The sequence below is a fragment of the Melospiza melodia genome, chromosome 5 (genome assembly GCF_035770615.1).
Source record: "Melospiza melodia melodia isolate bMelMel2 chromosome 5, bMelMel2.pri, whole genome shotgun sequence".
Lineage (NCBI taxonomy): Eukaryota > Metazoa > Chordata > Aves > Passeriformes > Passerellidae > Melospiza > Melospiza melodia.
In genome coordinates, this window is record NC_086198.1 from 1,564,912 (window position 1) to 1,708,755 (window position 143,844).

A 143,844-nucleotide genomic window follows, 5' to 3' on the forward strand; every position below is an offset into this window, starting at 1 on the left:
CAGGGACAGGCCTGAAGCTGCATCAGGGCAGGTTTAGGTTGGATATTAGGAAAAGTGTTTTATCCACAGGGTGGTTGGAACAGGCTCCCAGGGAAGTGGTCACAGCACCAAGCCTGACAGAGCTCAAGAAGCCTTTGGAAAACACTCTCGGACACAGGGTGTGACTCTTGGGGTGTCCCGTGCAGGGAAAGAGCTGGATCTTAGAGTCGCTTCCTACTCAGCATATTCTGTGATTCTCTTTAATTTCAGTTAAATATCAAACACAGCGCACAGGCTTTTATGCACAACTATAGTTTTTTAAATGCCAAACCCTCTAGTTAAATTTTTCCCCCTCAAAGTTAAGTGTAAAGTATAAAGAACCTGGATGCGTGAACTCCACCTATCTGCCACAAGTTAAGGAGCAAAACACACCATGGGTTGACAGGAACAGAGCAGTCGAAACTGCTCCAAACGAGGGCAAGACTGATCCTCGTCCACGCTTAGGATTTCGACATGATTTTACTTGTCTTCCAATCAGGCAAAAGCATTTATAGCATCGCCGTTTTCGTATTTTATTTTGTAAGAAAAACACGCCCAGCGATTCCCCGCCGGCCGCACAACAGCGCCGGACGCGCCCCAGTCCTGCCATGGGGCGGGGCCGGGCCCTGAGTGGAAAACTACCGCTCCCAGGAGGCACCGCCGCGGGTCCTGGGGCGCCGCGCCCCCCGCACAATGCACCTTGGGAGTTGGAGTTTCTTCGCCCACCGCTCTTCTCCCGACCGCCCCGGCGGTTGCGCGGGGGATCCTCGGGCGCTCCGCGGTGCGGGTCGGGCGGGGCGCGCGCAGTGCGGAAGGGCATGGGCGGGCGGAGGTTACCAGGTAACGGTGAGTGTCTGTCTGTCCGTCTGTGTCTGTATCCCTCCGCCTGGAACCGCCCCCCGCGCCCCCGGCGGAGTGGCGGCCAAGATGGCGGCGGTGGCTGAGGCAGGAGCGTCGTGAGCGCCTCCGCCAGCCCGGTCCCGCCGCGTCGGGCGAAGCGAGGCCGCGCCGCTCCTCCGCCGCCCGAAGGCGAAACGTTCGGCCGGGCAGCCCGGGCCCCGCGAGTGGCGGCCGGCGGTGGAGGAGGAGCCAGGCCGGGTGACCTCCCCTCCGGCGCGGGGTGAGCCGCCTTCTCCTGCCCCTGGCGCGGCGCGCTGCCCCTTCCCCGTCCCTTTCCCCTGCTGGCGGCGGGGCCGCGCTGCTGCGGTGGGGCAGGGCGGCGGCCCGCCGGGGTCGGGGCTCGGGGCAGGCAGTGGGCTCGCAGGCAGGTGCGGGGCGGCGGGGAAACCGTGCGGGAGCGGCGGGCTGTGCGGGCCGCGCCCCTCGCACAGGGCAGGGCGCGTTAGCCGCTCTCCAAGGAGACGCCGCCGCGTTCGCGGCAGCGGAGGCGCCTTGAGCAGAGCCCGCCTACCCACGCAGCCCGCGGCGCCCGGGCTTTGGCGCCGGGAAGGAGCGGGATCTCTGCCCGCCGCCCCCGGGCCGGGAGCGCCCGGCCCGCCTCAGGCAGTGAGCGGTGCGGCCGCCAGAGCCGCCGGGCCGTCGCTCGCTCCGGAGCCGGCCCCGCTGGCGGCGACGAGACCCGGCGGGCCTGCGCTCGGCGCCTGCCGTTGGCATCGCAGCGGGGCGGGACGGCGGAGCCCGCGGGCGCTGCGGAGGCCCCGGCGCTGGAAGCTGTGAGTGCCGGACACACCGCCCATAGCCGGGGTGTGTGAATGTGCGGCTCCTGTGAGCGCTGCCGCTGCGGCAGGAGAGGATTTGCTCTGCTGACTGCTCCTGTGTGATGATACTGTTTGGTTTGCTTTTAAGGAGTTAATGCCCAGTGAGGAGTGCACGTCTTAAAAAGCTAAACTTAAAAGGAAGTATTTGGCCCCATTTTCAGCCTTTATGCTGCTCTGATGGTTTTTTGTGACTTTCTGTTTTCTGTTTAATTTTTTTTTGGTTGTCAGAAGTTTCCTCTGCAGTATTAGGTGCTCTAGAGAGCTCCTGCATTCACATGAATGCTACGGGAAAAAATTCTCAGGAGCATCTTTACTGTAGAAAAAGCCTTTTGAAGCACATACCTTTGTATTGCTTGTGTGTTAAGTAGTGTCTCTTCTGTGCAATATTCACCTTGCCGATACGTGCAGAATATTTTGACTCTTGTCTTACGTGTTTTGCCTATAATTCTGCATGTTATCTGAGGTTATAATTTCTGTAGAAGGTATAGTTGAAAGTCGTATTTTTTTTCTCAAGTCCCTGTTAAATGTTGTAAGGCAGTAGGCACATGCTCAAAAGGTTTTGTACAGATCCTATGACTTGCAAGAACCTGAAATTAGGAATTGGTTGTTGTAGGTAGATAGTGGGAAGACAGCAAAGTTTTTAGAAGAGGATTTTTTTGTAGAAATGGCTGGTAAAATGAAAACAAATTAAAATGTATATTGGTAAAATGTATATGTGGAGGTGGAATGAACAGCTTCATATGAAAGAAACAAAAACCAAGCTGAACCTCTCTGTGTTTTTCAACTGAGTTAAAGAGGTAATAGACCATCAGAGCTCTCTGATCTTAAACTTACTTGATTACAGTTCATTTGGAGGTGCCAAAGACTATAATAGGAATATTTAGAAACTTTCTCTTCGGTACGGGGATGGTTCTGTTGGAACACTTTAAAATCCACTTGCTGGAAATAATGAAGATAATGTAGTTTTTGAGCCGTGTTTGTCAGGGCATGTTGATGTATGCTGGGTCTCCTTGCTTGAGAATCCTGTAATTCACAATATTCCAGAGTCCTGTAATTCACAATATTCCATCTGGGGCTGTGAAATTACTTCGGAGGTAGTGGAGTCTCCTGCAGCAAAGACAGTTGAGAACAGGTTTTGTGAAAGTTTTAGAAGAAATAAATGTGAGTAGTTACTTGTATTATGTAGAGATGAATACTGCCACTTCTTCTTAGAGTGGAAGATAGGGAAAAACTACTTTTGCCATGGTTTTAGTAGAATTATATAACGTGATGATGAGGAAACAGCTTAGAGAATTGGACTGTAAACCCAGATGGCCTCTAATCTTCCTCATAATGCTCAGTGACATAGGTCAGGATACAGTGTCTGTTGAAATGTTGGGTCTTGCACATCTGCAAAGCTGAGCAGTTTGTCTGTAACTGGAGATAGTTCATTAAAATCATGGCTGCTTCTGAGCTGATAACTGTGCATTTGCTTTGGATGCTTGTAAGTTTTAGCATGAGCTTCCCCGTGAACTTTTCTAGGATGTACCCTCTGGTTGCGTGGCCTAGTGAGCACCTCTGTTGGGATGAAGAGGGGAGTGTGAGTCCTTGTGCAGGGACAGGAGGGCAGAGGCCCCTGCACCTGTTGTGTGTGTGTGTTGTGGTTGAGAGATGCAGAAGAGGAATGACTCCAAGCCGTTCCCATGGCCTAGGCTGGCACGCTGCCCGGTGGAGATGTGGTTATGGTGTGAGGAGCATGCCTGCTAGATCCCATTTCCTTTGTGATTTTGTAATTGGCTGTGTTTGCATGGGAATACTGCCTGCTGAGTGTGCCTCTGGAGAGGGCTGTACTCTGTAAGTTTGATTGAGTCCTATACCTAAGCAAGATAGGTGTACTAGGACAGCTTTTAAATTTAGTTCAAGATTTCTGTTTTCCTTTCTGGAACTGATATTAAAAAAAACAACAAACTTCTTAAATACTTTGTATTCTTTAGTTTTGGGTGATTTCTTCACCTGCACTCTATGAAAATTAATAGATAGTTGCAGTAAAATGTTGAGAAAGTGGTTCCTATCAACTTCTATATTTATATTTTTTCAGTTAAGCTTAGGGTTATGTCCTGACATAGTGGTGGAAACGAGCTGGAAAAAGTAAATCTCTGCAAGACTGCTTTTCTTCTGCATCTGTTCCAGTTCTTAGTTAAATTTTGTACATTTCTGCAGTGCAATTGTGCCAGCAGCACTTAGCAAATATAGTTAGTTACATATTCTTCACCTTTTGGAACAGACTAATCTAATTGTACTCTCATAAAGGAATACTTTTCTGATCTTTCATCTTTAACAATTTTTTTTAGTTCTAATGTCAAAACAAGAAGTGAAAATGAAAACTTCAAACATTTAAGTTACTTCATATTGCACAGAGTGACCCTGATGGAGAGCAGCGAAGCTCTGTGAAACTCATGGTTTTGTTTGGTTTTGGTAGAATCTGTAATGTTAGTGGCAGGTCATTCACTGCCTACATAGCTTAATGTGTGGGAATGAAAGTAAAAATCCTTTTACTGACGTCTGTCTTCCATGTATTTTTGCAGGTGTGTCATTCAGTACTCTGTTTTCAGTATCTCAGTATTAAAATGGATGTGGAAGTTTGACATTGTGGGTCTCCAGAGTCACTTACTGTGTCAAACAGACATTGCCCTGGGCCTGGAAGTGTAGGCTGTATGAATTACAAAGCAGGCTTTCTGAGCACTGTACAGTTTGTGTTAAAGTAAGGACAATTGAAACCCTCAGAAAACCCCCAAATCTTTCTTTCATGGATCAGAGGTTAAAAAGCCCTGAATTCACAACTACTATTCCTTTATTTTTTTAATGCCAGTTTCTGTGTTCTTCTCATTGATACATTTCTAGTAACAGAGCGTAGTAATGGGGAGTTTAGTTTCCTAAACAGCTTTTTGTTTTTATCATATAATGAATATGTAGTTGTCTTCTCACATCATGAATCATGAAAATCTTCTATGTAAAGTGATTTTAATACAGCGCATTTCTTTCAACTCCTTATAGATTGCTTTTACTGACCACTTGTCATGGCAGCAGGAGGTGGTCCCTTTGAAGAAGGCATGAATGACCAGGGCTTGCCCAGCTGGAGCAGTGAGAGCCTTGACGACCGGCTGAACAACACGGTAAAGTTCTTCTTTTCTTTTTGTTGCCATTTGGTGCTGGACATTAGAATTACCAGCTAGATTCTCTTAGTGGCAGGTAACGATGCAAACCCCTAAGCCTCATCGTGCATGGCTTTGCATCCAGTGCAGCTTTACCTGGAAAACCTGAGGTACATGTAAGGAAGCAGTGGGTATAATTCAGAGATTGTGAGGTCTAAGGGGTGTTTGTGGCAAGCGTTTGGGGTAAATAAAGTAGCTGGACACAAAGGCATTGTAGGTGATAGGAAAGTGAAAGCTATTTAAAGTAGCTTTCACTAAGCGTTTAAAATGTTCTGAACTCCTGAAAGTTCAAAACTCCCAGCAAAGAAGAAAAATACAACTTGAGCTTCATTTGAAGTTAATTTAATGCATTTAGGATGAAATGGATTTAAAATTTCCTGATAAGCTATTTTTAATTTTGCAGTGGAGAAAATTTTATTTTGTAAAGTGACGTTTGCTCTAGAAAACTTAGTGCTTACTATTTGGCTTGCTATTTTTACTTCTTTGTAATGTGACTTGCTATTTTTATTTCTAAAATGGAAGTAAACTCTATCACAGAATGCAAACATTTGCTTTTTGTCTGGGTGGATAACAAGTACTATTTTTTGTCTCTCTCCTACCGCTTAAGGACTGGGGAGGTCAACAGAAGAAAGCAAACAGATCTTCAGAGAAAAACAAGAAAAAGCTTAGTGGGGAAGGTGAAACAAGACTTACTAATGACATATCTCCAGAATCTTCCCCTGGAATGGAGCGACGGAAGACCAGAACTCACAGCTTTCCTCATGCTCGATACATGACTCAGATGTCTGTTCCAGAGCAGGCTGAACTAGAAAGGCTTAAACAAAGAATAAACTTCAGTGATCTGGATCAGGTTTGTGTGAATACTGGCTCCCACTAAAATGTGACTCCAAAATGTATTCAGTTATTGCTTAATAAAGTGACAGATGAGTACAGAATCCTTTCATAAGTGATCAAGGTAAAAAAAACCCAAACCTATAGGCACCATGACAGCCAAATCAAAATTTTAGTTTTGAACTTCAGGAAATACGAGAAAGTTCAGGACTATGGCTTTCCTCTGTTTGTGTGATAGCTGTCTTCACTTTCTTGCTCTCAGCCATTATAAAATTCATGTGTCCTCAGAGCAGTATTTCTTACTCATCATATTTGTATGCTACCTGAAAATAGCTGTTACTTTATTTTGAAAATCTGTTCTCAAACTGCCAGTTTGTGATCCTGAACATTGTTACCCTTGTGGATTAAGCAGAGGAGTATCATTAAAAACTGCTCCTCAGTAGAACAGAGAATTTTATGGCACAAATTCTTGAACCAAAACTACTTTTTTGGAAATACAGCACATTCATCCTTCCCTTTTCCAAAGCTAAGGAAGAATATGAGGGATTGAGTCTTTTGGAACAAGGCATAAATTTGTGCTAACAATTTCAGAACAGAGGCTAGTTCATCATTACCAAAGGTTGTTGCTAACTTCTTTGGTTATGATGGTTCTTTCCAGTGTGATTTATTGTGCTGATTTACAGTTTAAAGGCTGGGCAAAACTTCCTGCTCAAATGTATGTTATGGCAACATGTTGCTATTCACAAGGTTTTAAAGAAAAGCTGAAGTTTTGAGGTATTATGTTCTGCACAGGAATATGTTACTCTTTTATTACTATTCTTTTCTCAAATGTACCTGGAGAAGTGGACTGCCTTTTGCTGCAGTAAAGATCGAGTTCACAGCAAAAATGAGGAACTAAATGCTGAGAAACTGCAAAATATTTTTTGTTCTCATTCTTCTGGGAGGATGGATTTGCTTTCTGAAGACTTTGTGACAAAAAATTATTGGCACTGTCTTCATCTAACTTTTGGCCAGTTGGTGACTGATTAGGTAACTTTAAAATCAGTCAAATAATACTGTAGGAATAGTAATACAAGCAGGGAAACGAAGCAGTGTTGAGAACATATTGGATGAAAAAATAAAGCATTTTTTCTTACTTTTGTTTGTATATAGAGAAGCATTGGAAGTGATTCGCAAGGCAGGGCAACGGCTGCTAATAACAAACGTCAACTTAACGAGAACAAGAAACCATTCAACTTCCTGTCACTACAGATTAACACTAACAAAAGCAAAGATCCTGCCTCAGGTTCCCAAAAAAAGGAAGGTGGGCTACCAGCGCAATGTAAAGAGTTGTTTGGAGCTGCTCTAAACAAGGATTTCTTGCAAAATTGTCAAGCATCTGCTCAAGAAGATGGAAGGGGAGAGCAAACGATGGATAGTAGCCAGGTATTTACACAGCCTATAAAGTCTACAAAATATTGACTCTTAATCTTCAGTGCTGCTTTCTAAACTTCTTCAAAGTATAAATTCTTATTGGAAATATTTAACTTCTACTCTTCTAAAACGTGAAGAAAACATGAAACCAGACTTGATAATCTACTGTTCTTTAGAAATCTGCTTGTTGGTAACAGAAGTAATAATAATTTTCGTTTCAGAGGTTGGTTCCCTTTTATGTGGCTCCAGAAAGTGCTCTCACAGTTGACTGTTTTCCTATATTGATGAGCTCAGTTGTGTTCTAGCCTGTGTTGACCAGAAGCCCTGTGCTTCAGCCTCCAGACTTCCCGCATGCATAAATCTGTCCTTTAAAGGCTGTTGACTTTTAACCACTTGTGGAAGAGTGCTCAGAGGAGTGAAAGTACTAACCTGTCTCCCTTTCATTACTCCTTTGCTGTTGCTATCACTGTCTTGTGCATTGAATACATTGCAGTTGTAGCTGAATGCATTCAGTAACTTCAGTGTCTTTGCAGATTGTGAGCAGACTAGTTCAGATTCGCGACTATATTGCTAAGGCCAGCTCCATGCGGGATGATCTTGTAGAGAAAAATGAGAGATCGGCCAATGTTGAGCGTTTATCGCACCTTATAGATGACCTTAAAGAGCAGGAGAAATCCTATCTGAAATTTTTGCAAAAGATGCTTGTAAGTTTGAGAACATAATATGTTTGTTTCTGCACTGTAAACTTTTTTTAGGAGTTGACCATTTATGTTTTGATGGTGCTACTGAGGGTGTTGATTTTGGTATGTAGTACCTTCCATAATTCATTTTTGCTGCCCCCTTATATAGCTTTTGATTTGTGCCAATGAAATATTTCAGGCTAGAGAAAATGAGGAGGATGATGTTCGGACTGTAGATTCAGCTGTGGGATCTGGTTCTGTAGGTGAGAGCACATCGCTAAACATTGATGTGCAGTCTGAGGCTTCAGATACCACGGTAAGCTGCCTTTTAGCAATTAAGGTAGAAATTAGGGCTTTATTTTGGTTTTTTCATGGGTCTTATGATAGTGTCATAATCTGCAGTTCAATTTAAAAATAGTAAATCTCCAAGCACTCCATTCAGGAGGTGTCTATGCATGTGTGGATTTATTTTTTTAATATGAGAAGAAAGGAATGATTCTGTCACAACAGCAATCTGAAGAATCTTTTAAATCTTTATTCTTTCCTCAAAGTACGATGAAGAGTTGAACGTGTACTTTGGCAGAGAACTCACTTGTTGTAGGAAGAAATACCTTTATATACAATTTTTCATCTCTGGGTTTGTTTCTTTTAGTGGGGAAAGTTTGGGTATTGGGTATGGGGGGATTTAGAAATGTATCATTAATGGGCCATTGTCCAAGCATTTATCTAGTGACAAGATAGAAGTATTGACCTAACACAGAAGTTTCTCTCATTTTTTGGGAAGATAGGCACCTCCTCAGAAAATGTGTTCTGAATTTAGTGCTGAGATAAACAGTCCAATCTTCCTTTCTATTTATAAAAGCTTTTTTTTTTAACGTGGTAAATATATCTCATAGTAGATACAAGGGCATTTTAATAGCTTAAGTTTTATGTCTTCAATTCTATTGCACTGAGGAAAAGTACCAGAGAGCAGGTATTCTTTTTGCCAGTTAGCATACTGAATCTCCTATGGATAAGGAGAATTTACTTGCTTGGAAATAAAACAGTTAAAACATTAAGAAGCTTTTGTAATTATTTTTAGCTTTTTAAGAACCCTTTCTCTGTCTGTAAGGAAATTTAATGATAGACATGGAAGATGCACTTTTAACTTTAAAAAAAATAAATTTGGAAAATGCAGAAAAAGACAGGTATGTTTTTTAAGAAGTGTCCATGTAAACTTGCAGTTGTCTCAATATTTGCAAAATTTTCGCTGATTTTTTTGTTTGGCTCTTAATTTTGCATCTAAGCTCTCTTTACATGCAGCTTGAATGTTTTACATGCAGAGTGCATACTTCTGGTCGTATAATGTTGATTGCTGTATGGAGCTTTATTGTTGTGCAAATTCTGAGAATGACTAAAATTGTCTTCACTCTTTAGTAGATGTTATTAGATAGTAGTTTTCATTATTTGACAAGATAAAGTGGGTAGGTTTGTAACTTAAAAATGTATGCTAAGTCGAAGTGCATTATCAAATTCTAACATACTAAACTGTTCAATATAGGAGGTATCTTTTAGTTTGAGTTGTCGGCCCCGCATTGAGGACAAACTAGGGAATTCAGCTGCACGAGAACAGGTTACAGACATTGATGTTACACCAAGCCCTAAAGGGAAAAGACAGAGAGCTGCTCTGAATGGCAGGGAAATCTGGCCTTGTGGGATTAATAGCCAGGATCATGGATTGCTTTCAAAGGTACACTTCAAAATGTTACTTTAGCCTCAAATAGGATTTATACAGGCTAGCCTTCCCCATCCCCCCACCTCCCTTATTAATTGCTTCAAATGTACTTGTTACTTACAGTGAATGTTCCCACTGGATTGCTTATCTGTATCCAACTGTCTTTTCATTAATTGGTCTTCTTGGCCTCAAATATTTTTTCTTTGAACAGAAATGTTTCACAGTTTTTTCTTCTGAATTGTTAGCGTTGAAAGTTAGAATTGATGTAACTCTGTACAGCAGGTTTTATGATTTTATGTAGATCATCCTTCTAAGTTTAGTTGTTCCCTTCTTGGGAAAACATATTGAAAATGTGACTTTCAGACACTTGTCATGGTTACACCAATAGTCTGCCAATGCACATTTAAACTAATACCAAATACAGAAGACGAATTAGAAATTAATAGCCTTAACTTGTTCCACAAGTGTTTTTCTGTAGCTGTTGATACCAGTATTTAGTTGGAAGGAGGAAAACTTTCAAGATGTCTTGAAAACTTTCTAAAGCATCTTTTTTTACCCATTATGAGCTTGTTTATGTTGTTGTCCTTCCTGTAATTTAATTTTTAAAAAAATCTTTAATAATTTTTTTCCCCAAAAATAAAAGACTTAAATGTTTTGTCAAGCTTACTAGTCTAAATGTAGAACTAAGTTTGAAAATCTTGTTAAAAGCAGTTTTCATGAACTCAAGCAAATCTGGTACTTTAGATAAAGCCTGGATTATTTCATAGGTGGGTGAGGCTGAGCGTATACCCTTGTTCCCTTTCTTCCCCTTGTTCCTTCCTGTGCTGATTTCAGTGTGTGATCTGTTTGGACTCTACTCTGCTGTTTATATGAAAGGTGAGGGTTAAACAGCAATCATCAGTGTTAGTTGCACTGCATCTTTTACTGACACTTTGAGGAGTTTAGAATTCTGGATGTTTTCCGCTTTCTCTGCAGGAAAGTTGAGCATTCCTTAGTACCCAGAACTGGTTCATAAGGTGCCTGCTTCTAATCTGACATTTAATGCGGAATATTTGGACTGAATTTTCTACTTTAGAAACTTAATACTCTATGGATAGAAGATTATGCTTTCAATTTAGTGGTGTACTTTGTAGATGCTTGTTATTTTCCATTATTTCATGTGCAAAGTGCCATAATGCAACTTCAGAGAGGATCAGGATATTAACTAATGTCTCATTAAAATACTTCATTTGAGTAAAAGTTTTGATGCAAATCTCCAGGTCCTAATTAGCATTGGATGAGGAAAATGTCTGAGTTTTAATATATTTTAACTGCTCAGCATGCTTTCATTCTTTCACAACTATTTCAAAATATTGTTTGAAAACAATGTAGACAGAGTTCTATGCCTGTTTTTGTTATGAAATTGATTTACCCAAATCTGATGGTTTTTAGTATCAATGCCATAAATATAGCACACAGAACTAAACACATTATACGTTAGAAATGAGATAGTGCCCAAAACGTCATTCTGAAAATTTTAGAGATTTTAGGCCAGTAAGTCAATTGATACCTTGTGTTTTATATAGCTCCATGATGCAATGCCTTACCTTGCTTACCTTCAGCAGTCTTAAGGTTAATACCCTCTGTTATGATTTAAAAGACAGAGGCAGGCTTTGGTTAGTCTTTGGGTCACCTTAGGGCAGCTGACTGGCTTTGTAAAGAAAAAGAAAACTTAAATCTCTGGAGCTATAAGCACCTTTTGGTGGTACAGGTTTCTTCCTGTTGGATGTCTGAGGTTTTTTTTTAAATAAAGAACTATCAGAAAGATGGAGGTGTTTCATTTTGACTTTTTTCCATTAACCTGTTAATTTATATACTGTTAATTTATATATAAGGCTGTTAATTTATATACAGATTGTTCTTGCTTTGGCACTTCTTTTACTGGTTCTCAACAGATAAATGGTTGTAGTTATGGTTATGTTGCTCCATCTCTTGCAGGCCAGAGATCCTCAACAGGAAGCTAAAGAAGAGTTAGAGAACTTGAAGAAACAGCATGATTTATTGAAAAGGATGCTACAACAGCAGGAGGAATTAAAGGCTCTTCAAGGAAGACAGGCAGCTCTTCTTGCTTTGCAGCATAAAGCAGAACAAGCCATTGCTGTCCTGGATGATTCTGGTATGTGGAATGATGGTGTCTCTTAGAGCATGTTAGCATGCTGACTGAATGATTAAAGCTGGAATTGTGAAATACACATTAAAAAGGCTTTTTTATTTCAAAGCCTCTGTTTCTGAAGAGTTGACAATGTAACATTATAAAATGACGTGTTATTTAAAAACCCGGCACTGATTACTGTGGCTTACCTGTAAAATCCTAAAATGAGTTTTTCTCCTAAGAATTGGTCTACTCAATGATGAGATTCAAATTCAACTTAAGGCAAAATAAATGTTTTTGAAATTTGAAAACAGTGAGACTTTACTAAGTGTGTAATGAAGTCATAATCCCTGGGGAAAAGAAGTAATATTTGTGTTTGACTTTTTTATGAGGCGTTGCTTTGTATTTGGGGGAAAAATAGAAAGAATCATTTGGGTCTTTCAACTGCCACTTGCATATTTAGTATTGTTTGAATATGAACTTTGAGGCAAAGGCAAAAAGCTTTTTTTTAAATTTATTTTTCTCATAAAGCTTCTTGAAGAACCTTCCAAGAAGCTTCCAAGACACCATTTGCCGCTGTAAATATTGCAACTTAGGCCAATATGAAAGCTTGGTGTACTGTTCATTTATTATTTTGAGAAAGTGAAATTACCTGCACTGTTGTTAGTTTAGCTATATTAAATAATTGCAGTTTTATTTCTAATAAGTTCTATCAGCCTTGGACTAATGGGTTGTTGTCATTTTGCTCTGACCTTTTTAGCAAAACACAGAGCAAAGCAGAAGTCGTTTTGTATGGTCCCTTACAAAGCAGCTCTGAGTTGTCTTGTTAGTATTTTTGTAGCATAAGTCATCTTTCAAGAATAAAGCTGGTGGAAAGGAAACAAAATCAAAAATACATGCTGTATTTTTAGAGGGTCAGTATGTTGATCTCGCTAAACCACACATTTTTATTTAAATAGCCTTTATTTCTGTGGAAAAATATTTATATTTTCCCCTTTTTCTGTATACCCAGTTGTAACAGAAACTACAGGTAGTGTTTCAGGAGTGAGTCTTACATCAGAACTGAATGAAGAATTGAATGACTTAATTCAACGCTTTCACAACCAACTTCATGATTCTCAGGTTAGTCCTGAGATTTTACTGTATAGATTTTGCCATTATCAGTTTTTATTCTATTTAACAGTGCAGTTCAATGTTTGTCTTGCTCATCTGTGTGTATTTGCTACTGAAGTTATCAGAGTTCCCCCCAAACTTGAAAACTCAGTAAACTTGAAAATTCCTAATGGTTATTAGCTGATGGATCTATGCTTTGTCTCATGGGTTTCCATTAAAGTCTAGAGAAGTAGTTTGTTTATTGCAATTTAATTATTAACTCACTATATTATTGGGATGGCATTAGAATGTTTTCAGTATATTTCCCTTTATAATATTCTTTGTTTTGGTGTTGATTCTGGTGTTGTGAATAGAAGGTCCATGAGAAAGCTTTTTGTTTCTTACAGTTTATTGACCTTTTTTGTGTTGTACTCTGAATAAAATGGAATTACTCTTTTTAGACACAGTCTGTGCCTGACAATAGAAGGCAAGCAGAAAGCCTTTCACTTACCAGAGAGATTTCACAAAGCAGAAACTCTTCAATGTCTGAACACCAGTCAGATGAGAAGGCACAGCTTTTTAACAAGATGCGAATGTTGCAGGGTAAAAAGCAAAAGATGGACAAACTCCTAGGAGAACTTCATACACTTCGTGATCAACATCTAAACAACTCTTCCTGTAAGTCATTATAGGCAGAACTGTATTTTTTTCATGAATACCATGTTTTAAATGTGCATGTTTTGTAATGTGTTTGAGATTGCAGTTGGTCAGTGAAATGCTGGTGATAAAAACTGTGCTAGGGCACTATTAATATAAATGGTTTTTAATACTGTATAAGTTTCTGTCTTAACAAAAAACTCTACAAGTAATGCTGGTAGTGTCTTAGCACTTAATGATGATGACTCTGTTAGCAATTTCGTTTATAACACTGAAGTTGACTAATATGAGGATGTGATGTTTGTGTATGACACTTCTGGCTTGTGAAAAAAAGAGCCATGTGAACTTGAGCTTTGTGTTTTTATCACAGTATGTTTGCATTTGTGTACTTAGCACTTCATGTGTTGGTAGCTTTATGGCAATATGGCTGTGCTCTCTGTCAAAAGGCTTTCATGTGCTCTCATGGCAGGGGCTTCAATCACAGACCATTCTAGAGGGCCTTACCTGTCTGACTGGAGTAGAGCTTTGGCTTTTTCTTTTAATGGCTTTGTGCTCTGCTTATTCATGCAGACCTGTGCACTTGCTGCTCTTGCTCTCTGTTTCTAACAATGCATTTGTACTGGTGACATTTGTCCTGTGGCTGAAAACCTCTGAGGGGTGATCACAGCATATTCTGGTTAGCATTGAGAAATGAGGCCTTGAAGCATGCACTTGGAGAAGGACATGCTGATTTAATAGTTATGTTACTGTAGCCCAATTTTTCTGTATGTATTTAGTGCATATAATATGAACGTGTTTGGATATGATTTCATGTAGCCAGAAGAAGCAAACATCCAGTTTGTTGTACAGCAAATGGACAAAAGAACTTAGCAGAGGTGAAAAATTTGCTAGGATTTTTCTTTTGATCAAATTTCTAAAATGTTAAATTTTTGTTAAAAAGCAGTGTAGCCCTAAGTAAACCCTTGAAAAATTTCTATGGGCAGATTCACAGCATGAAAGTTTCTACTTCTGACATTTGATCAAGCTAAAAGGGAATAACTGAAATCTTGTTTACACAAGCCACCTTATTACTCACTGCCTATTGACGTTGTGTGCAATGAAACTTAAGAAAAAAAGCTTTTGTTTTGCTAAGGAAAGAAGTTATTAACTGCTGTTTTGTTTATTGATAATATTTTCTGTTGTTATTTTAATATAATTCAGTTAAGCAGATTCCTTATTACGAATTGTTCACATAAGCTGTATTTCTTTTCTGTAGTTTTTCCTGCTTCAGGTTCTCCTCAAAGGAGTGTTGATCAAAGAAGTACAACTTCAGCTGCTTCTGGTCCTGTAGGCATAGTAACTGTTGTCAATGGTGAACCAAATAGTCTGGCATCTGCTCCCTATCCTCCTGATTCCCTGGTTTCTCAAAATGAGAGTGAAGAGGACGAAAATCTAAATCCAACAGAAAAGCTTCAGTAAAAGTTCTTTAATTTTTTTTCAGTGTTGCTTTAGTAGTTTGGAGTATTACTTTTTTAATAAGTTTTGTGTTGAGTAACTCTTTCCATTTTTTCCATTTTTTGATCTACCTAATTTAGTATTACAGATTACTTAGTAAACAGTTAACTGAATTCAGAGCTTCAAGTGTAAAGTTCTTGAAAACTGACAGTAACTTCTAAGATCTTTAGAGTATATATTCTTTTTAACTCTACGTTGATTAGCATAATACAGCAAAACAGATTAAATACTCTTTGTTTTCCTCCTCAGGAAGCTAAATGAGGTTCGTAAGAGACTGAATGAGTTACGTGAGTTAGTTCACTACTATGAGCAGACATCTGATATGATGACAGATGCTGTGAATGAAAACACTAAGGAGGAGGAAGAAACAGAAGAATCAGAAAGTGATTCTGAACATGAGCATCCACAGCCTGTTACAAATATTAGGTTGTTGTATTTTTTGTTATCCAAAGTCTTTGTAGCTGAGTTGTTGCTTTGGGAAACCTGCAATACTTTATTTGAGTCACCAGAAGTAACTTAAATCTGTGCTTATTACATTAACAAAAGTACAGATTTTTTAATTCGAGGTGACTGTTACACAGATCTTTAATAATTATCTAATCCTTGGTGTCTTATTTATTTAGATTAGCATGAACATTTAGAAAATCACTATAAGACTTCAAAAGTCTGAAATTACTTTGGGTTTAAGTACTGAATTATGTGTATGGAATTTCACTAGAAGATTACAGTCTTAGACCAGAGAATTGGAGGAAAAAACCCTTCAGTTTACCTGTGTGCATTGAGGATCTTCACCTGGTAGAAATGAACAGTCACTCAGCTATGCATCATACAAAGCTTTTATAATGTAGACATATACCTGTAAGACCTAATGTATTGTTGCAGATATAGCAGGGGATAATTTAAAGCTGCTTTGATTACTTTTTTTTAAACAATCTGTTGGAGAGATGAATATGGAAAACCTCCCAGTGTCTGGATGGATTTTATATGGGGTTGGAGTTTGTTTGTTCATTTGGGGGTTTTGTTGGGTATTTTTAGGAGGAGTGGTCAGAACACCTATTTATAAAAAAGATAGGTAGAAAAAGACTGAAGGAAAATTGTGTCTATACCAGTTTTTAAAAAGTTAACATGAGTAATTTATTTCACCCTAGAAACCCTCAAGGAATCAGTAGTTGGAGTGAAATAAATAGCAACTCAAATGTACAGTGTGGAACTAATAACAGAGATGGAAGACATCTTAATACAGACTGTGAAATAAACAACAGATCTGCTGCTAATATAAGGACTCTAAAAATGTCTTCTGCTTTAGGTATGTTCTAAAATCTTCCAATAATTTTACTTCTTAGTGCAAATAACTCTGATAGCTGCACAGCATTTGGGAGACCCTTGTTTGATGAGCAGAGTATTCAAGAGCCTTATCATTAAGCTAATGTTTTTCTAATATCCAGTAATTACAGTGGACTTCAGAAGTTCAGTAATGTGTCTTTGGTATTGTTTTGTTTCCTCCTCTCCCTATTCCAGACTGTCATAATAGGGAGAATGATAAACACCTCGATCTACCCCAAGGTGAAGATGATGAAGTGGAAGAAGATCGAGTTAGTGAAGATTCCATGTCTAGTCACAGAAGCAGCCTGGGTGATGTGGCTGGAGATGCTGAGTTTGAGCAGAAGATCAATAGACTTATAGCTGCAAAACAGAAGCTTAGACAGTTACAAAACCTTGCTGCTATGGTGCAGGTATGTTATAAATATAAACTGCACAAAAATTTAGCATTCATTGTTTCGTGTTATCTGTACCTTCTGATAGGGAAAAACTGCTGAATGGAACATTTAAAATGCTTATTTGTAGTCTAAGGAAAAAGAGATACAGTTGGATTTTTCTGATTTCAAAGGTGCCACTTCTGAGGTTCAATTCAGGGATTTTCTTGGAGGATGCCAGCCTAAGAAACAGTGGTCTTTAACTTTAGCACTGGATTACGAAATACAAACCAAGAAGTAGATCAGTATTATTTTTTTAAATATTAGACATTTTTAAGATTATACAGAACATTCAACATGTTTACGTTTTTGAGCCCTAGATTTTATTACATTGTTCAATCAACGAGGAACATTTTTCATTAAAATATTTGGATGTTGCAATATGTTTGACTTGCAGTATTCTGGTTTGGAGGCAGTGGTTTTATTTATTTTAAGAATTTTGAGGGCAAGCTATAAGTTGGGAGTGTTTTTAATTTAGAATATCTCATGCTTATCTAGTGATGTTAGCAGCACAATGTCATGGATCTAATGTCCCTTCAGAATGCACACATTTGATCACCATCTGCTGTAATGTGTGCATACTGAATACACAGAGGTGTATCAGAAATGAAAAGGCTTAACAGTTGGAACCTATGTTTGACAATAGCAACAGTATAAACACAATATTGTTATTTCAGTATCATACTCCTGTATTATTTCTCAGCATCTAGATCAGTGTTGTTTTTTATCATCACTATAGAGATGCTAACTGTGCAGTGGTATGAATCAGAATTAGAGATGATTCAGCAGCTTTCTTGATAAGTAGCCTAATTAATAGCATATCTTCAATCATATTTGCAAGGCTTGTTATGTGTATGTAATCTCAAAGATACAGTAGGCCCGTGAGCTGTGCCACTCTTGGTCACCAGTGGTCTCTCCTGTTCAGCAAAGTCTTTATGGAGAATGATTACATTGGAAAACCAAAGCAGCAGTGGGTACAGCTTTCATATTTTCAGTTTGAGAACTAAAAATACAGAAATTATGAAAAAAATAAAAGCAGAACAGAAAACCATAAGACTTTCTCCAAAGTATTTCAGATTTAGTTTTCAAGAGTAGTTATTTTTAATATTTAAGTTCACTGATCGCGGTAAATAGACAATGTTGTTCACCTCAGTCTCCTTCTGTTCCTCCTTATTCTTTCTTCATATGTTTGTATGTTTCTGTGCACTTAGTCACAGGCAAGTGTTTCATGCTTCAAGATTGAGACAAATTATTTACATTTAGAGTGGAAGTTTCAGTAGTTCAGGTTGAGCTAAATAACTTCAAATTCTCTCATTAACTCAATATATCTTCAAGTCATGATGCCATGGTGATAATGACTTCTCAGTTCTTGTGCTGAAGATAAAGCTCTTCAGACTGATTAGTTTTGAAAAAATCAAACCAGACAAACTTGACAAACTAGATATGTTACTTTTTTTTTTTTTTATCAACTTGAAAATAGTCTAACTGCCTTTCTGACTTCCTTTTAGTGTGATGATCCAGAACCTCAAGGAGCAATTGCAAATGCATCTAATATTGGTGACTTGTTGGGTGAGGGGGAAGAGACAAAGCAACAGCCAAACAATGTCCGAGCAAGTTCCAACAAGTTAAAAAAAGATGTGCGACTGAATGAGAAAGCAAGGTAAGCCTTTGTCAGAGGATGGCAGAGCTGTGCTTTAGGCACCTTCTTGCCAAGTAACACGTGGGTAACTTATCTACACAGAGAGAAGTTCTATGAAGCTAAACTACAGCAGCAGCAACGGGAGCTTAAGCAGCTACAAGAAGAAAGAAGAAAGCTGTTTGAAATCCAGGAAAAAATTCAAGTGTTACAGAAAGCTTGTCCTGACCTTCAAGTAGGTAGAATGTATTTCTTTGCTGTCTTAAGGTGTTGAGCAAAGAAACAAAAAATACCTTGCTCACCCTTTTTTTCCCTATGAAAATTGGAAAAAAACCTAAATTGGTAATGCTTGTATACTATAAGCAGGTGTTCTAGAGTTCTGCTTATGTCATTCACTTTTCAATGATTCTAGTTCAGTGGTTAATTTCAGTGTGATTTGTCTTCAGAAGCCTTGAAAGTGTCTTTAAAGATACAGAACCTTCTGTCTTATTTTTAGCCTGAAATTTGTCTGTCCATACTAGTCAGTCACTACTTCTTTACTTCTCTCAGTAGTCATTTGCTGATATTTTGGAGCGATGCTGTGTCTTGAATGCATGATCAACAATTCATTGCATTTTAGCTTAACTCTACAGGCTTTGTTTTTCATGCTCTTCTTTCTGTGAAGTGAGCAGTAAATTATCGATACTGTGCATCTTGAACATTATATAATAATATATCAGTTTTGTTGATTGCTAGGTAATGTTTGAAATAAATGTTAAAAATTGATTTAAAAATCCTTTTCCCGGGATACTGACTTTCTAGCCTCATAAAGCCTTAACTGTGTTGGGTTTTAACTGCAGGTAAGTTTTAGAAAGCTCTTATATTCTTACATATTTTGCCATTTTGCTTTCTCTTTCAGTTGTCAGGTGGCCTGGGTAACTGCCCAGCAAATAGACAATCTTCACAAGCAACATCAACTCCAGCCATGACTGAGTGTAACACAGCTGGCAAGCCTTTATTTGAATGTGATGAATCATTACCAGTAGGCAATGAGGTATTCCATACTTGATATGCAGTGACTTTAAAAGGGTTTAGAAAGAAGTTACAGGTTGCTTGGACATATTTTAAGTGGCCTGGGGAGTGGAGTAGTAGCTATTTTAACAAAACATATATAACTCCTTTATTTTGTTTCTGGAAAAAAGGAAATACTGACTTGAACTGGCAAGACATTCTCCCCCAAGTATAGCAATTGTTACTAAATATTAATGTGATAGTTGAATTACTTTTTAATTTTTACCATGAAAATTTGATATTATATACTGTAGATGGGTCATCTTTCGAGAAAATGGTGAAAGTATTTGTTGAAACTTGATTTATCTTTGTGTCTTTCTTCACCTTTCCCCCTGAAATTGTCTTTGATATTGATCTGGATATTACTTATTCTTTCCTGAAATTATGCTGGCATTATGTTCTAATTCTTCCATTTTACTGCAAGCAGTTATGGTCTGAGATGAGAAGACATGAGATTTTAAGAGAAGAATTGCGACAGAGAAGAAAGCAACTTGAAGCTTTAATGGCTGAAGATCAGAGAAGGAGAGAGCTTGCAGAAACAATATCTACTGTTGCTGCATCTGTTAAAAGTGAAGGGTCAGAAGCTCGGTGTACTCCACAGCAGAGCAGGACTGAGAAGTAAGAGCACAAGTTATTCTGTATTCATCAATGGGTGCTTCCGTTGTTCAGTAGGATGTCAGTGTTGGGGGCAGTTTCCTCTGTTCATCTGACCACTGAATATGATAATTTAACAGAGCAGGAAATTAATTTCTTGGCTTGTGAAGTGACTGTTACTTAGCAACTTTGCCAGTTTTATGGGTTTTCCCAGCATGTTAAGTCTCTTCTGTGCTACTAGTGGGGAAAAGAAACACCTAAGATGAAGAAATTGCATGGAAAATGCCAAATGATCAGAGTAGGTTTTTTTCATCTTTACCCATTTTATAGCATAGTAAAGTAATACAGCTCCAATACAGACAGTAATTTCATTTGTCTGTCCCAGTATTAGAAGCAGAATGCAATTTGCATTGGTGAGAATCACAGAATCAACTGGGTTGGAAAAGACCTTGAAGATTGAGTCCAACCTGTGGCCTGAAACCATCTTGCTGATGAGACCATGGCACTGAGTGCCACATCCAGTCTTTTCCTTAAATGCCACCAGGGACTCCACCATGTCCCTGGACAGCCCATTCCAATGCCCAGTCAATCACTAATGTCCAGCCTAAACCCCCCTGACTCAGCTTAAGGTTGTCCTCATGTCCTGTCACTGATTGCCTTGGAGACGAGGCTGACTCCCCATCTGGCTACACCTTCCTTCCAGGCAGTTGTAGAGAGCAGTATGCTCTCCCCTAAAACTCCTCCAGGCTTAACAACCCCAGCTCCCTCAGCCACTTCTCATAGCACTTGTGTTCCAGTCTCTCCACTAGCCTTGTTGCCCTTCTCTGGATATGGTCCAGCATCCCAAAGTCCTTCCTAAATTGCAGGACCCAGAACTGGACACAGCACTCAAGGTGTGGCTTAACCTGTGCCAATTGCAGGGGAAGAATGGCCTCACTGGTCACACTATTCCTGATAGAGGCAAGGTTGCCAATGGCCTTCTTGGCCATGTGGGCACACTACTGGCTCATCTTCAGAACACTTCAGTTCTTTTTGGTGCAACTTGATTAATTGCAGATAGACTTGAAATTGTCAACAGATTGTTTTAATAATTTGTCATAAAATTGAAAAAAAAAATACTCATTTTCCGAACACCCCTTTTCTCCCTGACCCTGCAATGTTCCCTAGGACAATGGCTACCTGGGGAGGTTCTACCCAGTGTGCCCTAGAGGAAGAAAATGGAGATGAAGACGGTTATCTCTCTGATGGAGCTGGTCAGGCAGAAGAAGAGGAAGAAGATGCATCAAGTTTGAATGACAGTTTTTCTGTTTATCCCAATAACAACATACCAGAAAATGCCTGTTTTGGTAAAGGAAACAAAGATAGGTTAGTAACCTTATTTGTTGATCTGATGCTTGTCTGAGTATTTGGAAGATGGTGGAAGAAGCATTTCATTAACTACAGGGCATCCTCACAGCAAAGGAAAATTCTTTCTTATTAGTGGCAGTTTCTTCTCTGAGTCTTTGCAGCTGCAATGTATATAACTGACTTGGTGATTTCTTTTGTTTTCAGTCTTACTAAAAATCTGCCATTGAGCTCTCCAGTTGTGTGGTAGTGGCTTCTGATGCTCCCTTTTTTTTTAATCAGCTTAAAAGATGTGTGAAATTTCATGTGTGAAATTTTTGCTATGATCAGTCTCTTCAAAAATAGTAATTCAGAGAATTAAACTAACTCTAAATTTTTTCCTTCTAAATTGCTGGCTTCTGTAGTTGTGGAAACTATTTCTTAATTATTGTGATTAGTTTTAACTCCTGTTTACCTGATTGACTCCCTTCATAACATTTATGTGATTAAATGAAAATACCATGTTAAAAAGAATGTATATATCTGCATGTATTATTTCTTCTGGTTTGGATGCCAAAATGATTTTAGTAGACAGTGGGCTCATCAGAGGCTGCACTTGTCAACGTATTATGTTGGTGGCTTCTGTTTTCATTGAGTACATGTTAGCAGTAATGGAAAATACTAAAAACAAGACACAGGCACATTGATAGCCATTCCTTTTTTGACAGTCGTAGTCAGGTGGGGATCTCCTGTTTTTTGTTTAGGATAATTTTGGATTGACAAAATAGCATGTGTAATTAGCTGGCCTGTGCCGTGTGAGTTTTTGATGCACAACTTAAAAATAATGTGAATATGGAAGTATCATTAGTTGTTTGAATTATCTGATTTTGTCCTCATTTTTCAAATTTTCCCACCCCAGGTGGAAAAACTGCCGTCCCCTTTCAGCAGATGGAAATTACCGTCCCGTGTCCAAGGCCAGGCAACAGCAAAACATAAATATGCGGCGTCAGGAAAATTTTCGGTGGATGTCTGAGCTCTCCTATGTGGAAGAAAAGGAGCGATGGCAAGAGCAGATCAATCAGTTGAAGAAACAGCATGAATTTAGTGTCAGCATTTGTCAGACTTTGATGCAGGATCAGCAGGTAGATATGAAGAGCTGTTATTTTGCTGTTCTTATTTGCCTTTTATTCTCTTTCTAACTCCTTCTAGCACTAACTTCTGTTTTTTGGGATTGGTCACTGTTAAATATTTTCTTTCCACAGACCCTCTCTTGCCTTCTGCAGACTTTGCTCACAGGCCCCTACAGCATGATGCCCAATAATGTTGCATCTTCACAAATACATCTTATTATGCATCAATTAAACCAGTGTTACACTCAGCTGACTTGGCAGCAGAATAATGTCCAAAGGTTTGTTGACTGTATTAGTGTTTAACTGTGGAATTTGAAATGCTTCAGTAACAGGAACATGGTTATGTGAATAAAAGATTACAGATAGTGGTTAAATATGAGACTCTTGAACTTCTAAGGTGATAATGAGCTTTTGAAATTGTGTGTAGCATTTCTGGTTGTCATCTTTTTCCCCCATGACCTCTTTAGTACCTTTGAAAGTACTTTCCTAGTAATCTTCATTGAAGAGAACCAAAAGTTGGCAAAAATCTGTTGCAGTAGTTATTTTCTAATATGCTTTTGTGTCTGTAGTCTTCACTAGACTACCTGGCAAGATTCTGGATTCTAATGGTAATATACAGCAAAAAAGCTTTTTGTCCTTTCTTAGTGTTTTCAGTTACAATTTGTGCTTTTTACATTCCATTCAGATGATGGAATGTAAGATTCCATGTTCCAAATTATCTTTTTTGACAAAAGATGTAACAGTCATTTTAATTCATTGCATGAAAGTTGAAGCTCTTCATCTCTGTTTTGTATTTGGTAAGTGATATATATGTGCTGTCCTCTTACACAGTTTTTAAAATCAGTTTTAATCTCAGTTCTGTAAATACTTTGTATATTTGATTGTTTCTGTTGGAGTTTTCAGCTTGCTTATTTCTTTAGTACGTAGTCAGGTTTTTTTGTTCTTACAAGGAGGTTTAAACTGTGCATGCATGACCACTAGTACAGAGCAGTTGATTTTAAACCAACTCAGGATTAAATGTAAGTAATTTTTGTCTTGATGTTTTTTAATAAGCTAAATAGAGTACTTCTTTACATACATTACATGGTGTAGGTGAGATAATATGAAGCTCAAATTACTTGAGTATAAATTTAGTTTTCCCATAATATTCTTGTTTTTCCCCAAGTTGTTATTTTTTCTTATTTTCAAGGTTGAAACAAATGTTAAGTGATCTTATGCAACAGCAAGAACATCAGTGTCAAGAGAAACCATCAAGAAAGGAGAGAGGCAGTAGTGCACCACCGCCTCCATCTCCTGTTTTCTGTCCATTCAACTACCCTCCACAACCTGTGAACCTCTTTAGTGTTCCAGGATTTACTAATTTTTCCTCCTTTGCTCCGGGTAAGTATTACTGTGGGTATGAGAAGTAACGTGAATTTCAAAAATGGACATTTTCTCATTTAATTGAAATTGTAATGTGAACTTAATGAAACTCAGTCACTTTTCCTTTATATTGAAATGGTCTTTAGCAGAAGTTTACTGTTTATTGCTGAATAAATAAATATTTTTACTTCAGTATGAAGAGCAAGACTCTCTCAGTATGAAGTTAAATATACTTGAAAAGACTCACTCCATGTAAGGTTTCAAATCCAACATACAAAAAGCAGTGTTTGAGGCTTTTTACACACCTTCAGCAATCATTTCACAGTTGAAATCAAGTTCTGAGTGAACCATGTAATTGGAAGGTGGCACTTGGTAATTATTTCTGTTTTTCTTAGAACTTCAAGCACTCATGTTTGTTATAAGTGCTTGTAAATGGAGCATGTTAACTCATTTTTGTTCCCATCAGAGTTACACAGTAACTGTTGATTTGGATACAGTATTCCTAATCTCTTTCTCTAATCTACTTTTGCTGTTGGATTTGGAGGAAAGGAGTGTAGATATTTTACTGTATAACTCAAAAGTAAACAAAACTGTCTTAATATGTTTCAGTCTTATTAGGAAACCAGGAAATAGGCATAGTTTCTTGAAGGACCTTGATTTCCATTGATGGGATTGTAGTATCTAGTAGTGTTCAAAACCTGCACTAAAGATAAATTCTGCTTGTTTACGTGCTTTCACGATGAAAACAATTCTTGCTTACTTCCCCAGTGTATATTTGCTCATAATTCCATGCTGCCACATAGTATGTCTCAAATTTGAATTTTACTGCACAAGTAAATGATGTAGTTATCTTTTGACACTCTTGTTTACTTTGTAGGTATTAACTGTAATCCAGTGTTTCCATCTGGTTTTGGAGATTTTGCACATAATGTTTCTCCACGCAGCAGTGAGCAGCAGGAGCAGCAGCATCCTCTAGATCAAAATACTTCTGGGAAAACTGAGTATATGGCATTCCCCAAACCCTTTGAAAGCAGTTCCTCTAATGGAGCAGAAAAACAAAGGTATTGAATGTCAAAGTGCAGCTCTCCCTTAATAATTTCTCCTCCCTTTTCTGGGGCTTAGGGGAATTCATCATTCATTAAGGGAATTTATTGTCATAGAATTACTATATGAGCTTGACTTTTGTAACTTCTAGTTTAATTTCTTTCATTTTTCCAGTAGTGTTCTGCTTTTCTATATATTAATTAATGTATCATTTCATCAAAATTTTAAAATCAAATGCAGTCTTGGAGTGGTTTTCCAACACTTTCTGTAGGTGGAGTAAGATTTTGTTTCTGTGGGATTGTTTTGAAACTGAGTTGTTTGAATAGAGGATGTACTTTCAGCGAATGCTAATTTTTTTGTGCTGCTGTAGATTGTACTGAATGTTGCTTTAAGAAATGTTTTGACCTGTGGTACTATTTGAACACAGCAGTAGCTGCATTAATATATTCATATTGAAATCAGTGATAGATAAATGGGAAGTTCCATTCTCCATTTGGAAGGGTTCTCTGGAGTTATTTATTTTTCAATATTTGTTTGATGTCTAAGTAACAAGGGCAGATAATTTGCATTACAGTTAAACTGTTTGCCTGGTAATACATGACATTTCTATCTGAGAGATCAGGTTATGGTATATTGAAATTGATCTGTTGGTCTTTCTTTTCTGACAGAAGGAATCATAGACAACCTGGAGAGGAAATGGAGAAAAGATCAACTTGGCTTGATGATAGCCAAGAAACGAAGAAAGATGATCAGTCTCAGCTGAATGCTGGTTTTGCAGTTTCAGTACAAAATACTGCTTCTGGTCAGAAAAATCAGTGTGATATGAGCCGGAGAAGAGAGTTTGATGAAGAGTCTTTGGAGAGTTTCAGTAGCATGCCTGATCCAATAGACCCAACTACTGTGACAAAGACATTTAGATCTAGAAAAGCATCAGCACAAGCAAGCCTGGCATCAAAAGATAAAACGCCCAAATCAAAGAATAAGAGGAAGAGTTCTTCTCAGATAAAAGGCAGAATTAAAAATGCTGGTAGGTTGTAAAGTAATCTTGGATACTGTGGCAAACTTGGCTTGGATTATAATCATTACATTCCAGAGAATTTACTCTCAGTAAATAGTATAATAATGGCAATAAGTTATTGAAATGACTTAATTTTATATAAAACAACTGCATTCGGTTTTTTAGGATTTCAGTCAATAGAAAATAACCAGTTGAGAGGATCATGGATGCAGATACATGCAGATTTAAAATAAGGAGAATCTTCTTCATTTTCTTCTCGTTCAAACTCGATTATTTGCTGAAAAAAAAGCTTTGTTAAAATTGTGAGAAGAGAGGGACAGTACTAGTTAGTATAGAAGTACTGTTGGAGTTGCTGAGGATTTAGTACTACTGTATGGCTTCAGTATGCAGAGGAAGATTTTAGTATAGGAAACATCATTAGTATTTTGCATCTTTAAGAGTGCCCTTGAACAAATTTCCTGAAGTAATAAAACATTTTGTAAGCTGTTTCTTTATTTCTTCCCTTTCATTTCCTCCCATTAGGTTATGAAAGTGCAAGTGCTTCTAGTGTGTGTGAGCCCTGCAAGAACAATAAAAGCAGACACTCTGATGATGTGGTTCATGCAAAGGTGTTCAGCAAAAGGAATCAGGAGCAATTGGAAAAAATAATTAAATACAGTAGATCTACAGAAATGTCTTCAGGTACTCTTTTCTAAATGTTTAATTATTTTGTTAACTTATGTGAGTAAGGGACCTTAGTTGCTAGTGTGTTATTTAAATGCAGTGTGTTTTGGCAGGAAGACAGGACTATATATTTAGCATGTGAATTTTGCATTTTAATTTCTAAGGATGCTGTAAATGTAAATGTGTAATTTGATATTAATTGCTTTTGGGCATTTTCTGTATATTAAATACTTGATTAAAGTAATTTAGAAACCTTTTACCATACAAAAAGCAAAAATGTAGCCAATCTCGCCTATTGCTGGTGATTTTATGGAAAGTAACTGTTAAACTGATAAAACTTTGCTTAATGTTTAAACTACATCCTATACTGCATACATGTCTTCTTCCTATTTGTGCTTAAATGAGCCCCATCAAATACCATTCAAATTCAGTCTTTTAACATCACATAAACCCTTACATTTTTGCCATCTGCACTGCTTTTCTTGTATCAAGATCATAAAAATTCTCGCTCCTGTGCCTTTTTTGGTTCTGCCATTATTTCTGTTTTGTTTAAGAGATGCAGAAATTTTAGTCATTGTAGCACAATATAAAGCTTTGCCAGTGTAGCTATGTCCACACTAGGAGCTGTTTATTAGTGTACGTAATAAACTTCACTGCTCAAGTTCTCATTGTCACAATAAGCAGCTCTGATGTGGTTTGGATGACTAAGCAGTCTTCCTCCTGCTGTTTTGTATAGACCCTGTCTTTATTTCTGGTGCACATTTTTGTGTTTATCACTGTCTATCCCCACTTTCCTACAGCGCATGCTAGGAGAATTCTGCAGCAGTCTAACAGAAATGCATGCATTGAAGCGCCAGGTAATGCATTCACTGCTTAGCTTCAACAATATGCTATTACTTTTTTTTTTTTCTTCTCTTACCTTTGGTCCTGTAACTCACTGTTTAGCAGATGTTCAAGGTTAGTGCTATTGCAGCACCTTCCCTGTAACCAAGACAAGAGAAGTAACCTTGCATGAAGTGCAGTGTTACCAACTGCTTTGAATTACAGTTGTGGGGAATGTGGTTACCATGTTCTTGATTAGTAACACAAATAGAAAATATGGACGTAGATACTGCATCAAAAAATTTATTTCAGTAGGCATTTTTAGTATGTTTAAAAGCTGCTATTACCTATTAGTAATGGGAGAGGGATGCAATTTGTGGTAACTTTTCAAAGGTTGAAAAAGCTTGCCTGTGCTTAAAAAATTGGTCAACTATTTGCAGATAATCAAATTGCACAGTAATGTTTGCTGTATTGCTAATAACTTAATTAACTTGAATACTAACAATTACACATCTGTTAAACTGAGTTTTCCAAATTTAGCTATGTTTCCATTCAGCACTTCCCAAATAATGCATGTAATAATTTGATTGTTGTGATGCAAGGATAATCCTTAATTTTCAAATGAATGGGAGATTTGTTAGGCAACACATCATCTTATATGTAATAGAGTTTAAGGGTAGGAGGTTTTTTGTGAACTTGGGAGTGATACTAAACATGTATGAGAGTGTAGCATTTATGTTGGCAAAGAGTGGCTTTCTAGAGTTCAGCCTAAAGCTTTCTTAATGCTGCTTGTGTTGCAGAAGTGTGGACTGCTTGTACTATATAAACCTGAGACCGTTCACTATCTTTCTTGAAATGTCTTGGAGCTCCATTTTCAGTGTTTAATACTTATTCTGAAAGCATCATTGTGCTGTGTGCAGTATTCTCTTTTATAAACAATACTTTCAAAGGGTATTGTTCAGAAGTGTAAAGAAAATTATTTTTACAATTGCTCTATATTGTATTTTATATATTGAAGATTGCATAAAGTATAATTTAAGAATGTTTGCCCTTCAGGAAATTAATAAGCTTTATGAAAGCAGCTATATTGGGAATCTGCAATGACTGGGATATAATTTGTAAACTCATAAGTTGCATATCTGATAGCCTGTTAAGTGGATGCTTGTCAAGGACTTAACAAGTTCCTTTATTTTTTTCTACAGAAACTGGTAGTGATCTTTCTATGTTTGAAGCTTTGCGAGACACAATTTATTCTGAAGTGGCAACTCTTATTTCTCAAAATGAGTCTCGTCCCCACTTTCTTATTGAACTTTTCCATGAGCTTCAGCTGCTAAATACAGATTATCTGAGGCAAAGGGCTCTATATGCTCTGCAGGTATGCACAGATTTTTGATTTTATTTATGAATCAAGCAAACCTTAGACCTTTTTACAGCATAGATTATCTTTTTCCAGGATATCGTGACCAGACATTTATGTGAGAAAAATGAAAAAGGGAAGTGTGGAAAATCACTGAATTCTTCAACATGGGTAGCATCAAATTCTGAACTCACTCCTAGTGAAAGTCTTGCTTCTACAGATGATGTAAGTGTTGAAATTCAGAAGCTACTGGCAGCTTTTCCTGTATTTCAGTTTGCACACATATATGCTTGTCTAGTGAAATATACTATGGAATGAATTTTGTTAAAGTTAGTATCGACTTACACAGGCTTTGCTAAACAACTAGTGGCAAAAGAATCAATGCAAAAGTGATAAAATATGGAAGGATTCTTGGTACTGCAAATGAGTGATGTGTCAGGAGTGAATGAAATGTGGAGAGGGATGTAAATAGGAAACTGATATATTCAGAGCCAAAATCCTCTCCTGAGTAAGGTCAGGACAAGTACTGATCACATGATTCTCCAAAATTTTTTGCTTGTATGTAAGAAATCAATTACACCTCTGTACAGTTTCTTACATGTTTTGCACTTGAAGTATTTGAAGTAAGCATGGTAGATTAACCTGATGGATTTATCACCTTAAAGTAAGGTTGTTCTCCAGTCAGGCAGTCTTATGACAAACCCTGATGCCACAACAAGTCACTGAAAAGAGCTGCAGGCTTGTTCACACATCTGTGAGAATATGGTGTGTTCCTTCTTTGTATTCAGTTGTCTGGTATTTTTTAGGAAACTTTTGGCAAGAACTTTTCTACAGAAGTATGTCAAGATTGTGAACAACCTGATGCAGACAATGGCAGTACTATGTCTACTTCTTCAAATTTTGAACCCTTTGCCACTGATGACCTTGGTGAGAATGATGTGACTTAGTGTTTTAAGTGTTACTCCCTCCCTCCCTCCCTCCCTCCCTAAGTGCCTGCAATTGTCTGCACTTTAGTACACTGTTATTTGATTTTTAGTGTGTAATTACATGTTTTGTAAGAAAAAACATAATTAAATGAGCTAATTGTGAAACACAGAGTTCATCAAAGTGTGTAATAAAATATTACAACTAGTTATATGTGGATTTCAAAATTTGGGGCCTTAAAGTCAATTTAATAATTGTTTATTTGTCTATCAATTGAAAACTTTTTATTTAGATTAAAAAGTGTTTTTATTCTAAATATAGGCAACACAGTGATTCACTTAGATAAAGCTTTGTCTTGGATGAGGGAATATGAGCGTATGAAAGTTGAAGCTGAAAGTACCCTTGACTCTGAGGGCTGCTCTAGTAGTTTTCAGGGTGCTTCTGCTGCAAAATTAGAAGGTATGCATATATATGTATATTTTGCTTAGTTTTAGAAAATAATTATAGTAACTATCAAGCTAAATTGCTTTCCTCTTTATTTATTTTGAGAACTTAGCAAAGTTTGAAAGGATATTTGCATACTTAAGGAAATAAGATTTCTTTTTTAAAATAAATTTTTGAAAGTAATATTTCTTTAATAGTAATGTTCAATGTATTAAATGTACTGCCTTTTTTTTCTTCTTTTTGTTAAAACAAGGTCCAGGAACCGGTGAAAGTCAGTCTGTGCCACAGTCAGGTGATGTTTCTGCAGTTCCATGTCCTCGCATAGATACTCAGCAGCTTGACCGGCAGATAAAAGCAATTATGAAAGAGGTCATTCCTTTTCTGAAGGTAAGGGCTCTTTATAATATGGCATGAATTAGAAGAGTAAGAAAAGCACTTGTATAATTGCACAGAAGAGCATTATCTAAAATCTAAAACTTGCCTCTTAGAAACAGCTGCCAATAAATATGTGTTCAGTTGCAGACTCTGCTGAAGATGAAGTAAGAATCAGATTTTCCACAGAAAGATTCTGTGTAGTTATTAATAGGAGAAATGAATGGTGAAGTTTCTAGATTTTATGGGGCAGGTGAACTTGACATCACATAGAATAGAGGTTGCTTGCTCTAGAGCTGAAAAAATTAAATATAAAAATGTTTGAGAATGTACTTCTGAAATATTTGGTGCCTTTTAGCAGACAGAACTGAGATCACTAATTAAAACTGCTACATGTACAGTAATAGGATTGAAGAATATCTCTGAGTAGTTGATTTTTTAACATTATTTTCTCCTGTTTACAAATATCTTTAAAGTTGTTGAGAACTTTTTAACTACTGTGACTACAAAGAAGAAATGTTCTTCTTTAAAGAAGGAGAGCTAGTCACAGTTCTTTGCAAGGTTGGAGAGCAGAGAAGATGGAGTTAGTTAAGGCATCTCCCTGTTCTCTTTGATAGAATGCACAGTGTATGAGCTTAGGTTTGTCTGATGAGGTATTTGGTGATACTAAGTTTAAAAACTATATTGTTGGCATGCCAGAGTCAGAGTGCCTGAAGACTTGTTCTTTTTTTGCAATTTTAAGGCTGCATATAAGAGTAGATGTCTTAATATGCACTTCAGTACACTTGTGTACACAGCCACAATATATGAAGCTCCTTAGATAAATCTCTGTGTGTTGTGACCAAGCAGTCATTTATGAAGTATGGTGTTTGTGAGATTGATTGGGACTTTTTAGTGGTGTGCTTTTCTTTAGTGGACAAGTGGGTTTTTTATAGATTAATTTCTGTACTTGAGTTGATGGCTAGTTTTTCTTTTGAAGTGGTAACAAAGCTCATTCTGTTGTACTTGTGTAGGAACACATGGATGAAGTATGCTCTTCTCAGCTACTGACATCAGTAAGACGTATGGTCTTGACTCTTACGCAACAAAATGATGAAAGTAAAGAGTTTGTGAAGTTCTTTCATAAGCAGCTTGGCAGTATACTTCAGGTTAGTAGTTTTTCAGTTCTGTTTTACAGCACTCAAGTTGGCTAATGAGCTGACTTCTCTGAAGTTGTATTTTACACCTTGAATAGCACAGCTGCTATTCTCCCTCACCCTAGATACAGTGATGAGATATTACCTTTGTTCCTAAACAAATTATTTATGCACATGGAACATCTTTTCTGTCAGAGCCAGGTAGTGAGAGATGTATCTCTAGCCTGTTGCTGTCTTCAAAGAGAGCTCTGGTGATGCTTTTCATGGACATCTTGTGTAAATTCCTGAAAATCTGTAGTTTGCACTTTTTCATTCTTCTTTTTTTTTTCTACAAGCATGGAATTTAAATCATGAGCTTATTAAGTTCTTTGTTATGTGACTAGAGATTCCATGTAAAATCTATTTAGAGCACTAAAACTTTTTTAAAAAATATGAGTTTATATATACATAGCTAATTTCAATTTATTAGAAATATGAAAACTGCTTAGTCTTAAAAGCTTGAAAGCCTATTTCAGAAACTGAAGAATTATTTCTCTTCACAGGATTCACTGGCAAAATTTGCTGGTAGAAAATTAAAAGATTGTGGGGAGGATCTTCTTGTGGAGATCTCTGAAGTGTTATTCAATGAATTAGCCTTTTTTAAACTCATGCAAGACTTGGACAACAACAGTATTTCTGTGAAGCAGAGATGTAAACGAAAAATAGAAACCACAGAAGTAATGCAGTCTTATGCTAAAGAGGTTTGTTTTATTTTATTTTCGAAAAATCTAGCATTTGTGAGATTGCTAAGTATGTCTACTTTCTAAACTAGTTTGATTGCCTTATTTTTTGCATTATTTGCCATAAATGCATTATTATATATATGTTTATTTATTTACTTTACAAGTTGCTGTGTAATCACAGTATTGCTTGTGTAGGAGTGTGAACTGGTTTTCCTCAGCAAGGGCAAATCCTGTGTTACAGATGTCTAATTGTATAGATTTTGTTTGTAATTCAGAGGAAATGTCTTAATGGTTTTATATGAACATATGAAGGAATTAATAAATATTAAAATAGTTTTAACACCTGGGGCCATTGAGTAGTTTAACCCCAGTAGGCAGCTGAGCCTCTCACAGCCACTCAGTCCCGTCTGAGGGATGGGGAGACAAGCAGAAGGGTAAAACAGAGAACCCTCGTGGGCTGAGATAAAGACACTTGAATTTGTAAAGCAAAAGCTGCACATGCAAGCAGAGCACAACAAGGAATTCATTCACCACTTCCTCTAGGCAGGCAGGTGTTCAGGCACCCCGAGGAGAGCAGGTCTCCATCACATGTAATGGTGACGTGGAAGTCAAGCACCATCACTTGGGATCTCCCCCTCTCCCTCACTCTTCACCCAGCTTTATATGCTGAGCATGATGCTGTGTGGTGTGGGACATCCCTTGGGTTAGTGAGCGTCTTCTTCCTTGGCTGTGTCCTCTTCCAAGTGCTGTGCACTCTGACCTCTTGCTTTTGGGGTGGGGTAAGGAGCAGAGAAGGTCCTGACTCTGTGGAATGCTGTTTGGGAGTAATGAAAATATCCCTGCGCTGTCGACCCTGTGTTGAACACAAATTGAGAACACAGCCTCATGCTATCCACTGTGAAGAAGTTTATCCCAGTGTATTGGTTTTGCATGGCCCTACTACACCCAGCTAAGTATTTTGACATATTGGAGGTCCCAGTTCATTATCTCTTTACTTTGCCTGCTGGTTTCCTTGCATCATCTTTAAAAAAATAAGAGTAAATCCTCTGAAGTTGTCATGTAGTTGGTTTGTTGGCATATGCAGAAAGAATTAGTTTCTGGATTTGGTATGTAAAATATATATAATATTTTCAGAAATATTTGAGACTGTAGGACATATTCTTGCTCTAAAAAGCAAGCTTTGGCTAGGTTTCACACCATTTACATTATTAAGTTTAGTATTGCTTTTATTGGGAGCATATCTGCGTTTTTTAAGTTGCATGATCTGTTTACAAAGCAAACAATAAACCGGATCATGTTAATGTATTTATGATTTCAGTGTCATTTCAGCTTTCTTCTAGAAACACAAATACCAAAACATACCCTTAATTAATTTTTAAATGCCAGCAAAAGATATTTTTTTTGAACCTGTTATGAAGTCCTGCAAGTATTTTTAGGTGTACCGCCAGCTGTACTTCAAGATAATAAATTCAGATATTTCAATAGTATGGCTGGTATTGTGGAGTGCCTTGTAAAGAGGCCAAAGGAACACTGAATCCAGAAAGATTTAGACATGACTTCCTGTTTTATCGGAAGTTGTCCATTGGCAACTCAGAGCAGGTATAAGCTCAATCTCATAGCAGGTATAAACCAACTCTTTATGTATCTTTGTTACATAAAGAGTTAGTTTGTACCTGCTATCAGAAAGCATGGAGCTAGCTTAGATTCAGTATTTCTTCTCTCCTGGAAGACAAAATTAGGGTTAAAGTAAATGCTTGCCTCATTGCTGTGGCGGAGGCTCAGATTGAACAAAGCCAGAGATGAGCCAGAAGTCATAGGCCCTGGTTACTTTGTACAGCCCTGTGCAATTATCTCTGTGTGGTCTTTATAGCCCTCAACTCTGGAATCCTGATGCAGACATATTTGGTCTTGCTCGAGTTTCTGACTCTCTTGAGTCCAGCAAAGTAACTGCTGAACACACAGCTCTTTGTCTTGATCAGAGTTAGAATCATGAAGTGGTTTGAGTTGGAAAGGACCTTAAAGATCATCTAGTTTCAAACCCCCCTGCCATGATGTATCTAATTCTATGTGCTAGATATGATTCAACCACAGACTGTAGGATTAGCCCAATATAAACATAATTGTTTACATAAGAAGGGTTAGCACATTTTTTTTAATGCTTGCAACTCTGAAATTTTGAAGACTTCTGTGTGTACAAAAGTCCCTGTGGCTTCCTGATGTTTTAAGATAGCAATTCTTAGTGAGATTAGCATTTCAGCCTGGCTTTCATGAAGTCATAGTTTGATTCAGTATTTCCAAGTTATTTCAGTTTAGAATTGAAGACAGTTTGTGTTTCTTCTAGGCAAAAAAAGGTCTCCAGGTGGATGTTTGTTCTTCTGTTGAAGATGTCGATGAGGACAAAGTATGTGTATGCCTTTCAACTGTCTTTATTCCTCAGATAATTTCATAGGTCACTTAGTCTTACTGTTGTCTGTCATAGGAATCAAGTATCTGTAAGCAGCCCATTTTCCATTCTTTAGAAATTTATTAATCTCTTTCTGTTATTTTCAGTCATTTATTTTATCAAAGGTACAAAGTAAATTATAATTGGCATTTCTAAGGACAGCTTAACTATTTATAGCAGTTAACATTTTCTTTGTTAATGGTATGGAATAAGTTAATTTACTTTCAATTTTCAGGAGAAGGTAGATGTTCTGAATTGGGACATGTGGTATTTAAGTTCTCAGAGTCCCAGCCTTACTGTGCTCTGAGTATGAAATGTTAGTGCTCAGATTTTGTCCCTTTTCTTTTCATGTTTCTTTTGAAAATCACTGATATCACTGGGGAGATGTGTTGTGTATGAAGTTTCAAATGGTCAGCTGGAATGTTCAGCTTTCTCCAGTGAAGGGAATGGTACAAGTATATATACCAAGCAGAATGTTGATTGCTATCCTAAATGAATATAGGTACAGGAGTAGGCATGTGTGGGAGTGGAGCCAGTGCTTTCTTCTAGGGCTTAGAGCTTCTGCCACACTGCTTTGGAAGTTAAAGCAGGTAGTTAGTAGTACATCACTTGTTACAGTTGCTGAAGTGTAGAAAAGTCCTTTCAAGATTTGGAGCCAAACTCAGAGCTTTTCTTTGAGGTTCATACAGGAATGCAGATTTTTCTCATTTAGCATATTTAGCAAATCATTCAGCTGAGGAGATATTGCTAAAGAAATGAGAAGCTGCAGTTAGGAATATTTTTATTCCTCATTGAGGAGGAGCAGGGAAGTTGCTGCAAGGTAATAAGGCAGGTGTGTTTCTCTTCTTGATAATGACAAATCTAATTGAAAGGGTTTTTAAACCTAGCATGCTGATCAGTGTCTACCTTGGCAGATGATGACATACTCAATAGTTACAAGGTCCTCGAAAGCTGTGTCTGAACAGGGCCATGTTCTGATGTTCTGTTAATGAGTATTATTCTGCTGTATTCATTTCAGGGCTGTAAGGACTATTTAAACTGCTTAGATTTTTAGTAGATACTTTTTAACTTCTGAGAAACAGCTCCTTTATGCAGAAACCTTAGTGTAGTCTTTACATAAACATGAAATTGTACAGTATTGCATGTTTTCCTAGGACAAGGATGAGACTGAAACTGCTAAACAAGTGCCGGACTCAGAAGCGGGTGCTGGTAACAGAGTGCCTGGAAATACTAGATCTGATGCATCTGATCAAGAGGAAGATGAGGAAAGTGAAAGTGCTCCAGTGGCAATAAGTAAGGAACTTTTATATAGTTGATTACTCAGTGCTTCCACTGTAGTTTTGACCAGCTAATTTTACAACAGGATTTGCATGAAGTAGTGCTATGTAACACATTCTCTCACAGATTTTATAGTCAGTCCTTTGTCAGTGAAAGTTTTGCAGTACTGTATTTCCTAGTGTTATGTCAAGGGTTAAATATTCCAATTAGAGGAAGTAATTTTTTTCATAATCAGTAAATTTGTAAAAATATATTAGAAGAGGATTCATTAGGTTATATATCCTGTCTTAGTTGAACTCCAAGTTTCTCAGACTTTAACCTGAATGATGTGAAAGCTGTGCAAATTTTATGCAGTTTTTAATTTAAACAATGTGGCTTTTTAAAATGTGCTTTTACTTTACTGTAAAGCTTGCATTTGTTTGTTTATTTATTTGTTGTCCTGATTTTTGTCTTACATCAACTACTTCTGGCTTGGATTCCTTTACCATTTACATTCTTTGCACCAACTTGTTTATAACTTTGACATTTCACACTGACGTGGGTGTTAGTTCATAATATAGCTGATGTGAAACATAGAGATCTTTGCAAGTTGAGTTGTTACTGTATCTTAATCTTAAAGAATGTTTTGAAGTAAGGGATATCATTGCATTAAATTCCCCAACAGGATTTGGCAATTCAAAGGTGGTTTTACGTTGATTTGCCTTTAGGTTTGTCAAAAGCAGAAACCCAGGCTCTGACTAACTATGGCAGTGGAGAAGATGAGAATGAAGATGAAGAAATAGACTTTGAGGAAGGACCTGTTGATGTGCAAACATCACTACAAGCCAGCAGTGAAACAACTGAAAATGAGCAGGTACAGACAAAATTGTAAAAGCAGAACAAACATGTGCCAGTGCACACCTTTTCAGTACATATATCTGTGTGCCTCATTTTTCTTCTTGCACTTTTTTCATACTATTGAAAGTAAAAGAATAATACAATAAATTGTATGATGCCAGTAGGTGCTACGTGCAAAATGCATTCCTCACTTGAGTTTATTACAGCTGATGCTAAAGTAGATGGATGGACAGAGGCTAAACTAGTGTTTACATCTGCTATGAGAGAGGAAAAGCTGGTAAGCGACAAGCGGGAAGTTTAACTTTCAAAAAACCATCATTTTAAACCTTTAAGTAGTTCTTTCTTCGTGTTTGCCGAGATCAAGTTCTAATTGGGGGTAATTCACTCTTGTATTCTAGCATGTCTTTTGTTTGTGTTTCATCCCTTTTGTGATAATTATTTCTGGAACAATGGTGAAATGTTATTGGGTATGATTGTCATTTCACTCTTAGTTTTCTTAAAATTTTAATATGTGTGACCTTGTTTTGGAGAATTGTCAGTTCTTTATATATTAAATAAGACTGAGAATCTATTGAAACTTTGGTTTGCTCAACATTAGGCAAGGATGTGACTGGAACATTTTACTTTAAAACAGTATATCCTTTAAGTGGAACCAGAGTTTTCCTGGGAACTGCTGCAGTGAAAAGAAAATGTTCAGATAAAACATGCCTATCAGTGTTAGTAGTTTTGTAAACTGTTACTGACCAGCTGGCAAGTAGGACTTGCTGTCTTTATTTCAAACTAGTGAAAAGACAAATTCATGGAGCAAGTGAACAGTGTGTTTCTAGTTAGTAAATTAGCCAATAAGCTATGAAGCTAATCAGTAAAATTTTGTTCTAACTCATTTTTACCTTCCCCAATAGACTTCTAACCAAGAGTTGAGTAGGCCAAAAAGTAGTGAAATTTCATCATCAGAACAAGAGCCTGCTAAAGGTAAGCCCTGTATGCAGTAATACTTTCATATGAATTTGCATAGGGTGAGAATTGTCTTGGACAATTCTGTGATGCATGTAACTAAGAGAAAGATGACAGAATTTACTGGACTGTCTGTTTCATGGAACTGTATCAGTTGCCTGGATGTACCTGTGTTGATATTGACACAGTAAACCTTTTAAAGAGGAAACATGGAACAATCTTACTTAGGTAGATGTGGTTTTTGATGCTTGACATGAGCAAGAATTTTAGCTGCTTGTTGCAGCTCTTGGCACACAATTGTATCAGAATTAATGTGTTAAAATGTTTTGATGTTCAGATTTGTCTTGTACTTGTTTTTTCTGCTACTACTGTTTTACTAGTTATTGAAATGTCTATTTTAAATTTTTTTTTCTATGAGTAATGTTGTAACTGATTAAGAGCAAAGAAATGCTTTCCATCAAAAGAAGGGAACATTACTGGGCTGTATGAATATTATTTCTAGTGTAACTGTTATTACCACCTTCCCTGTGCTTTTCTGTTGCAAACATTAGTTTTATTCTTGGCCTTTTTTTGTAGGCTAAAAATCAATATTAGAGTGGCAAAATATTAAGGTATTTACTGTTCTGTGTTATATCTCCTCATACCTAGAATGAATATTTTGTAGTAGGTCACTTATTTCTGGAAATTGTTTATTGTGGGTTTTAAAAAACTTTTTTCAGTCAGAAATCAAGTCACATACTCTCATGGGATAAATTGCTTATACTTAAGTGTGTAAGGGTACAAATAACTGATGTTTAACTTCAATCAGCTTTGGGTTGTCTAAGAGACTATAATACACTTTCATTGCTCATTTGTAGCTTTGGATTATAATTTTTAAAAGAATAGTAATTTTTGTACATTCAGAATATTTTACTGTCTGTCCCTAGTTGAAATGTAATTCTGTGGTTTTAGGTGAACAAGATATGGCTGCAGCTGTGCATCATTACCTCAGTGCCATGGAGAATACACCAGCTTTAACAGCCAATACCCCAGAGTCCTTTGTAGCAGCCACTGTGAAAACTGAAGGATCAAGCTCATCTTTGGCAGTGAATGAAACTCAAACACCAGATACCACATGTGCAGAAAACAAATCTGGTGCAAGTTCTGAAAGCTCCATGGCTGGCAGCCCTGATACAGAGTCACCTGTGCTAGTGAACGAATATGTGTGTATATTTCAGTTAAGATCCATCCAAGAGAAATTATAAGCTTTTTTTTATTTCAGTGTTATTTCTGGTTTGCAGTCTTGTTTTGTTCCCATCTGCAAATTTGATTTTAGTATACTTCAGTAGTTTTGGAGTGAAAAGAAAACAAAGTAGCACTTCCTAAATACCACAATTTTTATTAACAGGAACCTGGTTCTGGAAATGTAAGTCAAAAATCTGATGAAGATGACTTTGTGAAAGTTGAAGACTTGCCCCTCAAACTTGCTGTGTATTCAGAGGTATTTTGCTAGTATTTGTGCAATTGTTGTTTAGAAGTGCATGTGTAACTGTAAATGTCTGTGTTACCCAGACAGCAGCAAGAATTATCCAGAATTTTCAGATTTGCTTTTTCTGTTACAAAGGCAGATATAATGAAGAAAATGGAAACAGAGGCCCAAACCAAGAGTTTGTCTGATGAATTACTGGATGGAGGTGGAGCTCAAGGTCAAGAATTAGTCGGAGATGCCCAAACATTGAAAGAACCTGGTAATTTTTTTCTATATTCTGTATATTGGTAAAACACTCAGGAGTGCTAGAATTTAAATATTGCTGATTGAAGTAAGCAGTTACAGTAGTGCAGTAAAAACACTGGGTTTTTTTATCATGCATTTGAAAGTGTTGTATTGATATGGAGGGATTTTATCTTGCTGTCCATCTCCCTTCTATATACTTTTTTAGATTCTATGGCTGATAAAGTCATAAAAGTTAATATATTTAAAGTGGATGTCACAACATAATGGTTTTGAAACTTATTCAAATGGAGCGGTATTTTTGTTTCTTGTTACACAAGCTTGGGTTTAATAATACTGTAAATTATAATTGCTCTTATCTGATTTAATAACACTCAGTATAAGTTCCTGACAGACTGCTCAGTGCTTTTGTGAACATTCAAGAGTCTTTTCAGAAGAGTAAAACTTCTCCTCAGAGAGAAATAAAGTTTTTTTCATGTGAAGTATACCATGTGGTAGAAAAAAGTTCCAGTGTGTATGACAGCAATAAAATGTTTCATTTTCATGAAATATTATTTATGCAGATACATTGATAATGCAAGTGAGAGAAAATGGTTTTTGTGGGCTTTTTAAAAACTTTTTTCAGTCAGAAATCAAGTCACATACTCTCATGGGATAAATTGCTTACACTTAAGTGTTTAACGGTACAAATAACTGATGTTTTACTTCAACATTTTGAAGTAAATTGGGATTATGCTGTAATATTGTCACAGAATTACAGTATTCAAGACTTCTGTTTTATTGTTAGACTTGTGATTCTCCAGTGGAGTGTACGGTATTGGCATACATAAAGGACATGAACTGGGTATTCTGATAGTAGCAGTTTTCTGCTAGTGTGCTTCCTTCCAATTCCTCAGATAGTATAAGCTGATGAACCTGCTTTTCATTTAATGCATATGCAGTCGTAGCACAAGTTTTTTTCCAGAGCAAAGTGTGAGAAAAGGTGCATCTTTCCTTCTGTTTTGGTCACTGCCTGTTCAGCCTTGTGCTTGTCACAACTCTGGCAGTGGCAGCACAAGCCTGTTGTGCCCATTGGTGGCTGCTGATGCCCAGGGCTGCTGTGGCAGCAGTCTGACCAAGAAAGCCATGCCACACCTAAGTTGTAGCTAACTCTAAGCCATTAAGCTCTGCATGGTGGGGATGGCTGTAGCTGTTCAAGTAAGCTGTGGCTCAAAATGCTTGTGAGGATGAAATAGCAGTTGAAATGTGGTAATGAGCTGTTTGATACCTTGTAGATATTAGACAATGATTTTATTCTTATTTTACAGAAACTTTTGGAGCTCAAATTGCATAAGAATTACCCGAAGATGTCTGCACTAATAAACTCTATGTATACAAATGCATAAAGATCAGTACTAATTTCCCAGAATTCTGGAAGTGTATAAAAATGTAAAATTTTTAACATGCTGCCTCTTAGGATAGGTATGTGATCTTCTGCCTGTGGCAGTTTAAACAGCTGGAACTGAATCCACTTCTATTCAGTTTTGCTGCACTGTTCTTTTTCTGTCTTAATTTTTTATTTTTATTGTGACTTGTTTGGTAATTTTTAAATTGTTCACAATGGTAGTTTTAAATAAAGTTTGGACTTGTCTGTAAGTTTTCTCTTTTGAAAAATTTTCTTTGGCTTACCAACTGGTATGCTGAGTTTGTTGCCGGAAGTTAATTGACTTGTTGGCATGCTTGTAGCAGTTTGCTCTTCTCTTGCAAGAAACACTGCTCCTTTTCCTGGGACAAGAAATTCTCCAAGTTTCTTGCACCTTCTCAAAATACAAGGTATAGGCACAGTACATACCTACATGTTGTCTTTATAGCCTAGAGTATAGCTTGTCTGTAACAAAAAGTTCCTGTTCATGGCTTGTGGAATTCCTTTCTATCAGCACATTTATCTGAGATGAAGTTGAATACCCCAGGTTTATAATTTACTGCAGAAACCAGCTGTATTTTTCTGCATTTGCTGAATCCTTTTGATGTTCACAGGATTAAACCTGTCTGAAAATGTTAATATCTTTTCATAGCTAACTTAAAATTGCTGCAATTCACGGTCTGGAGAATCTGTTCTAAAGTGTTTGACTTTAATTGTAGTTTCCTAAATTTCCTTACAAAGTCAATGTTTTAAAATGCTGTTGAAGTCAGCACCTCCTAGAGTCTCAAGGTAAAGTAGAATTACAGAAGAGTAGATTGGAAAACTTTGCTCAGTTTTTCAGGTCAGAGTTGCTAATAACATTTAAGTCATAAAATGAAGAAGCTTATTCAGCACACCTGCTACATTATAAAGATCCTGTTTACCTTAAACACAAGGCTTTTATGAAAGTAGTTAAAAAGCACTGGTTATCTTTAATTCAGGATTGTGTTGCTTTTGAGGCTAGTATGATAATATGGTTATATACTGTGGGAGACAGTATAGTGATGGTGAAGCCTAAATATGCTTGAAGTTTAAATAAAATGAGATTGTAATACTTTTGTGATTTTTTTTTTTCTAGTTTGTTTGGAGTGTTTCTAGGTTTTATGAACAAATTTTGAATTGGCAGATTATGGTCACATGCCTCTCATGTGCAAGAATGAAAGTAGATTAGCAAAATGTTTTATGAAGTTTAGTTACTCTGCAGGCTTTACACTGGTGGTACTGCTGTAGGCAGAAAAAAGTTAACCATTTTGAGGACCAAGGAAATACGTTGTGACAACGGCAAAGCTGCAACACGGAAACAATCAAACTTCTAATTACTAATTAAGCACAAGAATCACTCGGACCTAAAAGAGGACATTTGCTATAAAGTAGAGTGAGATTGTGTGCAGCTTTGAAATAAGGCTAGTTTATACGTTGAATCATTAAATTCTAAGCTTAAGAAAGAACCTAAGCACCCCCCATTCCTGAATTCTTGTGCTGGAATGATGGATTTAACCCCAGCCAGCAACTGAGCACCAGGCAGCTGGTTGCTCACTCCCCAACCAGTGGGCTCAGAGAGAGAAGTAGAAGAGTGAAAACAAGTTCATAGTTGAAAGAAGGATTAATAGGTAAAGCAAAAGCTACACATGCAAACAAAGCAAAATGGCAAGCAGGCATTAAGCCACTTCCAGGAAAACAAGGACTTGGGAAGACAAATGCCATTACTCCAACTGTCCCTTCTTCTTTGGGCTCTATATGCTCATGCTGTCGTGGTGCTGTCCCTCCTAACTGTGCATCCCCAGCCTCCTCGCTGTGGGCACAGGGTGATAAGCAGTCTGGACTCTGTGCAAGTGCTGCTCAGCAATAAGGGAAACAGCTCTAAGGTATCAGCACTTACTTCCCACAGGTTCAAAACAGCCCCACACCAGCTACTGAACAGAAAATTACCTGTCAGAACCAACAGTATGGATACATGAAAAATGCACTGAAATGGTATTTCTTTGGTCATACCTACTCTCTACTGTTTCATCACAGAATGGTCAGCAGGGACCTCTCAAGGTCATCTTGTGCCAGCAGGGCCACTCAGCTGTTTGCCCAGGTGGCTTTTGAGTATCTTCCTTTTGGGAGACTACCACCTCTCTGGGCAACCTGTACCGGTGTTTGTCATCCTTACAGTGAAGTGTTTGCTATCATTCAGAGAGAACTTCCTGTGTTTTACTTTGTGCCCTTCTAGTCTACTTTCATTGTCGCCTGCTCAAGTAGTAGAACTCCTGATGAAGTTGAACTCTCACTTATGCCTGATGCCAGCCCTACTTTTGTAGTTCATTTCAAGCAGAATTTGTTTCTTGCTTAAAAAGAACACTGGGGAGTATGGGAGTGAGATGGGAGAAGCAGAGTCTTGTGCTTGATACATTCCTTGCTCCCTTACCCATCTGGACCAAAGTGAAATGCTATATTTTACTGTCCAGTGCCCCTTGCACAGTTCACCATTCAAGACAGAACTGTAGTGCCCTGAGTAAAAAGAATTGGAAAAATTATTCTTAGGATGAAAGTTCAGATGCCAGAGTTGCTTCTCATCTATTGCTAATGCAATTTAGTAAGAACTCTTCCCTTACAAGGAGGTTGCTGTGTGACACCTGTCCTTCACTGTTGTACTGTGAGTGACCTAACCAGTGGAACACACATATGGAATGAAACCAACTCATACTGGATTTGGACTCATTTTCACTACTGGAAGTAACTGTTACTTCTGGGAGAGAGGTGGAATAATTTATTTTTTATTATAGATTGCATCACTACTTTTCAAATGTTATTTTAATCAGATCCAAATGTATCCTGAAATGATTCGTGCTCCAAAACTAATTACATCATCCACAAAGTGTAAGCATTACAATAACAAACAACACTTGCTGTGGCTGCAGTGATCATATTTGAACTGTAGTTACCTACTACAGGATTAGCATCTTGCTTAAGAGCAAGTTCAAACAAAACCCTTCAGTGGTAAACTTTGAAGAACATAAGTCAGAAGCCTTCATCCATTCTGTACAAGGTTGGATATTCTTACAGTAGTAGTTACTCAAAGACAGACTGGAACATTTCCTGTCCTATTTTTATGTAAGTGTCTCTCTCTTCATTTGTCATGAGAGACACAAGCTCTGGGTTTTCACTAACTTGGCCATATGAGTAGGGCTGGCCAGCTACCATTAAAATAGGATCCAGAGTTTCCTGTTCCTCCTCTTGTTCAAAGTTGCTGCCTGCTACTTTCATTCCTGCTCCTCTTGTGTGCTTGGCATCCTCTTCAAACTCACTGCTATCACTGTGTGATCCATGCAGTTTGCTTTTGACAATAGCAGCCTGGTCTGTGCTAGATGATGGCTTGGATTCATGGATCAGAAGACTCTTGATGATTTCATTATCAGGGACAGTTTCTTTAACATTTTCTTCAGTTTCTTCAGAAGCATTTACTCCTAATAAACAACACTTAGTGTTAGAGGGATCAAGTGTTTACAGTTACCCCATAGGCATCCTACATAGATTATTTTTTTCTACTCTGGATCTTTTTTACCCACACTAGAATTCTCTTGAAAATAACAGACGTTTCTGAGAGCTTTCCACTGTAAAAATTACCACTTAATTACTGCGTGGCTAAAGCTAGAAGTTTTATGACACATCTGATCTCTGGCTTTAGGAATATAATGTCAGTCAGTCTTAAAACTAGATTTTGGAAACTAAGGTCTGATAACCACTAACACAGAATTGAAGCAGTATCTTCTAAACCAAGCTCACTAGATTTTCAGTGGGAAAGCTGTATTTACACTAAGGCTGCAGAATTAATTGGTGAATTCACTAAACTTACCAACACTATTGATGGTGGCTGTTGCTGCTCCTTCCACAGTGCTCTGTGACAACCAGATAGGTTGCTTTTGAGTTGCTTTTTCTCTTCTTTTCTTCTCTTGCTTTGAGTCTTGGACATCAATAGTTAAATTTTGGGTGTATGCAAGGCCAAAAGCAGAACTTCTGTGTGCCCATTTTTCAGGGCGGCTGCAGGATTCCAGCACACTTGAGCCCAGCTTTGGATCAAAGCTGAATGAGGTGTCACATTTTGAAGAGATAGAATTCAGGCAACAACCCCTTCCCCCCACCCCAGTTCCCATTTAAGAAACCTGATCAACAATCACAAACAAGCAACCCTCAAAACCATGTTTTGTTAGCAGGCTAGCTTTAACAAGTGCTCTAATAATTTACATTCCCTTTTGCCTCTCAGAGGTAAATGGTTCTGAACCGTTGATTTTTGCAAGGTCTCTTCAGTAGTGCATCTCTGGATGAAGCACACTGATAGAGAAATATTACTTTCTTATAGGAAGGGCTATGAACATTAGCAGAAGGAATAATCTGGTGAATAAATGACTTTAAAAAATGCATCAAAGATTTAAAAAGGTATAGCAATAATTTAGGATGCCTTAAATATTACAGATTTCTTCATTAAACAGCTGACTGTACTGAACAAAGCAGAACGGAGTACATAGGCTGCAAGTTCAGTATTTCAAGGATTTTACAACTGGTAAGTTGTTGGGGGGATTTGCATTGATCAGAAGTTCTAGGGTGGTGTTCATACCTTTCTGATAATTCTGGTATTTCTGTTGGCTGAGGCTCCAGCAAGTGATAGGGCAGCACAATCTCCTCGGTCTCACGCAGCAGCACAAAGAGAGGCTCCATCTGCTCGTTGAACTTGGCCAGCAGCGTTTGGGCGCCGTGCTTCGGAACCGCCGAGCCATCTTCCTCTACCTCCGTGTTGCAGTAAGTGCAGCGAAAAGTCTCTGCAACATTTTCCAAAGTGGGAATTCTCATGTTCATAGAATGCAAAAAGATCAGCAGGATGTTGGTAAGCAGCCTGCAGCCTGGACATCTATGCAGACGTTCTGGCTTTATCCATTTGTTCACATTAACTAGGGGAATGTGATTCTACAGGCAAAGTTGAGACAGACTGGTATTATACACTTGTTATGCAAGTGAGAAATGTCTTGGGAAAGAAATTTAAGCTGGATAGACATGTACTATCATCAGTTTATTTTTTTCTTCTCTAGCCTCATCTTAGTTCTTAATGTAACAGAAGACATTTTCAAGCATAAGTAGTATCTGGTTTTAGTTGTGTCGTAGTCAAGGCAATATGCTAAAACCCATATTTATGTCTTCAGGAAAACAAACAAAACTTCAAGCTTATTCTGTGAAAATATATCACCAGCTTCAATATTTGCATTTCAGTAACTCGACAGAGCCCCTCCATTTAGAAAGAAAGGGATGATTTTGCCAAGTGGCAGGACGCAAATTTCACTGTTGGCATTTCAGGTTAGTCATATGTAAGGCTCATTCTGCCTGGCTCTGGCATCCTTTGCAGATCCCATGACCCAGATGTCAGCACAGTACTGTACTCTGAGTAATGTATTGCACATGATGCCATATTGACTCATTTTGAAATAATATTCTATTTAGTTATTTTGATTTTAGAGAAGCAAGATCCACAAGCTCTGACACCACTTCTGCTGTGGGTGGATGTGTCATGTTGACCTGTGAGGAGCCTGAACTTTCCAGCCCAGGAGAATAACTCTGCTCTGGTGCCACTGAGCTGCAAGATGCTTATTACAGTAGGTGACTGCAAACGGTTTTACCCATCTTGTCCAACTTGTCAGTCAGAAGGATTGACCACACAAATGGATTAACTAAGATTCAAAGCAGAGTAAAGACAGTGCTGTGTTCATATTTCCATATGAGGAAGTGAGACTCACAAGACATGCATTAGTTAAGATTACTTAACCAGGTTCAAAGCAAAGCTGAGGCCTGGAATCTGATTCTCAACCCCAGCTCTTATATTCAAGATTATTCTTCCTTTTCTTGGCATGTTCTACAGAGGCAGCATTTCTCTCCCTCACCTCCCAGCATCCCCTGTTTTGGGCCCTCATTCACCAGCAAATAAGAAGCACATTCTAACAAATGTGCTTTTATTGCAAAGTTCACTTTGGAAACAGTTTTGTGCTATCAGGGTTATTCTTTAAGATAACAGCAAATAAGCAATATAAGTAACACACCTGTAAATGCATCAAAGAGCTGATTGACTTCAAGGTCTGTGTACGTGCTAGAGCAAGATGGACATTTAAAAGAGGATCTGGTCGTTGAATCCCGCTCTTCTGCTTCTATTTTGCGGCGTACGTGATGCAGTTTGTATTTCACCACATCCACCAGCACCTTGTAGTTGATGTAGTAGTAGTTGTGCCTGGTGCTCTTGCCGCTGGGCCCCGTTTCCGCTCGCACCCGCAGCTTCAGCAGCTTGTCCGCCCTGAGCGCGTTGAGGGCCGTGCGCAGCTGCTTGCGCTCGTACCTGAGCAGCTGTAACAGCTCCTCCTCCCTCACACAGGGGTAGCGGATCAGCACGTCCAGGGCCAGGGAGCACTCCACGCCATAGAAACCCCGCGCCGTGCACTTGGCCAGGCGCTTCAGGGCTGCTGGCACCTCGCTGGGAGCGCTGTGCTCCTCCATCAGGAGCCGAGCCGCTGCCACTGGAGAAGTGCTGTACAACAAAGAGAAGGGAGGTGAGCTGCAGCACACCCTTCGTGGCCCTCACAGCCAGGTGTAAAACATGTCATTTGCTGTGCTGCACTTTGGCAAGTCTTCGCTGAACAGAGGAATATAAAATCCTTAACCTGCATTGGGGATAGGGAAGATATTAATAGGTATCAGAAATTATCTAATCTTAAAATAAAATGCTTACTGCTGAAATATTTACGTCCCCTTGTGTAAAAATCATCTTTGTGTAAAAAAATGTGTAAAAGGAAGATATCTAGAAAAATGTGTTACAGAATGTTCATAATCCTCCCAGAAGACAGCACATTTAACTTGCATGTCTCGGTCTGCCTGTTTGCATTCACAGCCAGCCAGAGCAGAAGTGAAAGTAAAGCCTTCAAAAATAAAGCTCAGGACGAGAAATCTTAGTTGAAACTGTATCTGCCTTAGTGGCAAAGCCCCAGCAGGTATTTGAGCACCTGTTCGCATGCTCCTTGTGATATTTTTTCTTTTGCAAAGATTTTGCAAAGCTGGGGCACAGGATGCTCCAAGTTATCTGGCCCTCGGCACAGGGTAGTCAGCACATTTTATCCCTTAGTGCTCTTCTCATCTAGAAGTAGGACTTCTGGCCATATTCCTAATCTCATTAAGGAGAATGTAACTAATTTTAATCAGTCCAACTGTCATAATGGTTTCTTATTTGTTAGGAGGGAGAAGAAAAAAATTAAGATGTGTTTCAACAAAGCCAAATGTCAATGCCTTTCTTTGAGGCATGTTAAAATCCTACAGTAGTATTTGACACTGCTGCCCCTAGCAGCTGGTTTTGCAGGGAGCCATGCAATGCTCAGGCAGAGTGCAGCTGCAGCCACTGGGTCAGGAGCTGTGAGGGTAGAGGATGGCACATTATGGCACACTACATCCAGCCCTGGCACCCACTGCAGAGGGTGGCAAAGCTGCAGCCCAGGTAACTGCATATTGCTGTCAGAGCTTCCAGGGAACCTTTATCAGAAATGCTAGTTAAACAAATGGAACCACTTGCACTAGCCTAGTACTTGGGCTGTGATTGCATTTGCACTTCACAGGGTACACGTTATGGAAAGCAAAGACAATGGAAACCTGCTGGTCTGAGTCTGGAAAGCCTGAAGGTGTTAGCACCACGTGGACCTACATTTCCTACAGGAAAAGTGAGGGAACACTGGAATGGGCTGTCCAGGAAAGAGGTTGAGTCTCTGTACTCCAACAGGACAAGAGCCAAAGCAGACTGACTTGGCTTTGAGAGTAATTTTGCCATGAGAAAGGGACCAGGTGGCCTCCAGATCCTCCTCCTAACCTAAATTTTTCTGATCCAAGAGAGTTAAAGTTAACAGCAGTAAGGAGCGAAGCTTTGGCAACATCAGTCTGTTCCTTGGCAATCTTTCTCAGACTAAGAGCAGCATTTCTGTGCTTTTTGACAAAAGCCTTCATGAGTAAGCACTTTAAAAAGTTGTTCTTTTTGTTGTTATTATTACTTTTGTGTTACTCTTTCACTTCTCCTTTGCCCTCATCCTCAAAAGGGGCTTAACCTATTTAATCCACAGAAAAATATTATAATTTATGATTCTGTTTCTTCTTCTTTCTGGCCTAATTTTGAACTTTTTTTCTGTGCAGTGCTTTATAGTTAGCAGTAAGGAAAGGATAGACAGTATCCTCAGCCAGTTCCAGAGAAGAGTAGCATGGCTTTGAATTTCCTCAGGGAAGTGCTCTGGAGAGCACTGAGCCCTGTCCTTCCACACTGGGCAAAGTCCTCAGAATGGTGGCACTGTAGCCTCCAGTACAGGCCCAGAGGAAAGCCAGCTATGGAATTCTGTAACCCAGCCCAGCCCTGCTGAGGAGCACCAAGGGCAGCCCCAGCATCTGCATTGGGATGTTACTGCTCACATGCATTGGTCTGGGATGCAGCTCAGAAAAGGCCGGGTGCCCTCTGGGTGGGTTTGTGTCATATGACCTCCAGTTGGATTGTGGCAGTATTAAACAAAAAGAACAAAACTGTTTCTTCATCTAGTTCTTGGCTAGTATGTCAGCAGAATGCTGGCACTTAAAGGACTTGTATTAGGTGCAGCTCTCCTGACTCCTTTTCTTACCCTAAGTCATATACAGAATGAAATTATTTCAGAGGGAGTGTGATGAGTGGGTAACATCACTAGGGAAGCAGTAGCACCTGAACTGTAAGCAGGAGTTTTGCTGACCTAGCAACTCTCTGGATGAGTCCTTAGCTCAGGCTAGCTCTCTGTGCTTGCATCTCTAAAGCAAGCACTACTCTGAAGTGTTTCTGAGCACTTTGATGTTGAAAGCTTGTCAGGTACAGTCTTACAACCATTAAAATAGTCATGGGAAAAAAACCCCAACCAAACACACAGAAACTCCACCATCTCCAGGAAACCCCACCACAACCATACAACAGAGCCTCACCTTGCCCCCTGCCATACCTAAACACATACTTTCAGTATCATGAACACATTCTGGGATTCAAGTGAGCAGCTTTTTTCAAAAACAAATCGATAGAACTCACTGTCCTAAAATTTGTAGGGAAATTTTAAATATTCAAGCCTTTGGTTCAATAGAAAAGGAAATGGCTTTCTTTTACAAAAATGACTGAACTTGACCTGAATAAGAGACATTCATGGAAAAAAAACCAACCCCCTCAAGAAATCTTTCTTTTAGGCTACAAAATCAAATTTGAGTGTATTTTATAATAAAAATTACTTCAAATAAAAACAGGGGAAAGCTTTTTCTACTGTGCTCTGCTATATTTGATGTTTTGTTTCTCCAATCCACTCTGAAAAACCTCTCAATCATTTAATCACCCAATTTGAAATCTCACGGTTCATGAAAACTACTTATTTTAAAAAGTTATTATGTAGTTTTCAGTTGACAGGCATCAGTTCTCTTTTGAGAGGAGCTGGAGACCACCCTTACCAAGGAAAGGAGCAGGAAGTGTGTAGCCCTCTGAAGTCAGAAGGGCTTTAAACAGAATTCTGCTCTGCAGCTGAGCTACAGTCTGTGTTAAAGAGACAGATAATCTACTACTCACACAGATTCTTTCCTGCCTTTTTTCCCCTAGCTGATATCATGTATAGATAAGATATTCTAGAAATCAGAGTTTAACTTTGAACTTTCTCTGCTTTTAAAGTATTTATTTTTATGAGGGTAGGAGCTATCTTCTTAAAACATTTATTTTAAAAAATATTCAATAACTTAGATGTTTGAGTGACCCAGCTGTTTATAGTTTATATGGAGCCATTCCCATAATCAGAAACTACATTTAGGATGCTCTTTTTGCTGTGGGAAACTTATGCAGAATTGCTTGTTATGCCAGCAGGCAACTATTAGAAGCAGAATTTCAAGTCAAGAGGCATCATATAGAGCAAGTTTTGCAAGGTTTCTCTGAAGCCAATTGCTTAATTAACATTTTTTTGAGCTGTCTGAGAAGACAAAGTACCCATCTCACAATTTAAAAGGCACTAAGCCAGAAAGATTTGATAGGATTTTGCCAGACTTCATATAATCCTACTACTTGCAAATCAGTTAAAAACATTATCATTACCTCTCCTGTATGGGCAGAAAACCTCAGGCTGATGTTGTAGAGAAATTGCTCCTTTCCTAAGAGCTCAAAGCAACTGCAAAACAAGCTTAAGTATTTCCCAGCCTTTTCCTAGACCTATCTGTGATAAGCCCTAATCATCACCCAGCTGGTGCAAGAGTCCCCAGATCACATTTCATTAGCAACTGAGTTCAGCCTTATAAATGTTGTGTCATGATAAAGCTATAAATCTTATTGCTCCATGCAATCCACCTACAACAGGCAAGGACTGAAAATGTGACTGCAATTTTTGATTAGTGTTTTCATTAGCATAACTTTAGAAGACTAAAAGTAACATAATCATTAACTCCTTTTGTTGTTGTTGTGAACCAAGTACTTAGGATAGGTAATTTACATAATTTGTTTAGAAGCTTTCAGAACCAAACCCAACTAGAAATCTTAGTATATTAAAGGAAAAACTGGAATGGTTACTAGTTCCCATATTTTTACTTAGTAATCCTTTTAGGTGGTTTATGTCTTCAAAAGGAAAGAAAAAACAATTTTTCACTGTACCTTTCTAGAAGACAAAGTTATGGATACCATTTTATGGATTAGATATCTTTGTTTAAAAACAACGTTGAAATACGGTTGCTAGACCTTGTACAGTACAGAGTTAAAATACTGAATTCTGTTAGGATTGCAATCATCACATTTCATCTCAAATCTGTGCCTCTTTCAGAACTTTTTTTTACACACACAGTGGAGGCTGGTGTTTTGTAGTGACTTACAGCTCCACTGTACCTGTTGCAGCATGTACTGTGCTTTTGTTACTGCTGTGTGTTGCTGCATTTCTGACTCTCTGACTTGCCAGGCACGTGGGTCCACTGAGGACTCAAGGTGTGGGTGTTTGTCTGCACAGGACAGACTGTGGGACTGGCATCTGTAAATGTCACTACAGAAGGTAGTGCCTCTGAGAACTGGTGGATACCAGAAAAAAAATCCCTCATATTTAGTGTTGTAACCAGGAATTTAGATTCAAAAACTTTAGAGGTTTGAGAGTGCTTTTTAGAAACTGCAAGAAGAAGTGACTATTAAAAAAAATCCCTGATATTGGCTCTGGTCTTGCTTTGTCATTTATAGTAACAGAGATTGGTTTCATCCCATATGCTGAGAAAAATTCTGCTAGTGCTCTTTGTTTTCCCATTTGTAAGAATCCACTTGGCAGGTACTCAGAGCTGAGAACTATATTTGGCATGAATCTTCAACTGCAAACATAGAATGTCCACAAGGTAACATTGAACCTCATTCCATATAGGGGTTCTTGAGCATGCTCCTTTGCTGTCATGTTACAGCAGAAAATGCAGGGGAGCAGGACTGCTTGCTGCTACCTGTTGGCTTTAGTCTGTGGGAAACGTTTACAATAAACAATTCCTGTGGGTGTCGTGTAACCTCAGTGCTGTTATTCCTGTTACAGCCCTCAGCCTGCATGTGGAAGTGTACAACCAGATGACAACAAAACAGCTTTCTAAATTAAGGAGAGGGATGGTGTGGCTGGTAACACTGCTTTCAGAAACAGGAAACAGCTGTCACCTGTCATGCTGTGGCTGACAACTCCTTTGGCAAGGACAGCTAACCCCCATGCAGCAGACAGAGGTGCTGGCCCAGCTCTGCACTCTCAGAGCCAAGCAGAAAAAAAAAAAAAAGTGTGGTATTTATTAAAAAAAACCAAGAAGGTGTTTCAGACTGCAGGTAGCACTGGCACCTGGGCCGTGGGAAGCAGGATTGGTGCTGGTATGTTGTTGTGATATTGTGTAACACAGACATTATTGAAAGTGGGAGCTTGAGACGGGGATAGGCAAAGTCACTTGGCTTCCTTTCAAACCCATTTGGGTGGCTGGGATGTTTATCTGGAATGATATGGGCATGCACTGCACTTGCAGGCTACTTAGGAAGGAGGCTGATAATCAACTGAGCAGCCTCAGGAGGGAGAAATAAATATAGAGTCTGATGAGAGGTTGGAGGAGAAAATTAGTGGGTTGCTGCTTTGGAGGGCAAAGGTGTAGGGAAGATCTGCACAAAGCAAATGTGGTATGCTTGACCCATTGCAGAGCAGAGGCTGGTGCACATGGCATGGTGGGAGGTTGTGGTGCACACCTGGAGTAAATGGGATCTGTGTCAAGTTCTTTTATTGTCTCTCTCTCACAGACAGTCTGCTGTGTCTTTCATTCTCATCAATTAAAATCTTGACCCGTCTAGCTCAGACACTACAAAATAAGAAAACACCAGAATCATAGTAAGTGGTTGTATGTAACCTGCTGCCCTGTGCTTGCAGAGCTCTTAATCACACAGTCACATCTCCTGTTTTTCCCTGTGCTGGCCCTTTCACAAAGGCAATGCCTCAGCCAGCATGGGGGTGTCTATGTTCAGCATGCTCTGAGCCCTGCTTATTTTGTGAACCAAATAAACCTTGCACTGAAGTGATGCATTTTTTTATCAGTTTCCCTATGGTGCTTTCCCTTCCATGATCCTTGAAGACTTGCTGGAATCAAACTAAATCAACTTTCTTTGACAGCTTTAGACTTTTTGCATTAGTTTATCTTCCTGATAATGAGAAAAGTAAGGGAATATTTTGCCTGTGTTACATATGGAGCTCTGATGTACAGAGATTGAAATAAAGACTGCTGGATAGTTTTGAGAGACTTAAGTGAGATGTAAAAAAATTAGGATTCACTTTACAGTACTTTATATAATTGCAGCATCAGTACTTCCAAAATACAACCCCTGGTATCACAGACTGGGTACCAGCTAGACACCACAACCTACTGCCTGGGCAGCACCTGGCAGAGCTGGGTGAGAGTTTAGTGGACTCATTGTGTACTGAGATGTGTCTGGTCTGTAACATCATCCCTTCTCTTGTAAGAGAGATGCCTTGAAAACTGGAACAGGTTTTTCCTTTGTTATGTTGTTCTCATTCTTCACAGGAATGCAGCCCATCGTGTGCAGTGAGCAAAAGAAGGGATCTCTGCAAAGGGAATTTTGGGATCATACAAAGAGAGTGTATCTGATTCAAAAAGAGAGGGGAATGAATGGCTTCTATGCTTCTGGCCACTTCACAGCCTGAGTATACTTCTAATGTAACTTATCTTGATTTTAAATCTGAAGAACAGTTGCTTGAGATAATAGGTATTTTTGATTTCAATATTCTTTTCTTAAAGAATCAATTTAGATCTACTATCTCTCAGCATAATTTGAAAATATATGGTAACAGCAGTTGCTGCAGATGAGGAGGCACATTTTGGTTGGGGATTCAGCTGACAGCAAAGGAAGGGTCAGTGGAGGAGCATACTGCAGTTGCTAGATCTTCATAGCCTGCCACTATTGTCTGTCTTCTTGTGCTGTTTTACTTCTCTTTCCTCTGACATTTTCTGACTAGCTCCTGCTCCTTTCACTTTTTTTCCCCTTTCCCTGTTTTCTCCTTTCCATCCAGTCACATTTACTTCTTTTTCCCACCTGGTTCCCACAGAAGGCATGAAGGTTCATGGAGCTGGATATGGCTGTCTTAAAAGAACTGTTTCCAGCTCTCAGGGGATGGTGCATGTACACCTCCTGCAGAAATGTAAATGTAGCATTTTGGAAACTAAGCAGATGCAAATAATATGTAACTACTGAAAGGTTTAAATACTGGTGCAATTCAGATGGTAGGTGTAGCCTGAGAAAAGACTGTGTCTAATCCAAACATTAGACTATGTCTAATCCAGGTACCTGAATTAAAGTTCCGCTTTAAAAACATGATGGCAACGCTTTGCTACAACTCAGTGCTTGTGATCTAATCCTTTTTAGTGCAGACAAAAAAAAAATCTTTCTTACTGAGATGACCCATTTTCACTGAAATATAAAGAGGAAAAAACCTAGGAATGTTTTTTTTTCCCTACACTTTGTATCTCCCAAATAGAGAAAACTTAGCAAGTTTAAAAGACAAGACTAATAGTACAAAACATTAAGCAAAGACTGGAGTTACCTTAAATGCAGAATCTCCAGCACAGGCAGTCTCACTACTGGGATCCTTCTATTGCTCATGTGTAACCCTTGAGCTAGGAGAACAAACTTGGCAAAACAGATCAGACTGAGATTGTCCCATATACAATTTATGTAATTCTGATTCACTGTAGATCAGAAATGTCCTAAGTATAGTGCTTCTTGGTATGTAAACAGGCTAGCTCCTTTTTAATTATTGTCCTCTCCCATATGGAACTGTGTGGGAGCAGACATAGTTACAAAGGACCTTTAAAATCTTTGATTCTGCCACGTTACAATGGTCTGAAAAACTGGTAGGCAGAGCTCAAGGGAAAAACCACACGGTCTGCTTGGTTCTAGATCACAGCCTTTGGCCAACTGGTAGGTTCAGTTTTCAGACTCTCTTAACTGTCAAAGCCAGCTTCTTACAAAATGCATTATAAATATCTGCAGTTTTCTTCCCAAGGCAAACTGTGGCTTGTGCCAGTTCTTTGATTGAGCATTACTCCTGGCTCATCTTGTTCTTCTGGTCCAAAGGGTGAGAGGTTTTTACTGCTCAGAGAGCTTGGGTGTGCCCTTCTCACTAACAGTTCTGGCCCTCCAAAAGCAGGAGTTCATCTGATGATCCATGCCATGAGCACGATCCTGCCATAAGCTGCTGCTGCCAGCCACTGAGGTGAAATCCAGCTTTTTCTTTGCATTTTTCTCCTTGCACCTGTAGCCCAAAGAGCTGCTGTGTGAAAGCAGGACACGAGCTTGTGCTTGGAGGAAGGAGTATTTAATTGTTAGTTGTGGAGTCTGCCTGAAGCTCCCACCTGCTGCTTGTCCATCCACTCTCCATCATGCCTGCTCACTCCACTGAGAACTTTTATTTACTCTTGCTGCTTTCCTTGCAGGTATTTGCCAGGACATCTGTGGGCCCTGCTCTGGAGTTTTGCCTCACAGCAAAGCCTTGACTTGTAATTGACTCTAAAGCAAATTCACTTGCATGTGTGTCCCAGAACTACTGCTTGATTTTGATTAAGATTCAAATTCCTGCCTTCTCCTGTCCTCATTAACTGCCAAAATTTTGCTTTTTAACATGGGAGATGACATTCTTTTTTCTTCTGAAATGGTATGGGACTTCACTGCATGGTTTCCTAAAACAGTAAAGGTGAAAAATTTTCTTTTCAAATTGACTTATTTTTTTTTCCATTTAAACGACAGCATCCAAACAGCTTGGTCTCTTCTGTAACACCTTATTTAATTCAGTTATAGTAAACTGGATTAACTCTTTGTATTTACATAAACAGTAAATCTGCTAGAAGCCAAGACTGAAGGTGGTTTTTCTAGAACTAGGCTATGCAGTAATAGTCAAAAATTAAGCATAATTTTCTTGTTGCTCACATATTGACCTTTTTTGCAACAATTTTGTTTTTCACAACTGAATTAGGAAAGCTACATAAATCTCTTATGTAAACTTGTAGAGAAAAATATATATGGATGGTTACTTGACCTGGGGAAAAAAAAAAACCTAAGAAAAGTAATCAGACCACTCCCTCAGTGTTTGTGAGGGATCTCAACTATGTGTGCAGCAAATTAATATGAAAAACCACACCCACTGCCATTGCATCTTCCTATGTAAAATAAAAGGCAGCTAAACAAAATCCTAACAGTGAAGTAGCTGCAAACATTTCTTCAGTGAAATGGTCACTGTGCCTAGAGCAGGAGCAGTAGGGGAAGGGCAATGAACTGATTTAAAAATAGGTATGTCTATCTGTAACAAAAGCAAGTTACACTTGTTGTCTGGCTTGAGAAAACTTTCAGACTTGATAGGTGAAGGTTAAATCAATAAACAATCACATTCATCACTTTTTGTACATTAGGGCAGACATAGTAAGACAGTTGTTGGGGGTTTTGCTTTTAAATATCTTTGTTTATTTTAGTCAATAGTAGCATAGGCATTCAGGCTCTGGACAGACATCCATGGAATTTAGCTGTCCTTGTAAAGCAATTTCCAGTGTGGAAATGTGGATTGTCTTGCACAAGGGACATTACTTAACTCTTACAGTCTACACTGCCTTGTTCTACATATGCTAAAGTGGGACAAGACTAATTAAGCAAGTAAACTGATTTTTAAATTAGGCAGTAATTTGATTATGGATGTTACACAACTTCATTCCACGTAAATCCTAACAATCCCCTGGCAGGTTGAGGTGTGCACTCAGAAACAGGTGATAGGCTCCTTACAGTACAGACTGTAACATCTGACTTGGTTCAAGTGTCTTTTATTAATCAAATGGCCCAGGAGCTGCATTTCACACATGCATTTTTCACTGATTTAAATTGTGTTGTTATATTTGGTTTCAATAGATTCACTATTGGTTTCAACAGATTTCAATATTCATAGCTGAGATTAAAAATGGACCCTGGTAGTACAATCATGCAAACACACTTCTGCTTGCATGCTTCAGTTAAGAAAAGAAATCAGATGTAAAAGTGGACTGGTCCTTGTTTAATCAGTGGGACGTTGATTTCTGTGTGCTCTCAATTTGTCAGTGTTACATCCCCTTAACTGCTTCTGGCTGTGCTGCTACAGGCATTGTTCTAAGGCCTAGAGTATCAGTGCTTCATTTTCTTCACCAGAAGCCGTGCTTATTTATCAGCTGCTAAAATTATTTGGTAAATGGCATCCCTGTGTAGAAAACACAGGAGTTGGAATTGTAAGCCAGTCCCAGCAATGCAGCCAGTGCACAGATAGAATTACTGCCTCTGACATTTTCTGCTTCCTAGGATATTAGGGTGCTACTACTTCTCTCTAAACAACCTTTCTTTCTTAACTTGAATTGCAGACAATGGTGTAATCCGACTTGGCTTCTTTTCCCCAACTTCAAAAAAAAAACAACCAAAACAACCCAACTGCCTTATGATAACAGTTTTAACTACCAGTTTACAAAATCAGAAGAAATCAGTTTTGCAGACACAGTCTATTTGGAAATGAAAGCACTGTGGTATCTAACATGCATGATGTCTCAGACTGAAGTATGAAATCAGTACACTTGTATTTTGGTGACAGAAAGTATCTTTTCTTTATTGAATTAGTATTTTTTTTTGAGACAACAGAAAAATCTGTATTAAAAAACCACATTTGTTAACAGGCCAAGAAAGAGCTTCAGCAAAAGAGTTATAAATCAGTAGCAAGACATTCTTGGCTCAGATCTTGTTTCAGATATTTCCTCAAGACCTTTTTTCTGTGACTATATATGACACTTGGTAGGTTATTTTATAAAAGGGCATATCAGACATATCCTCACATTATACCAGAACAATAGCAATTAATTTTAAGTGCTTATGAAAAAATAACAGAATTGTATTGTCCCAGATGGTCTTACACCCAATTCTTTTTGATGCTTGGTAGGTGCCATTATAACTTGTGTTCCTTGGGATTTTAATCTAAATAAACCAAACCAAAAAACCCCAAAAATTACCAAACCCCCAACAAACAACACACCAAGAATACTGCCAAGACTGAAGAGATCTAGAACTAAGTGCTGAACTCATTTGGCAGAAACAGCTGAAATCACACCAGACCCTTGTGAGGATACATTTCTGGTCAGCAGAACTGCTGGTTACAAAGCAAGAAAGTCTGCTGTGAGATCGGGTCCTCCCCTGTTAGAAACACTTTGCCATTTCTATAGAGCCATTAGATTTCTGAAGAAAGGAGTCAGACGGAGTAATCTCTTTGCAGAAGCATTTTCTCAAGGAGGACACCAGCTGGGACAAGCAGCTGGCAGCACGGGGAGGAGCAGGGCTACCAGGGGCTGCAGGGATCTGGGCACTCCCGCAGGTACGTCTCCGTGTGGCCGCCGTGCACCTCCATCAGCGTGGTGCACACCGTCAGCTAACGGGCACGGGGGAGAGGGAAAAACAAAACCAACCTCATTACAGCAATCAGTGAAAAACTCTCTGATACAGCTGAACACTTCTACCAAAACAAGCATTTCCCTTCTTCAGTCAGCAACATGCAAGTATGAATTGTCTGTGTTCTCAGGCAAGAATGCTCCTTCTACTTAACACAGGAACTAAACTTCATCATTCAAGAACTCTTAAAAACTATTTCCTTCAGATTTTTTTTCCTAAACACCAAAATTTCAATTCCAGACTAAAACCTTTTGTGTTGCAAGAGTAATGTGCCTCTGGTATGCCTCAATCATGAGGTATATTAACTTGTTTTATGTGAATTACAAAGACATAGATCACACATTAATTCTGGTCAGAAGGGTGCTCAAGATGTCTGCAGAGCAGCTGCTGCCTCAAACCAGAACAAGCTATTATGAGGAAAGGGCTCAGGCTACTGAGAATTTTAAAGCTGTACAGCCTTTGGAAAATAGCTATTCCAGCAATTACATTTTGCTTTCACAAAGTAATATGAAACTTGTTTTTACATATGTTTTCACCTAAAAACCCCTGAATGTACCACTGAAGGCTTCTCCTTATATGTACAGTAGTTAGTGGTCTGCTCCCCACTCTAAACTTCCTGCAAAAATAGAAGCATTACCTTATTGAGCACAGGCTTTGTGGAGAGAACATCATAAATTGCAGGTAGGGAGAGATTCTGAAAGAAAATAATACACTGATATTAAGGGGCATTACCTGTTAATGTAAATGCTGAGAACTAACTTTTTTACACTTCACTTAAATAATTCAATGCAGTTTTAAGAGTACAAGATACCCATAACACTTTGATATCAGAAGAATGTGGGCTGCAAAAATTTGACCAGACCAGATCTTTGTAGAGCATGGCACATTTAAGTGTGTTTGCTGCCCCAGAGTGTGTATTTGAATTTCACTGGTAAAACTACCCTAAAAACACCAAAAGTCTTTCTCAAGGTATCCCTGGGTGTACCCTTCTGCATATGCAGCTGCTGGAGATACTTTCAGAAAACCCACCTAGATGAAATGAAAGCCCAAAACAAACAAACCAACCAACCAACCAAACCAAAAAGAATCCCGAAAACCCAACCCCCCCTAAAACCACAACTAAAACCCAAACCAAAAAACAATACCCCAAAAAACCCCAAACAAATAAACAAAAAACCCACAAACCTTCCCCATGTAAAGAGGCAGCTTGTTCTAACCCAGAAGCAGAGACAAGTTACCACAAAATCATCAGCCACTTGTGTCATTACAGCTGAGCTTGAAAATAACCTGAATGCTCCTGGCTGTGTCAGGTCAGCAGTGCAAGCTGGGAGTTTCAGAGCAGCAGGATGTGAGGCATTTGGAGGATGATTACCTCTTGTGTTGTCTGGTTCAGGCATTTCATTGCAGGTCCTCTACGATTATCCAGCACCAGCGGAGGCTTCCAGCGATCGTAGTTGGTTTCTACCACATACCATGTACCCTTCTTGATATCAAGGCTGGAAAAGAGGTCCAAGTTGGTGTTTTGCTTCTCTAAGTATACAGCAAGTACACACGTACAATATATACTATATACAGATACATTAGGCTTTCTGTGGTATTTTTCAATAATGGTAAAGAAGTGAGTTCTTGTACAACAGAAGTCACAAGAAACAGAGCACACAATTAGAGGTGGAACCTGTCCTCTTCTGGAAGGCTGAGTCAGGTGTCAGGTCAAGCATACTCACTCCCAGATATCCAGAGCAGCTGTCCTGGATCGAGTTATCACACACCCTTCTCCAGAATTTTTTCCTCCCAGAATAAAGTAAGCTGGAGCCAGCAATCTTGTTTTTGCCAGTCTGTCTTTTGCATCTTGGTAACTGTGGGTAAGATAATGCTGGACTATTAAATCCTATAAATGGTTCAAGTACTGAAGAGCAAGTTCCACAGAGCCAGGACAATTTTGGGTAGTTAAGCCTTTCTTCCCTTTTCATGCACACATAAGGAAACAGGATCGTGATAAAGGAACACATTTAAGCAAAGCTTCTTGTCTCATTTCATACTTAAAGTAAGATTGTTTAGAGGCGCTCTCTGCACTTTTTCTACACTTTAAATAGGAGTAAAATGATGACATACTGTGTCATATTGAATTGATTTATTGCATACCAGCTTTGTTTCTGCTTGCTTCCTACAATATACTAGTACCTGTTGGATGTGCTTTGATGAAGAATGCTGTTACCCATTTTGATTACCAACAGGCTCATCAGGGAAAAAAGAAGTCTGAGGAAAAATATTTGAGGGATCACGTGTGATGCTTTGCTTCCTGCTCCAGAGTACCAGCAACACCAGAACTATTTAAAGTTAAGGCCACTAGGAAGGTATCTATATCTGATATTAAGCATACATCTACAGTATTCATGCTAGTTGAATGCAAAGCAGACTAAAGCAGCATAATATTTAGAGGGAGAGGGAATACCTTGTAGCATTCTCTAATACAGTTCTTGTAAGAAAGCCCATCCACATACCATCTCTTCTACCAAGAAACCATTCAAAGATTCCTGCAAAATATCAGAATAATTTGTTTTCAGACAGTTCTCTCATGCTACTCTAACTTCCACAGCTGGTTTTAAAATAAGCTGTGTTTTATCTAACTCATCTGCAATCTTTTCACCATTTGTGTGCCTGTTCATTAAGACAGCACACCACAACAGTAACTGGTTTGCCCAAGGTCTGGAAAACTTGTGCAGAAATAATGAAAGAAATGAGCATTACTCACCCACATAACCACCATCAAGACTGAAACGCTCATTCATTGTCAGAGTGAACAAGTTCTGAAAAGCATTAAACAAGCCAACCTTCAGCCATTGCCAGCCCATGAGTACCAGTAATAAACAAGAGGCAACGTTGCAATTTAGATGTCAATTGAGCTGCTTGTTTGTTAGGCTCTTCCCCTTCAAGTAACAGACTGCAAGATCAGGCTCATGTAGAGAAGAACCTAATTTATCAGGGCTTGAATAAGTAGAAATTAGTTTTCTGACCTGGCAGACAATCAGCTAGGCATGCTTTTATGCTGAGCAAGTCAAGCCTGTGGCCATTTTTTCCTCTTGGTCTGTTGCATTGCTGAATTAGCAGTTTTCCTTTCCCTGCTGTATGTCACCTTCTTTTCTGACCTCTGAGTACTATTCTACTTTGAAGGCAGATTTTTGAGTCCCAGTGCTAAGCACACCCTGCTATATTACTGCTATTTGCATGGGGGCGTGCAGCTGCACACGCTGCAGTCCATGCTGACTGAACACACAATTCAAACTCAAATCTCAGCCTCCTGCAACTAATGTTTCAGACAAAAACTGAATTCAGCTACCCCAGATTTCAGGTGCCTATTAAATGAAAACCCAAGAAAAAAAATCTTAAAAAGCAGGACTGCCTTTTCCAAGAAGGATTGGAGAAAGAATTAAATAGCACAAGTGTGCTGTTCCCCCTGTGGGATCACAGCATTAGCTATTAGCCAGCAAGAAACTCTAACCACTTCAGCACTTCACATTCACTCTTGTTCATATTCAAAATTCAATGCTGTTTTTAGGAACTGTCCAAACAGAAACATTTCATTTAGGCAATCTCCTTTCACAAGGAGAGGTGCAGCATTTTTTTTTTAATCTGTCTTCAAGTAGCTATGCTATGCACCAGAACAACTTAGAGATCATTTACTGGAAAACATACCAAGGCACAGCATGAAAGCAGAAAAATTTAAATATTAAAGGAAAGTCTGAAGCATTTGTAACAAACTGACAAGGCTCCATTCCCATACTTACTGGTTTGACTCCAGACACCATGCCTATGTATCCTGCAAAATTTGTGGACTTGAACACTGTTTTGTTGTTTCTCTGAAAGTCCAAGAGTACCACTAAAGGCTTCAGTTCCCGAGTTAACGTCCAGGAATTATTTTTAACATCCCACCTGCAGGAGACAGTACAGCACTTGAAACTTCCCTCAGGAGTTTTCAAAGCTTCCCTTCACAGCATGCATTCATCCTGTGTATGATGCCTGTCCTCTGATCTAACTCACATCAGGCAAGATCACTGCTCTGTAGTTACCTGAGCAGCACCAGCTAGGAACAACTAAGAAGTCTAAATGCAGAGGCTGGCAGTGAAAAGAACTAAGTTTTGTTTGAACCAGGAGCATATATATTGCTCAGGATTAAACAGCACCACCATCACAGCTGGTTTGTTTTGAACACGTAACTTTGTTCTCTACCTGCTGGCAAAGGCAGCTACAGCTCCTGCCTGTGACACCAAACCTCAAATTCTTATTTTTCAAAGGCAGAAGAGAAACCATGTACTGCTGGATTTGCTCTACGTGGAGGGAAGTACCAATTCTAGTTTGTAAAATTAGCCAGACCAATTTGGAGGCAAAAGGTTGATACAGAGCACTTAGCAGACTGTTAAATTCTCTGAAAATAATCCAGACTCTGGGAGCAGCTTTGAAAGTCTGCTTAATTTTCAGGAAGCATGTTCACAGTATTTCTGGCAAGTCAGAGAAGTCCAACACAAGCCAAACCAAGGGACAGGTGGAGTCACAGTAGACAATGGGTGAACTTTTAATAGGTAGGTAAGAATTTTAATAAAGATGAGCATTTCAGTTCCAATTGTGCATTGAGCACCATCAGGATGAATGATGTCACAAAATATACTGGGGTAATAAAAGCAAAGGCTGAACTACCTGATCAGGGGCATGAAAGGAGAACTCATGAGTGCTGGGCAGCAAACTACAGAGTTTGTGTGGAAATGAAGAATGAGGGGAAGTGTCAGTGGAGCACAGTACAGTAACTGGGGGGGAGGAGTGGGGAGGAAGCATTAAAATGCCATGCCCCAATCCAATCTCCGTGTCACTGCACATATTAAAATTGATTCTTCATCCCATCATGTAAACAACAAGATATCCTGTGCCTCAGAGATCAGGTTACATGGGCCATTCTTTGGTTTGACACAGTTTGAACTGCAGCTGAGAAAAAAAGTAACTAGCAAAACAAGCTGTTCCTGATGCATTTGGGGCAGTTTGACATAAGATCAGTAGAACATCCTGATCTTTTAATTTTAGCCTTTTTTCACAACACACAATGGAGAATTACTTGTCACAGTCTTACAGACACCCAAAGAAGACTCAAAGAATGTATGTAGCTATTTAAAGTTCAGCTTGCTTTTTCTTTGAGTTTTTAAAAAAAGTCACAAGTTTAAGTACCTACCCTAGAAAGAGTCCAAAATCCAAGTTTCTGGCATGGTACAGCTTTCCTATACAACAATAAATAATTAAATACAATTTTCCAAACAAATGGACAAATTTCAGCTTAGAAACCCAAGAAATGAGTAAGCAGTCAAATATCTGGGAAAGTGTGCAAAGAAAATAGCATTCTCTCTTCATAACCACAAAGCATTTGCCCTTTTCATAACCACAATATAATGATGGGTTTTTATTGGTCAGAGAAGTGTTTTGCCATAACTGAAATCAAGTCATCTTGCAAGCTGCTGTCCATCTCAGCCTCTAATCTTTCCATTATCTTAATGCAATGGCAACACCTTGAGCTTCTTCTAAAAGTGAGATGTTTGTAAGCCCTCTGAGAATCCCTTAGAAACTTCCTAAGTTAGAACAGGTGCAGACAAGGGCTGCAGAACTAAGTAGGAGTCAAAGAGTCTCTTTTCTCAGAAGAGACTGTCCATTTTCTCTACCAGCATACACATGCAATATCTAGAAACTAGATGCAAAATCCTGCATGGCACTGAGAAAGTTTCAAGTGTGTTGCTGGTGTTTCTTTCCCCTAGAAAAACAAATACCACCTCTTAAAAAAACCCCAACACCCCAATCACAAAAAACTCACCATCCAACAAAACCAAAGCCAAACTATCTTTGAAAGTATTTTTGTCTTTTTTTTTAAACCTAAGACATTTATGAACTCTTATTCCCTTTCTCAAGGAATACCTTTACTTATCAGTTCTTAGGCATTATTATTACCTTAGGCATTATTATTACCTTTTATTAATATACCTATTATTACCTTTTATTAACAGACCTTATTGGCTGCAGTTGAGGAGGACTGTATTTGCATAACTGAGGGGGACCCTCCTCTACATAAAAGAAAACTGTTAACATGATTTTGGATTGCATTACCTGTTTTATCTTCTGCCACTATTGATGTACACACAGTAAAAATTTCATAAAAAATGTTAAAAATAACGATTTCCCCTAGGAAAAAAAAAAGAAATAAAGTTCAGTAGTTTGAAACTTGCCATGAACAGAAAAAATTGTTAGGAAAAAAGCATAGTGCAAATTCATTATTCTGTAATATTTCTGTTATACATTTCAATTTAAATCTCCTTTGATCTTTAAAATGACTGGTTCAGCAAAATCAAGAGCTTCCTGAAAAGCAACTAGAGGGATCAGAATCCCCTGACTTTCTGCCTCACTATGCACAAAGCTGACAGTCATTGCTACTTCCTCCTCTGAAAACCCCAAAACAAGCTATAAAATTGACTTTAAAGTAGAAAGCTGCTACAAGCACCACCTCTGCCATGTAGGAGCTGCTGGCAGCAGCAGGTGTGGTGCTCCCGAGTGAGGGAAGCAGGGCAAACAGGCAGTGCTCCTCCCCTGGCTCACTTCTGGAAGAGCTCAGGGCCTGCTCATCTGGAATGGCATCCTTTTGCAGGAGGTGCAGGGGCAAGGCAGAAGGACATGGCAGGGACCACAAGGGAAAGAAAGCACAGCAGGAAACTGAGCCCTGACTTCTCTCTATGTCAAACACAGCAGAGTGCAAAACCAATGAGAATAAAGGATTCCCTCAAATTCTGGCGCACACAGCTGAGACTTGCTCCACTTCCCAAAACCTAGGAGAACTTACAGCTCTACAGAGCAGTCCCAGCCTGATAAAAGGCTTATGTGATTTATTTCATTCTTCTCTAAAACACTGTTCTTGTTTAGGGTGAGGTGTAATTTATTGCTTCAACTACTTAAGCAATGATTTGTTAAAGTCACAGCTAACTGCATATTGGTAAACACATTAATTTTAAATGAGTCTGTATTCCTAGCTTTCCACTGTGTTAATCAAGTGTTGGAAACTGTTACCCAAAGGAATCCCAGAGGAATTTGCAATCCCTTGGAGCTCTTCATTGAAAGGATAAGGAAGTGTAGCAGTCAGATGAGCCTGAAAGGAAAAGTTTTTTTGTATGATATATGTTTAAATTAACAGTATTTTGTTACTTACAACAAATGTCTCCTTAACAGACACACTTTTCTCCCAGCTATTGAGTGTTTAATTTCTCTGCAACCTGTAGAACTTGAGGATGTTTGCAGAGTACTTGGAAGAGAAGTATACACTTAAGGGAATAAAACTCTTACTTATCAAAGCACTGACGTGAGCAGTGGACACGAGCACAGCCCCTCTCTGCAGCAACAGACAGAAAAGTGAAGTAGGGCTTGTGTACATTGAAGCTCAACTGCAATGGAGCCCAATGCCAGTGTTCATGGGCATCCTTGACGTTCACACACTGCCATGGCAACCTGTAAAAGCTGCATTTATGTCCACTCAGGCACACGGGGATGTGCTGTAACTAAAGATGGGGTAGAGATGTGACCTTTGGCTGTCCCTAACCCTACACTGCTGTCTCCTGTTCCATGCCAAAGCGGTGCTAATCTGAATCAAATTATTTTTTTTGTGAGACCTGGCCAAAGTTGTGCCTGTAATCAGACATTTATTACAGTTCTCAAAACCTGATTTTACTCTACTGTTAAAAAGAAGTGGAACATGGTAAAAAATTTCAGTCTGTGTTTTGCTACAGTAACTAAGGCTATTGCATATTTGTCTAGTGTTACTAATCCAAACTTGAAAAGATCTTAGGAAAAATTAGAGGAGGAAGAGACCTGCATTTTTTGTTTAATGGTTTCAGTCATTCAGAGTAGACAACAAGGCAAAATTTCAGAGTGACTGTTTGAAATAACATTTTTGTTCTATTCCTGAAATGGAATTAAGAACTTGTAAATTAATAATTTTGAAAGTTCTTAATTGCCAGATTCAGAAGCATTCTAATTCTGTAGTCAGAGCATACAGTAATAAAATAATTAAGCTGAAAATACTTACTATTTTGTTATCCACTATGTCAACAACTTTGCCACTGGGAAAGAAGGTATTTGCTATATCTTTAATATTCTGGACCACAGTCTTCAGCTAAAAAGAGTAAGGACTTTTGTTTAATAGAAGATCTTAAGCAAAAGAATTGCTGGAATACTAACAGAACTCTTTGACATTATTTTGAAAAAATAAAAAACTTTGTTGAGGAAAAATACATATTTAAATAAAGTGTTAAATGTCACCTTCTTAGTGAGACAAATACCCCCAAGTCCCCACTAGAATCACTCCTCAAGCTTTATTCAAGTAACTTTCCTGATTAATTCCAATGTGTCCTTCTACCAGAAATAACAATTACAGGAAAGCCATCCTCATCTTCTGCTCCTCTGAACACATTTCAATACTCTGCACTCTTCTATCTTTCAGAATGGTAATTTCAAGCTCTTTGCTTAAGCACTGATGTTACTGAAGACAAAAACACTCAATAAACTTGTTATGAAAGCACATGCTTTCGATCTGCAACATGTAAATGTCACAAATGAGAGTTCCACTCCATGTGATCAAGCTCCAAAGTACACAGGAGATAAAACCCTTCAGAATTTAAGGCGAAACCTGAAGCTTCCAGCGCCTTTTAAAATAAATATCAGCATGTAAGTAGAATTTGTATGGCTTTCAGAGAGGAAAGTCCAAAGTCAAGGGACAGAAAAAAAAGCCCTAGCCTTGTTTGAGAAATTAAAAATTACTCAACTCAATTTTCATCCATCTTCACCACAGCTGTTTTGGGCAGTTTGAAATAGGCTCAAATATTAAAAAAAATTATTTGTGCCATGTAAACACCAGTGCCACAACCAGCATTCCTGAAAAGGGTAGGAAGCTGTTAATTTCCCCCTTGCCATTTCAGCATCTCACACAGCATTTTGAGAGAAGTAGGGAGGTGCAGAGAGGAAATGCTGCCTCAGTTTCACTTCAGTTCACCAAGGCCGTTCCTTTGGTGTACTGCTCCCTCTCCATTCTGCACCACCTCACCACTAAGGAGATTTGATAAATGGAATGGCACACACTTGTTTATGGCACACTGGTTTTTACACCTCTACATCCCAAACACCAGTGTCTCTACACTTGATGCTGTTACCTTAAGTGTTAAACAGAAAAAAAACATTTACTCAAACTATTATTTTGAACTGGAATCATATTAGGAAAGTCAACATGAAATATTATCTCTTTCAGATACTTTTAGCACATGTATTCCTTTAAAAACTTATCTCAAAACAAAAGGCTACGTGCTGGTTTTGTATCTGCTAAGCTTCAGAGCAGCTCTGCATTTCTCACCTCTGTCTTTTTGTCGCGCATCAAGTCATCCCACCTTCTGCTGGGAGGCAAATCGAGATTTATGACATATGTGGGTATGTTACCTTTGAACCTGAGAGAAAAACACCAGAGGTCAAATTGAAAGAAGGCTCTGAAAAAACATTTGACAAAATAGGTGCTTCCCACCTGTAACTAGCATTTTTTAGACCTGCAACAGGAACAAGTTTCAAGAAAAAAACCCTGTTGAGACTTGCAAATCACAACTTCTCTGTAATTTGCTAGACAAGTTGAATCAGATTACTTACGTTGGTCCTGAAGGAGGGTACATTTTACTCCTACACTCTTCTCCATACTGCAAAAACAATGAAACATTACTATTTAGCTTCTTTGTAAAACACTATTATTCTAGTAGACTTAGTTTTGAATTAAACCTTTAAGACTAGTCAGTTAATTCAAAGTCTTGCAACTTTGGAAAGAGGAAAATAGAGGAGGAGGGACCAGCAGAGACTTCCCCATGCTGTCTGACAGACCTCTAGACAACTTGTCTAATGTACTCCATGGCAAGCACAAGGGTATGATAAATATACAAATTGTATACATTTTTACTCCATATGATTTAATGAAGAGACCTTCAAAAGCATATTCTTTATACAAGTTCAAGAAAGATCTCAGTATGGACCAGTCCGTTCTTTTTGTCCAATTACTAATCCCATTTTATTGTGTCATTCCTAATTATGTCTAGTATTAAGCTGCATGTACAGCTGGAGCAGGGAAAGCATAATGAACTTTGGGCAAAATGAGCTGAGGATTCAGTGTGGACAAGGGCTGCTGAAGTGGGGCCAAACATTACATGGGGTGCAATTCAGGAATGTAACTAAACAATATACCTTCATTCCTGGGAGCATGGCTAGTTACAAATGAAAGTTTGAGAACTATTTCAGATGTACTCAAAGTGAATGCAAGGTTGTTTTTCTACCGATTACATAAAGCATGCATATAAATATAATAAACATATGCATATATATGCCACAATTGTAATTCTATGTTCTACCCAGTGACACACAAGCAAATGCCTACTGGCCACCCACACTTGTGCTTCAGGCCAGTTGACAGCAGGCCAGGCTTGGTCCCAAAATTATGTGAGAAGTTCGGTAAGCTCCTTAGAGTCTAATATATCTCGCTAAGAAAAAGGAAAGATACATGTGCTGTTCTGGGAGCCCATACAAAAGCTCCCAAAGCACAATTGTTTGGGAGAGAGAACACAAACAAAATATGGAGCAATCCTTCCACCACTACTTCCCTTTCTCCCCACCCTTGATTTCCAGTATTTATTAGGCTGTATTAATTAGATTACTAGCGTGTCCTTGAAATGCTTTCTGGTTCCAGTGAAAACTGTGACAACATCTCCAGCACCTACGTAAGTGGGACAAAGAAGTTAACTCATGTCAATGTTCTCTTTGGGCTAATCTCATTATCTGTTTTTAATGCATTAATATAGAAAACACAGTGTCGTACACAATGCCACAGACTTGAAACAGCTTAAGTTGTTACCACTGGGAACAGCAATTCTAAACTGGGATTGATTTCTCTGTGTTATAATATTATCTCTTTCTACTGTTTCCAGTTGGTGGGAGAAAGCAGGAGATGAATTTTGGGTTTCCAGCACTTGAGGTGAAGGTATAGGAGCAGCAGCTTGGTTTCCTAGATTTCACTGCAGTGCAGTTAACAGCCTTTGCACAGCTGCAACAAGAAGTCAAACACAAAGGGCCATTTAATTTTTTCAAAGTGAGGAAGCATCAAAACAAGGAGAGTAGGAGGGATATCAGATGACTAATTAGGCAACAAAAGTCAGAGGTTTTGTGCAAAGCCAGACAAATGCTTAACAGTATTGACGCAACTGTCTTGTGCAATTTTCCATCCTGCAATTCTAAAATCCATCAGAAAGAAGAGACATTACATATACATCCTACTGGAATGGATGTACACATTTGGACCTTCAGGATATATCTCCATCAAAAATATGTTTCCTTGACAGGTAAAGCTTCTAAAAAAAAGTTATCCAAAGTGGATCAGAATTCTGTTGCTCTGTCAGTAGAGCCCATGCTCACAGAGGAAACAGCGGCACCTGTGCAAAACTGATTTCAGAGGATTTTAAGCTAAAGATGCTAAATGTTATGTCACTCCTGGCACCTTCCCCTGAGATTTTAATCCTGTATCTGCACCTATTTTTATCTTCCCAGTGCTTTGCAGCCTAAGCTACAAAAAAAAGGTAAGGAATGCAACAGATAAAGGGACAGAGAACAGAGAAAATGTTCCCTCCTTACATGTGGTATTTTTAGATTTCTAACCTATGTATAAAGCAAGGTAAAGAAGTCAGTATTTCCTAAAACAACCTGTGCACCTTTCAAAACTGATTGAGGCATCTGAAGAAATTAGAGTTAATAATAACTGTTTCTTTAGGTTAACTATTACATCATAGAATCACAGAATATCCTGAGTTAGAAGGAACCCACAAAGGATGATCAAGTCCAACTCCTGGCCCTGCACGGGAAAAGTCCAAGAGTCCCATCCTGTCCAAGTGCATCTTGATCTCTGACAGGTGGTGCTCCACCAGCCTCAGTGAGAAACCTTTCCCCAATACCCAATTTAAACCTTCCCTGACACAGCCTCAGGCCACTCCCTCAGGTCCTACTGTTGATCAGCAAGGAGAAGAGATCAGTGAAGGGATCGGTGTCTGCCCTGTGCTTCCCCTTGTGAGGAGCTGCAGACTGCAATGAGGTCTCCTCTCAGTCTCTTCTCCAATGAGAACAAACCAAGTGACTGCAACAGCTCCTGGTAAATGGGCAGCAACTTAAAAAGATGTCAAGACAATCAGAAAACTAGAAGTGGGGTGTTTTGTTGTTTTGGGTTTTTTTACAAAAAGTTCTAACAAGAAACAAACAAAAAAAAAAGTTATATTTTGCAACCAGCTAAAGATTATCTGCAAAGCTTTCTGAGAAGGTAAAAACAAACAAAAAAAAAAGACACCTAAAGAATTAGCTGGAATCAGCAGAAAATCCATCAAGCACTTTTTATAACCAGAGTAAAATAAGCAGCTATGAAGTTATCACCGTGGTCAGTGGGGCTCTCCTCTCTGCAGAGGCTTGACACTGAAAGAACAACAATAAATGCTGTCCAAGAAAGCCAGGACTGTCCTTCCAGCATGACAGAATTACCTTCAGTTTCCAATGTGGAGAGCCAGAGGTCATCCCCTAGAAAAAGCTATTGGCAGCTGGACCCAGACAGCAGATTACCACTATTAATGTGCTTTTCAAACACCCACTGAACCCCCTAAGAGCAATACAGCTACTCTTGAATGGTGATTTAATGCTCCCTTCGTTTTGCTTTTTAAAATGTACTCTTACCAGCAGGTTGCATATCTTGATTATCTTACATACTGCCAACTTTGAAATTGCGATGTATGTAACGACACAAAACCAGACGTGTGACATTAACAGGAAGATAACACAGTGGAGGAGAAGTAGAACATGGTATGGGGAAATATGGAAATGAAAAGTGGAAGTATCACACAAGATTTATACTTTGACTGATTGTATAAAAAAGAAAAAGTGGAACAGAAACAAGTAACTTCGCAAGCTGTTGAGATGAATTGGGCGAACTGTAAAAAATATCAAGTAGTAACTGTTATTATTGACTGGAGTACAAAAAATTAATGCATGGTTTAATAACTGCTGAATAAATATTCTGACACCTAGCTTGATTTCATTAATATGAAATAGACTGAATGTAGATTGTCCAGTCTAAGGAATACCAGCACTTCCTTTATTTCTTTATTTTTGAGATGGACCATCTCTGGCATCCCTTCTTAATATTTATGTATTTTATATTTTTCACCTTCCTATGTAAAAGCAAATAGAAAATTACCTCTTTGAGCTATTAAATATAATTCCAGGTTTTCAGTCAATCTGTTATATTGAGCATCCTTTGGTCTATGAACATTGTGATCTAACACATTTTCCTCTCTGCTCCTCTTCCCTCATGGGATAATGCCAACGCAACACCATCGTGCTGCAGGAGTCCCAGTGCTGTTCACCCTTCTGAAGAGAGAGGTTGAGAGTTCTCTTGCAGCAGAAGAAACAGTGACAAGACAACCTAAACTGCAGTTTGGACAAAAAGGTCAGCATGGCTGAGGGGGCCTCAGGGAAAGCTGAAGGGACTGACAGTCTGCACCTCTGAGATGCAACTCAAGGCATTTGTTTTCTGTGCTCTTTGTTAACGAGGTGAACCCAGCGGCACTCAGGAAGAATTCTTCAGCATGTGATGCAACCCTGCATCTCAAACAAAAATAAAATATCCAAGCCTAATAGCCGGCTGCATGCTGTGCACAACCTGGATGCACAGCGGATATTGTGCAAGTGCAAGGATGTACCAAGTGAAATCACATGCAAATCAAGCTCTCATGCTACTACTTTGCTGACAGCGGGCACTTTCTCCCACAACTCCACACTCCAGGATACTTTTGGCTAAAATTCTGAAGGCGTTTTAAGCTGGAGATAGCTTATAGCATTACGAAGTTGCTGGTAGGATGGGATTGGAAGAAGGGGAGAGAGAAAAGCCAAATCCTATGTATTAAAAGACGCTAAGGGAACACTGGCCATCCAGATGTCCATAGTAATTTCCTGCAGCTCTCCCCTTTCACAAAAACCACAATAATTTCCCCAAAATCAATGCAATTTGCTAAAAAAAAAAAAAAATACTTGGAGCAAAGTAAAGAATAAAAGAGGTAGTATATTCTTAAAATATTTAAAATAGATTGCAAAAAATATTTTGAAACCCAGAGATATTTAAAACCTGTTCTCTTCATAGAGGACGAGTAAATTTAGGAACTTCAAGAGACGAAAGAATGCTTCGCTGCTGCAGGATTATACCAGGAAACAAGAGGAACTGTTTACATGCCCAGGAGATGGAAGCCAGCCTGCTCCAAACGACTATCCCTGCATTCCCAGCTTCCCAATTCCACCAGGAGTTAAATATTTCATTTGTTCAGTTCAAAATACCCAAACGGCCGACAGAGCAAGAAAGGACACACCAAGTCCACCTGCTCCACGCTCCTCCCCTCGCTGAGCCACAGCACATTCACAGCCGTGCGCCTTTGCAGCAGCCCCTCGGAACTCCGCTCCTGGAGATCGCCTGCGGTGCAGCAGGGCGACACCGGCTCGGTTACAGAACCGAGCGCAGCAGCGAGCAAGGGCTGGCACAGCCCCTCCCGCAGGAGCCCTGCCGGGCCCGGGGAGCCCGTGGGGGCAGCGAGGCGCCGCCGCGCACCCACACGCGTGGATCCCAGGCTCGCCCGGCCTCCCGCCTCGGGAAGGGCGGCGGCCGCATCCCCCCGCCAGCCCCGGGGCCGTCCGCTTCCGCCGGCCCCGCTGACCCCTGCCCGTCCCCCGCCAGGCTCACCGGGTCCGGTGCCCAGGCGGGCTGCGCCAGCACCAGCAGCACCAGCAGCGCCCGGCCCGCCATGGTCCTGCCCGGCTCGGCTCCGAGCGGCGCTTCCCGGAGCCGCGGCCACATGACAGAGCCCCGCCCGCCGGGGGCGGGAGCGCCTCACGGCACGGCCCGGCCCAGCCCGGCACGGCACGGCATTGCACGGCACGGCCCGGCCCAGCCCGGCACGGCATTGCACGGCACGGCATTGCACGGCACGGCCCAGCCCGGCACGGCACGGCATTGCACGGCACGGCCCGGCACGGCACGGCACGGCATTGCACGGCACGGCCCGGCCCAGCCCGGCACGGCACGGCATTGCACGGCCCGGCCCAGCCCGGCACGGCATTGCACGGCACGGCCCGGCCCGGCCCGGCACGGCATTGCACGGCACGGCCCCGCCCGTGCGGTTATGGCGAAGCTCAGCAGTTCATTTTCAGTCGCCCTTCCACAAATGGCAACTTCCGCACAGGAGAGTCTGAGAGAGGATCGCCTCTCTTTGGCAACGCCGGGAGAAAACCCGTGGCACCAGTTTTCACTTTGGCAGTAGTGCGGTTTTTAATGACTCTGTGTCCTGTGCGGATTTTAGGTGGGGTGTGTGGTGATGCCTATATAACTCAGGTCAAAGTTACAAGGCGGTTACATAGCTTGAGTTATAAGATATAACCTGATATAACCTGAATCATAGCTTTTTATACCTATATAACCTGATATAAATAACTTCCTAGACAATATAATGGCTGGTATGTGGTTAACTAGTTATGTAGTTAACTAGTTGCTTAATGCTGAATAGATAAAAGAAGAAAAAACTCACCAGGTGAATGGCTTTAGAGATAGGCAAGTATAGTACTAATAAAAACCTGGGTAATGTAAAGCCGATTTGCCACAAAAAGAATTTAGACTGGCTGGGACTAGACAGACGAGGAACACCATAACTCTGCATGCTCTGAAGACAAAGTTGAAAAGTTTGATGTGAAGAAGACCTTGGGAAGCCTTCATCAAAAACCCCCAACAACCTCTGAATTGGGGAGATGCAAGTGCAGTGCAAAAGAACGATTTAATAACATGAGATCAGACTATGTAAATTAGTTCCAGCATGTACATGATAATGTTGTAGTGACATAGCAGTACTAAGCAATATTTACTGTATAAATACACCACAGCACTTGACATGGATGGGTGAGTTAGGAGATATCCCCCTCACTACCAGCACTGCAATAAACAAATATCTGCTCTATAGATATCAGTCCATGGGGATTTATTTCCAGCCTATCTTTTGAGCATCAGTGGTAATGAAAGATGCCAGGCAGGCACGTTCTTGAGCAAGGATTTTTCTCCATCTTGCAGCTTAGGAGTGCAGGAAGTGGGCAGCTGGGGAGACAGACTAATGAGAAACACAGGGTATGAGATGCATCCGTCTATAAGTGCCCTGCCTTCTAATTGCTGTTTAAAAGGTTATCTGTTTTACAGAATTGGAGAATGGTGTGAGTTGGAAGGGACCTTAAAGATCATCGAGTTCCAAGCCCCCTGCTATAGGCAGGGCCACCTTCCACTAGACCAGGCTCTTGTAACAAGTAGAAATCAGCATCCAAATTAGGTGTGTACGGTCATCTTAGTATGAGCATTATAATTTTAGTGTGAGCAAATGAATGCTTCATGAGTGTGTACACTGGCAACAGTTGGTGGAAGCACCATGAAAAAGTACTCAAACCCTTCCAGGATGCCTGTGTTTTAGCCTGTCTCATGTGCTCTGTGCAATGCCTAAGCCATGCCACGTGTTTTTAGGCTCACAGAAATGAAGTGATGCAGTCTCTACATCGTGACTTAACTGCCTGTGCAATTAACTCTCTTACAAAACCAAGTGGGGGTGGCAAGAAAATAAGGGAAGTCCTTGGCAGACAGTTGATTGGAAAACTGCATGGAACTGCAAAAACTAAGAAACAGGAAAGGATAGAAAATGTACTGTAGTGTGGGAAAGCCCTGGGAGGAGAGCGTGCAAGAGTGTAGTAAGGAGCCAGCTCAGAGCAGAAGCTGGGAATTGCGTGGAGCTTTAGAGACCAAGGCATAAAAACATTTAAGTACAGGTGAAAGAAAATACAGGATCAATCTGTGGATTTGGAAACTGAGGAAAATTACAGTGTAACTGGACAAACCTTGAGATTTTTATGGGAGTGTTCTTTAAAATCAGGACATCAGGCAGTTTCTATAGAGTTTGGAAAATATTTTCAGTTGAAAATAAATACATGTAGAACAATAATCCTGTGTTTACTTCTAGATATCTGAATATACTATTATGGGCTATGGTAAGAGAGAATCTGATTAAGTTGGTCCTGCTATTTTCTGAACCTCTTTTTGTCATCTTTTATATCTGGGGTGAACAGCTGTAAGGGACTTCATTATCTTTGTCTAGATGCTTTACCATCTTTAGTACATTTTTAACAGCAGAAAAGAAACAATAACTTTGGAAAATTAAAATCTCTTTCCAAATGCTCCGAAGACAAAATGATGTCACTGTCACATTACACAGTGTACTTTTTTGAGGCCTCTTTTTGATTCTGGTTTAGTTCTTTCACTGGTAAAGAAATTTTCAGTTTAAGCAACAGTTACCTTTCAGCACCAGTCACCTTCTCTGACTATGGCTATTCTGCTGTGCTCCTATCACAATGCCTTGCCTTCAGGGTCCACACCAGCACCTTAGGCTGGGTTAGTCTATGTTTCTTCTGTCAGTTTTTAAAAATCTAAGAAGGAAAATGCTTCTTAAGATGTGCAGTTAGCCTGCTGACTGTGCTGACAGCTGGTCTCACTGAAACTTAGCACTTTTGTCCACCCTTCTGCTCTCATACTCATCTATCCAGTACTGTATTACCCCTCTCCAGATCTGTTCCTTCCCCCCTAAGTAGGGGCTGCCCAAATTACTTCCTCCTTTTTTCTGTTTCAGTTAAATTAAAGCTCCTTGTGTCAACACTACTATCAGGATGTAGTGTCTTAAAGATGACTCCATGAATACCTCCATTGGGAAAACCTCTAAAAAGACTCCTCAGAGTAACAGTTAAAATAAATACATGATCTTCACTGCTTTGTTATACCATTGATTTCACTGTCTTGGGCCTAGATTTCCAGTGAATTCCCCAGATCCCTGTTCTATCTGTGCTATCTCAGAACACATTTTCTCAAGACTCTAGTGTGTCATAATCCCAACATACAGGGCAACTCCGTTGTTACTAAAATACCTTTATTCTCTGCAAGGCTGCCAGTCCCTTGCCAAGTCTAGTACTTCCTCTCCTACCAGGGACAGTCCCATTTCATTTGCTCTGCCACTGCTTTTTACTTCACTTACTCACCTCTCTGTGACAAACACAAAGCCCAAAAGTTCTGTTTTGCCCTTACTATCACTTATAGCTACTTGCAACACACTCTATTCTTCTATTTACACTAATGTGAAATGGAAAATTCCCTATCAGGGGTAATTCTCAGGTTCTTATTCTGCTGCTGAGCAGTCCTTTCAGCACCCTTCCCCACCAGAGCATATACTTCTGCTTCCAGGTGTATCTGAGGAACTGTTTTTGTGGGTTCTGTGCGTCTTTATTCAAACAATATATTCTTGAAAGAGAAACAGATGCTGTAATATCAATCTACTTCCACCATCAGTGTTCACTTCAGATGTATTTAAGTTTCACTGTGACTGTGGATCAATGAGACCTGCACTGAACTTGCAATAAATAGTTACTCTGGGCTGCAGCCCGCTCCTTGCAGTGCTGTTTGCTTCCTGGTGGTTCTGAGAGTAATTCTGGCAGCAGGCCACAGCAGCACTGTGATATTCCAATGGCTTGTTGTACATCAGTCACATTTCTAGGGAGGGATGTGTAGTGTGGTACCTACAACAATGAGTTAATGAGCCCTAATCCCCAGTCCTAGGCCAAACTAAGGAGCTCTGGATAAAAATCAGTAACTTTTTTTCTCCCTCTCTGCCACAGCACACCTCACAGCTATTGCTGCATTTTTATCCAAGAATTCCTGACTCTGGCCAGGAACATCTGCATACAATAATCTATTTATTTCTAAATTTTGTCCTAAAAGCAACTAAAAGCCAGGGAGCTTTCTCTCTGGACTTAATCAGTGCACAGTCTGTCTCCCAGGGCTTATGTTACATGGCAAATAACTTACCATTAACTGATTTACCTTTAATTTTTGTTGGAGCCATTCCCTTCACACAAGCCAAGTATTCACAAATTATACAGTTAACAAGATAACTGGATTATTAATATTTGAGAAAATTTTAATACAATTCCTCAAGATACTTAAAAAATGCTTTAAATAAAAAACACCTATAAAATATTTTACTCTTTTTCAATTTGATGCTGCCATCAAAGTTGCAGAAGAAAATGGGCCAGCTGGATGTCACTTGCAGTATCTATCTGCTTTCACTTTAGCTCTCCTGTATGGGAAAAGTGAATGAAACAAGATTTAGATTAAGACCAAATACAATTACACCTGGGTGTTTTATCTGCCTCAAAGTGTTAAGAATGCATTAAAAGTAATTTTTCTTGAACTTTGCTTCAAAGTACATATAAAGGCCTAACAACACTTTGGATTTCTTAATTTACTTTGTTTTCCTAAGGAGGTAGAACTGCAGTGTTAAATTAACTTGCTAAAGTTAACCTTGACTTTCCCTTCAAATCATCATAATTGCATTTTGTTTCCCCTGAGGAATGGAATTCACATTCAGCATGATCTGCAGCTGACCACCTGTGAGAACCCAGGAGTGTTCTCACATTACTTGTAATTATCAGAAATAGTTTTCTGCATTCCAGCCACTGAATTAATGCAAATGTTTATACTATATACTGACATAAAAGGCTTTAAAAATTCAACATGGTTTCTATAGTCTTAATTTAGCAGGACAAAAAATTCCCACTAGATAACATGAAGACTGTTCTTAATAAACACTATTTCTCTTTAAAATTCAACTTCTGCCTCTCCAAAATATTCTGGTACCATAGGTATTGAAAAATGTTAAAAATTAGCTCAATTTTCACAATTAAAAAGATTAACTAGATTGTTCAGTTTGTTTAGTTCCGAGTTGTTGAGTGATTAAAGATTTTCAAAAGAACTAATTTACAGGTAAATTCAAACCTGCAAACTTCAGCTAAAGAAGTGAAAATCCAGATTTAAAAAAAAAAAAAAAGTGGCAAGCCCCAGGACTCAGGGACAACACTCACCAGTGAAAAAATGCTCAGGAACCCATGTCCCTGAAATCCAGCCCTCTTTTGTAGCCCACGATTTACCATATGTGCATCTCCCAATAGTTTATTAATCAATACATTATTTCTAGCACTTTGAAGTACCTGTCAAGTAGCATTTCATGAAAAGTGCCTTCTTTTCTGGCTTTTCTAAGGGCTTTTGTATCTTCTTTGCTTATTTTAAGCTTTTTGTCTTGAAAACTTTGGAATTTCTTCCTGTAAGGGGGAAGAAAAGAAAAGTAGTAAAGAACTGAAGCTTTTAAATTTTTTTGTTTCCCAACACATCAGCAGCTGTGGTAAGGATCTTAGCTCCTATTAAAGCAGCTAATAGCTGACTGACCTAATAAATTCCAGCAAACCATCCCAGTACTAAGGTTGCACTAAGGCTTCTGTAGGTGAAAACTACTCAAGTTTTGCTTTTTTTGGCAGTCTAAGTAGGAATGAGCCCCTATATGACTAGCATGAAGTGGTTACAAATTCTAAAGAGCCCCTTATTTAACTACTAGCATAAGAAATCAGGGAGCAAAAGTGTACTGGATGTAGTTGCAAGGTGCTGACTGCAGGGAAGTGCAGGTGTTTTCTCTGTGAGAAAAGGCCAGGGGCTGACCTGTGCTGGACAGAGCTGGCTCTCAAGACATCCACTACAGGACACAGCCAAATCCACCAGCAAAGCAGGTGGCACTCCCATGGAAACAGATTTAAGATAAAGCAAAATGCCATACAGGCAGAGAAGGAAAAAAAAAAAAAAACAACCCTAAAACTGCAAAATGGCAGTTGGGAACATCAAGCACAGAGAAGGAGAGGAAGGAGATGCTGTAGGTACTGGACCAAATATTACCTTCCAGCCCATGAATAAGACCATACCAGAGCAGGGGAAAAGCAGGGAAGGAAGGGAGTGGCTGAAAGGAAACACTGTGTATTGACCTACAGCCCATCTGGCTTAGTGGAGCAGGTAGAAGCTCTGGAGAGAAGCTGAGCTTGAGATGGGAGAAGGGGAAAGGTGATGTTTATAATTTTTGTATCTCAGAATCTACATGCAATGAAAAGAAAATAAATTTAACTAATCGTTCACAGTTAACCCTGGGACAGTATCTGGTACAGCAGCTCCCCTTTATCTCAAGCAATGAGCTACCTCACCCTGTTTTCTTCCCTTGTCCTGCTAATGAAAAGAGAGTGAAAGGCTGGATGGGCATTGGGCCCAAAGGCAGCCCCAGTCAGAAACAAAAGAAGGCACTTGAGCCTGTTACCAGCTTTAAAGTACATACACATAATTGATTTCACACTGTTTAACATTTCCTTTGTCTTCCTGTGGAACGTCATCTTTCTTCTTAGCTTCTCTTTCAGCACAAGTACGAATCTAATAATTGAAAGAAAAATGAAAAAACAACCAAAACACAACAGAAAACACCTGTATTTTAAAAACAGTAAGTTACAGGTGAATGACTACGTATCCTTTGTAACACATTGAGAGTCACAGTGACTTTTCAAGTTCAGTTTTCAAACTGGTTAACCAGAAACAACTGCAAAAGTAAGAGCTGCCTGAAATATGGGAAATGTTAAGTGCAATCCTTGATATTAGACATAACTGCCTTTATCTCAAAGAAGCACTACTACAGTTCTTAATTTTGGCAGGGACAATTCAGAGATTGACTTAAAATACTGTTGCTCTCACTATTTAAGACACCTATCTCTACTTGGAGAGTAGAGATATATTTCCCACGTTCAGATAAAGTCAAGATAGTCTTTGCAGATTCTCTTAAAAGATCTCCCCCCTTCTCTGTCCCTGATTTGGTCATAATTCCTCTCTTCTGTGCCAAGCTGTTTAGAAGTACCTGAAAGATCACATAGACTCTTTTGTCCTATTGAGTGGTAAAGTATCTTCTTAACTCTACAGGAGGTACTGAGAATTATTACAGCCCTGGAACTCATTTACCCTTCTTGTGGCCAGATCACTTGAGAGCTGATAGGAAGCAATTATAACTGTATTAACAGAAAATCATAGCACACAGACACCTCCTGCTTGTTTGAGTTAGATTCATGCCAATCCTGTATTAATTGTAGATTGTAGAAGTTATAGATTACCTTTATCATTTCTTCTTCCCCTGCAGTTTTGCTTTTGGCTTCGATGTCCCCCTCCTCATTACACCTGATAAAACGGCTGTTTGCTGCTAGTAATGCCATTTTCCTCTGCAGAAACAATATCACACACTGGAAGTATAATGAGGCTGTATATAATCCTTGATTTGTAACAATATGCCAAACATCTCTGTAAATAATTCTCTTATGGATGGATACTTCACTAGCTAGCCAGACTTGCTGACTCCTTCATTTTTAAGATGCTTATAGCTGCCAAAATGCAGCTATTGAAGCATTTAAAAAACTTTCAATTACAGTAAATGCATTGCACTTGGAAAATCATAGGTTACAATATGAAAGAGATTGCAAAAGGTTTTAACTTCATAGTAAAAATACCCATCTCAAAATACAATAAAACAATAGCAACATCAAAAAAACCATTGCAAAGAGCTTACATCTTGGAAGACAGGTTCCCACTGTTCTCTTGATCCTATTGCATCGGAACGTCCAACAACGAGCCCATCTGAGTTTATACCAAGGTATTTGCCATAACCAGACTTGAGAGCAATCCTCAAAGGGAAAACATTGGAAACAAGAAAGAGCGTTTTTAATTAATGCAATTCACAATACCCAAAACATCACCGACACTTTTAGTAGAAGACAATGTATTTCAAAAGAGTATTAAAATGCCTTTTCACAAAATCCAAAGATAACGAGTATCAAAACTTGAAACATTACAGTAATTACCTTGTATCAGATAACTTAACTGCTGTAAACTGCTCAGGAGGACTAGGGCCTTCATCACCTGAGGAATGAATTTTCCATTAGTTAAGTATGAAGTATAAACATAAAATGTATTAGCCTACTAATACTGCAGTATCAAAAAGAATTGAACATTGACTATTTCTAAATACTATGGAAAGTATTTATTTAATTAAAAATTCCTTTTTGAGTACTCACTTTTAAAAAAAAGCAATGCAGGTGCTCATTTATGCTCATATATTTACAATGCTTAAAACAAGGCACAAAATAAAGATTATCATAAGTTAAAGAAATTTATAATTGAGAATGTTTTGTAATTTTCCTGGTGGCTTTGAATACCTTAATCTCCTTGTAATGTTATTTCTTTGATAACAAAATGCATTATGGTTCAGCTATGGTAACTCAACTCAGTATCCTAAAAGCTACTGGATTCTTCATCCCTCAAAACCAAAACAAGGGAATATGGCCATTGTTGCTCTGATCTCTGTTTGGAGATGAAACACACACAGACTGTCAGGGTTCTGGAACAGTCCATGTCAGAGTCATTGCCCTCAAATTCAAAGAACGAGCTAATTATCCCAGCACATTGGTAGTTCTCTTGTGCATTGACAAAACAAGTATATTATGACAAGGATGCAGCAATAAGCATTAAAACTCATCTACCTTGAATTTCACTCTTCAAGTGACACCATAAACACTTTATAGGTTTTAATAAAAATTATACTGCTTTTTATCCAGCAAGTATGGCCTTTAGCAGGTAATCATCTCCAGTGCAGTTCAATTTATTGCACACATAAGCCAGCATGAAACTAGATGAGTGAAACTGATTGGCAGTCATTAGGTTTGTGTCATCTGCATGCTTCAGCTAAAATTATTGCATTTTTTTGTAGTGAACTGGTTTTAGCTGTAACACTGCTTGCCTTGAAGTGATGCTAGTTCTATGCTTTTAGGCACTTTATTATTAAAACTATTATTTTCAAATTTCCTGGAACAAACCTTTATGTGGTGCTCCAAGTGTAAACAAGCCGTTGTCAAGGGCATGGATGTAAGCTCCTTTATCCATTTCTATAGCTATAGTTCCTGTAATTTCACCAAAATTACTGACAGCCCACCAGTTTCCTGTAATATAAAACCATAACAGTTTATTAACACAGTAACCACAACTTCTGACTACAATAGCCAAAGAGGTTATATTTCTGTGTCTTCTCTGAAATTTTAAATTCAAAAGACAGCTATCTCACAAACTTCGTGCATTATTTTATAGTCCAGAGCCAATTTAATGGTGTTGCTGCTGCTGCCTCAGGAGGTCCTGCTCTTTGACCAGCAGCCATCCCTAGCTACAAGCTCCTGAGCTTCATCCCTTCTTTGTGTTAGTCCACAGACCAAGCTGATTCATTCAGCTGATGCAGCAAAGACACACTTCACAAGAAAAAGATTTTTTTCCCTCTGGATCTGTCTCCTGCAGTTTTGGAGTCGTATCCATTTATAAGATTCTCCAGCACAAGAGAATCAGAGATACTACTTAATCTCGCTGTTAAATATGTAAATTGTAATCCTTAGACCTCAGTTGTTCAAACCAAGCTGGATTTGAACATTTGACTCCTACAGAATTCTACCAAAGTTAAAGCCCTTCCTATGTGATGTGCATGACTTAGAATTATGACTTTTACAATTTTTGAACAGTAAAGTTTTCTCTTTGTATACTATCTTACAAATATTTCCTAGCTCATTAAGATAGTAATGCTTTTTTTTTTATTACTTATAAAAAACTGAATCCATTCTATTGGTGTCACAAGTTCTGTGTGGAATCGAGGAAGATTCCAAGACACAAATGACATGTTGTGAGAAACAGTTATATATTTCTACAGCAGCTACACTTGCTTTACGAAGTCCTATAACGACCCCGTTAGCTTCTGGCACATCCCCTACAGTTTCCGCAATGTCACATAACTCCTGGAAAGCAGCTCACCAACAATATCGAGCTGCTCTGCCGCATCCTCTTCCCTTTTCCTTTTCTTTTCCTTGTGCTTTTTCTTGCTGCAAGGGGAGATGCAAAGAAGTGAGAACGAGCCGCCGACCCGGCCCTAGTCCCGCCGGGCCTCACGGCCGTGCCCTGCGGGAGCGCTCCCTGACCCCGGCCGGAACCCTGCGGTGCCCCGCCCGGCCCCAGCCCGGCCCCAGCCCTGCCGAGCCCCCGGGCCGGAGCGAAGGGAAGGGAAGGGAAGAGCAGGGCCGGCCCGGCGTCATCCCTGCCCGGCTCCTACACCGGCCCCGCGGCGGTGCGGGCCCCGGCGGCTGCCGCAGCGCGGGGCAGGGGCGGCGCGGCGGGCAGCCCGCTCCTCACCTCTTCTCTTTCGAGCCTTTGAGGACGAGCTTGGTGGATTTGACGCAGGAATACTCCGCCATGTCGGGATCCGGGAAGGGCGGGCGGACGGAGCCGGCTCCGCCCCGGGCCGGGCGGAAGCCCCGAAGCCGCGGCCCGGCCTCCGCCCGGCTGTGGGCGGGCACCGGCGGCGCCGTGCCTCGGTCTGCGCGCGTGGAAGGTGCTAGGCACGGAGTTTGAGCGGAAAAATAAAACAAGAAGAGTTTAAAATTACAAATAAACAGTCTGTCCCTGGGCACCTTTCCCGTCTAAGTCTGGCCTGGCTCCATGCGTGCAGTGCCTGCGCTTTGCCAGGCTGCAGGCAAAGAACGCTAAGGAATGAAGAACCCATGGTTCCTACAGCCCGTGTGTGTGTCTGTTGTAAAACACATGTCATGAACATCAGCAGAGCCCTCGGACGTGAGGGCAGCAAGGCCAAGGGTAGCAGGTCTTGCCTCTGGCAGGGTTACATGTGAGCTGGACGCCTGGATGTGCTGGTGAAGGAGTAAAAGCTTCCAGGGACGCCTATGAAGACCAGTCGGGGAAATACAGTTTGCAAGTCAGCCAGGTGTACCACGCTAGGGGTGAAATGAGGTATGACAATTTTTTCCATCCTGTTAGCCACTTGGTATTCCACGCAATAAAACATACGTCAGACTTCCCCCTTGGCACATAACGACCTTTTTCTCATATTAACCTAGAACCTTCTAGACAGGTACCAAGACTCTTTCCTTGGGGAACAGCCTTACTAGCCCATGTGTGCTTAGAATCCCAACTACAGTAGTAATTTGTGTTTAGTCTTCAAAAGTGTTCTTCCTACTTCTCATTCATGAGAGAGGGGGGTTTGTGCCCAAAAAGTTGCCTGTTGATTATATTACCTGGTTAAATGAAAATTATTACCCCTACAAGGCTTGTTGTACATGCCTTATGTACAGGTACAGAGATGCTTGCATTAGATTGCTTCTTTTTGGTTTCCAAGTTAATTTCTTATCTATGCTTGTAAGTTTTCAGCGCCTCAGAGGTATCTTCTACAAGTAACAAATGCGAGTCTCATACGTGTTTATGTCCAGGCTTTTAAAGTCACTGAAAGTGACCAGTTGACAAAGCTTGGTGTGTACAGTGTCCCCGTGAATGACCCTGGAGTTGGTAGATGACTGCAGATGTCTTCCACAGATACTTTGGTTGTATCCAGAACCCTGCTTCTTCTCACCAAAATTTCTTTGAATTTCTGTCTGCATGCCTAAGAGGACACTACCTTGTACTGTAGTTACACTTGCTGTGTAAAATGCAAACAACCCTAATGAACTTCAAGGAGGTTTTGGCAAGTCCCTCATTTCGGAGCTTTAGGGATGTTGTGTTTGTTAGCAAAAGCAATTCCTGAATTAAGCTGCTGGTCCATGTAAATTCAGAATATTTTTTGTGTGTGGCTGTGTGTGTTAGCTTTGTTACTTTCTGTATGCACAGTTTGTGGTCGCTGGGAGTGGGGCTGTGGCCCAGCCCCATCCCCAGTGGGTGCAGCTGTGAGCAGCAGGTGAGCAGCACTGACAGCAATGAGCCCTGGAGTGCCCAGGGCACTGACCGACCCCCAAAGGGAGCAGAGGGCACACAGGTGCAGGGCATCAGCATGAGGGGATAAAAGGTGGGGCTAAAGAATGAGAAGGGCAGGTGCTGGCAGCCTTCTGGTGTGTTACGGTGTTACTCTGTGTGGGTTGAAGCTGTCTGAAATTGTGTGGTGATACTCTCTGTATTGTGGTTGTCTCAGCTGTGACATGTGCTGTGACAGCTTTTCTGCTGGTAAGTAGGAAAGTACCTGTCCTCTGCATGGTTTTCTTTTATGTTGCAATTTGCCCAGGAGCTGCTTATCTATGCAGACATCTGACGTTTTTGCCCGACTTCCTCTTTGTTGGGATGCATTGCTCCTAAGCTTAGAGGAGGTGATCCTTGACTAAGTAGCCATCCTTCTTGGGTGCCTCTTCCCTCGAGGCTTTATCCCATGGTACTCTCCCACAGGATAAAGATCCATGAAGAGATGCAAATCCTCTTGCCTGAAGCCCGAGGAAGCCAGCTTGCTGCTCGTTCTCCAGGCTGCCCTAAGGATCTTGAACCCCACCATGTTATGGTCACTGCAGCCAGAGCTGCCCCCGTGCTTCACATTCCTCAGCAGCCCCTCCTTGTTGGTGAGAACAAGACCCAGCATAGCCCCTCTCCTTGTGGCTCCTCTTTCACTTGGAGGAGAAGGTTGTCAATTTAACCAATGTATTCATATGTTTCTAGCCCTTTGGGATTCACTTCAAGCCAACTTCAGCAGTGAGCACTTTTAGGAAATACTGTTACAGCTGTATTTGACTCGTATCGTTAAATACCTTTTTTCAGGTTCTAAACAGATATTTCTATAAGGCAGATATTTCAGTAAAAGGAATATGAAAGAAGAGAGACCAATTACATGAAAGTCAGAACAAAGCATAGAAGAGATGAGTGAAGCAGGAGAACATGTCTGTCTGCCACCCTAGCATGCTAACTTGCCCTTCAGTGGTTATTTTAGGGATCTGAGTTCTTTTTAGTCTTTGATTCTGTTGAGAGAAAGCCTGCAGGAGTTAGTTTTGTTCTCTTAGCTATAACTTTAAAACTTTATTTATAATAGGTTCTAATTTTTTAACTGCTTAACTGTGCAGACTTTGTATTCATGAGATATTTGTACATTTTTGTCAGTGTTCACTGATAGACTATGACCAGCCCTTCATAGTACATAAGCACTTAGCTGAGAGGTCCAATGAGGGAGGAAAAGGTAAGGATAAAAAGCACTTATAAGAGATGTAATACATTTAAAGTTATTAAGGATTATCTAAACTGGATTTTTTGTGCATTTTTTCCTTTTTAAATTTAAAAAAAGCAAGAGCAATTAAAGCAATTTATATCTTAAAATACATATATTTTTATCATGTGCCAGATGTTCATTTTGCTGTTTGTCCACCAGATGCTGCTATAGCCACAAAAATAAGTGCAGATTGCGAAGTTTGGGAGGGGAAAAAAGGAGATAGTTTTATTTTCATTACAGATGACCCTTACATAATCATGATCCTGGAAAGAATGATGCATGTGCTTACATTTGTATAGGGAATAGTCCTGGTGAGTCCAGTTAAGCAGCTCATTTAGTGTAAAGTTGATAGTGATTGCAAGCTTTCTTAGGATGAGGCTATATCAATTATGTTTGCTATTTTCTTAATTTGCTGTTCTGTTTCCATTCTTCTGTTTTATGAAGAGAAAGTAGGAAAGACAGAATGATAGAGACAATAAATATTTTAATAGAAATGTAGATTTTTTTTTGGGAGGGGCTCTCATGATGTATTATATATTTTCTTGTTAATGAGTATAATTTTACTTAAGATTCATGTATCTTAGGTTTCTTCTTAGATTTAGTGACACCAGCAACAGATAGGCATCATTACAGTTTATGCAGAAGATGATAAAACCTTTTTCCTGCAGGGCAAAGTGATGAAATAAATCTGAAAACTGTATATAAGATGGTACCACTTTAGAGAAGCTATTTAGACTCTAATTTGCCAGTTAGTATTTCTGAAATTAAAACATTTCCAATACGTCTGGGCTGTGGTTGTTTAAAAAAAATATAACAGTTCATTTTCTTTATGGCATTGGAAATAAATGGAGTCTTTGTGTTTGCAATTCTAGAAAACAAATCACTTTTTTAATGACTGGATTTTCCTGCCAGCTTGGAATTTGCCGCATGTGCATTTTATTTTGAAATCCTAAAGAGTGAAATCATTTGCTGTCGTTCATGCAGATGGGGCAGATTGGCTGAGGTGTCATTTGCAAAATGTGCACTTTCATCATTCACGTTTGACGGGGATCATTACAAAAATGTATTAGAAACTCAGGACTGATGGAAGTGAAGGGCTGGGGTTGAGCATCTGTGTCATAGTCTAGTGTCATAAGAGCCTGGACCCAAACTTGGGTGCTTTGGAGTTTTCTTCCATCATGTTTTGTTACATTAGGAAATACTAAAATACCTCCCCAAACCAGAGAAACTTGAGGTAGCTCTCTTGATAGCCAAGTTGACAGATTATGTGGGTTTTTTTTCCTCTTTTGTTTATAAGTGTGGGCCCCTTGTGAAATATCAAAGCTCTTGACTGATGTAACAGCCAAGATCGATATAGTTTTGTTTACTCATTTACAGAAGGAGTGAAATCTGATGTGAGTTAGAACCAGAGCAACTATATTTGAATTTTTCCCCAGTGGGACAAAGTACATACTCTGGGATGTTGTGGTTTGTCATAATGTTCAGCAGCAGTTGTGCCAGTGTTGAGGCATCCCCAGGACATGATGGTGCATGACAGATGTAAATAAAAAGCTTTTTTGATTCATAGCATTTTTTAAACTGCATTCTGAAAATGGTTTTGTTATAACTTCCAAATTTTAAATCTGGTCAGAAGTTACTTTTTTTTTTTTTTTTTTTTTAAGCTTAAATGTTAGTGTTAGGTTTTTAAGCACAGGTAAACAGATATTCTCAACATTGCATTTCTCCTACTTGGGTTATGGCCCAGTACTTGGAGTATTTGAGAAGCAGGAAGGGTTTCTCAGCCTTTCAGGGCAGGATGGAGCTCCAGCTCAGATCCCCCAGTTGTCAGCATCCATGTGTTGGTTCTGGCTTCTCAGCTGCTTCTGCTTTGCCTCATCACTCCATCACATCTCTCTGCTGTCACTCCGTAAAGTTTTGTAGTGAAGTTTTTCTAGCTGGCCAGACCCTCAATATCTCCTTCTCCAGACATGAGATCCTGCTCTAGAGTTTGTCAGGGAGCACTCACCAAAATCCCTTTCTGCTGCACACTGAGGGAATGCAAAAGAGAAATGGAAAAGTAACTGCAGATGTGCAGTGGCTTCATGCTGATGCCAACTCTCTATCATGTTTACTTGAACTCAGACCTTCTATTTCTGCTTGTCATCCCAAATGATGCATGTGTACTTCTTCAAATTCTTTCCCACCAAGTGCTCTGCATTTTATCCTGAGGTACTAAGGAAAATTTTTATATGCATATAAACACTTCTGTTTCTTTGTCTGTTACTCTGTTTCTTTATAAATATTTTTTTAAACTGGTCAGATTTAGCCTTTTTAACAGGCACAATCACAACAATGATTGAAATCTGGTGAGTTTTGAAACTGTTGTCAGATAAGTAGGAAAAAGACCTGTAACTTCCCTGGCAAGGGCAGGGGTTACAACATAAATTCCCCTCTTACTAGTGATGGGAGAGAACACTCATCCAGAAATCAGTCTGTGAGAAAAAATCTCCTAGTAAATCTAGGGCACTAATGAGTGAAAAATCAAACTCTGTTGCTTCCAGTGCTTAAAAAAGCAACCTATTTCTCTGTACTGTAATTTCATTTTTTATGGGATGGAAATTTGATTCTGTAAGTTGAGCATATAATTTTTGACATTTCCTGACAAATAGCTAGCATGTTTGATGCAAATGTAGCTGAAAACTCATTTCTTTATTTACTGATACTGTATGGAAAATACAGACTATAAATTAAACACAACAGAATTTTTGTGGCAAGTTATCTGCTTTGTGCTCTGTGTTCATATGCAGGCTTCTCCCTTTCTGGGACGTCCTTTTTTTGGTCTCCAGTGAGCCTTATTTCCCTTGTTATATGTGGCTGAGTTTGAATCTCATTAGGAAAGCCACAGGATTCATGGGGAAAGATTTTCTGTTTCATGTACATGTATATCACTGTTGTGATTGTTCTTTGTTAGCCCATAATCAAGTTTAATTTAAATACAGTTTCTAAGTAGCATATTTAAAAAAAAATTATTAAATTCAGTGTTTAAAAAATGTTTTCTTCCTCTTTGTATTTTGTCTGTGATTTGGTAGGAAATAAACAGGTGGTTGAAGCTAGTTGGGCAGGTTGTACTCACCTCCACAGCATTTCTTCTGAGAAGGGACTTACAACAATAACCCACTCCAACCCTAAAATATGTGGCTTCCTTTTGGGCTATATATTTTTCCTACTCTGTTTCCTCTAAGACAACATGGGTGTCCTTTAAAATTTCAATGGAGATATGGATTGGCAGGACTTAGAATGAACCTGTGGCAGGGTGTTAATTTTCAGTGCTGCTGTCCTTTTTATGGCCATAAAACTGTACCCCTTCTCTTTGTAAATTGTTTCCTCTCTCCCAGGATTGCCATATAGTTTCTTTCAGCATTTTTTTTTCCTAACAGAACTGGATCATATATGTGCTATGATTGTTTGCATTGCCCTTTTGAATTTGAAGGGCTATTACCAGTTTTCTTCTCTTATCCCCCATAGCTTCTGATTCTGTGTAATTTGTCCTGAATGCAGATGCTCTTCCAGAAGAAGGAAATTTTTACTAATGCAGTGGTAGTGAATATCTTGTTAAAAAAGCTTTTGTGTGGACTTGGGAATTTTGGAGGTGAAAGAGAGACCTGTAGAGCATTGCCTATAGAATAGGTATAGTCTAGGTAAAGACAGAAAAAGCTTTTTGCTCTGGAGGGAATTCTGAACTAGTCATTATTCTGAACTATTCACTTGTCCACTCATTTCCTTCTAAGTGTATAAAATCTAAGTTACAATGGATCCATTTGTGGGTCCCCCCAGGACAAATATAAAGAGAAATAAGTACACTTAACTCTGGTTCATTTTTGATGGTCTGACTTGGACTGTCTTACTTGTTTATTCATCCAGAGAGCCTCCAAATGTTGACAATATTTATTAGCTTGAGGCAGTTAGAGATGAAATGAAAATGTAGAACTTTCTAGTCCTTGCCCTCATCAGGACTATCATCAATAACTTATAATTTTTTAATTTTTTTATTTTGCCCATCGCATATCTACTAAGTCCAGTTTGGCCAGCTTTTTGTCTTGTAGTTTCTAAAAGCAACACAAGCAGACAAAACAGGTTTACAGTAATCACCTCCTTTTTGACATGAAGTAAATAAGGTTTCTAACCCATAACACAGCATGGAAACTGCTTTGAAGCAGAGCAGCCAGAGATGGCAGCATTCACCATCCTAATGCTGTTTGTTTTTTTAAAGCTTCAGTAACTTTAAGGAATGAATGATGTAAAAATTTTAGCTTCCACTGAAAAAATACAGTGCAAACTAGAATGCCTGTCCCCCATGGATATGAACAGATATAAAACTTGATTGTAAAGGTTTAAAAATTTGAAAGGTAGAACAAAAGAAGAGCACACCTATATTTCTTTTAAACTCTGCTTCTAAAGCCATTGTTTTGAGTTTTGGAGCCTAACTAATGATTTTTGAGTGCTTTGCATTGGGAACATCTGTTGGCTTTTGTCCTGTCACAGTAGGTAAGTGAGTAGAAATTGAAAGTGCTGATCTTTCCATGTTCTGATCCTGAGAGACAAGGAGAGGGAACATTTCAGTATGCATCAACTATTTTCAGGCTGTTTTCCCCACAGCATACGGTTGGTGTATGTCAGGGCTTTTCTTATTGTCTAGGTTCAGCACAAGATATTTTTTCCCAATTAAGGTTTATTTTTCTGAAGAGGTAGCTACTGCTTCTGGAAATCCCAACTCTAATTTGGCAGAGATAAAAATAGTCTTTTTTGCTGTCACAGCTTCATGAAATATGTTGTGACAAGGCATGACTTGGTTTAGGTCTTAAAAGGTGAAATCTGAGACTGGCTCAGTCTCACAGATTCAGTGCATCCCAGAGTACTGGGGAATAATCCAGAAGGATTTCTGCCATGTGCAGTAGATGGGGTCTAATTTATGCAATTACCTTCTTAACAAAATATTGAGCCATATCCTTATTGTTCCTTGGCCTTTTTGGAGGGTTGAATCCCTAGGGGTGTGTGTGAGGATTTGCTGTAACTGGACCAGAGCACTAGACATGAAATTCTCTGTGACCTGTTCAGGTGTATAGTCCTCTGATGGATCAAAACTGGCCTTAGTTATGGTTATGTTGGGGTCCAGGGAAAAATTCCACATTGGTAATGTCCATTGATGCTGTTGCCTTTGTTGCAGATGGCCAAGAGTACAAAATGTCTACTTCTGCCAGACCCATGAATGGGACATGCCTTTTAAAAAATTTCCCCAAATATATAGTGGAAAGCCACAAGTACTCTAGTTTAAAAAAAATAATACCAGACTGCCCTGTGATAGCAACAGTCAATCTGTGTATCTATGGTCAGAGATGTAGGTTACCCACAACATAGCATTGCACTTCATTTTCCCATGGAGACAGGGAGAATGATTCCTTCTGTCCTGAGCAAGGCAAATGGTCCAACCCAGTGAGTGCAGAGGCCTCCTCACCCTGGGACAGGATGCAAGAGGGCAACCATTGCATCTGGTCGAAATTAGAGTGAAAACAGAAAATATGTGGTTCTTTCCCCTGCCCCTGCCCTACCCCTCCCAGTATAATGGAATTTAGGGAACATGATCATGTTGTTAAACTAGAGCAAGTTTGTAGTGTAAAAAGAACATATGCAGTTCTGTGGTATGAGACGAGGAGTGAGTCCTGCAGGCCAGGCCACTTAACTCTTCAATGCTTTTCTGCTGTGCTGGGGCATTAAAAAGAAGAGAGAATACGTACAGGTCAGTCTTCTTCTCAGGGACTGGCAAGAGTGTGTAAAGGACTGTCCTTAGTAGAAGTCTGCAGTAGTCAAGATTCACAACCACATAATATTTCCAGATGTTGTTTGAAACACTGTTCATTGCAGTTTACTGCAACGTTCTGGAAAGCTTCAACATCAGTTCAGACTCAGTGTGTTCCTATGTCGTGCTTGGGTTGTGGCCTGAGACAGACTACACACAGGAAGACAACAAACATAAACACTGATCACTTGATAAAGGCAATGAGAAACACAAGCTCCCTGTGGAATCCAAATGAGTCCAAGACATGACATCCATTAAGAAACAAGGGTTTGTAGCAGTGTAAGATCCAGCTCACAGCTACCCACTCCTGCAAGTAGAACCGTTGTCCACCAAATGACAGTGACAGCTCTGCTTCTCACGGTGTGGGTACTGATAAGAGCTGCTAAGAATACTCGCAGGTGGCACCTTTTGTTTCCTCTCCTGCACATGGAGGCATGTGACAGAGCTCCCCCAGTTTGGTGCCAGTGATGTGTATTTTTAAAAGAGTATACAAAAAGTATTTATGACTTCAAATGTGATGCTGGATTGAGCAGCAGTCAACCATTTTATTAGTTCTACTCTTCCCCAACAGGTAGATATATAGTAAGACTAGCTATTGAATTTACACTGTCTGTGTTAATTTTGAATTTGTCTGTATCAGACTTACTGCTGTGACTACAAATTCCAACAGGTTTACACCTGCTTTTGTACCTCACTCTGCTCTTCTCTTGAATTGAGGAATTTGACAGTAAATGATGTTTAAGCCTTGGTAGCTGTGATGTGTTCGTGGACAGGCATGTCAGTGTGGAGATGCAATTCAGGTGAAAGTAACCTGGAGGTGCTGGGGTTTGTTAAAGATCACCTGTCAGTCCCCTGCTAATGGAAGAAGGAGATGCAGCTGGAGAATGCTGTTTTTTTTCTTCAAATATCTCCTTGGATATTGGTGACAGAGCACTCATTTTATCTGGATGCATGGTGCTGTCCTATGCCTTCACAAAGCATCTCTCTACAGAAAGGCTGGGGAATAATCCTGGTTGGATTGATGTGGTTTGGGCTGCTGCTGGGACAGTGGTCTGTTCTTGGCATGAGAAAGGCAATGTAGTCATCCTCTAGGCTGATGTCTGAAGGGCAGGTCCTTGGTGTTTCCCTTCTCCTCCTCTTCCTGAAGTACAGTAAGAGTCTTTACACAGGCTGCACGCTCTGTGGTGCCTTTATTCATCTCTGAAGCTCCCAAATATTTTGCCTTCTATGTCTTCCCATCTCCCATAAAGCTTTAGGCATTTTTTTGTTTGTTTGTAAAATGTTTTAACATTAATTTGGCACAGATTTTAAATCTGTTACAAACCTCAGAATGGAATCAGGCATTTCCTCAACTGGATGCCAGTTTCTGGAGACTATGATGTCTGCATCTGACTCAGAGGAAGATCTGTAGTGCTGGGACCATACAATACATCAGGCTACTATCTCAAAATGGTGAAATGCTATCGTGAGTTAGAGAGACTTTGTATAGCATAGGGTGTGATGGACAAGTGAGGGTGGAATCACTGTCAAAGTGAATCAGCAGCCAGCTCCATCTTGAGGGGAAGATACTGGCAGACTTTAAATGTTGAAGTTGGTTAAGCAGGTGGAGAAAAGAGTAATGAGAATACTAACAAAGGGATGTTTATAGGGCTGTTTAGGTTCTAGTGAAATACCAGTGATTTACCTAGAAATTACATGGAGAGGATTCAGCCCTTTAATCATGCCAGTAAAAATGACACGGATCTTGAGGCAAAAGCTTTCAGTCTAAAATAGAAACAAGGGAAAGGACAGTATGTGATTGGGTTAGTATTGCTCGTATTTGAGTTTCCGTTAGCAACATCTTGTAGATGTGTTTTCTCTTAAAGAGACATTGTAAAGGCAAAGAGCTATTTTCTGAAATGTTTTGAGACTTCATTCAGAAGACTCATTTACCTATTGTGTAGGTAACTTTCTAGCTTCTAATTCAGTGTGCCACATCATGACTAAACGGGATACTGCAGACCTGTGGATCAGCCCTATTTGTCTTTTCCTGTGTTTCATTGACTGCGCAGAGGGGGTTTGTATGCTGGGAAGTTCAGATCGAAAACCTGTTCTGTAGCCTGGCTGGAACACGGCCCTCTAGTAAGCACTCAGTATTTCACCACAGGTGGTGCATGCAGCTGGTGGTTGGCAGGTTGGTTTGTAGTTCTATCATCTTCCATTACCTCCCTTAGAAGACCAGTAAGGGCATTATTCTGTTTTTCCAGTGTTGTGCAAAGCAAAACAATGAATGCCGAATCAATAAAGTAATGCACAGTTTAACTGCTCTAAGGTGAAGAAAAAGCATTTTAAACCTATACATTATTTATTTTTATTAAAACATTTTAGTGGCACCATCTTTTTGTGTTTTACTTGAAATATCAGCTGGACATTTGGATCCCATTTATGTGAAAGGCTTTATTTGAAACTTTTTTTCAGACTTAATAGATTAGTTTTAGTAGTGAGCCAGTTGGAGTTAATCAATGGAGAACAACTGTACAGAGGTTCTCTAAGCTAGGCTGGATTTGAAGGGTTTAATTTTAATCATAGTCTGAGAGCTACAGCTGCTTCATGTTTGTTTAGTAATAGAGTTGATAAGCAGCTAATTTGAAAAAAAGCTCAAGCACAGGTGTGAAATTCCTCATGGGTGCAAGAGTACTGGCCTTGAATGTAAGAAGATGGTGCTGAACATATTGCTCTACAGTAAGGCAAAGAGATTATTGTTTAAATATTTCTAAATTAGCACATGTGACATAAATCCCTCGACTCAAACATCCTTCACCTTTTCATCATAGCATTTAAGGGATCATCCAGTATGTCAGAGACCAGGATTTGATACCCTACTCTGTCTGGTTTTGAGTATGTACCTTCAGGTTCTAGGATTTGAGTTCTAGTGAGAATAGTGCTCTTTAATTTTTTCTATATGATGCTGTTCAGATTGCCTGTAAAAACTAATAGCAATTTGATTTGAGGAACAGCATTTACTACTGTCCATTCTATATACATGTAGAGGATACAGAGAAATGAATCCTTATCTGGTCTAGCTGTCTTCATGCACCTGGTGGGGAGGGAGGCTGTAACTCCTGCAGAAAGGCAGAATTGAAAACACCTTCTCTGGCATTTCCTACTCAGCAGGTTACAAGCTCTGTGGGCTGTGTGTTTAGTCCTAGCAAACACTACTCTTTGTAAAGGTTCTGATTTGTGATCTGTGTCATACTTGCTGTGATTACTGTGGTGCTCCTGTAGCACTTGCTGCGAGTGATGGCTCAGAGATGAGGATATTGGCTTTGACAGCTGTCACCTTAACATCCTGCAAGTGCACAGGCTACTGAGTTAGGAGGGCTGAGGAGATAATGTGGTGTGCTCTGTTCCCTAAGCCACAAATTGGTAAGCCATGTAGCAGGTGAAGGGGCTGCCAGTCACAGGTACTGCTGCACTTAGTGTTTGGGTGATTTCCATGGAGCAGGATTCCCTAGGATGGCAGGATGTGTGAGACAGGCGTTGTAACGCAATTGCTATTGCGATGTTGAAGTTCTAATTTGCATCCAGTCCCAAAGCTACAGTTTACATCAGGATAACATGGAGGAAAGAGCTGGATGCGATTCAAGAAAATGTCAGAAGTTTAAAATTGTCCTAGAAGATTTTGACCAGAGTGTATGTATAAAAAACAGAGCTGGTTCTCTAGTTCTGCAATGTAGAGACAAACTCATGTTAGGGAAAGTGTTCTCTGAATTCATGTGACAAGCAGGAAAATACTTAACACGCTAGATATTTTAATAACCTCTGCATTTTCTTGATCAGATCATAAGCAAAAATACTCTTCGTTGCTATTGTAGTAAAAATTTCCTGTGTGCTCCAAAATGATGGGCCCAGTCTTGGAGGTTCAATGTAATCACCAGACTGCGGTTGATGAAAAATCAGTTCTTTGGCTTCTTTGAATTAATTAAAAAATTAGGTTCTTAAAATAATTTATTATTAGTGATGAACGTTAGCAGCATTTCTATTAGGTAATTAGATGTTAGTGTACAGCTTATTGCAGACAGTACATGAAATGAAGGCATGCAGAGATGTACAGATATTTTGAGATTGTGTGAGTCAGTGATGAGGTGAGGCAGTGATGCAAAAAGTCTTGAATTTAGTTTTCTGCAAAGCAATCCATTTCACTGTATTTCCCAGTGCAAAGTAATGCAAATCCTCTTGGGGTTCAATGGACATTATTATTAGCTGTATTTGAGATGAAGATCAATGAGGAGAGAGACATAGTTTTTCAGGTAGAGGAACTTGAGTTGCTGCTGCTGCTAATTGACTCAGTTAGAAATACTTTCCTGCTCTGTAAGAGAAGCTTCTATGATTTGAAACATATTTAGATACTTTTATAACTGTGGATTACTAAGGTGAATCATGGATTCCACACTGCTTTAATATTGTCCAATTCTGATGGAAGAGGGAGGGTTTTTTTTCCAGCTCTCTTGGTATTTCTGGTTGTCATGGTTTTCATACTGTGACAAAATTGATTTCATTTCATAGACTTTTCTTCATTTTACAAAAATGGAGAAACTGATTTTGCTGATATTTTAGTTTTGTAATGCCTGTCTTTGTAAGAAGAAACCAGAGTGTTGTGAAAGGCTTTGGATGCAGTAGTATGAATAACATCCTTTGCCTGGAAGGCATTGTGAGCCACCGGAATCAATCCAAGAACCTTATCAAGTACAAGGAAACAATGAAATGAAACCCATTTATCTGAACCAGCAGTACAAATGGACACTCAATTTAACCCTGCCAATGCCAGCACAGCAGCAGGAGCAAGTTTTAGGCTTCTTCCCTTCTAGTTTCTCTTGTATTCTGTGTGATGCTAGGCTTTTCACAGAGGGAAGGTGTGTGCTTCTCTATGCACGGGCATGCATGTGGATGAGCTCTACAAGCCATCTTCTGTTTCAAATAGAAAAATGAAAACTTTGTTTTTAACTGAGGTTTAGAGAACTAATATACCAACATGGAAAAAAAGGTAATTTTTCATGTGGCTTCTGACTCCTGATATAAAAATTAAAACCCAGTCTCTGACACAGTCTTCACCTTGTCTGTATGACTTGCCTTACAATAGGGAAGACTAGATGGAGTTTGTGTTTTGAAGGATTATCTGAAAAGCAGTTTTGGCTTCACATGTGATGTTAGATTGAGCAGCAGTCATCCATTTGATCCGTTCTGCTCTTTCCAGCAGGCAGATATATACTAGGACAATATTGAATTTACATTGTCTGTTTGTGTTCTGCGTTTGTCTGTAGCAGGCTTACTGCCATGACTGCAGCTTCTAACAGGTTGACTGTCTGAGTATTTGCCTGCTTTTGTGTCTTACTCTCCTAATGTCTGAGGTTGATAAAACTGAGAGTAAGTTATGTGTAAGTTTGGATATGACTTGCAGTGACTATGCTCTCACAAAGCCCCAAACATACAGATAGGTTTTTTGACACAGCACAGATGCTTTTCACTGTGCTATTGGAAATTGCTTGGCTAGAGGCTCCAGAATCTGGGAATTTTTTAAACTATGATTACTATAAAATTAATAAAAGTGAGTTTTATATTAGCTTTTATTAGTACTTGCATTCTAGGATAATTTTGCTGCCTGATAGCACTGCAGGAAGAAGAGATTGTTTTATTTTAACTTGTTTTCATTGAGTAAGACTCCACTGTGGTCCTGGCAACTTGCTCTAGTTCACTCTTCTTGAGCATGCAGGTTGAACTTAAGAGATTGGATCTCAGGAGATCCATGCAGAACTTAATGAGTCTTGGACTATAAACAAGAGGCCAGAGAAAGTAACTATGGATTATGTTATAATGAGTAAATTTAGTTTGAATTCAATCATAAAATAATAGTGATTTTATCAATTACAGGAGAGAATATGAATGTACTACAGTACATCAATTGATGTATGATCCCAATCATAGAATAATTGGGATTGGAAAGGACCCTTAAGCTCATCAAGAGAAACCATAAACCTAATTCTGCCAAGTTCCCTACAAAACCCCAAATGCCACATCTACACCTGCTTTAAATGCCTCTGGGGATCGTAACACAGCCACTTCCCTGGGCAGCCCATTTCAATTCTCACTAATAGTTTCAGTGAAATTTTTCCTAATATCCAATCTAAACATCCCAGCACAACTTTCTGTTGTGCTTTCAGCTGATACTTTGGAAAAGAGGCTGTTGCCCACCTTGTTATGACCTCCATTCAAATAGTTATGGAGAACAATAAGGTTGTGCTGAGCCTCCTTTTGTTCAGGCTAAACAACTCCAGAGCTCAGGAACTTGAATGAGAACTTAGGAGAATGTATAGGTGTTTAGCTGGATGAAGCACCTTGGAGAGAATTTAGAAATTCTCTCGGCCCTGCCTGTGAGTGTATATGAAATGTAATTAATGTAAGTGGAAATCAGAAGAAAAACTAATATCTTTTAGGAGGCAGTTTGACAAGTTTATAGAAGGCATTCCTGGGTGGGACACCCATGGTATCAAGGGAATGAACTTAATTACCCTGGGTAAGTCTTTACTCATTTGTGTTCACATATATGATTCTGATGGGAACGTTGGCAGAGAAATCTCATTTTGTTTTCCGAATCAGTACCAGTAGGCAAGTAGACTGTTGGGAATTACATGTTTGTTCTGTCATTTTCACAGTTTAATGAACAATATCATTTTGATCTGGTAACATCTACATCTGTGATTTTAAATGTGACTTCTTTAGAAAGCAAAATAGCTATAGCAAGAATTTAGTTGTCCCAGCTCTAGTAGTTGCTATTTAGAGTGGCTTATCTTACTGTGTAATAAATTTTGAATAGACAATGCGAAGATGAGGTTTTCTTATTTTGTTTCTTGGTTATGACCTGATCATAAACACTTGGAATGGGGATTTGGTACAAATAAAACACCTAAAATTTTTGATGCACATGAGAAAAACACTATATATCCATAGATGGCCTGGATCCAATTACAAAAATTACTGAAAGATCTGCATGCAATTTCAGATGTTCACTATTTTATCTCCTCAAAGTAAGCACTAAATGCAGCAAATGTTTTCGATGATGCAGCCCTGCATGGCATGTGTAAAATTTTAGGTAAAGCTATGTGGGGAAAAAGGGTTGTAATATGATGTAAATCAAGGTAAATGCTAAATATGTTCCAAATGGAAGTGTTTAGGGAAGGAAATACCATGGTGTGTCTGAGGAATACGATGTAAATGCCATTTTTGGGATTGTTCTCTGTTGCTAATATGAAAAGAAGGATCCATGATGGTGAAGTGTCCAAAGAAATCTAGCCTGTAAAAGTACTTTATGACCTGTGACAAAGTGATCTTGGGAGACTTCCAGATGCTCTCCCAGCTGCTGTTGCACTCCACCTTCTCAACAGTGCCATACTGGTGGCATGGTTTAGTTATGTGTTGGGACACAGGTTGGCCTCCATGATCTTGGAGGTCTCTTCCAACCTAGATGTTCTGTGATTCTGTACACAGGAATCAGAAAGAGGGGAAAAACTTGTGGCTGAGATAAAGATGGGGAACCACTTACCCATTACCTTCATGGGCAAAATAGACAGCTTGAAAAAAAGGAGAAATGTAACACTACCTTCCCCTGTCCCCTCTCTTTGTCAGGCTCAACTTCACTCCATTCTTCTAACCCTTCCCAACCCCAGAGATGCAGGAGGAAAGGGAATTGGGTTGCAATCAGTCCAGCTGTCCTATAGGCTAAGGTTCTTCAGTAACAGATTGCTCCAACCTGGGGCCTTCATGGGCAGCAGTTCCTGCCAGCAGCTTGCTCCAGCAGGGGTTCTCCATGGGCTGCACTTTTGTTCAGGGCACATCCACCCACTGCAGTGTTGCTCTTCCTGTGCTGCGGGGCCACCTGCTTCACTCTGGTCTTTTCTGTGGTTTGCAGGGAATTTTTACTTTAATATGGTCTTGTGGCAGATTTCTGCTCCAGCCCTGGAGCATCTTTCCTTCCTCGTTGTCCTTGTTTGTGGGATCTTTTTTCTCACTTCTCTGTATTATAATTAATGTGCCATGTTTGGGGTTTTTTTTTTGTTCTTTCCTAAATAAGTTATCACAGAGATGCCCCCAACTTGCCCGATATCCTCAGCTGTGTCCTGCAGTGGGTTTGGAGTTGGCACCTCCCACCCCTTGCCATGTGAAACCAATACTGAACATCTCCTCAAGCCTCTGACATCTGCAATAAAACCAAAGCAACTTGGAATAATAGCCTGAAAAAATTGTTGAAAGGGCAATACACTGAACTACTGAACTTTATTAGAAAAATAAGGAAATTAAATGCTTTCTCTGGTCCTTATTGCAGTTTTTTGCATTAATTAGTTTCAGTTAGTTTCTAGACTGGCAAAAGTAATAGCTGATTTTATTTGTTTTCATATGCAGGAGTAGTTTTGATGACTTTTTTTATGTAACACTCTCAGAAATTCACAATTTGTAGTCTCTTCAAGTCTGGGATATTCTCTCTCTCTCCAGTGCTGTTAGAGTTTGTGGCACTTGAACATATAGCAATAGTAATAAGATGAAGGACTTGGGTTTTCTTAATTTGAAAGCTATTACTTTGCAAATGAAGTTCCATTCCCATCCTTGTAACCTGTTTTGTAGATGGGAAGCAGCTGAGACCACTGTAAGAATGGCCAGTAACACGAGATGTAGTATGTATTTTCCCAAACATACTGCATATTTTAAAAAAGAATCATCCTTTTGGCAATACGTGTTTTGATGACAGTTGATTTTAGAAGGCACTTAAAACCAATGCAGGCAAACAGGGAGGATTTCACGCTGTCATTTGGATAAGCTCTGTTTGGCAAGGCAGTTTTCATACTTATGTGTCCTAACACTTTGAAACATGACTTTGGTCTCTTATCTTCTTAAAGTAAACTCTAGTTTAAGAATTACTTTTCATGCAGTAGTACCATGTATACAAATTCTTAGCTAAAGGGAGTAGTTGGTATTCTCAGAAGAATTACCCCCAAAAGTTCTTCAAGCTCTGTCCAATGTTATGACACATCTGTTTTTTCTGTCGTGGGAATAAACTGAAATGTTTGGGCAACAGTTTATTTTTCAGAATGATTTGTAAACCTGAACTATATGAAAAAAAACTCTAAAAATCACTGGTTACTTTTCTTTCTGACCTTCAGGTAAATATACTGAAGACATACACAGATATATTAAGAGGCTTTTAACAGCTATCTTAAAGCACTATTTTGCAGGTTTTCTCTTACCAACAAGTCAGTTTCTCCAAACTGAATGCCTGAGACAGAGGTATTTCCTTTTCTCTTTTATCTAGGTAGGTGGAAGTGATTAGAGCAAATTCTGTCATCAGTTCCTAGTATTGTGCTTTTATCTGGAGTCTTTAATAGGTTGGTTGTGTCAGCACACACTCTAGGTCAGCCCTTGATCTCTTCAGGCAGCCAAAGGCCACCCCCGTGCTCAGAGAGATGACGGGAGGTAGAAAAGTTTTTGAGACTGACACAGCATTGTGAGCTGTTGCCATGTCTGATATTTCTCCTGAATTTTCATGTTTAGGAGGCATTGCAATCAGAGCCTAATTTTAATTGAGACTTAAAGACTTCTAGTTCCTGGTTCCAAGTTAATTCCATGTGTTGATATTGCTGCTGACCGTATCAGAGGACCACAGTGCTCCTTTGAGTGCTGAGTCACACCTTTTCAAAGGTACAGAATTTGCCATGGTGTCTGTTCAAAACTGTAGATCTCCAGAGAAGCAAGGGTTTCTGAGGGTTTCTGTAGCACTGCAGAGGATCCCTGAAAAGGGAAAAGGTGCCTTGATTCTGTGCAAGATGCAGCGTACCTTACAGCTGTATGTACTGCCACATGATGATTCCTGAGCTGAGCTCCAGGACTGGAGGAGGTGCATTATCTGCCTTTCTTGTGAATTTTTTCTTCAGTGAGTATTAAATCTTGAATATAAGTTAAGAAAAACTCATTATGTTGGCATATTGCTGAAAGCAATACGAGACAAGAAAAATAAATGTTAGGAAAAAAGGGAGCTCGTGCAAGACTTGTCTTTGAAATAGCATTTACAGTAAAATTCCTGCAGCTCAGTATTCTGCAGCTGACTACTCCAGCTTTACCTTTCTATTAACCTACAGGTAACTTCTGTCAGAAAATCAAATGGGGAAGAATGAGTGTTTAGAAATAAATCAATTTTAAAGATTGAATGTTTGTACTCATCCCAAGTTAAGTAAATAGACCATCCATTTCCAAGTCAGTCTTTTGGGTACTTGCATTTAGGTAAACATTAGTTACGGGTTATTGATATTAGTAGTTGAAATTCAACGTTGTACAAAATGCTTTAGCAACAAGGACAAAAAAGTTTCTTTACATGTTTACTGTGTGGATAGAAAGTTTAGATAAGAGAATAAATGAAATATATTGAGAAGCATTGTAAATGAAATTGAGGCATACTGCTTTAGAATTTTATGATTTACTTTAGATTTTTATGTCTGGTTCAGCTGTAACTTTTTTCTGTTCAAGGGTGTTGTAAGGTACAGAAAGAAGGGCAGATATTTATTTGAGCTTCAGAAAGATAAATGATAAATATAATGTTGTTCATACCTTTCATCCACTTGCAGCCCACTTTGTCAAATATATATGTACTTGCTGGGCTTCAGCATTCCTGGACCAATTTCAGCCAATCTGTGATAGGAGGCAGTCTAAACAAATGGAGACAAGCAAGCCACAGTAAACATGGTATAGATGCAGCTTCTCTTCCAAGTTTGTGATTTGCAGCCAGTACCAGAGGATACCTAAGGTGATAAAGGGAGGAAGGTACAGTCTTCAGTAAAAGTGATCCAGGACTCTAGATGAAAGGTGATTTTCTTTAAAGACTAAAAATTTCAGTCAGAGCTAATTCCTGCAAGGAATGTGAAAAATTCTCTTGTTGCTTTTTATTTCATAAGACTTTTTCTTTTGGAAATGGATTATTCTCAGAACAGCCTTCTTCTAGTGCTGAAGCTATCCTTGGGAGTACACTTGGAGCTGCTAAAATAAACAAACGTGGATTTTTAAAAGATTTGGTTACTTAAACACTGGCACTTTATTTTCTGCCAGGGAATTGGACAGTCCCATAGCATATGTAACAGAGCATTCCTGTCAGAGTTAAACACTGCCAACATTTGCTTATGCTGGCAATCCCAGCTGTGTGCTTTTAAAATGGAGCACATGGTGGGCCAAATTCTGCTGCCTTTGTTAGATAATCAGCTCTGGGCCAACAGATAGGAATTGATAAAAGGGTTTTCAGGGTTGAATGCATGAACTGCTGCAATTGATCACCAAGTCACAGTTCTGCTACTGGGGCCTGTGTCCATTTGTCTTTGGATGTGATTGATGTGAATTAGGCATAAAAGAGCCTGGAAAATGCACCCTCGCAGTTTATTCAGTAGCATTATTTGAAACTTAATTTGTTTTAATAATTGTTTTAATAATTTTAATAATTGTTTTAATTTGTTTTAATAATACAAGCAGGATTTTGTAAAGCATTAACAATTTGAATTAATATATGTTTAAATCTCCCAAGGGTACATAATTAAGCCATTTGAGGAAACTGCGTAGACAATGCAATGGGCCATGGACAATGCAATGGGGTTGTCTCTGGACTCTGTGCTTCCACATCTGACTATCTCTGAAAACAAACCAAGGGGAATATTTTGTATGTGTAGGCACACAGACAAGCTGTTAATATTGTACCTTGAGTCTTGTGTAATACAATTTTATTTTGTCACTAAGTGATCACCTGTGTAGCTAAGATCTCGGGTTGCAGCTGTGATAATGAACAGGTACTGCATACAGGTACTGCTGCTGCCCACTTTGCACACTAATTTATCCTGTGGTGATTAGAGAACAAACAGTACCTACATAAAAGAAATGCTATGGATCACAGTCTGATAACAACTAGCTCTGTGAAGACCTCCTTCTCTTTATCCCGAGTCCTCCATACCTCCTTTTGCCTCACTGAAGGTGTTCTGCTGCGTAAACTTCGTGCAATATAGATTGAGCTTCATCCCCTGCAATCAAAGAAAACCTATTCAGCCTATCGAAGTCTTCAAAAGGTCACTTAAAAAGCAGTACTTGACAAAGTCAGCTCAAGCAGTGGTTGCTTCTGATTTATTAGTTTTCACAGCAGTCTGCTGCTACACACTTTTAGTTTTCTCTTAGGCATAGTTTGTTGCCTGACTCTGGGGCATGAATGGATCGTGAGCACCCACCTGAGAGGGATTTGGGGGTGCTGGTGGATGAGAGGCTGGACATGACCCAGCCATTTGCACTTGCAGCCCAGTAAGCCAAACATGTTCTGGGCTGCATCCAAAGCAGTGTGAGCTGCAGAGAGAGGGAGGGGGTTCCACCCCTCTGCTTTGCTTGTACAGTGAGATGCCACCAGGAGTGCTATGGAATCCTCAGCAAGGGAAAGGTGTGTACCTGTTGGACTGGGTTAAGAGGAAGAGCATGAAGATGATCAAAGTGATGGAGCACCTCTTCTATGAAGGCAGTCTGAAAGAGCTGGGCTGTTTTCAGCCTACAGAAGAGAAGGCTTTGGAGGGACCTGGTTGCAGCATCTCAGTGCTTGAAGGGGCCTTATAAGAAATGAAGAACAAACATTTTAGCAAGGGTCTTGCAGTATGAAAAAAGGTAATAAACAGAAGAAGGGTTGATTTAGATTAGATCTAAGGAAGAAGGCTTTTACAATGAGTGTGGTGAAACACTGGAACAGGTTGCCCAAAGAGATGGTGGATGCCCCATCTTTATTAACATTTCAGGTCAGATTGGGCATGTCACTGAGCAGTCTGGTCTACTGGAAGATGTCCCTACTAAGTGCAGGAGGGTTGGAGTACATGACTTCTTCTAAAAGTGCTTTCCAGCACAAACCCATTGTATAATTCTATGTCTCAGAAAGCTAAAGATAAGTTCTCTAATTTAACCTAAGGCACTGCTTTTAGAGTATAGAACCGGAATGTGCCTGTACTATACTCTAAAATCCTGTAAGTATGTGCAGAGCACGACCTGATGCAAACTTTTTACCATTTTAAGATTACACATGAGAAACATGGAGAGAGAGGCAGTTTTCTATATTTACTTATTTATCTGGAGCAAAAGGATTTTTTTTTTTTTTGCCTAGAGTGACTTTGCTTGAGTTAGAAAAAGTTGCACAGGGGGAAGTTAGAAAAGGCAAAAAGTATGATGTGGTCTGCTCCTTTAAATACGAATGGAGTGGAATTGAATAGTTCAGTTGGAAGGAGCAGCAGTCCTCTGGTCTAACTGCCTGACCACCTCAGGGATGAACAGAGGTTAAAACACATGGTTTTCCAAATGCATCTTTGGGGCATCAACTACCTCTCAAGGAAGCACGTTCCACTCTTTGACTATAATTGGGAAAGAAATGTTTCCTAGCATGTGAAGATTTTCCTTCCTAACATATGAAGATAAAGGGAAATAATGACTGGATACCCCGTGGTTTCAGTGTTTTTACACAATTGAGAAATCTGATGGTAAAGGTAGTAGATAAGAATATAACACTGGACCTGCTTTCAGTTAGAGGATAGTGGGATGTTGCAGAAGAAGAAATACAAGAACAACTTTGACTTTGATTTCCCAGTAGTATTCCTAGTTTTCAAAGCAATTTTTACCATTGGTTTCTTTGCTACTCCCTGACTTGTATTCTGTCCCATGTTTTGTTACTCTCCCCACCTGTTTCTCAGTACTTTATGAGTGCATAAGGATTGGCAACATATGAGAAGGTGAAAACCCAGCAGGATGTAGGAAAAAAACCAGGTATGAATTATGAGAAATCACAGCTTTTTATTGTTCACTTCCCCATTCTCAATTGTCAGTCCAGTATTCCTGCAACATTCAAAAATCAGTGTTCATCTTTATTTTTGCTTAATAGTCAGTTGTCATACATAGTGAAAGTGCCAACAACCACACAGCTTAACAAGCTCCTCTGATCTTTAAAAGTGGCAGGGTGATGCTGTGAGGAATCAAAGCAATCTGTCTTTAAACCACAGAGTTTAGTTTTATATGTCAGGGATGCTTAAACAGTTCTCTTTACCCCTTTATCTTCCTTTGAGCAATGCAAACATCCAGATTTCTCATGGTACTTCAAACAAGTCCAAAGCTGTTATCTGGGAGCCCTTGTTGACAAGACCAATTATTCCCACAGTTATAATATCTCCTGTTTTCCCTTTGGTAGAAGATGATTTTGGAGGGCAAAGGCTTTTATTTACTCTCCTTTCTCCAGCAGATGCCAGAATAGATTGGAAGACTGAAATAGAGATAGCAAAGAAAGTTTCAGATTTAGGTTAATCTCCCATTCTGTGTATTGATGTGCAGGTTTATACGTACAAGATTCTTGTCATTCTACTGTAGGATAATTGTAGTTAATCCTATTTTCCTAGCAAGTAATTTAAGGTAGTTACCTGCAGTTTTAATATCTGCTTGCTCTCTTCCCTGACAACTATCAGGGCAATGTAAACCAGAAAGCAGTAGCTACTTTTGGCATTAGATCTGTACTGTAGGCAGCTCATGCAGTAGTGCCAGGAAATTATTTAAGGAGGATGTCCAAGAACTCCCAATATCTAATTTGGGTCTGAGTGCTCCCATATCAGCACTATACCAGTGGGGACCATAAGCAAGGCAGAGATGACAAAGAGATGTTTGGTGAAGAAAATAACAGCTCAACCAGATGAAATAAGACCACAGGTCCATAAGCAGCTTAGTGTCACTGTGAAGCTACTGCACCATCTTTTCCCCTTTGCACTGGATCAGTCCAAGCTCTGTTTGACATAGCCCCTGTTGCTTGGCATGGTTGGGTGTTTTGTCTCAATGCTTGATGGTGAGGCTGTCTTCACCTGCTGCATCAGCAGCATTATTTTCTAGTTAGCCCAGCATCTACTGTCTAATTGCAGGTGCTCCTGCTTCTTTTTCTTCCCATAAATAAATGTTGATGCCTGGTTTTGTAATGTGCCTAGAGACAGAAAAGATCCTTTCTCAAACAGAAGTAAGTTGGTTCCACAAGCATTTCTTTGCTCTCTTACAGACCTAAACCCCTTGCAATCAGTGCAGTCTTCAAGACACAGGAATTTGAAATGGAGAATACTTCTGCCTTTTCACTTAGGATGTAAATAGCATTACAATATTAATTGAACCAGCAAATATTTACAGAATGTAGAAATTAGTAATAGAATATACATAGAAAGTTCCAGGTTTAATTCCTCTGAGTTATCTGTTATGATGTCTGCACTTTAAACTGCTCTCTGGGATGGGCTTTAAAATCCTTTGTTTTTTCTCTAAGGTGACAATGTTCTCTGACAATGGTCTTTCCCCTGGGAGAAGTTACTTTGTTGTGCTTCTTTCCTCTTCAGTGCTGATGGGCACACACAAATCTGTATTTTTGGCCTTTTAGCTTCTGCATAATGAAATATAGATTCTATATATAGAACGTAATACAACAAATGAAAGATTTATTAGATAACTTTCTAAAGCAATGCTTTTAAAATTTCCAAACAAAGGAGATGGTAGAATTACATAGAAATGCTCAATTCCCTTTACCTACAAGGAACTTTTTTCTCTTCAGGATGCTAGGAGGAACTTTGAAATTCTAGCAAAGATTATCCTGCCTACAGCAGAAAGAGAATTATATTACTCTCCTGCAGAGATATAATTCTTTAGGTACTAATGAACTGCTTTTGTATTATAATGCAAGAAACACAAAGATGGCTTTTCCTTTTGCAAGAGCTGTTTTCAGATTTTCAACCAGTACAGTCAGATAAGACCTATTAGAAACAATCTTAGGTATGGATCGAAAAATAAACCTCTCTCTACAGAAACTGTTAATAAATGCATGCTGTGTAGTCCTTTTTCCCATATTTTGTGAAATTTTGAAGCACTAGAGGCTGATGGAGTAGAGTGGAGGATATGGTGCCATACTGGAAATAAGAAATGGAAGAATTTGTGTTTTGGGCAAGAGGCAAATGAAGATCTGTGTACGTTCATTTTCAACTTGGCCTGACAAGCGATGCTGTAGCTGTGATGTCTCAGTAAAGGACTACTTGCTAATTCACTGACCCATATCCTGTTCATCATGATGCTTAAATGATTGTCTAGATCAAGACTGTTAATGAGCTTCTGGGAGTTTAGCATTATTAACAAAAGAAGAGCAAGTACTGCTGGTTGACCCCACAGCAGTTGTGTAGTCGTAATATCCAATTATTATTTAAAAAATACTTTAGTCTTGGGTATTTGCATAAATAAATCCATTTGCATTTGCCAAAAAATAGTTAGCCAGGGAAAGTATTGTTTGTCTGGTATTGAGCACAAAAAAGCATAAAGGCCAGACTGATGCTGTCTGAATTTTTCAGTAGTTTAATATGCAGTTTAATAGTTGCTAAGTGAAATACAGTAACAATTAAATACAACAAGATCTAAAAATATGGGAAATTGTGTATCAAAAGGCTGTTAATATGCATTTTACTTTCCAGGCAAATATGCATGAGGAGTTACTAATATAAGCACAGGAATGTGATTCAAGGGCCTTAGTTTGGGCTCAGGTGAAAGGATATTGTGAGAATTAATGTGTATTCTGAAACTGAGCCCCTTTGAGCCCTGGGGCACAAGTTATGGGTTTTCTATCCTAAAACTCTGCAGAATACAAACCTTACTGAACAGATGAATGAAAGCGGGTTCAGCACTTAACACAATGTCTCAAACAGGATTTTTGAAATAGGAATCATAAGAAGGGATACTTACTTGATGCTTTTTTGCCCTTTCTGCTTTTGTATCTTTTCTGCTGCCCCCTTGAATGGGTATCCCCCATAAGTTTTTTCTTCATTCCTTCCTTGCAATTTAATTTTTTTTGATTATAATTTTTGAAGGGAGGGTCTGCTTCTATCCTTTCCTCTGCCTTTTACTGTTCTTAATGATAATATTAATGCAGAGGGTTTTGGCAGATATAAATTGGAACCAGCAATGTACAAGGTGCTAAACTCACACCTTGCTCTCTTTACTCCCTTAGGTAAGTAATATGTCTAGAGAGAATAAAATGGCAGATAATTGGGAGTTATTCTTAACGACTATTCACTCTTTATGTATGTCTTTACAAATGTTAGGTAATACAGACTGTGAGGGAAATTTTTGTTCTCCACAGTATTGAGAGACAATGACTAGGAGAGGATTAATTAAATCTGGCTAAGGCTACATTAATTACCATTGATTGCTCTAAAAAGAGTAGCTAAAATCTTTGTGCTTACATTTCTAGGAATTATGTTCCATTCTTATCAATGCTGATTGTGATTATGATCTGTTGTGTTGCTTTGAGTGTTGTCTCAAACACCCCTAAGATGTGGTAAGTAAAGAAATAAATTAATTCAGGAACTGTGCATTTGGATGCTTCAGGAGCATTTCTCATGCTCCATAAAGCTTAGGCAGTGTATTTGTAATCCTGTATATTTATACACAATTTGGGGGTGAATTGGATCTGGAAGATATTTTCCTGCTTTTGAGGAGCATATTCAGATGCCACAGTGTTGATGTACATTAGTATGTAAAATAGAGAAAAAGCTCTGAGCTTCAGTCAAATTTTAAAACATGCTCTTTGAAAGGCAACAAAGGTCTGTCCCACTCATCCACTGGAAATAAATGGTCTTCATCACTGATACTGAAAGAAGGAAATGTTTGTGGTTACTGTTTGTTTTCTCCTTTGGCAATTTGCAGTGGGTCTGTTAAAGTGCTTCTCTCTCCAAAAAGAGGGATTAAGATCGTAAACTGACCTGTGAGGGAAGCTCAAAAACCATACTTTTTCCTTGTTTTCTATATTGTGAATGTTTCTAGCCTCAATTTTCACGGACACTTCTCATTTTACATCTGGACCTGCACAGCTGTATAAATTAGTCTAACTTGATTTAATTGAGGTATGTATGCTAACAGGGCTTTCCACCAGCATTATATGTACCTCTGTACAGTGTGTTATTGTCACAGGTGTGCTAAAAATGACAGGAACCTGATGGAGTCACATCAATCAAATCTGACATCCATGTGCTTTATTTTTAGAAGTGCATAAGCACGTGGTCTTGCCAGCTAGCATGTTCATTCCTGCATTAACACAACCAGTATTGCAGTAGGAATACTGTCATGATTTAGTGCCAGTATATGTGACCCTGTGCTAAGCCAGAGGGACACACAACGCCCGCTGGTGGTTGCTGTGCTCTGTAATTTAATTCTGTAATTCAGTAACGTTGTTAAAAAACAACTAAATAGTTACCACATGGTGGAAAATTAGCAATAGGGGACTCAGATTTTCTTGTGGTATTAAATCTGCACATGGAAAAAGTTAAATATCATCCTCAATGCTATCCATGTGTTTAGTCACATTGAATGAAATGCCTATAAAGCACGACATTATTTAATGTTTATAAGGTTTCCCACAACCAGTAAAATTTATTGCAGTTGCTTTGAAAAGCAACTGTGCAGGTGCCTTTTGAGCTGAGCTCACTCAAGTCAGAATATCACACACACTATGTGCAGTTACATAGTATGGTATTTAAGTAATCCCATAGTAAATTGATTTTTAGTAATCCAATAGTTTGGTGGGATCGAGTCTATATAGCTCACATGCAGAAATACTGAAATATAATCTTCAAAAAAGTGTGACATGAGAATTTGCTATGATGAAGAGTCTTTTGACATTGTACAAGGGGGTCTGTGGTTCTCTCTAACAGTGCTCCCATTTCCTTATTTCTTTTCTCATCTCATAGTCCAGGGAAATAACTTCAGGAATACCAACATCTGCACAGGAAAGGTACTAGACATTTGCTGACCTGGGTTCAACCCTGCACTGATAAGTGCTGGTACTGATACCTCAGGGATATTAATTTCAAGAGTCAGAAGGGAATCACTTTTTCTCTGTTGGTATTGAACATGTAGTTAAACTTTCCTTTTCTCTCAGTGAAAACTATTTGGTAAATTGAGATAGCATAGTAATTTGCTGAATATCTAAGGCTGGGGTGACATATTAATCAAATTTTGAAATCTTTTTATCATTCCTTCTGTGATGTGCAAGATTTCCTTGAGTTTGAATAGCAAGATTCCAGATTTTTTTTTCTGTCGCTGCTGTGATTCATCATCATAAAATGATGATGAATCACAGCAACCATCTCTTTTCTGGGTATTTTTGGTACATAGGTAATGTTTGGGAACCTTTTGATTTTCAGGGATTTAGAGTAGGACAGTATGCCTATCTATGGAGTGTATTTGTTTTGTTCAGAAGTAAGTTGGGATTTGTTCCCAAACATTAAGCAAGAGGTGCCTCTGGAGGCTGAAACTCAGTTCCACTGTGATTCATATCTCTACTTCCTTCTAAACAAAATTGATGGTACTTGCTAAGGGAAATTCTGAGGCCCTTTTTACCTTTCTGAATCAGTGGCAGAACACTCTAGAAAACTGTCCATAAGGACAAGAGCGAGGTTCTTCTCTAGCCCTTGGTTGATCAAACTTCCCTTCCTGCTGACTAGTGCATACTCAGTACTCCAGCTAGGCTTTCCTAGGAAGAGGGAAAAATGCACTTTCAGATACCAGTACAAAGGCAAGTGAGAATCAGAACTGACTATTTATCAAACACATGCACAGGTGTGTCCCTTCTGTGGCTTAGAGGTGGCCCATCCACCTGTCTTAGATGGTGTTGATGTGAATGAGCTCCCATGAATGGGATTGCTGCCATGTTAAAATCATGTCTGGTAATTAAGTGTCAATTCCGTTAAAGGATTTAGGGTCAAGTTGGATAAGAGGCTGTGGCTGCTCACTGCCCACATCAGGGTCTATTGGCATATGGCTCCACCTGCTTGATTCCTTCTGGTTGCAGCCAGTGTGGAGCCCCATGGCAGCAGAATACAGCGGTCACCAAGGCTGGCCCCTGATCTGCGAGGTGGCATAAGCCCAGCCCTTTGGGGTGCCTTGGGTAGTGACCACACTGCCCCCCATGCTTTATCTGGCCTAACCACCGTGGGGATCAAGGCTTATGCTACTCTCAGTTAATTGGTTTTGCCCCTAGTACTCTAATGATGGTTACTGTGGGAATTGCTATCCTGGTTGCCTCTTAAGTCCCATGGCAGCTATTGACTTTTTGTTATAATTCTCACCTTTGCTTGTGATAGTGAGGACAAACGAAATGTTGGCAAGGAAGGGTGTGGCTATTTAAATAGGTGAATGTCTGGTAGACTCTGGTGTCAATTTGCAGTCTGTCCTTTGTACTTGGCAAGCATCTGTATGCCTTTCTTAGACACCTAAGGGTAATGTAAGTAAGTTGCTTGTTATTGGAGCAAGCACAGGCAATTTATTTTACATTTTTTATAATAAGCTTTTTTTATAATAAGCAAATACTTTCCACTGGGGCGATTACAATAGAATAGCTGATAAATTTGCAATGTGTGATTCAGCTGACATTTCACTAATTTTTTTCTCCATCCAGTCTCAGAAGGCTGACCTGTCCCCAGTCTCATCTTTGTCCATGGAAATTAGAGCTTGATCAGTCTTTCCATTGACATTATAGTGCTTTGGATCAAGATATCAAGATATTGCCCTTTTATCTGTGTTAATGTGAGCCCTTGTTGCTCTGAAAATGAAGTCTGGTGATTGCTTTCCGTCAAGTTTTAGTAGGTCTGTATCTTTGTGGAGATTCATCTGCTTGTGGTAGTCAGTTTGTGGTTTTGTTGTTTTTTTTCCTTTTTTCGTGTTTTTTTTTTTTTTCTTTTTTTTTAGTTTTCTCTGGTATTTACTTGTTATACTAATTCTATTTGTAAAAATAATTACTGCACACCCAAAGCTTGGCCGAAGGAAGGCCTTCAAAAAAAAAAAGAAGTCTTAGTTGGCTAAGAGTCATTAAAAAAAATAAGGACAGATTCTTACAGTTGTCTGTGTATTGAGGAAGAAAATCTGAAGTCTCAGAGGTGCAGTTCGATGTGCTGCAGTATGATCAATACCCCTTGCTACTCTTCCAGTGATAATATCTTCTTCCCAGAAACTGCTTTTGGCTGGGAGTGTTTAACCATATATCACCTTCAGACAAGTGGCAGGTGATCAAAGCCTTGAAAAGCTGCTAAATGTTACTACCTAAGTGGCAGTGGTTTGGATATATTTTTTTTCTCAACCACAGCACTTTTTTTTTCTGAATTTCTTTAGTGTAAAAATAGAGCCAGAGCAGAAATTGTCAGAAAGCTGCACAGTGCAGCCACTGCACTTTTGAAGCTGGTTCTAGGATTTTTGTAATACTTTTTGAAAGTCAAACAACCAGAGTTGTCTTCACAAGCTAGACTATGACAGTTGTTCTTCACAAATAGTGATTTTTTTTTTAGTGTACTGCCCTTTTCTGTCATGTAGGCACACACAATGAGGAGGTTATTTCCAGGGGTGTCTGAAAATATAACTACATAAATATAATATAAATATAGCTACACTCTATATATAGGCAAATCCCACCTTCTAAACAAAATAACTACACTCTATATATAGGCCTACCATCCTACTCTAAATCCCTGAAAATCAAGAAGTTCCCAAACATCACCTATGTACCAAAAATACCCAGAAGAGAGATAGTGGGGGTTTAGTAACAATATTTTTCAGACATTAGAGCACTCTTTCAGTATTCCTTTTCTGCCTTTTGAGAAAAGCTTCCCGGATTAGAATTTCCTATCTGAAAATATAGGGAAAAAACCTGTATAAAAATGAACACAGTAGGATATGCAAACCATCCAGCTCACCCACCCTTTACTGAAAATGATAGAAATCACAGATTGTCTTTTTTCTTTCATTTTTAAATTTGAGAGATACTTTATTAGAGTTTTTGCAGAACAGGAAATAGTGATCTTATAAAATAGATGCGTGTAATTCAGGTAAAGAAAGATAACATTTGTTAACTATAGTTAATATTATTTACATAAATATATAGCTGTTATTGTTGTTAATGAGTTTACTTGTGCTGTGCATCCTCATGAAAGTAACTCAATTCAAATAACTTTTGAAGCATTTGAATTCCCCTAAAAATCTTGTCAAGAAAACAGAAAGAGATAATCCAGTTTTGGGGTGAGCATTCTGTTGGACTGATTACCACCATACTTGCTTTATTCATTCTCACTCTGAAGTTTGTGTTCACACCCTGAAACACATGAGTTCTTTTAAAGAGACAGCATTTTTATGCTGGATTTTTTGGCTGGGAGAAAACTTTCGATTGAAACAAGTGAAAATTCAAACGTTTGTATGACAGACTGAAGTGATTTGCCCATCCAGGACATTGTGCTGGGAGGTTTCCTGTGAGAGCCCCAGGACCAGCATTGTTTTGAGCTGAGCACTCGTTTCACACCGGAGTACAGGCTCAGGATAACTCTTGCATTTGAAGCAAAAGGTAAAGAGGAAAGCCTGTGGCCCACAGAGGGAACACTGACTGCTGAGGAGGAGGCAGAGCAAGTCTGCTGATCTTTTCCACACGGCTGTGCTTATTAACATCTCTGAATTGCATACTCAGTGGAGGTTCACTGAGTATCTATTTCCTTTCCTCCTCTGCTCTCACACCCCCTCGGGTACTTGAGTGAATAATGATTATGGTATTGATGCATGAATTTGTCTGCAAATCTCTGTGGCAGGTGTTATGGAGGAAGGTGGGTCAGGCTGAAGATGTATAAATGCCATGCGAAACCTTTTGCTGAAATCAGTGGTTAAAACAATCATTTAGTAGGATTGGAATTTTAACTCATTCATCTGGGATCTTTGGATTTATATTTTTAACCTTTTATATGTGGAGGAAAAAAATTGTTCTGTGAACCGGCAGACAGGTCTTCCTTTGTGACTGAGCACATAAGTAAAACATGACACTCGCACCCTTCACAACTGTTTTTACTTGAGGGGGAAAAAATACTGTGATTATTTCAAGTGTTTTGTGATTATAGTGTCCTATTTCTTTAAGCCATATCTGCTGGAGGGTTATGTTTTGTGAGCGTGGCTCTCCACTGACACAAAAAGTACCCAGATAAAGACACAGGGAAAGAGTCTATGCTGCCTAATTCAATTGTTTTAAAGTGAAGTTGTTGTCTTGTTTTGACAGGTCATCTTCTCAGCACCTGAGTAGGAATATTTTATAATGAGACACCTCTTCTGTATAAAAGTAATGCAAAATTGATAATACTTCATTGAATTTGTGCCCACTGAAATCTCCATGGAGCTCCAGGGGGATTCCCCTCCTTTAAATGGCTGCTAGGAGCTATAAAGCCACATGCCTTTAGTATTGCATGACTGGTTTCTTTGAAGGGAATCTGGTTCTATGAAAAATTTAAGTGATCATTTAGACAAGACATAATTAAGTGAACAGAACTAATGAAACACTGGAGAAGTATCATCAAATATGAAATTCCAAATGCCCCCCAATGGGCATTTGCTTGATGAATGACTGCCCAAAAGCGCTGGCTCTATCTTTTGAGAACATGTATTCATTTATTTTATGCTTCTTTAAATAATGGGACATCCATGATGCCTTTACATATTTCACTAGCACATGTTTCCAGCTCAGAGCTGTTCACTGAAGAATCCGAACCTGAGTCAATTTAGTAGAGATGTGATTTGTTCAGTAACTGAAAATCTGCCCTACTATTATGGGTTTTTGTAAAAACCTTATTTCTGAATATGTAGGCAAGCTGCTTTTGTTCATGTCTTTCCACAGGACAAAACTGGTCACGCACTGTTAGTAGCTGACTAAGCCTCATCTGCTGTAAAGAACCACTTGAAAGTGCTCACCTCAACCATACTTCTTGTGGAAATTAATGCTTATTGGTGAATTGTGGCTCTGAATCTGAGGAAACCTGGGAACAAGTTTATGTAAGTGACTTTCGCTGCACTTATATAAACATGTCACAGTCTGTTAAATTACAGTGAAATAACTGTAGCCTGGCATTGGAGTGAAGCTTGAGAATAAATTTTTCAGTGTTGTTGTGATGGCTGGATTTTCTAGAGAAGTTGCCTAGAGTTTTTATTTCAATTTATGCACAAGACTAGAAAATACCAACCCTCAGAAAGGGAACAAAGGCAAACCTTAAGCAAGTTTCTGCTTGGACGACCTTCTTCATAGCAATGGAGTTTTGCACTCATCTATTAATCTTTGGTAAAACTGCTGCCATTCTTATACTTGTTTCATTCTACCAGTATAATTTCTAACAGGCAAAGACTTGTTTTAAAAATAAAACCAAATAACCCTCAAAAAACATTTGGTAGATGTTTTTATTTCATGCTCTACCTGCCCATAGAAAGATACAAAAGTATCTGCATACGTGAACTGGCACTTGGCATTTTTAGCCTTGAAGGCAAATGCAAGGGATAAAAATATGGAGATGACCCAATTCATGTCACACACCCATATCTATGAATGCAATTATTCCAGAAGAGGGAAACAGAGTAATTTAATAGCCGAGACGTCCTGGGGCCTTTTGTATCCTGAGTGATAGATCACAAGAGAAGGTAAAGATCATAACAGAAGTCAATTCCCTTTAAAAGAAGTGTTCCCTTTATAAGCATGCAGTACATTTTAAAATATTCATCTTAAATACACCATGTAGGGGTATATGGGGAAGTAACAGGACCATACCAACAACAGCAGTTGAACAGGACAACAGGAGTTGCATGAATTTTTCAGCATAGAAGAAAGCCGCCCTCAGTGTTTTGTAGAATACAAAAGTGGCATCAAAAGTGGGGAAATAAAGTATGTTTTTGTAGATGAAGAGCATTTTGTGGAAATTACTTGAGATTCAAGACACGTCTCTTGAGTGCTTATTGATGGTTCTTTTCACGCTGTCTTGGTGCAGTTGGAACTACTGTGCTTTCCTTATTCAAGCAGAACTGATGTTATTCTGCAGTAGAACTCTACTAACCAAAGGGCACAGAAATCAGAAACAGGAGTTTAAAAATCTGGTCAGTAGAATTTAGCTGAGGAGTATCAAAAGTTGTGAATGATTGTCTTTAAAACTTGCTTTATAAGATCTCAGAGCAACATGTTTAGGAAGGTTAGTGCGTATGTGCAAACACACATATACATGAAGACTGTATGTAAGTATAAAGCTGTTGGAAGTAGCTACTGATAGAGATGTGCCAATGTCTGCCTGCTCTTTTTTTTTCCCTCCCCAGAGTCTTGATTTTAAGGACTTGTTAGGCAGTCTGTTTTCTCTAGGAGATTTCAGGTTCATTTGGGAAGCCCAATGGTTTATCAATGATACTTAGCACCAATTAAGAACATAATACAAGAAGAGGAACTTCTCATTTTAAGTCAATCTGGAGCATCAGGGTTTACAAATCCTCCTAGATAGCAGGACTTTTTCTCCTAAATATTAATGGATGCTTGAGCTTATTAAATTGTTTGTTCACTAGCCTGTGCTTGCTGTCGAAACCAGAGGGATTAATTGCAATCAGCAGTATTTTAGTCTTCTGAAAGACTGAGGAGTTCTTTTCACCACTTTGATGTGAGTGAAGTGTTAGTGATACAGTTGGCTCAAGGTTCTTACGTGCTAGAACTTTAACTGCAGCGAACAACCTGCGTGTCTGGACTTACCTCAAATGTCTTGTCAAATTCTCACTCGTGTGCTCATATAAGCATCATTGTATATGTCAACAAGATTCTCAAAATATTTCCTAGAGTATAGGTGTATACAAAACTGTGAAGAGGGGGTGAGTGTGCCTAATGGCAACCTAGGAATCTTCAGGAAATTGCTGCATTTGAGTCAAGCAGAGAATCTTGTTTTTCTTTTGCTGAGCTTAACCCTTGTGTTCATAAAACACAGCAAGTATGCCTAAATTTGAACAAGCTGTGAAAATTTTCTTTTTTAGTGCTTTTGATTTTTTTCAAGGAATAAAGGAAGAGCCCAGATATGCCAAGGACTCTTAGATCTTTTTTGCCTCCTTTCCTGTTGCTGTTTTAGGAGTCATATCCATGGCTGAAAACAATGTTTGAAATGATTTTTGCAGATACCAATGGGATTTTGCATGTAATAAATTAAAAAAAAAATAACAAAGTCTTGTCAGCTTTTTAAGGATTCTTGATATTTCTCTCTGCCTGTGTTTACATTGGAATTCTACACACATACACACATTTCAGTGGATTATCCTTTACTGGGTTTCTGGGCATAAAATGTGTATAACTGAGAATAGCTCTCTCCCCTGCAAAGCAGGAAGCCAGTGTGCACTGTAGCAAACTCTATTAAGTGCATTTTCAGGCTAGTCAGGCTTCAAGAAATAGATATTTTTATTCTGAATAAAAGGTAAGCAAAGAGCTAGATGGTGGCATTGTATATGAGGACTGATATGATATCTCTAAAAGTCACTTAGAGTTTCAAATGCTGGTTTCTGGTTGTACTAAAGAAAAGTAGCTCTTTTCCTGCTTAACACAAATCTTCTGGTCCCTTCATAGAAATAAAAGTAATGTAGTGACATAGCTAATTGATTGCTCATTTTCTAGTTCATTATTACTGACATCAGTTGGCATTGAGAAATCCTTTAGGAAATTTGGAGAAAGATCTCTCTTCCTAAGAACCTTTGAAACAAAATTAGATGTGAAGTTGGCTTAGGTAACACTTACGGTTTTCCTTTTATTTAAGTTTAGAAATGCCTGAATGCATAAATCTAATGTAGATGATAAGACAAAGATGAACCTCAAGATATGAATGAGTTGGGAGTATTGTGTATCTTAACATCTGTCCTGACATGATGGAAACTGAGGGTGTGCAAGAGTAAAAACAGAGCCTCAATCATTTTAGCACTCATTTAGCTGAGGAAGAAAGACATTTTTCTTACCATGTTTTTCCCCTGAGTGGCAGCAGGAAGCACTTGGTGTTCTTTTGGGAAAAGGCAGATGGGTTTTACAAGAGATTAATCTAGAACAGTGCTTGCCAGAAACGTCACTTAAAGAAGCAGATGGGTTCAGCAACAGGGAATTTGACACCAGCAAGGGAGCAGAGATTTCTGTCTTAGGATGTTGGGGTGTTGCAGAATGTCCTGTGCCATATCAAACTGGCAGGCTGAATGATTGGAATAGCAGCTCAGTTAACATGTGAATAAGTCAGATTGTATCCTTCCCAATTTTTGCTGTTGGGTCTGAGTACTTGCCTAGATTACATGTGCGGTGTCCTCTGCTTTAGGAGACACATTTAGAATATGTGCTTGCATTTTCTGGAGACTCAAAGTATCTTACTACTAAGAAGTAGCAAGAGCAGTAAGCGTTCTTCTGTTTTCTGTCCTTTAGAATCTCATGTGGGTAAACCAGTTGAATGTCTCCCAGTATGATGAGTTGGGAAATTTCTCTGCTGACAACACTCTTCAACAACAAAAAGCTTAGCTTTTCTGTTCCACAAATGCAAAATACACTGTCAAAAATGTGTGTTTGTCAGAGTTTGTATCAGACTCGTTTGTCAGCCAGGAGCTAGCTGCACTAAAGGTTTCTGAAAGTCAAATCAGGAAACTAGAATGTGGACAGTGTAAGATTCCAGAGAAAACTCTGGGAGTTCCTGTGTATGAACAGAATAGTTGGTCTTGCTAGTGGAACCGCAAACAATTTGATCAAAGAAATACAATATTCCTGAGAAGACAGTCCTTGGAAGGAATGGTGACTGATTATTTCAAAGCAGTGGGAAACCAGTAACATTTGAGCCAAGGGCAGTTCTTAAAAGTCATCAGAAAAGAGTGCATTAAGGCATATCTGGTAAGCAGAGAAAGAAGTTACCATTGACATTTAGCTTAGTTGGAAAAAGCAGCAGTGGAAAGTGAAGAGGTGTGAGGTATTAAGGGAGATTTGTTAATGTCAAAGTATGGAAAATTTTCTTTTTTGTTCTCTCTAAAAGCTGCACTGAAGAAAGAGAAGTGTGAAAAGAAAGGCAGTACAGGAGAGGGGCCTAGGAATGTCAGCAGATTAGAGGAGGCGGTAATGTCTTCAGTGTGTTTTCCCATCTTAAGAATGAGGTGTCTACAAGTGTCAAGTTTAACCTTTTGTACAAAACAACTGTTACTTATAAAAATGGTAAAGCATGTGGGCTACAATGATGTCTCTACAATGGTTTGTGATATTAACAAAGAGTGCTTTTAAAATTAAAAATAATGGATATTACCTGGTTTTTGTGCCATACCCAGCTTTGTTGACTTTAAATGGTCTACATAATGCAAAGGCAAACACTCATCTCTTTTTCTTTCCAGGAGGTGTGGCCAGTAGTGCAGTCATTGCAAGTGAAAAGCTCACCAACAATTTCATTTCTATCAAAGTGGGTAAAATTCTTTCTTTGTCACATTTAGGATGTTGTACTTTTTATTTTGGCCTGCACATGATGTCTCAAAAGAATAAATTACACAGCTTATAGTTGAATAATTGGAAGGTTTTGACACCAAAGGGTACTTTAAACTTGAAAAATATCTGTACATAGATTTGCTTCTGTTGCATTTGTGATTTCAGTTTTAAATATTGCCATTAGAGTAATGATAAGTTACCAGAAATGGCAGAGGCACCAGCAGAAGAGGTGGGCAAGCAAAGTAAAAGCAGCTACTTGTCCTCAAGATTTAGGATCAAGTAAAGATTTTAGACTTTGAATACTGTCTTGTCAAGCGTGCTAATAAATGCATTTGAAGTTAGATCAGGCATCTCTCCATATCACTGTGTAGACATGGCCCCAGAAGCAGGGAAGTCTTAAAATTTAAAGCTTAGAGCTTTTGACATGTTTTTATGTCTGTGTCAGCAAGGAGTTATGGGCTATTGTCAAAGTATGTCTGTCTGCTTCTGAAAACAATTCTTCTTCTTCATTAAATGTTTAGTATCAGTAATTTAGTGAACTACTAATGTCAATAACCTTTATAGATTAATGGCTTTGAATTCTTCATCCAACAGTTACAGGAAAGCCACATATGCCACTGCTATTGCAGTGTTGAGAACGTGACAGTCTGCCATGATTTTTTGATATGATGCTCCTCAAAATACTAACAGTTTTTCACACAGTTTTGAACTGGTACACAGCATTTTCAAAATTCTCTCTTCCTGTGTTGCTTACTTAAAAAGTCCCCTAAACTTTTCTTTGCCTGTCAGAGATTTTCCTGCTTGCGAAGTTTTCCCTTGTGTTCACTTAGTTTGTTTTATGAAGTGGGATTCATTCTACTGCTCTCTCTGTGCCAAATTTCCTGATTAGTTTAGCTCCAAGTGCCAGAAAGAAAATCTTTCTGGGCCTCCTGTGCTGGGACAGGGTCTCAGCTGCAGCGTATTGATGTGGCTCTGCAGTGGCCCTGTGTGTTCAGGAGAGATGAGGATGTCGGGGCAAGGCGCTGCCAGTAGAGACCGCCCCGTTCTGGCAGATCCTGCACCCCCGTGAGCTGCAATTGCAGTCTGAAGGTTGGTCTCAGTGGAAATTCTGTTATCAGGACACAGTAGCCTTACCATCCATGTGCCAACCCTGACGTTTGATGGGAAACAAAGGATTTTCCTGTCACTGTCCTACTTAGAGTTGTAAGTAAACAAAGTGCTGTCTCAAAAGAAGGTTCAGCAAAGCCTGAATTTTTATACTAAAGAAATACTTAATGGCTGCTGCATAATTTCTTGCCAATTCCTCCTGGCCATTCCTCTTCATTTTGGGAAAAAATCCTAAGAAAACTAAAAAGCTATGAAAACATATTTTGCAGTATTTATATAAATGTCATTACCTTGAGGCAAAGCTAATGACTGAGCTAACACATGGTGATGGGGATTAAAAGTAAATGACATTTCATGTTTAGTATGAACTTTGCTTTTTTTCTTCTTAAACCAAGACTGATTGTATGAAACAACATCAGTGATAAATTGCACAGTATTTGTTAGAAAGGAAGTGTTCAGGATCTCATAATCTTGATTATAAAGTCTTTCAGCACATGAGTTCTAGCACTACTCTACAATCATTTTCTATGTACATGTTCACATTCCAATTTAATAGCGCTGCAGAAACATCAAGTAATATGGTGATTATGATATGGTGTTGCAGTACTCAGTGCCAAATATGTTAACATCCCGATCTCTGCATGTTTCAATTGTACAATACAGTATTTCTGCCTCAGCATGTAGATTCTCAACTAGAATAAATTACAGACAAACTTGAAATCACTCTCAGTCTGAGTGTCTGCTATACTAATCACTAGAAAGAAAATAACCATGAACAACCAATGAACTTCAAAGTCATGGCAACTGTGGGATCTGGTGAAATTAGGAAATTGGGACAACTTGATAGAAACAAAAGAGGTTGAAGTTGCTTTGATACATTTCAGGTCAACTGTTGGAAAACTTTGGAAAGAAATCAAACTCTCCATTCTAGCCTAATCAAATCAAACAAGGTCCTGTTTGTATCTGCTTGTCTGGCACGTTTCAAAAACTGAATTAAAACAGTGAAAGAGAAATCCAGGCACTATAAGATACATATAAATACATGCACATGTGGTAATGTCTGTGATGGGTGAGAAGTTTTTTTTTTTTCCCTAGGTAGCCATGTGCTCGCTAGCAAGCATAATAAGGTACTATTATTTTTTCATTTTAACCAATTCAGCTTTGTCTGCTAATTTTCTTCCTCAGTCCCCATTATTTGAGGTGCCAAAGTGATGAACATGCTTCAGGAACAAATAAATAATAAAAAGTACCTGTTTTGAGGAGCCTGCTTGGCATTATTTGTACAAGCTGTATTTGATGGAAATACAGCTATATTTTAATCCATTTAAGTCAGAGGGCACAAGACTTAGTTCAATATGAAACCAAAGCATGTATTTAATTTTAAGCATGTGATTAAACCTGGTTATATGCTTAAAATTAAATGCTTCGCAGGTTAATGCCTAAAGTAACCAGGTTGAATAGACAGAAATACTAGAAAACACAAATTAAAATACTTGTTTGGTTTTATCCAAATACCTTTGCTTTCTCTAAATCCCTGCTTTCTATGACCTCTTAACCCTTTCCTCCTCCAAACTGTGTCAGAAAAAAAATCCAACTTCCATAAGAATGTGCCATAATCAAAAAGCTGAAGTCTTGTGTAGTGCAGGTCAAATCCTTGTCACACTTGTGGCATTACTACTTATGAGCCAACACAACTATTCAGGGTTTATGCTAAAAATGCAGTTATATTTATGATTATTGGAAGAGCATCTGTTTTTTTGCTGTTTCCATTTTATGTACATATTAGAAAACAAAATGATAATATATCATATCTTGCATGGGTATTTCATACGTCATATTCACAGAATTCAAGGGGGGAAGGCCATTTTATGCTGGCCAAATCCTCCCCTTGTATCACTGACTTCAGAATCAGTGGAATCAGACTCTACATATTGAGATTAATTAAGATAGCAAGGACAAAGTTTTTTAGAACACAGAGAAGAGCAGTCAAAAGGATGACGACAGAAGGGTAACAAGGAACAAGGAAAGGCAAAGTGTTGGGAGACAGATTTAGGTAAAGGAAGGTGGAACAAAAGTAAATCTTAGAATAATCTAAAACTGTGAGCCCAAAATACTGCAAAAAGTCAGAATAAATGTGGGGTGAATTAAGGAAAGATAAGCAGAAAAGATGGGACATTCTGATGCCTAAATTATGGAACTTGGGTGCCAGAATACTGCAGTAATGTGAATGAGAGTGTTGGATCTCAGAAGGTGCAGCTGTGTTAGTAGGGGCTGGGTTTTAATCATGGTCCTCTTGTATTTAATGGACAAGTCTCACATGATTTTGCACCAGGCCTCATATACAAAATAGAAGCAAACTATGCACAAGATTTAGTTTGCTGTAACATTTTTATATGGCTGATGTTGGGATTCTAAGACCAAATTCTGAAATGCCACTGAAAAGTAAAAAGTTTTAGTGGTTTTCAAGGAAATTAATAAGAATAATCCTGACACTTAAAAGATTATAAATATTAAAATACATTTTTTAAATTAGTCTAGGTTAATTAATGGTTCAGAAATAAGTTCAAATTCAAGAGTTATTTTCTGTCTCCATCAACATACTGTATGAGAGAATAAACAATTCTTTAACGAATATGAGATAACCACATTTGGAAAAAGTTGAGAATATTAATTAGATCTTAAAGAACTAGAGGGACTTAGGCAGTGGAAAATATAGTATATGGAAGTTTTTGTTTGTAGAAGGAAATGATGCAAAATGATTAAAATTAATATGAAATTTTAACTTTGTAAGGGGTGAAAAATCATACATTTACTGAATGTTTGATTCTAGCTTTCTGTCCTTTACAAACACTTCTAAATTGTGGAACAGCTGTTTGATATGAACACTACCATATTTCTGCTGTTCTGAAAAATCTTAAGAGCTTGTTTCACTGTGAATTTCTCAATTACTGCAACAGTGACAGCTTCATATAGTGTATGTTTTATAAGCCATCAAAAGTTTTTTTGATTTTTGTACACCCATAGATTCACTTTCTTTCATCAGTCTAAATCAAATAGCTTCTTTTAGGCAAAAATCACAGATAAAACAAAATATTTCATAATGGCTCTAAGGACCTGCTGCATTGAAGAGTGTTTGTTACACATAACAAACCCAAAATTATTGCAGCCTGAAGAGGGCAGTAAAGATAAAGCTTTATTTTCCTTAGCGTTTTGTTGTTTTCAGTGTATGCTGTATTCTCAAAGTGCATTACTAAACAGCACAAATTTACAGGTGTTACCTATTTCTGGAACTTTGCTGCATTTGTTTAGCCTGGAGAAGAGGAAGCTTAGGGGAGACCTTTTCCCTCTACAACTCCCTGAAAGGAGGTTGTAGACAGGTGGGTGTTGGCCTCTTCTCACAGGTAACAAGGGACAGGACAAGAGGAAATGGTTTCAAGCTGCACCAGGGGAGGTTCACGTTGGACATCAGGAAGAATTTCTTCACTGAAAGTGTGGTTAGGCATTAGAATGGGCTGACCAGGGAGAAGGTGGAGTCACCATCCCTAGAAATGTTCAGGAAGTGGCTGGATATGGCACTCAGTGCTAGAGTTTAGTTGGAATGATGGTGTTCAGTCAAAGGTTGGACTCAGTGATCTTGAAGGTCTCTCCAGCCTGAATGATTCTATGATAAAATACACCATCAGGTGACCGAAATCCTGTGTTGGGATTTATTTGAAGTTCTAACTCCTTCATGGGACAGTGCAGAACTGGAAGGTGTCCATCACTTATGAAAGTAGAATGCAGGTACTGAAATCCATGAGCCACCCTTGCTTCAACTGGGACATCCCCTTAGAACAAAATAACATTGAGTTCTGGGTTGGGTAAGAAGAATGATTTTGCAGATTGCCAAAAAAATGAAATGTTGTTTTCGTGTTTTGTCTTAACCATTTCAAAGAAGCCAAGCTCCCTTCAGAAATGGAACAGTGGGATTTTATAGGAGGAATAAGGTTTTATACCTTGTCCAGTCATCTGTCTTGGGAGCTTCCTGACAGCTGGGCTTGTATTGAAACTTAGGTAATTTTCCTTGTGTTAAGGGGCAGTGAATTTTATATGGTAAAAAATTACATGTGAGTTGGGAGGAAACTGTAATTGCAGAGCAGCAGATTGCTAAATTGTTCTGAATATTCAGTATGTTGCTTTCTGACTAGGTATTGTTATTCCTCAGGAGCCTGCTATTTGCTTTAAGCTCAGGAAATAACATACCTTTTTAAAGCTGACAGAAATGTATGTTGTTTGCATACTTTATTTGTATCCCTACACACATGGCCAGTATTATGAGACTTACTTTTAAGGTGTTTTGTATATACAGATGTAGTGGGCTTGTGTGTATGTATATTTCTATATTGCCATATGGCTAGAGTATATTATCCATACCCATTAGGAAATGTCTTTGGAGAAATTCAGGAAAAAATGGGAAAAGAGCTTGATTTCTCTCTTTGAAGCAGATAACTGACAGAAGATACTGATTTAGTCAATAACTTCTAATCAAACAAACGATGCTGAAATGGATGATATTCCGTTAGTAAAGCAATATCCAGCCAATATTGGAGTTGACAATGTAGGATTCTTAACGTTTGCTGACATTCTCCCAAACAAGTCCTGTAACTCTTCAAAGCAGAAACAGCTCAGATTGTATTCACATCCCTTCTCTAGACAGCAATGCAAAGACTGCCAGGTACCCTCCCCATTTCTGAGTAGAGCTTGTGTCAGGGGTGCACAGGTTCTTTATAGTCATGGTAAAGAAGTAAGGTAGGAAGAAAATACATTGTGAGGGGACAGTACTGAGAGCTGAGAAAGAAACAGTTTTCCATCAGAAAATTCAGAAAAAGCAACTTAGAATGGCATGAACAGGAATTCGCTGTTACAGTCTCTTGAAACTTGTAAATAACTGAATTATTCCAAGTTGAAAATTTTAAATATTATTTTCTGAAATGGCAAGAAAAAAACATTTTGGGAAGAGACAGCATTTTCACTAGTTTGCTCTTTTGACCAAGACTCCTATCCTGTGGGGCATTTCCCTATGAAATGTAGTTCAGTCATGGTCAAAGACGTCAACAGAATTTTTTTTCCTAGATTTTTTAAAGTAAAATGTCTTCCCAGTCAGATGTTGAAGCAGGTATTGAGCTGATACAAACTGGAGTGGCTCCATTGAAATACAAGGATCAGCTGGCTGAGGAAAGAGACCAGTACAGTTAAGCACATTTAATTGTTTGGAATGGCTTCATTTTGCATGAGATTTAGCATTGGAAAAATCATAAGCAGAAGCTGAAAATAGTTCTTTCTCAGACACAGTTCAGTGAAACATTTAAACATGTGCTTCAGTTCATCCTTGTTTAATAATGTACTTAAAGAATGTATTTCACTTTAGTCACATGCTGAACTGTATTTCTTTCCAGGGCTTTTATACAGAACTTTCACTTGTATTTGTATTAAAATGACAGAGTTGTCCACTTGCCAATATGTAGCTAAATTATATTTCTATTTTTAAAATGAGGTACAAAGACATATGAACCTCACACTTTCTTCTGAGGAAGCATAAAATAACACTGGAGTAATTTCTCCATAAACCAGAGTTTCCACTGACTGTATTTATTGGCTGTATGTTTCAGGTGCCAATAAACAGAAACAAGTGCAGATTTGCTTGTATTTATTAAATACACATGCACCCTAGTAACCATTACTGAGTCACAGAATCTTTGAATCATGGAGTGGTTGTGGTTGGAAGTGATCTCAAAGATCATCTTGTTCCATCACCTCTCTGCCATGTACAGGGACACCTTCCACCAGACCAGTTTGCTCGAAGCTCCATCCAGCCTGGTTCTGAGCACTCCCAGGAATGGGGCATCCACACATTCTCTGAGCAACTTACTCCAATGCCTCGCCATCCTCACAGGAAAGAATTTCTTCTTAGTATCTAATCTAAATGTATGAAAAGTATCTCTTCTCATGATATGAGTGTAAGATGTGTTTTGGCCAAAAGTCAAAAAAGCACATCTAGATAGATAGATAAATCTATTTCCCCCTGGAAATTGATCAATACCTGGGAATAAGTTGACAAGCATATTTTTTCTAAGTAGTTTTACCTGTATGTTGCAAGGGACCTTCTTGGAGTTCTTTCCTCTTTTCTGAAATCAGAGATAGGAAATTTCATTTTCATTCGGGAAGGGAAATGAAATCTTGTGAAACAGAAAGGCTTACAAACACTCTGGAAAGGAGATATGATCAAATGAAATGCAATTGCAAAAACCTCAAAAAACCAGAAAATTGGAACATTTAGTGACTACAAGAAAATGGCCTGGGAGGAAATGAGGTGCAGTGCAAAGGACCAAAACAAGCCAAAACTAACTTCACAGATGCTGTAAAAGCGGGGGAAAAATCAAGGAGGAAGACAGAACTTTGAGGGGAAGGTTTGAGTGACATGGCATGGATTCCAGAAAAAAAATAAATCTTCACCAAAGTGAAAGCCATCAAAAGGCATGAAGTGCAGGGACATGCACCAAAGCTTGCCAAAATTGATCCCCATTGAAATTGCAAGATTTCGTTTCCCTTCCCAAAAGGAAATGAACTCAGTAGAAATGCCCACGGATGATGGCAACACAAGTTGTATGTAATGGAGTGTCCTAACCTTTGCCACATTGCCAAATTAACTAAGAGCCAATTAATCAAGTTGACAGCTCTCTGTCTTGCATGATATGAGCCTGTTGACAACTTCTGTCTTTCAGTTGTGCTGTGCATGGCCTGTATCCTTCTGGATGGCATCTGCTATAATCTGGATTTTTGCTAGACTGAAAATAAAAGTGGTTATTTTTCTTTTCAGCTGAAGTATTCTGCTGTTGATTGTACTTGACCCTGTCAAACTTCCATTGTAGCACTCTTACACTTATTATATGTCTTGTTGCAAAACACATCCCAATTCTGTTATTTAGATAAGAATTGCAGACATTTGAAGCATAGAAAAAAGTATAGAGCCAGTGATGTACTAAATACATTTCCACTTTGCTCTGAAGCCATGCTTCTTATAATTTTGATTTGAAGTAATCTCTATTCAAATTTTTACAGAAAAGTATTTTGATTGTTTCAAAGTATGTGTTGTTTGTTTTTATATATACTTTCTACTTTTATACAGATTTTGTTAGAGCAAATATATGTTCTTATACTACCTTTCAAGAGAATAATTAAAGGGGTTTTTTTTCTTTCTTAGAAGTACAGTTTATACTGCTGTAAACCAAACTGTTCTGTGGTGCAGTTTTCTGTTTCTTGTTGCATTGCTTCCTGTGAGACTTAGACAGGGCTGAGCAGCTCAGTGTATATTATGTTCAAAAGTGTGGACTTTAGCAGCCCACTAGAATGTTTTAAAATAGGACAGTAGGTATTCCTGCAATATGGCAAAACCCTACCAGACTTTAGAGAAGTTTTTTTTAAGATTAAAAAATTAGGATTTTTTTAAGCTCTCCTATTAGGAGTGTGATATGTATTTATAGTACCCTCAGGTTCTGCACAATAAAAACGGTTAAACCTTTAGTTCTTTTAGTAGCTCACAGTTTTATTACTGAAGTTATTTTGTAGATTTTATGCTTGGAGCAAGGTCAGTGTATTGCACTGTATAAATTATTCTAAGTAATTGCTCAGTTATTTTATAGCTTAGTCACAGGATTTTTTTATTATTGAACATAGTCTTTTCTTTAAGGCTAGGAAGAGAAGGTCACTATAAATCACATGGCAGCTTGCCATTTGGGGTTTCAGCTTTACCTGTGATAAGGATTTAATAACAATCTGGCCCAGACACCAGTTCCCTCTCAATTACCTTTCCACATGGGCATTAGTTCACACTGTTTATTAAAAACTCCCCTTGTAGTTGTTTTAATGGAGTGTTTCAGATTAATGGCCCCTATGGAGTTTAACTTCATTGCACTTCATTAAAGCTAGATTGTACAAAAGGTTACTTCAATTAAATCCAGAACTCGACTTTAATTTTGTATGGATTATTTTTAGAAAATGTGGTAAAATTTCTATGCCAATCCTTTGAGATTAACAAGGCAAAATCCTTCTTGGTGATTGAAGTTCAAAATGCATTATATCTGTTCCAAATTCTCTTTCAGATTAAGATTCAGATTTCAGGAGATTAGAAAATGAAAGGAACTGAACGGTCTATGATCTGTAAATGAATTGGCTAAGCAGTTTTGTTAGAAATTGGACAGACTAAGGGAACTTGAGCACTGTTTCTTGCCTGTCAAAACATCTGCTGGATGCTTCACAAAACTTCTGTTAGAAAATAACCATTTATCCACAGTGCAGGTGAAAGTGCTTACATAAACAAAACTCTCATATTTTCTCTGCAAACCCCACATATGACTGCCAAATACCCTGCCTCTTTTGCATGGGTAAACCTTCCAGTGCAGAAGTGTTCAGTGTTCTCAATTGCCCATTTCCTTTCCAAGTGGCCTTGCAAGCAGATGTTGGGAGAGGCATCCCATAGCAAGGTGGAAAGAAAGGTTGATGCAGAACTTTGCTGGGAGTGAGGTCAGTGGGTTTAGCAGGGAGAAAAGGAACAGTGGAGTGATGATGGTGTTTTCTTGAAGAAACAGATTAGCTCTCTAGTCTTTCTGAAAAAGACAATGGTTTTGATTCCTAGAAAACAGGGCTGAGGTAGTGAATTTGGTGGGATGGAGAAATATAGCAATCCAGATTAGGACATTTCAAGAAATATTATCATAGCAGGTTTTTTTTTCCTTTTACTGAAAGTCTAGCTAAGATTTTAAAAGAGGGTGTACATGCAGCAGAGAATATGTGTATGTCTCATATATTTTGGCAATTTTAGCATTTATAATATTGTTGCTCCCAAAACTTCCATATAGATCTGATTCTTATTTTGCTAAGGGTTCTTCAAGCAGTGAAATGGTGTGAGTTCACAGAGTAGTTGAAGACAGTGTGCAACACGTGTAAGCAGCAGAGAAGTTGTGTGTACAACATTTCTGAATTGTGCTATTGAGAAGAAGTGGCCTAGCTCATGTAAACAATTGGTTATGTTGGGCAATGGATAAGGCCTCCAGGTAAAGTGGGGTAGGCTTGATCCCAGGATCTACTGGGAGGTAAATTAATTTATAAATTTTGAGACAATCTCTTGGATAAAGGCGCTTGTTAGACATTTATTTTCTGAATAGTGACTTGGGTTAACTAACTAGCTAGTATATATTAAAGAAAAAATCTCCCCTATAACGATATAAATCTGGAAGTCCAGTCTATCATAGTCCTGTGTATAAAACGAGAATTATTTTATATCATCTAAGGCATCTATAATTAGTATGGGTTTTCTTGAGTATCAGAATATTCAGTGTTGCTTTTAATAACAGTTTTCCCTCTCAAATTCTTGTCACTAAGTTCCCTCAGTTCTTGTCAATAGGTATAGTAATCTCTAGTTTGGCAGAATAGATGATTTTTGTACTAACAAAGTTTGTAGCAATTTCTTGTTAACAGAATTAACAGCACAGAGGAAGAAAAAGCAATAGTTCATACTTTATCTAAATGAAAAGTTTAGAGTCTTGGTATTTATTCACATGTATATACAGAAACAAAGAGCGAAGGCTTATGGCATTCCACAGATTTACACATATATCCTGAAATCCCTGAGATTAAACAAAGATCCAAATATTTAGCATTAGACATTCTGAAGTTATTTTTAGATGCAGTTCTCAAATGTTTTACTTAAAGATATTTGTTTAGGAAAAGTTTATACAGATTTATATAAAGCAGCATCTGTCATGATCTTGAGAGCTAGAATTATATATTCTTTGCTAAGTGTATTTCAGATACAAATTATGATTAGATGTAGATGTTCTATGTATCACAGTTTCAAGACAGAATATTGTGCAGCCTGCATCTGGAGTGAGCACAGGAGATCAAGACATATTTCAGGCTTTCTATTTCAAGATCATTAGTATTTAAGATGTTCTTTCCAAGTTGTCACATCAAACATGTTTTCTCCTGACACTTTTGGGTAGATTTGTGGAACTAAATGGAACAGACTTTTGTCATTAAATGTTTCTAAAGTACTGGGAGATCTCTTAGTCATTATCCACAATCCAGAGTCAGACCATCCTGGTTAGTATTGTGAATTTTCTCCAGTGATTTTAAAAGAAATTTGAAAAATGAACCAATTGGCTTCCATCCCCTGCCCCACTAAGTCCTCTTTAAGCCATTAAATATTGTCTGTGCTTAAAACAGCTTGTTGAATAAGCACATGCTATTTTTAATCAGATAATGTAAAGAGCTGTTTGGAAAATCCCAAATGTTCATCTTTATTCTGAAGCACTTGCCTTTAAATGGGCTGGCTGGACTAAAGGGTGAGTTGGTAGTACAATATGTTAATATAAAATCATAAATGAGATCAATACAGAAAGTCAATAAAGGGAGAAAAAACTCCCATTTTCCCCAGTATAGGAAGTAGAGGACAGTCCATTGACAACGTCAAAGGGCAGACTTGGTACATATGAAATTAAGATTCTTTTCCATGGGATGCATAGTTTGGTTTTGCAATGCACTGAGATGGGACTTCATGAAGAATAAATGCATTTAAATGGAGATTATGCAAATTCGTGGAAGAAAATGTGAAGCAACGTTTTGATGAATCTTTCAGCTAATAAAATCTAAAATGTGATTGCTGGAACGTGGAATGGCAAAATGAGGCAAGTTTCTTCTTTACTTTCTCTTTTTATGCTCTTTCCTGTAGCTTTTTTTACTCTATTCTACTCTATGCCTCTATGCAAGACAAGCTGCTGCACTAGTTACACTTGTGGCTCTCAAACTCACTTTGAAGTCAGGCCTTGGCTGTGGTTTTGCAGTGGCATTAAGTGACAGCACTGCTAGTATGGAATTCACAGAAAAGGGAGCTGTATAGTTGAGGAATTTTTTATTTTCTTGGGTTTTGTTTTTAATTCTTGAGTTTTCTGTGTGCTTATTACCTTTACTATGTTAGTACTTCTTTCCTTGTAGTTTGTTGTGATTACACAGAATGCTGAGGCTGGAGCTGTCATCACATGTAGGTGGTGAAATGGCTGGTGTAGCAGCTGTCTTTCCAGCAGGACTTACAGTTTACGTGTGGCTTGCTTCTGCCAACTCTGGCTTCCTGCTGATTTCTGTCTCTGCATGGAAGTCACCTGCATGGAGCTTAACACAAGCGTGTCAAAGAGAGTGCTGGTAAAGCAAGGTCCAGTATGTCCTCTGCAAAATGAACCTATTATTGTTTGTCAAAATGCTCTGCAAACTGGGAAATTAATCTTTTCGTTTCAAACCACTACACACAGAGCTCATGACAGAATGAGAAATACATTTGTTTAACCTATGGCTGATCAGAAATTGTTTATCAAATAGGAAATCTGTCCTCACTCCCACTGCCTGTTTGAATCTGCAAAAATGAAGGATCGTCTGCCAATCTAGCAAGGCTTTTAAGTGTATGGTTTCCTTCAAGCACAACTTAGGCCTTTGGTGATGATATTGCTGTTCATATACTTACATTAGAGAGTGAGTAAATTCTTTGTGATTTTGTCACCTGGATGTATTGGTGTTATGCAAGCTTTAGTCTGTGAGTGTTTCTCTCTGGTGAAGACTGAAACAGTTCTCACGTTTTTCAGAATATAACATCCCTCTTCTTACAACGTGCCAGCCCATTAGGGCACATCATACTGAAACTTGCCTCATGCTTCTGACTCCTCACAGGATGCTATGTTAAATTCAAGGTCATGGGGTTAATCTTCAAAGTCGTTAACAGAATTGGTACATGTTGGTACCTCAGAGAAACTCTCTTTGTGAGTTCACCCTCTCCTGACAGCTGTGTTCCTCAGGAATTATGAAGCTGTCAACTTCAAGGGTGAAGCCTGAGAGGGCAGAAGACAAGACCTCCTCAGTAACACAGCCAAAGCTTTGGAAATTATTATCTGAGTAGATAAGAATGACCACAAATCTCTCTGTCTCCTAGGCAAAGTATAAAACTCACTACAACTTAGCTCCCATGGGCACAACTAAAGACAATAAAGATAGAGGATGAAAAGGTTAGCAGTAAGAAAAGGAAGAGCAAGAGACAAGGAAAAAGGAGTGAGGAGAAAAATTGCTCTCACATTGCTTTCTCCAAATAAAAGCCTTGTTTCTGATTTGGGTCAAATAGTAGGAAGTACTTCAGATATTAGAGAGAAGACATTTAGATTTATTCATTAGACTTTAGTATATAGGCACCCATTTTTGTGCTCCTTAGCTGATCACAGTTTCTTTTTAATACATTATTAGTAATGGAGTACATGGCAGAACAGCTGTGTAAGGCAAACAAAAATATAGGTAGTTCCTTTTAATTATGAAATAAATGTTTTGTGGCTAATCATATATGTCAGATTCCACTAACTGTCTTACAATGCAGGAGGATCATGAACTGATACATCAGGATGAGAATGCTTTATAGACTTAGCCACTAACATGTTGTGATCTGCAACCTTTATGAAATAGGACTGATCCTTTATCTTCCTCTGTGTTTTTTTGTGATTGTCTGCCTTTGAATTCAATCAATATGCATAGCTCTTGCAAGAACTGAATGCTCATAAATCTGTAGTGCAACTGTATGTCACAGAAAGACAAAAGAAAAGGAAGCTTTGGATGTTAATGCTGTGAATATGAGACCTATAGGAAAAAAATACCCATAAGTGTTGCTTTTATGCAAGGAGGATCAAGTGGCACTTACCTGCTCTGAGTGGCAAAGTCTTCACATTTTAAATGCTATTTACTTTGCAATCAGACACCTACCAATTAAACCCCAGAATCTCTGTCCTCCCTGTTGGAAAACTGGTATGTAAAACCAGATATTTAGCCATAAAAATATATGTTCTTTTAAGATACATTCTTGCTAGGCTTTAGCTTATATAAAACCTATGTTTCTGGTGGCTATGCCCTGTCCTAACGCAATGTTTTACTAAAATAAAGATAGGTAGAATGTCTCCTGATGCTTTACTTCAGCTTTTTCCAGACATCATCACTGCCATAAAACCTGCAGCTCGTACTCCTGATTGGTAGCAGTGACAGTGCCATCTCTTGAGGTTCAAGGACATTTGTGCCCATTTGGCATCCTCTCAAAGGCCTATGTATGTTGCCTACTGAGCACAGTAAGAATGCTGCTGCTGACAGTACTTAGCTTTTAGTTAATGCTGAATTTGATCCATTGCTAAGGAATAACAGGGATCCATATACATTTAAAAAACCTCTTTATGAGCCCAGAGTAATGCAAGTTCCTTTTTTCTTATGATAAACCATAACAGATTCCACAAAATTCATATATCTTTTTTCTAAAATAGCTTTACTGTTGACATTATAGCTTCTTGAGAAATTAGCTGCTATCTTCTTTCATCAGAAGGCAAAACACCTGCTACTTGTAAGTGATTGTTAGTTAAATCACTTAAAAGATTGGCACTTGTTTTAAATAGCAATTAAACTACTGCATTAAGTCACATTTGTTTCTACTGTACTAAAAGTTCAATAACCTAGTGTACCTTGATGTGTACCACATTTCATAGTTGCAAAGCTACAGGTCAAATGTAAATACACTGTAGTAACAGGTAATAAAACACAGAAATAGCCTGGCCTGTCAAGGCCTAGACATGCAAAGCAGTGCAGGACTGCTGGGCTTGTGGCTCTTGCACTTCTGACAGCACATTGCTGTTTGTTGTAGGTATTAGAGGCAGAGATAGCTGAATAGAAAAACATGTTTGTCACCTGTTCTTCATTTGGCAGAAAGTAAAAACATTTCTGAGTAGTTAGTATAATGACTATTTTTGACTGCTTTCAAAGTTGATTCACAGAAAAAAAATGTACTCATAAATATATAACTTAGCAAGACCTAGGGAAAATTATTAATCTATTCACAAAGAGCCTTCAACCATCGAAAATTTAGGTTGCTAAAACCCATCTGTTTCTTTTGGAAAGCTTGGAAGAGAAAGTGGCCTTTGTTGGGATCCCAGCTCTATGTATACACTGTCATTTTCTATACCTTTTAAAAAGGAAAATATCTTGTCCTGTAAAAATGCAAGTGACCTGCTTACCTGAAATATATTGAACAGCTCCAATTCAATTGGAATTGTGGTGTGAAATCCTTAATGTCAAACACAGTGACTAGTACAGAAATAGTTTACTATTGAAGAGGAAAATACAGTTTACTGTGCTGTAGGCATCTGTCATGGCATTAGGTGAAATACAATAAGTTCAAGAAATAGATATTGCTTCCATTGGAAAACCAATCAATTTTGGATCTATGTATAACAGAGCATATCTCTTATTGCACTAAAAGGCATCTGTCTTCCAGTTAATGCTTCTTTCAAAATATGCCATAGAAAGATTTCTGTAAAAGGCCATAGTCTGTGAATTGTCTTGTTGGAGCTGGTCAGGGGTGTAAGGTATTTGTAAAATGCACTTAGTGCTTAAGATGCATTTGTTTTGATCAAAGAGGTTTTTCGGACTGACTCACCATGTGGACACACATCTGTTAAATGTCAGACATTAGGTAGTAGTACCAAATAACTCCCGAAAGAATCACTTTACATTCCCCACAAGTCACTACTTGCATTACATTCAGCTTTCTGTTGCATAAGGATTTGTTCCTAGCAGGTTGTATATATGTGTGAGACAGCAGGGGCAAGAGTGATTATGATGAGTGTTGCTGTCAAGTCATCATTTTGCTTACTGCCATAAACAGAGGCACACAGCTCTAGCACCTGCCTGCTCCTTTCCTGGAAACAGCTAGGATCACCTGAAATATATCCTGACAACAAGACCTAGATTAATAATTACTTTTGTTATGCATGCAGAGTTGTGCCTTACTTATCTTTTATGAATGTGGTGCAATAGTGCAACATTCTGTGTTGGCTGGCAGATTTCCTGCAAATGAAAAGAAAAGCCCATCAAATCAAAATTGTAGTCTTTTCTCAATTTGAAGCAACACTGAATGAGCATTCTAGCAGCTGAGGCTTTCAAGGGGGAGCAGACACCATTGGTTAATTTGCCATTATTTCTGTGTAATGAAGTTTAAATGAAGTTTAAAAATTACTGGATACCTCATTCCAAATTCCTATCTGTGTGAGAGATTCAGGTCTTGTGGCTTTTTTCCCAATGTGTTTACAGGTGAAGTACTCTGGAGTTTTTCTAAATGCTTGTGTTTTGTGACTGCACTGAGCATATTAGTGGCAAAGGTATATCCTTTCTCATGATAGTGGATCTGTTAAATAGCAACAAAACAGTGGTGAGGAGTTAATCCCTGGGCTTTTTAAAAGTTGAAGTTCTTTACATCTGTGATCTCAGAATAAAGGCTTTTATAAACTTAATTACAGAAAGGAAGCAACAAAAAGGACTAGGGAAAATGGACAGTGACAGTGTGTAATTGATTATTTTTTCGGCTGAGTGTAACAGAGGCAGTCCTTGTCATCATTCTGTTTATCAGTCTGCGTTTTCCTGCTCTGAAGAATCTGCTTTCTCTTAAAATTTTTAAAGATAATTTTATTTTCATTTAAATGCTGTGATGTAATTCTCAATGTCTTGTTTTTCTGCATGAATATATTGTGAGAAGAAAAACTTGGCAGTTTTGAGATACAAAGTGTTGCCCATGCACTTTCGTTGCTGTTAAATATGCAAGCACTGCAGTGGCAAACAGCATGTTATCTATAGGGTAGCCTTTGTACATTGTGGTTAACTGAAACCCTTGATTTCCATGAATTATCCTCTACTGTAACATTTTAAATCTATGCTTTAGAATAAATACTGCTTGTGTACATTTTTTTTTTGAGAACTACCAAGTTTGTTACATGAAAGACACTTGTGACAGTCTTTAATGAATATTTACTTTGATTTTTTTTTTTTGTTAATAAAATAATTGACCAAAAATCATGTTTACTGTTTTTTCCAGAGAGAATCCCATGAATGTACTTTGGCAAGCATTTCTGCAGGAAGTAAAGATTTTCTGGTATCCTTTGGGATTAGATCTCTGGATTTGTTCTTCCATGTGGTGCGTGTTTTCCATGCCACCTATGATGACTGCTGTCAGACTCTATCAGGGTCACATTTTTACTGTTTTTGTGTTCGGAGAACTCGTGGAGTCCATATGTTAGTCCAATCAAGAAGCATAGTGTTTTTATAGAGTCAGATAATTACCTCCTACAGTTCTGTTTTTACTGGCAGAAAGTAATTTTTAAGCATTACCCGACCTCCCAGTTCTGGTAGATTTTAGGTTTTCCATCAAAACCAGTCTGCTCCCAATCCCTTCTGCATGTAGTTAATTCCTCAGTTCTAATGACCCCCATCTGTCATGATGAATGTGACAGTAATTCAGAAGTGTTATAAGAGGCAGCAGTCACATTACAACTCACTGAAGATAAAGGAACTGTTTCTAAAGTTAGATCAATATGGTGTTTAACTGTAGCTTTATGTGGGAAATCTTGTTTTTTCAACCTTTAAAATGAAATTTATTCTCTTACTTTTGCAAGATCTCTTTTATTACTTGGAGCTTAACTGACAGTATGTAGAGGATACAGTGAAGGTTAAGACAGAAAGAAATCTCACTAGATGGAAAAGAGTGCATGAGAGATGACTGAGGAGAGCTAGTCATATTCCTTCAATCAGAGATTAAAGGGAGACAGACACAGCAATTTTGTTAACTGGTCTCTACATATATGCTGGGAGATAGTTTTAGAAAACATTTAAATTTGCACATGTGAAAGTTTTCCTTTTGAATGGAAGGAACATTTCCTCTCCCAGAAACAGGAAATGTTGGTGATAGAAAAAAAACCTGAAAAAGATTCCCGCTCACCAAACTTTCCCTTTTAAATTGTATTAACTTTAGATGGAGTACATGCTGTCACTTTATAGAACGTTATGAAGTATAAAAGTTAGGAAACCATTGAACTATTGGATAGCAGAAAGAAAGGCTTGACCAATACAGAAAAGATAGATTGAATCTCTGCCTAAAGATATTGAGCATCATAGTCCTTAGTGAGAGATTTACAGCTATAGATCATACTGATTTATGGGGTAACACATTCCACTTAGAGTACCTGTATGTCCTTCTTTTGTCTCCTAAGGCATAGCCTTACCCTGTAGGTGTGTGGATGTTTGGCAACATGAGACACTAAAGCCTGAAATGTCTAATTTGCCTCTTGCACTGATGCTACTGTATCGTGGTAGTGGTAGATACCACTTCTGATTCTAACCTATTTAAGGTACAAGTGAGAAGTGAATAAAGCTTGATGACTTCAGGGAAAGTCCACGAGCAAGAGTACTGGGGTATTCAGTTCAGGCCCAGGATTTCTGCAGTGAAAACTGGCACTGCTTATGTTGATTAACAGAAGGGAAGTTAAAGTGCAAATTTGGTAATGTTAATTATCATTCAGTAGGAACATACTAGATTGTACAAACTGTTAACTTTCCTAGCCAGGGAGCACTGCCATTCTTTTCTCTCTTCCTAGGGAAAATGGAAGGCTGATGACTGCTGTAATTTCTTCCCAGCATATAAAACATGTTTTTAAGATATTTTTACAGAAAGCGATTGTCAGGGGGTGAGATAGGGTTGATGGGGACAAAATGTAGTATGGAGTGTATTCGTTCTTCATTATAACACTCTAGTCTCAGTGTTCATTTAGGCAAAAAATTCTCTTCCACAGTAATTTACTTTAATGTCTGCAAAATGCTTATATTCAGAATGAATGATAAAAACAGCAGTCCCTTACAATTTGGCAGATCCTAGGTTTACTGCATGCTAGGTTTTTCTTTTTCATGCTATTTTCTACCTTACCAAACTTGTCTTTTATGGTAGAATCTGACCTGCTGTAAATGAACAGTATTAATAGAGCTCTGTCATCCTACGTTGGATGCACAGCATCTATCTTTGGCTCACTCTTCTCCCAAGTACATCAGTAATTTTTATATGTACTACTAGTCAATTCATTCATATATTTGCTGAAGTTTAAATTCTTGTCAATACTGAAACTACTTTGTCCATTCTCCCCATGCATGGATAAGGCTATATAAAACAGGGATGATTTAGTGGCCTTTTCAAAAACATGGCAGTTTTGCAGACTTGGGCTTGTAATGTCAAAGTGCAGTATAGGCTGTTTAAAGAGCTTGGACTATATGTTTACAGAAGATAGCAAACTCCTAAGTACCACCTGGTAATGGTTTATGGGCTAGTACAAAGTTGCATTAAAAAAACCTCTGCTTGTTTTTTCTTACCTAATAGTGGACAAAAGTGCACTGAGTTTTTATGTTGAAATTTCCTGTGAGTCTGAAGTTTTGCTCATTAGCCTGCCCAGTAACAGCATTTACTCCTTTTGTCCCTGGAAGAAGCTTTCCTTTTCTTGATACGTGCTCTGAATGGGCTCTATTCCTTGGGATCACTGGAGCAGACAGTAAAGAAGGTTTGCAACATCCTCTTTCTGTGAAGGGTATCTCAGTGTTTAGAGCTCTTATTGATTAGATCCTGTCATGTCAGACTGGATCAATTCCTTTCCTTGCCTTGAAAGTGTGAAGACAATTTGGGTATGTCTCATGTCACAAAAATATTTCTTAGAATCTGAGTTTAATCTTTTTGCAGATGGAAATATGTTCTCTTTATGAGTCAGCATAGAGAAGAGTCAACTGTCATTTATTTTGCAACCATTAAGTATTGACAATTATTTTCCCTTTTCTTTTTCCTAGATGAAATGAAAGAATGTAAATATCTTTCAAGCTTTAATCCCAAAGAGCAGGTTTTTCCAAACTTGTTTGTATTTTTGTTGGTTTTCTTTTGGACTCTTTCAAACTGCTCTGTGTTCTTGTTGAAGTCATTATCTAAGACAAGGTACATTCGTTTTACCTTTGTGCTCAAAACTGTAAGTAAAATGGAAAAATTACTCCTATATTACAGATAAAATTCCAGTTAGTATATTTGAAGACAAATTTCAATATTCTGGACTGAATTTTCCATTGTTATCTGCTTGCTCAGTTTATGGTTGATCAGCATCTTCTTCATAGTACCTAATGTAGGCAGATGTTTTGAATATCATAACTGGGTAGTGGATTTCTTCACCCTGTCATAATGAATTTCAGCTTCTGATTTTGAATAATTTCTGGAAATGTTCGTAACCATCCTGAAAATAGAGGCAAATTGAAAGTGCTCACAATGTTGTTAAGCTTTGTTATCTGCGAGTTTTTAGTTTTATGTTTTGCTGTTTCCTCACCATCCATGATGCCTGTCATTCAGACCATCAGTGAAAATATTGACTAGAAGTAAAGGGCTTTTTGGTTGCTGTTGTCTGTTTCAAATCCTTTTGCACTTTGACAGGGAAATGCTGAAGTCTGTACTTGGGAGATTTTTAGATGGTTCTGCCATGTTACAGGGAATTAATGAAGACCAGATTTTCTTAGCATATTTAAGAGAATTAAAAAAAAAAAACAACTCCGAAGAGAATTAAAAAAAAAAAAAAAAGCTTACGTTTATCACGTCTATTGCTTCCCTGTTATCCATTAGCTTGCAACTCTGTCAAAGAAATAAATTATGCCAATTTGATACAACCTTTTTTCTTGACAAATCCATGTCATATGTTTTTTATCATCTTATTATTCTTGAGGTGCTTATAAATTGCTCAATAATATGTTCCAGAATCTTTTCAGGAATCAGTTAGGCTGTCTCCAATTCCCCAGTCCCTTCTTTCTCTCCTGCTTAAAGATGGTACCAAGATTATCCTTTTCCAGTCCCCTGAGAGTATCCAGTGAATTTTTGAAAAACCCATTAAAGTTTGAGAGACTGTTTCACTGGGTCCTAAAGACAGAATTCAATCAAGCCTCGCAAACCTGTGTACATACAATTTATCTGAATATTCCTTAACCTGTGTTTCCTAACTTGCCCAATTCTTCTGCCCTCTTTAAAAATATCTGCTTACAATTCATCTTATTTTCAAAAATAAAGCTGTTTTATAAATTAACCTTTTTGTTATCATCAGCTCACCTGGCTTCCCTGTGAAACAGTCAACTTGTATTTTCTTCTGGTTTTGTATTTTAGTGTATTTATAGGATCTTTTTCTGTTTCTTTATTAGTTGAATGGTGTCTCAGCCTTTTTATTTCAGCTCTGAGTGTTTGTGTTTTATATTCCATAGTTCTTTTTGACTTCCAGAGTTCCTGAAAAGCTCTTCAGGTAATCATTAAGGTTGTAATATTTTTCTTCTTATAGAATTAGTTGGAAAATATGATTTTAATGTTGCATCTTTGAGAGATTTTGGTTCCTGTCACTCTAGTTGATGCAGTCCTTGTGAAGGGCCAAACACAGCTTTTGCTTTAAATTTTGCTGTGGAGAAATGTTATTTAGGTCCTTTTGAAAGCTTAAAGCCACGAACTCTGTTATTAAGTGACAGATTGAAACTATCTTCCACTTTCTCCCACCAAAAACCTCTAATTAAGTTTTGATTAGATATGAGCTATTTTTTCCTCCTTTACATTCCGTATTTAATTTCTATATTAAAAAATCTTGGGTTTAAATAATGACTTCTGTGCCTTTGTTAGCATTCAGGAATATAAAAACATCTTTTTCTCAGTATATATTAAATAAATCAATGAATTTACTTGGCCTTTACATAGTATCCAGGATCCAGGTTTCACACCTAATTTCCTAGCTTGTACTAAATGAGAAGGTGGTTGTGGGTTTGTTTGTTTGTGTTGGATTTTTGGTGTGTTTTGCTTGTTTTGTTTGTTTGTTTGGGTTTTTGTGTCTGTGTGGTTTGGCTTGTCTCTAATTTGAGATCTGTTGCAGAACTCATTCAAGGCTTTTTAACTGGATACCCAATTTGAAGCATGTTGTCTCCAAAGACAAAAGTTTTGGCTGGGGCAGTTCCTACTTGGGAAGTGGAGAAAGTGAAAAATGGAAGTAAAATCATAGAATAATAGAATGGTTTGGATTGGAAGGGGCCCTTAGGATGATCTAATTCCAGCTCCCCTGCCTTGGGCTAGTAGGATGGGATTCTCTTGAAGAGCTCTAAATTATTCCCTTGCCTTTCCTGCTGCCAGAAAATAATTTTTTTTGATAGGGAATACAAAAGATGGAAAGGATTCCTCATTGGTTACAGACACAAAGAATTCCCTAAAATACATTCTCTCAAGTGGTATCTGCTACCCTATGTCCTGAGTCAAAAAGGGCTCTATAAGTAGAATGGTATAATTTTATTTCCTTTTGGAGATCAACTATTTTAGGTGGCTTTCTTCTTGGCATATGCCTGGTAAGGGTTTAGCTCAGTGGTAAATATATGTTATTTTCTTGTTACTTTAGATGTGCTGCAATAGATTTCTCTGCAGAAATAACTGGATCCCAGAGTCAGCCGAGCATATGAGCATGAGTGTGACAGTTGTTTACTGTGAATAGATGCTTTTGGGAGCTG

At 38.8% G+C, this 143,844-nt stretch overlaps 4 protein-coding genes across 20 annotated transcripts; 1 reads left to right on the forward strand and 3 right to left on the reverse strand.

Moving 5' to 3' along the window:
* Positions 1-785: 785 nt before the first annotated feature.
* On the forward strand, positions 786-41,148 carry PCM1 (pericentriolar material 1). 16 transcript variants are annotated; one of them, XM_063155990.1, is made up of 40 exons: positions 786-864; positions 4,770-4,888; positions 5,535-5,777; positions 6,911-7,183; positions 7,705-7,875; positions 9,392-9,580; positions 11,543-11,720; positions 12,709-12,818; positions 13,250-13,466; positions 14,701-14,899; positions 15,189-15,365; positions 16,088-16,245; positions 16,458-16,672; positions 18,202-18,353; positions 18,435-18,564; positions 19,228-19,362; positions 19,804-19,997; positions 21,141-21,338; positions 22,216-22,438; positions 22,559-22,704; positions 23,616-23,806; positions 24,666-24,849; positions 25,501-25,859; positions 26,373-26,531; positions 27,314-27,370; positions 28,538-28,710; positions 28,789-28,917; positions 29,499-29,619; positions 29,938-30,075; positions 30,314-30,447; positions 31,446-31,580; positions 32,111-32,308; positions 34,632-34,691; positions 35,888-36,026; positions 36,719-36,864; positions 37,751-37,820; positions 38,754-39,004; positions 39,190-39,282; positions 39,406-39,529; positions 40,821-41,148. In XM_063155990.1, the coding sequence occupies exons 2-40, from the start codon at positions 4,793-4,795 to the stop codon at positions 40,844-40,846; spliced, it is 6,291 nt and encodes a 2,096-aa protein (XP_063012060.1). In that variant the 5' UTR covers positions 786-864; positions 4,770-4,792; the 3' UTR covers positions 40,847-41,148. The 16 variants fall into 16 exon arrangements, with proteins under 16 accessions (XP_063012060.1, XP_063012062.1, XP_063012059.1 ...); XM_063155992.1 differs by having other exon boundaries at positions 817-858; XM_063155989.1 differs by lacking the exon at positions 786-864 and adding an exon at positions 1,037-1,138.
* Positions 41,149-43,780: 2,632 nt separating this feature from the next.
* On the reverse strand, positions 43,781-47,627 carry LOC134418959 (general transcription factor IIE subunit 1-like). Its single transcript, XM_063157984.1, has 4 exons — positions 47,020-47,627; positions 45,552-45,753; positions 44,793-45,019; positions 43,781-44,403 (listed from the first exon to the last, which is right to left on the reverse strand). The coding sequence occupies exons 1-4, from the start codon at positions 47,465-47,467 to the stop codon at positions 44,009-44,011; spliced, it is 1,272 nt and encodes a 423-aa protein (XP_063014054.1). The 5' UTR covers positions 47,468-47,627; the 3' UTR covers positions 43,781-44,008.
* A 10,480-nt stretch (positions 47,628-58,107) lies between these two features.
* ASAH1 (N-acylsphingosine amidohydrolase 1) lies at positions 58,108-73,933 on the reverse strand. 2 transcript variants are annotated; one of them, XM_063156007.1, is made up of 14 exons: positions 73,816-73,933; positions 68,664-68,710; positions 68,380-68,470; positions 67,063-67,149; positions 66,051-66,129; positions 65,100-65,174; positions 64,180-64,225; positions 62,750-62,894; positions 61,717-61,771; positions 61,417-61,498; positions 60,689-60,820; positions 60,337-60,460; positions 59,602-59,658; positions 58,108-58,944 (listed from the first exon to the last, which is right to left on the reverse strand). In XM_063156007.1, the coding sequence occupies exons 1-14, from the start codon at positions 73,927-73,929 to the stop codon at positions 58,855-58,857; spliced, it is 1,224 nt and encodes a 407-aa protein (XP_063012077.1). In that variant the 5' UTR covers positions 73,930-73,933; the 3' UTR covers positions 58,108-58,854. The 2 variants fall into 2 exon arrangements, with proteins under 2 accessions (XP_063012077.1, XP_063012078.1); XM_063156008.1 differs by lacking the exon at positions 73,816-73,933 and adding an exon at positions 73,448-73,492.
* Positions 73,934-78,093: 4,160 nt separating this feature from the next.
* Positions 78,094-84,372, reverse strand: FRG1 (FSHD region gene 1). Its single transcript, XM_063156009.1, has 9 exons — positions 84,265-84,372; positions 83,890-83,957; positions 82,917-83,039; positions 81,906-81,963; positions 81,614-81,728; positions 81,165-81,269; positions 80,348-80,439; positions 79,188-79,298; positions 78,094-78,277 (listed from the first exon to the last, which is right to left on the reverse strand). Exons 1-9 carry the CDS (start codon positions 84,324-84,326, stop codon positions 78,241-78,243), a joined length of 771 nt encoding a protein of 256 aa, XP_063012079.1. The 5' UTR covers positions 84,327-84,372; the 3' UTR covers positions 78,094-78,240.
* Positions 84,373-143,844: the final 59,472 nt, after the last annotated feature.

Coding starts and splice junctions, on each gene's coding strand:
- PCM1 (XM_063155990.1), top strand. CDS start 4,793: ATGGCAGCAGGAGGTGGTCCCTTTGAAGAAGGCATGAATGACCAGGGC. Junction 30,448..31,445: donor AGGTCATTCCTTTTCTGAAG/GTAAGGGCTCTT, acceptor GTACTTGTGTAG/GAACACATGGATGAAGTATG. Junction 31,581..32,110: donor AGCTTGGCAGTATACTTCAG/GTTAGTAGTTTT, acceptor TTCTCTTCACAG/GATTCACTGGCAAAATTTGC.
- LOC134418959 (XM_063157984.1), bottom strand. CDS start 47,467: ATGGAGGAGCACAGCGCTCCCAGCGAGGTGCCAGCAGCCCTGAAGCGC. Junction 45,020..45,551: donor ATACCAGAATTATCAGAAAG/GTATGAACACCA, acceptor CACCTCATTCAG/CTTTGATCCAAAGCTGGGCT. Junction 44,404..44,792: donor AGCCACCATCAATAGTGTTG/GTAAGTTTAGTG, acceptor GTTGTTTATTAG/GAGTAAATGCTTCTGAAGAA.
- ASAH1 (XM_063156007.1), bottom strand. CDS start 73,929: ATGTGGCCGCGGCTCCGGGAAGCGCCGCTCGGAGCCGAGCCGGGCAGG. Junction 65,175..66,050: donor TTCCTCTGGGATTCCTTTGG/GTAACAGTTTCC, acceptor TTTTTTTCCTAG/GGGAAATCGTTATTTTTAAC. Junction 61,772..62,749: donor TGGTGTCTGGAGTCAAACCA/GTAAGTATGGGA, acceptor AATGCTTTTCAG/AACTTGTTCACTCTGACAAT.
- FRG1 (XM_063156009.1), bottom strand. CDS start 84,326: ATGGCGGAGTATTCCTGCGTCAAATCCACCAAGCTCGTCCTCAAAGGC. Junction 83,958..84,264: donor AAAGGCTCGAAAGAGAAGAG/GTGAGGAGCGGG, acceptor CTCCCCTTGCAG/CAAGAAAAAGCACAAGGAAA. Junction 78,278..79,187: donor CATGAAATGCTACTTGACAG/GTACTTCAAAGT, acceptor TTTCCCATACAG/GAGAGCTAAAGTGAAAGCAG.